Raw genomic sequence first — 121,896 nt, 5'->3', positions numbered from 1 at the left:
TCCTTAGTAACTAATGGTTGGATAAAGTCGAATTTGTATCAAATAACTCAGATTTCAGATTTCTGGATGCACCAGTTACTATGCTATTGAGGAGCAAAATCTAGATGATGAAATTAAAATATTAATGACCACTCCAGCTATATGAAACCAAATTATTTTAAGAAATTATTTCAATGTAGTTAAAAAAAAAAAACCCCAGTAATTTTCTTTAACATTCTTCATAAAATGTGACTGAGGCTTTTAAATATCATAAAGCTGGGATGGGTGCAGGTAATTTTACAAGAAAAACCATATTTTGGCAAATATCTTATGAATATTATAAATGAAAATATAGTTAAGAGTTTAAAAATGGCACTGGTGGGGGGAAGTGGCACTTAATCTGTTCTCTCTCACAGTCTGCCAAATAAATTAGATTCCTTGGAAAAAAATCAAATTTGATACAATGGAGGTAAAATTAACTCCTGTCAGACGAAAGGACCCATAACTGCATTAAGCAGAAAGAGGGACTGATTGTCAATGGAGCTTCTCTATTTGCAATTTATTCAGCAAAAGCAAACAAGTTTTATAAAGTGTCTAATACAAAATTTAGTTCAAAGATCAAAGGTCTAATCCATTTTAAGAGGCATTAGGTTTATTTTTTAATAAGTTGAACTGGACTTAGATGAAAGACATAGATCTGTTCACATATTTTATATATTACTTAGAGAAATGAAAAATCCTGCTGCCTTTGTTATCACTTGTCATTTTGGAATTTCTTAGATAAAATAAAAGAAAATGAAAAGATAATTTGACCTCTGACTCCCAGGAGAATGTTCAGGCCACATATGAAAATTACCAAAGAATGAGGAAAAAGTTTTTTCAAGTTGGAAGGTACCAGAGTAATTAGCTGGTCTAACCTACTCATTTTGTCAATGAGAAAACTGAAATACCAGTGTCTTGAGCTGTGGCAAATTACTCAACTCTTCTTTGTTATTGCAATGAAACTGAGACTAACACCAAGTCTCTTGCTGTTGTTGTCAATTCTTTCCTCTGAACCACACTTTGTACATCCTCCACCAAGATTAACAGTCATTACCTATGGGGTAAGAGGAGGGAATCAGAAAAAAAAAAAAAAAAAAAGATAATGGGTGGGGTGGAAAAACGTGGGATAATTTTAGAAATGTTGTACTCAACAATGAGCCATATGTATTAATACATAATTTCTTAAGAAAAATAATTTTAAAAAAATCAAACCTCAACATCAAGAGAACCACATTTCAAAGATCAAAAATACCAAAGTAAAACTAAATGTTAATATTGAAATTTAAGCTACATTTTCAAAAAAACAACAGACCAATGAAAACTAGATTTCAGTTTGTCTCCTAATTTTAGTGACTTGTTCTATATCTTTCTTTATACATAGAAAAAATGTTCTTAATATACACATGCAGTCTAAAGTAATTTTCAGTTCTGAAGTTTATGAAAAGATTGGGCTTAAAAAATACTACAAAAATATGCACTTATATTTATTTAAAAATTATGTATTTCTAACCTCTGCAGTGATACAAGGTGTGAATTTTCACTGCTGAACTGCCTTTTTGCATGGTCTTAGTTATTTCTATAAAGCAGAAATAATTTGCATAATTCTTTACAGTAAAACTCATTCAGAAACTCACTTCAATAGTAATACTTTTATCTAACATTAGAGCTGAAAAAAACAGATTTTAGTAAAAAAGTATAGGGGTGGGTCAAGGCAATTTTTTTTAGAAAAATATACTGTATATAATACATCTCGGTAACTACACAGACCATATGCTTTTATTTAATGTGAAGGCACAACTTTAACATTAAAAGCAAAGCATTTTAATTATTTATGATGTAACTGTTAGTACCAGCTCATAAAAATATATATTTGCAAGCATATCATTGAAGACTCTTTCAGATTGTCAATTCGAAAGTCAATTTAAAAAGTCAAAGTCTATTTGTAGAAAATCAGTGACCCATTATAGCAGTTCCACATATTATTACTACTGGACAATCTGTTCACCAGACATCACAGGGTTTTCTTCATTTGTTGCATAGTCCAGATGGTCCATCATCTAGGCATAAATAAAAGACGTTAGGAAATGCAAAATTTCAACTTGCCCCCAGTATTTACTACATTAGCAAAAGGATTCCAAGTTTTTCTAAAAAACACATATTGCTCTATGAAACTAAGCATTCCTTCTGGAGCACTGTTAGGAAGCCTAGTCATGTGACCGAGGGCCAATTTGTATTCTCTGGATCTTCTGTTATCTTCGTTTCCCAGTATGAATACTGCCCTTCATGAGAACTCTACCACAAAAGGAAGATATTCCTGACGCTTATTCCAGGATACTATTCCAGGCAGTGTCCAATCATACAAGTGGAAAAACTAAAAATGACCCCATGAGTCATTGTGAGAATACCTGCTGGCTCTTGGAAAGTGTAATATTATCGACACATTGAAATAACCGTAAGGTAATTATTATACTAATTTCTACAAAAAATGAATTTGATACCTGAAATGATATCTGAAAACAAAACCAAGAATACATTTGCTATAGACTGTTTTAAAGAAATTACCAGTTAAATGATTCTCAAATAGTCACTTCAGCTCTGCCTATACTCTCATAAAAAATTGTCTTATATTTGGAAATGAAGGAAGAAGAAACTACTTAAATGCTCAGTGTTTCAGTAATTCAGATAAAATTACTAAAAATAGAAAAAAAGAATTTAATGTCTTTGTGAAGACTGTCAAAGACTTTTAGGCTACTGATTAAATTTCAGTATTGCGATGCACTTTTTTCCTTTCCTTTATCAAGAATTAGAAGAAAGAAAGATTAGCAAGATAAATGCTCCTATTTTTGAAATGTGGTTCTGTAGGCTTTAGTGTTTTTTGAAAAGAAGAAAAAGAAAGTGGAATCATCTCCAAATAGGGTCTCTTGACTTGCCAGGCAAAAATAATACAACATGAGTTGAGGCTTTTGGCTGACAACCGCAGACAGACAACATTTATTCAGCAGTTCACTACATGAAACATAAGATGAAGATGTTGAACAGTTAATTTTAGTCAATGTAAGTGAAGGGGGAAAGGAAAAGTATGTAAGATATATTTAAGCCCCTTTTCTTCTAGGAATTTAAAAGTTCTGGGTGTAAGAGTTTAGGGCTGTGTGGAGAGAGAATTGAGCAGCCTCAGCAGAATGGATGGTGGAGAAACCCCTTTTCTTCCCCAGGATCTGCTTACCCTGGCAACTGTAATCTAATGAAAATGATAGCCCACATACCCTAAATTATAACATGCTCCCCAGGTGCCTCACTGGCCCAGTAGGTAGTGCGTCGTCTCACCTAACGTGCCTCTTCTTTCCTAATCCTCAGGTACCTCACTGGCACTATATAATCTAATCCCTGAACACAGAAATATATTAATTTAAAAAGCCACTTTCAAAGTCCACTCATTGAGAAGTAAGCATCCCTATTCCCTATTTACTTTTCTTTATTGATTTTTCAATAAAAACAATACAGAGGCCGGCTGCGGTGGCTCATGCCTACAATCCCAGCACTTTGGGAGGCTGAGGCAGGCGGATCATGAGGTCAAGAGATCAAGACCATCCTGGTCAACATGGTAAAACCCTCATCTCTACTAAAAATACAAAAATTAGTTGGGCATGGTGGTGTGTGCCTGTAGTCCCAGCTACTCGGGAGGCTGAGGCAGGAGAATTGCTTGAACTCAGGAGACAGAGGCTGCGGTGAGCTGAGGTGGCGCCATTGCACTCCAGCCTGGGTAACAAGAGCGAAACTCTGTCTCAAAACAAAAAACAAAAAACAAAAAACAAAAATACAGAAACATAAAGAACAAAGTTTTAAAAAATACAACAATGGGACCGGCCCGCAGAGCTGCAGCCGTCCTTCGCACCCTCCTAGCCCTCCCCACCGACATCATGCTCCAGTTCCTGCTTGGATTTACTTTGGGCAATGTGGTTGGAATGTATCTGGCTCAGAACTATGACATACCAAACCTTGCTAAAAAATGTGAAGAAATTAAAAAGGACCTGGATGCCAAGAAGAAACCCCCTAGTTCATGAGACTGCCTCCAGCACTGCCTTCGGATACACTGATTCTACTGCTCTTGAGGGCCTCCTTTACCATCTGAACCAAAAGCTTTTGTTTTCATCTTCAGCCTCAGCGCTCCACTTCTTTGCTAGATCCTGCGTTTTTTGCTTTAGAGCAAGCAAAATGGGACCCCAATTTGAGAACTACCCTACATTTCCAACATACTCACCTCTTCCTGTTTTCCCTTTCCAACTGCACGGGAGGTCCTAAGACTGGAATTATGGTGCTAGATTAGTAAACATGACTTTTTCTTTCTTTCTTTTCAGCTATTCAGAGACTAGTAAACATAACTTTTAATGAGTAGTGTCTTCTTTATTGTTTGCAATTTTTACTACCTTTTGTCAAAAGAAAAACTGATCAGTTTTGTATAGCTGGTCAGATACAAATAATAGTGACTTCACAGTTTAGCAATTATAATGGGTACTTGTTAAACATCTGATACTAAATTATGTTGCTGCAAAGTAATTAAATTTAATATCTTAGAGCTAGTTTCTGGTGAATTATTCATTTATTTTGTACTGTTAGGTAGCTCCATAGTTGCTAATTTAACCAATAAATCAATTTGCTATTCATTAACTAAGAAATAATTCTGAGAATACTGTCAGAAATTGGGGAATGAAAAAATATGCAAAATCATGGTCTTTGTCCCAGTAGAGTTGTCTATTTAGTGTGCATGTTTTTTCTTAATGATGCATTTGATCTGATTTCTTTCCTTCTCAAAAGGATCATATTTGGGATTACAGGTATATTTGATATTATATGATGGATAAGTGAAAAGTTATTAAAAGAGATTTTATATCTTTTCACATTAAAAAAGGTATTCATATTACTACTTTGTGGTGATTCTCTTAAGAAAAATGTAGCCCAAATGTATAGTAAAATCAGCAGCTCAAGAAAAAAAAAATTAAAATAAATAAATAATACAACAATGAATTAACATAAAGAATACAAAATTGGCAAACATTTTCATCGTATTTGGAAATAGGAAAACTTGATTTGGAAAGATGGCCTCTGAAATCAGGTCAGCTAACCTGGCATTTTCTGATAGCTCTGTTTGCTTATAACTGAACCAATCTCCAGAAATAGTCTAATGAAACACTCACTAAAGCAGGGTAACTGGAGACTTGCTGATACTAAAGCAGAGTTGTTCTTTGTTCTAAGTTATCTCTGTATTCTGATTTGTCAGTTACAGCTTGTGACTTCTAAAAATAATGAGAAGTACTAGTGACATTTAACAGAGACAATTCAACTGTTTACTGCGTATCAACAAACTGAAAACTTACTACCCACCCAGAGTAAAATAGCCCATTGGATGTTGCTACACACATACACATTTAACTTTGCTGATTTTATTACAGAAACAAAAAATATCCCCTAAAATGATGACTCCTCTTCATTGTGCTACATGCCAAAGTAATTATGATTCTGCTTGATTTTTCTCTGCTGAGAAAACATACCTTTATTTGCTTTATACAATTAGAACTAAGACTTCACATAAAATCAAATAAGTGAGACTGAATACTGTAGCTCTTGAAGCATTCCACAAAAAAAGTTCATAGGAAATATAGTATAACTAGCCTTGGGCTATAGAAAAGAATTTACAATTAGTATTTCCAAATTAGTATTATTTTAGTGAAACCTATAGAAACATTACTTCTTTTGATGAGAGAAATTCACAGAAAGGGCTAAAAGACTCGAAATTAGATCCTAAAGTACTTCAAGGTCTCCAAGTTACAACAAGTGAGGTACAATCTGCCCACTAAAAACAGCACGAAAAGACTGTCAGGGCTACTGGGACATTTAAAAAGTCTCCAGTGAGAAGTCCTGCTTTTTACTACCACCATTCTTGCATTCAACTCTATTATCAGCCATTCGAATGAACCAAATGACTAACAGGATGAACAAATTTGCCTTAGCCTTAGATTGTAACTTATATTACCTGTTTTATAATTGATTATTTGAAAAAAGCAGCAAAAACTTGCAATATTACAAAAAAGACTGCATATAAAGACTGTAGAGATAAATGTCTAGTTTAACGTTCTAAAAGTGCCTCACTTTTTCAGTGGCATATGACAATTACAATCATTTTATAAGGGCTGCTGAAATATAAAGAAGCTTATACACAGATGCAAAAATAACTAAAAGGCTAGGATAAAGGATTGAGCATTACAACTGCACTGCATGAAGACTTTCAGAAATATTAACTGAGAATTTACAGCATAAAAAATACTGTCATAAGTATTGTGGATTCCTAATACGAAGGAGCTAATACTTAGTGAGGGAGGCACTGCAGGGCAGATGTTAATAAGTATTTAAAGTACAAAGTCTAAAAAAATACAGTGAAAGGTAAACCTGAGTTTAATTGGAGTACCTACTTCCTTCTAATTTCTTAGAGATCTGCTTGGAGAAGGCACAATTTAAGTTAAGAATTAAATAGGGATATTCTGGAAATAGAAACTGACAAAGCTTAGGAGATGATGGAGGCTGGGAGAGAGAAGCAAATGATTATTACACTGTTAGCCTAAGAGATGAGTCAGAGCTGACTGTCAGGTCTATCTCACAGTGGGCCCATATCAAGTATCCCTCTGTCTCACCAGGCAGTAGAAATTCCCCACTCTGGGCCGGGCCCGGTGGCTCACGCCTGTAATCCTAGCACTTTGGGAGGCCGAGGTGGGTGGATCACCTGAGGTCAGGAGTTCAAGACCAGCCTGGCCATCATGGTGAAATCCCATCTTTAAAAAAAAAAAAAAAAAAGAAAGAAAAGATATTCCCCACTCTATTTCTGAAGTCTCTGCCCAGCCTTAACAGATTTCAATATCCAACTGCCTCACACCAGGCCTTAAGCTAATCCACCACCATGGGTTTCTTTTTTTTTTTTTTCTGAGATGTAGTCTTGCTCTTCACCCAGGCTGGAGTGCAGTGGCATGATCTCGGCTCACTGCAACCTCTGCCTCTCAGATTCAAGCAGTTCTCCTGCCTCAGCCTCCTGAGTTGCTGAGATTACAGGCGTCTGCCACCATACCCAGCTATATTTTTGTACTTTTCGTAGAGATGGGGTTTTACCACGTTGGCCAGGATGGTCACGATCTTCTGACCTTGTGATACACCTGCCTTGGCCTTGCAGTGTGCCAGGATTACAGGTATGAGACACTGTACCTGGCCTTTTGATCTTTTTTACTGTTTCTTTTTCTTTTTCTTTTTTTTTCCAATTTCTACCATGCTAGGCTACTTTTTTCTTATATTTTTAGTAGAGACGGGGTTTAGCCATGTTGACCAGGCTGGTCTCAAACTACTGACCTCAAGTGTTCCACCCACCTTGGCTTCCCAATTACAGCGTGAGCTTCCACTCTCGGCCTAAGAATGAAACTTGGATGGTCCAGCGCAAAGCATTTATTCAATGGGAATATAAATGTACCCCTTAGTTGAATTATTTCCTTAACTACAATCCTGTGTCAGTAACAATCATGGAAAGAAAAGGAGGAAAGGTGCTAGAATCAACCAGAGGAAAAAATGTGCTGTAGATATTTCCAAAGAAATGCAATGCTAATAACTTTATTTATACAACAACTCTAAATATTCAACTATTTTCCAGTATGAGTTAGCAAAAAAAGATATGGAAGCTACAAAGAAACTGTTTACAGTAGCTGCCGTGTAAGGGTAGAGGGGGAGGAAGAATGATTAGAAAAGGAACTTTCATGTTTACTTTAGACACTTTTGTATTGCTTATTTTAAAAATGCAAATATGCATTACTTTGTAATTAAAGAAAAATTACTGAAACAAAAACAGTGAAGGTCTATGTAAAATTTTTAGTACATTAGGCTGGGTGCGGTGGCTCATGCCTATAATCCTAGCACTTTGGGAGGCCCAGATGGGTGGATCACGAGGTCAAGAGATCGAGACCATCCTGGTCAACATGGTGAAACCCCGTCTCTACTAAAAATACAAAAACTAGCTGGGCATGGTGGCGCACGCCTGTAGTCCCAGCTACTCGGGAGGCTGAGGCAGGAGAATTGCCTGAGCCCAGGAGGCAGAGGTTGCGGTGAGCCGAGATCACGCCACTGCACTCCAGCCTGGGTAACAAGAGCGAAACTCCCTCTCAAAAAAAAAAAAAAAAAAAAAAAAAAAAAATTTAGTACATTAACTACCAATAATATTAACCTACAAGATATTAAAATAGAACAAAGAAGACTAGAATTACTATAATAAACATCTTTTCCCATCATTTTCCCCCAAATTTTTAACTAGTTTCTGGAAATACCTTAAAGAGAAATTATTGGATTGAAGAAAATAATAAAGTATGACATATGCATATGAGAGAATATTATACAGGCATTAAAAGAATATGAGGAATTTTAAATGAAATAATATAAAAATGCAGTAAAAAATAAACAGAACTATTTATAGTATCAGTCACCCAACTATCCATTTTTCTAGAGAAGGCACAGAAGGAAATTCACTTAAACCTTAATTATCTCTAGGTGGTAGGATTACGGGTGGACTTACTCTCTTTTTATATTTTTAAAAAATATTTTCCAAATTTCCTATAAGCTTGCTTATTTATTTATTTATTTTTGAGACAGAGTCTTGCTCTATCACCCAGGCTGGAGTGCAATGGCTCGATCTCAGCTCACTACAACCTCCATCTCCTGGGTTCAAGCGCTTCTTCCGCCTCAGCCTCCCAAGTAGCTGAGATTACAGGCATGTGCCACCATGCCCGACTAACTTTGGTATTTTTAGTAGAGATGGGGTTTTGCCGTGTTGGACAGGCTGGTCTCAAACTCCTGACCTCAGGTGATCCGCCTGCCTCGGCCTCCCAAAGTGCTAGAATTACAGGCATGAGCCACTGTACCCAGCCTAAAGCACGTATTTTTAATAATAAAAAAAAACACTTTAAAAGCTGTATTAGGCCAGGTGTGGTGGCTCACGCCTGTAATCCAAGCACTTTGGAGGCCAAGGCGGGTGGATCACCTGAGGTCAGGAGTTCAAGACCAGCCTGACCAACATGGTGAAACCCTGTCTTAAAAAAACAAAACAAAACAAAACAAAAACTGTATTAGTGCTCACTTTGGCAGCACATATACTAAAATTAGAACGATACAGAGAAGATTAGCACGGCCCCTGTGCAAGGATGACACGCAAATTCGTGAAGCAGTCCATTAAATAAATAAATAAATAAATAAATAAATAAATAAATAAAAGCTGTATTAAAGGGAAAGAAATTTTTTATAAGTAAAAATAAATGCTGACAATGAAACAAGAACATAAACAATTCTGTAAGACAGCACATGTGCTCTCACTAACAATACTAAATTTCAACTCTAAACTAAACAAAGATTTAATGTCAACTCGTAACAAAATTTCCTGATGTTGCGTGTCCCCTTTGTCATGATTTACATTTAATCTGGTTAAGTACCCCTAATAGTAGAAATCTCTTGCTCACAGGCCTGTCCTGAGTCTTTTCTTCTGCTTCTACATTCTCACTCTAATCGGTATGCTAATGACATTCCTGAGTATCTACTTATTTCTAGCCAGGTCCATCTCCTGTATATCAGACCCATTTATTCAACTACCTATAATTTCTCTCTGTGTGGTGATGCAATAGGTACTTTTGAAATGTTCAAGACTGAATTCATCATCACCTTCCTTAACCATTTTGCCTTTCCTTTACCTCAAAGAACAGTATCACCATCCCCCAACTCAGTTTCCCAATCCAGAAGCCCTGGACTCTACTTCTTCCTCTACCCATACTGAATCCATCATCAGACCCTATTAATTATGCCTCTAAATTTATCTTAAGTTTGTCCACATCTTTCCATCTCACTCCTTTGCTAATTTAGGCTTCTATCACTTCTTCTTTTTTTTCTTTTCCTTTTTTTTTTTTTGAGACAGGGTCTCCCTCACTTTGTTGCCCAGGCTGAGTGCAGTGGTCATATCATGGCCGACTGAAGCCCCTATCTCCTGGGCTCAGGCAATCTTCCCATCTCAGGCTCCTGAGTAGCTAGGACCAAAGGCATGTGCCACCACATCCAGCAAATTTTTTCTTTTTTGTAGAGATGGGGTCTCCCATGTTGCCCAGTTTGGTCTCAAACTCCTGGGGTCAAGTGATATTCCTGGCTTGCCTTACCAAAGTGCTGCAATTCTCAGTGCAAACAACCATGCCTGGCCTTCTATCACTTCTTACTGCAATAATTGTCTGCAGTTTTGCTCTCTTCATTTTCCAGATTTCTTAAAAGCTTAAGTGGTCTCCAATGCTTAGTATAGAGTCCAAACTCTTTAATGTGGCTTATAAGATGCTACACAGCCCTTACTCTTGCTTTCTTCTCCAGTTTTCATTTCCTGTAGCTCCCCTAACCTTTACTCAGCATGATAGCCATCCTAACCTTCACCACATTCCTACAATGTGCCATGTTCTTTTCCCTCTGAGCTTCTGAAGACATGGTTCCTTCAACATGGAACACATAGCCTAGTCTTAAAGTCTTGACATAAACTTAATATTCCTTTTTTTTCTTTTTCTTGAGATGGAGTCTCACTCTGTCACTCAGGCTGGAGTGCAATGGTGCGAACTCGGTTCACTGCAACCTCTGCCTCCCGGGTTCAAGCAATTCTCCTGCCTCAGCCTCCCGAGTAGCTGGGATTACAGGGTGTGTGCCACTGCACCCAGCTAATTTTTTTTTTTTTTTTTTTTTTTGAGACGGAGTTTTGCTCTTGTTACCCAGGCTGGAGTGCAATGGCATGATCTCGGCTCACCACAACCTCCGCCTCCTGGGTTCAGGCAATTCTCCTGCCTCAGCCTCCTGAGTAGCTGGGATTACAGGCACGCACCACCATGCCCAGCTAATTTTTTGTATTTTTAGTAGAGACGGGGTTTCACCATGTTGACCAGGATGGTCTCGATCTCTCGACCTCATGATCCACCCGCCTCAGCCTCCAAAGTGCTGGGATTACAGGCTTGAGCCACCGCGCCCGGCTAATTTTTGTATTTTTAGTAGAGATGGGGTTTCACCATCTTGGCCAGACTGGTCTCGAACTCCTGACCTTGTGATTCACCCGCCTTGGCCTCCCAAAGTGTTGGGATTATAGGCGCGAGCCACGTGCCCGGCATAAACTTAATATTCTTTTAGAAAATCTTCCCCAAATCACCTAGGACCCTGCCCTGAAACCACAAGCACTCGATGTCCCATCTACAGTTTTCATGGCACCTGCTGTAACTAATACGTTGATCACACTTTATTGTTAGTGACTCTCTGTTCCCCACTTGACTGTAACTTTCAAGAGTTCATGAAAATAGACCTCTTTCTAACTTGATCATCTTGTATCACCAATACCGAAAATAATATCCTCTAACAGAATCACTCATAAACATTTGCTAAATGAAGAAATATAAACCCATTAAAAAATAATGAAAAGTACTTTTTGAAATGTGATTTTCGCCGGGCGCGGTGGCTCAAGCCTGTAATCCCAGCACTTTGGGAGGCTGAGGCAGGTGGATCACGAGGTCAAGAGATCGAGACCATCCTGGTCAAAATGGTGAAACCCCGTCTCTACTAAAGATACAAAAAATTAGCTGGGCATGGTGGCACGTGCCTGTAATCCCAGCTACTCAGGAGGCTGAGGCAAGAGAATTGCCTGAACCCAGGAGGCGGAGGTTGCGGTGAGCCGAGATCGCGCCATTGCACTCCAGCCTGGGTAACAAGAGCGAAACTCCGTCTCAAAAAAAAAAAAAAAAAAAAGAAATGTGATTTTCAGAGGTTATTAGCATAGTATGTATCATAGGATACATTTTTATTTTAAAAAATCTATAAAGATAAAAAACCTATGTGAGTGTCATTGTCACGGAAAAGTTAAAAGTTACCTTACCAGTTTAGTCAAGGGCCTTAAGATCATAAACTAATTCTACATATAATAGTATTAAAATGAAGCTGGGCGTGGTGGCTCATGCCTGTAATTCAAGCACTTTGGAGGCCAAGGTGGGCGGATCACCTGAGGTCAGGAGTTCAAGACCAGCCTGACCAACATGGTGAAACCCTGTTTTTATGGGAAAAAAAAAAAAAAAAAAAAAAAAAAAAGGTTTAAGATGAGACAACAGCTTTGTGAGGTAGGCAAGACAGGTATTACTAGTTTAACCAAATCTCAAAGAAATTTTAAGATTTCCCCAAAACAATTCTAAACCAGTGTTTTTTCAAATCAAAGTAGTCTGTCACTTAATGTGTTAACCACCTCTCATTAAATAACATTATAAATGACAGGAAAGACCAAGCACAAGATGAACATGAACTTTGAACTGTATATTTACTATCAGAATTGCAGCCACCCACCCAAAGTGTCTTTTTGTTCACGTGACCACTGACACAGAAGCATGAGAGTGGATGGAGGAGGGTAGTAGTTATAACAGGGCAAAGCAAAGGTAACTGCCTCACAAAGTGCCTTCATGAAGGGGTCAGTGCCATGGCCCTGACCTCAGTAGGCTAGGGTTTCCCAACTCTTCTTAATTTCAATGCAAACAGACTTTACTGGAATACCAAGAACACTTAGAAAAAAAAAAAAAAAGAAAAAGGTTTAACTTCAATGATGAAACCACTCAAACAAAAGAGACTGTTTTAGAAGCTGAAGAGTACACTTTCCTGGGTTCAAGTGATTCTCTTCCCTTAGCCTCCCAAGTAGCTGGGATTACAGGCATGCGCCACCATGCCTAGCTAATTTTGTATTTTTAATAGAGACGGGGTTTCTCCATTTTGGTCAGGCTAGTCTCGAACTCCTGATTTCAGGTGATCCACCCGCCCTGGCCTCCCAAAATTCTGGGATTACAGGCATGAGCCACCATACCCGGCAGAAGAGTACAACTTTTATCTGTAAAACTTTAGGACTCTTACTATAAATAGCTAATGACAGTCTCAAAATTAAGTACTTATTTTATTTATTTATTTATTTTGAAACAGAGTCTCGCTCTGTTGCCAGGTGTCAGGCTGGAGTGCAGTGGCACGATCTCAGCTCACTGTCACCTCCAGGTCCTGGGTACAAGCAATTCTCCTGCCTTGGCATCCTGAGTAGCTGGAACTACAGGTGAGCGCCAGCTAATTTTTATATTTTTAGTAGAGATGGGGCACCATGTTGGCCAGGATGGTTTCAATCTATTGACCTCATGATTCGCCACCTCGGCCTCCCAAAGTGCTGGGATTACAGGCATGAACCACCATGCCTAGCTTGTGTAGGTTTTGAAAACACAAAAGCTATTTTATTTTCCCTGGTGCCCTCTGCTGTTTTTTTTTTTAGTTTTGTCTCAAATCACCAGCTTTTGGCATTAGATTGCAGGGGAGGTGACAAATGATGATGCAGCAGGTGGAGAGTGACTAAGGGGGTATTACAGTACTTTTTGGTACATAAAAGCTTTGCTATATATAGTCTGTTCCTACCCAAAATCAGTCAGTAAATTAAGTCATAAGATAACCTGGTAACCAAAGTATAAGCACATACCTGATAGTTGTTACCTTTCCAGAACTTTTTCATTTCCTTACGTCTCCAGGCAACAACTGAGGCAGTAATAAGTGTGCAAGGTACTAAATAGAGGAGAGCAGGTTGTCCCTTCTTCATCAGCACCAGAACAACAAATGTAAGTATCATGCCAATAGCATAGGCTGCAAGAAGAATATCAAGCTATCAGTCATTTCTACATGTTACCAAAGGTGGGTTTTTTCCTCCCTCATTTAAGTATTGGTTTTCAAATATTTCTGAGGACATTTTTGCTCTATGACTTGTTGTAATTTCATCATTTTCCTAGATAGGATTAGGAGAGACCTTCTATGGAGCTTTTGGACAAATTTGGAAACTGGTTAGCACTTCAATTATTATTAACCTAACCATGAATCATTGATAAAGATAATAATTCATGAGAATTATCTGTTGCTATTAAAGATGTTAAATGGTTTCATATTTTAGATAACCGAATCTGTACCAATAGGTACTGAAGGTTGCTTTAAAAAATCTTCCTAACACTGATTACATACTTTCTAAGCTTTGTTAATAAGCACATACTTTTGAACTTTTCTTAATGACCCAGGGTTTTATTAGGAACACAGGACCTCAGAATATTGCCTTTATAAATAATTTAGTACAGTTCCTAATTTTAAAGATGAGGCAATGAAGTATCAGGTAGTTTAAGTGATTGTACAAAGGTACACAGGAAAATTAATGAACTCTCTTATAGTCTGCCTTTGGATACTAATATGTTAAAGTCCTATAGAATACCAAACTGAGAGGCCTCAAACTGCTTTTTTTAAGACAGAGCCTCGTTCAGTTGCCCAGGCTGGAGGGCAACGGTGCAATCTTGTCTCACTGAAACCTCCGCTACCTGAGTTCAAGCAATTTTCCTACCTCAGCCTTCTGAGTGGCTGGGACTACAGGTGTGCATCACTATGCCCAGCTATTATTTGTATTTTTAGTAGAAATGAGATTTCACCATGTTGGCCAGGCTGGTCTCAAACTCCTTACCTCAAGTGATCCACCCATCTCGGCCTCTCAAAGTGCTGGGATTATAGGCATGAGCCACCGCGTCTGGGCAGCCACTGTGCCTGGCCGAGACTGCCTTTTTAATTTCTTTATACTTTTTTCTTTTCTTCATCTTTGCCCTCACTTTTTTCTGTTCTTTTTTCTCTCTCTCTTTCTTTTTTTTCTGAGACAGGGACTCAGTCTATAGTCTTCACCCAGGCTATAGTGAAATGGTACGATCATGGCTTACTGTAGCCTTGACCTCCTGAGCTTAAGCATTTCTCCATCTCAGCCTCCTGAGTAGCTGGGACCATAGGCACAACCACCATACCCAGCTATTTTTAATTTTTTTTTCTTTTGAGTCAGAGTCTCAATCAATCTGTCACCCAGGCTGGAGTGCAGTGGTGCAATCTTGGCTCAGTACAACCTCTGCCTCCCGGGTTCAAGCAATTCTCCTGCCTCATCCTCCCAAGTAGCTGGGACTACAGGCACATGGTACCACGCCCAGCTAATTGTTTTCTGTATTTTTAGTAGAGATGGGATTTCACCGTGTTGGCCAGGATGGTATCAATCTCTTGCCTTTGTGATCTGCCTATCTTGGCCTCCTAAAGTGCTGAGATTACAGACGTGAGTCATTGAGCCCCAGCTTAAAATATTTTTTATAGAGATGGGGTCTTACTATGTTGCCCAGGCTGGTCTCGAACTCCTGGGCTCAAGCAATCTGCTCGCCTTGGCCCCCAAAGTGCTAGAACTACAGGGGTGAACCACCATGCCCAAACTGTACTCCTTCATTTTTAGACCCCTGTCTTTTCCTCCAGATAATACAATTCAACATTTAATACAAAGAAAAAACAAAAATTTACCAACTGTAGAGGAAACATAGTATATATAAGAAGAACCAGTCTGAACATCAAATCTTCTACAGTACGCAATCAATAGGCCTTAAAAAAAAAACAACTCCACATTATTTTCTTAAAACAATAGCAATGCAAATTCAACTGTTAACTATGCTAACAGTAAATGCTGCATTGAATCTTCATTGTTGCATTATAAGGACATTCAAATACCTCAAATTCTGGATAAAGTTTTATATGCTGATTTTTAAAATGCCTAATAACATATTTTAAACATTTCCTCAAGCTATTAAATAATTTTTAACTGTCATTTTTATTAGCTGATCAATATTCCATGTCATGAAGAAAACTTAAAATTTATAATTTAAAAAGTATTGAACAGAAAAATAGGTTTACAGTAAACTAAAAAACTTCTGCACACCCAAGGAAGCAGTCAACAAAGTGAGCACCTATGAAATGGGAGAAAATATTTGCAAACTATCTATCTGATAAGAGGTTAATATCTAAAATATATTAATATAAGAAACTTAAACAACTCAATAATAAGTAAACAACCCAATTAGAAAATGGGCAAAGAATTTGAATAGCCAGTTCTCAATAGAAGACACACAAACAGTCAACAGGTATATGAAAAAATTGCTCAAAATCACTAATCATCAGAAAAATACAAATTAAAACCACAATGAGATATTACCTTACATATTTTAGAATGGTTATTATCAAAAAGATGAAAAGTAAGTCTTAGAAAGGATGTAACAAAAAGGGAATCCTTGCACATTGTTGATGGGAATGTAAATTAGTGTAGCCATTATGGAAACCAGTATGGTGGTTCTTCAGCAAATTAAAATTAGAACCACCATATGATCTAGTAATCCTACTACTGAGCATATATCCAAAGGAATTGAAATCAGTATGTCAAAGAGATATCTGCATTCCTATATTCACTGCAGCATTATTCACAATAGCTAAGATATGGAAGCAAACTACGTGTCCATCAACAGATGAATGAATAAAGAAAATGTGGTATATACACAGACTGGAAAACTATTAAGTCTTTTTTTTCTTTTTTTGAGACGAAGTCTCATTCTGTCACCCAGGCTGGAGTGCAGTGGTGTGATCTCGGTTCACTGCAACCTCCGTCTCCTGGGTTTCGGTGGTTCTCCTGCCTCAGCCTCCCGAGTAGCTGGGAATATAGGCGCGTGCCACCATGCCTGACTAATTTTTGTATTTTTACTTGAGATGGGGTTTCACCATGTTGGCCAGACTGGTCGTGAAGTCCTGACCTCAACTGATCTGCTTGCCTCAGCCTCCCAAAGGGCTGGGATTACAGGCATGAGCTACCACGCTAGGCTCACGCTTTCATTTGTAAACGTGCAACTATGTAGTAAAAACTCATTTAATACCTATTTCTTTTAAGAAATTTGTTCAACCATTTCTTCTTCCCAAAGAAGAAATCTCACCTTGTATTTATTTATCATTTTATAAAAACAGAAAGAATGACAGTTAACCACTTAAAAATTATAAAATAATTTTACTATATTTATTACTTATTTGAATTAATTAGTTTTGGTCTCTACAAAATTAATAAATTAAGTTCCTTGTTTCTTCTTTTTTCTTTTTCTACCATTATCTTGATCTTGAAGTTCTTTATTGTTCCTGCTGTTTAATCACATAGCCATATTTTTTAAAAATTATACTTTTTTCCTCCCTAAATTCAAATTTAGCTTTTAGGATTAAGTCACGTATTGTCAGCACCTCTGCTCTTTGGGGAAATATTTTTGTTTTAGACCTTTGACATTTACTTCAATAATGTAATATTTAAATACTATTTTTACCAGTTTTATGCCAAGCTCTACGTAGAAGATCTTTTATAGCACTTGGTGTGGAAATGGTAAAATCAGGTATAAGTTTAAGGATATTCAAAGAAGTGTAAGGTTACTCAATAGAATGTTTTCCTTATTTTACCAATTATCTGAATGGAGATTCACTGAGCTAAGAGAGCTGCTATACTGGACTTTGCCATGTCAACTTGCAAGGCAACACTGCTAGCTTCTCTCTCTCTACCTGGTTTTACTAGGTAAATACGAGGGCTTTTTCAGAAGTACCAGTACTCCTCACCCATCCACCACGGGCAGTTAATACATAGGAGACTGTAAGAAAAATGAAGAAGGAAAAACTCAGCTGATAGAGGAATATTATTAATTACTTCTAAACTAAATTATTACTGGGCTTGGATTAAGTTTATTCTACAGGCAGTGCCATGAGGAAAATAAGGCAGAACTACACTAACTGTCAGAGCAGACATGCTAAGAGAAGGTGATCAATTCCACTATAAACTGTGTCTTTTTGTATCATGAAGTCCTACAAGCTGGTGTTCTTCCATGTTTCTCCTCTTGATCGTGGCCTTGCCTAATACTCTTAAACTACTTTTTCTAAAACATAACTGTTATCTTAAAATATAAGTACTATAAACTATATATTTGGCATTATTATATTCAACTTATAAAAAGGGTCACAAATATACTTCTTGAAGAAGGTTAAACTGATCCTAGTTGCTTCCTCTAACTAACTTTTTGAGCCATACGAGCTATTACAGTACTTTGGTTCTTACCATTTGGGCTTTATCTTCTACCTGTCAATAAGCTTTTTTGTTATGACAATCCCAGCTCTAGTGACAGCAAGAAATAGTTAAATCAGAATAGGTAACTTTTAACAGATTCCATACATATGATGATTTAAAATCATCAGTATATTTTTTTTTACTAAAATTGTTACAATTGCTTACCTGGTACAATAATGTCTCCAAAACCCAATATTGAAACAGGCATGAGGCACACACTCATTACTGAGAAATAGGTCAGCTTTGGTACTCTGATGACTACTGGCAACTGTTCAAAAACAAAACAAAACAAAACAAAAAAGAGGCCACCAATGAACCTCTTGGCAATCTTTACCCATATCTTTTATTCATTTATTTTTTGGAGACAGAGTCTCACTCTGTCATCCAGGTGGAGTGCAGTGGTGAGATCTCAGCTCACTGCAAATGCAACCTCCACCTCCCGGATTCAAGCAATTCTCCTGCCTCAGCCTCCCAAGTAGCTGGGATTATAGGCATGAGCCACCATGCCCAGCTAATTTTTGCAGAGACAGGGTTTCACCATGTTGGCCAGGCTGGTCTTGAACTCCTGACCTCAGTCAATTCACCTGCTTTGGCCTCCCAAAGTGCTGGGATTACAGGCGTGAGCCACCATGCCTGGCCACCCATATCTTCTAGAAAGGGAATGATTAACATTAGAATAATTCTTTTGACAGTTTAAAGGAACTTGAAATACTCTGTTTCTATTTCCAAAAGAAATAGATTAGTTTCAAAAAAAATCAAACCCAACACACATGTAGGATTAACAGCATTACAGCATTAATCCACTATCCCCACATTTAACCTTTTTTTTTTTTTCTCTTTATCAAGAATAGAACTCAGGTCTTGAAACAGATTTTTTTTTGGGCAACCTGGATTTTTTTCCCCCAAAGAAGAGTCTTGTCTCAGAGGGTATGATTTAAAGTCCAATGAACATATCTGAAATACAATCCTTACTTTCTCATGGGGAGCTGAGGGTTGACCAGTGGCTTCCACCAAGTTTCCATCATTCTAGGATGAAACCCAAGTCAATAGGTATTTAATAATTTAGAATAACTAAGAAAAGAGCTATATTTTCTGAGAAATAAGTTTTACAATACCTTAACATGCACTACGTGACCAATGAATTACACAGGAAGGCAAACTATTAACTGGATACACATACATACACTGGAGAGCCATTTCTATTTCATTGCCATCCCTACCTTTTCATTATTTCCAAAAGGTCCAGCTGCAAGTTCAACCATGATACTCTCACCATTCTAAAATTGAGAAGGAAGAGAAAGGAAGTTGTCCAATCATTTAAAGAGAACTGCCACTATTCTGTACACTGACTGAAAATGGGCTACAGACTGCCTTTTCCCTAAAAGTTTCTGTAGATAGCAAAACTGAAGTCATCTAAAATAAAGTTCACCGAGCACCATTGTTCCACTTTATCAGAGTTCAACAAGTCTCAGAAACTGGCAAATGAATCATGTAAAAACAATTCAAGTGAACTTTCAGTTCTGATTTGTACTGACAGATTAAATATCTGATATTTGTAATGGGATATAAATTTTAGGTTTAGTAATTTTAGTTACATTATGTCATACACTATATGCTCTTAGTGGTTTTCAGCAATGTCAGTGAAGAAGGTCATGTTAAAATCTTTTATATTTAGCTTTGTAAAAAATATTGGTAACTTTATTTGAATAAGTATACATCTGACCTTCTGGCTACTCACCACAATAACAAAACAATAAAATCAAACTTGAAAAGACCCAACCCTATAGAACCTGAGAAGCTTCTCTAGCCTAACTTTTATCCAGTTTCAGCCCTGCCTGCTTTCTTATGATCCAATCAAAACATTAACCTTAGCTAAATTTCTCTCCCTTGTGTCTGGATAAAGACTTTTCATGTGGGCTGTGTGAGGGGTTCATTTAAAAAAATTTTCCTGATAGCCAAGTCTGTTGTGGAGAGGGAAAACACGATAAGGCAGCAAGCTAAGATTGCAGAAGCCACTCATTTTATGTTTCATCTTATGATAAACATATCAGCAAAACAGGTACAGGGAAGATAAATCCTGAATTTCAACAAAATTTGATTGACTATAATATTTTCCATGTGGGTGGGGTACACAGAATAAACCACTTGAGGGTTTTTAAAACGACCTCATTGATTGCTGAGCTGAGTAGAAAGGAGGACAAAAACCCCTAGCTGCAGAAATCTTTTGCTCGTGTTAAGCTTTGGGTTACAGAAGGGTTAATTAAGCAAAGGAGTTTAGAAAAACAAACATACTAAGTAGAATTCTTTAAAGCAGATTCCTAGGTTGTGATAACATTTCCAGGTAAAGAGTTAATTTTGGTTCACTTTCTAATTGTTACTTAAAACATTTAACTGAAGACCATCATTGACATTCTCCCATACATTTAAAGATACCTGAATAATTACTATTTATAAGACAAAATACTGAGCACAGTGGTGAATGGAAAAAAATAAGGCAGTCTCTTATTGCTGTACTCTTATGGCGACCTGCCTTGCCAACTCACTAGAAGGCAACAAATACATGGGTCAAGAACATGTTTACAATATGCAATATTTTATCGAATTTACAGTGAAAACCAGGAAAATCAGCAATATCTGATTTTGAGTTGCCTAATAAAGTAAGGTCTGCTGCCTTAATAAAAACAAACAAATCAAACTGAGAAGACACTAAAGTAAATCTACTGCAGTGAACTCCAAAGAGCACTTAGCTTTTTTCACCATTTCAGGTTGCTAGAAATCATGTTCCTAGTCAGTAGGAACTAAGATAGAAATAATTTCCTAAGATGAAAAATTTCTTAAGCACAAAAGAAAGAAGGCTATAAGACACCTTTATTATTATCCTATCTTTAGAATTCTGAAACATTCTATGTATAAGGGAATGCAAATGGTTTGCTGGCAGATATGTTTACCTGCAAAGTGAGAGTAGTGTCAGAATGGAAAAGTTATTTAAAAAAATAATTTAGTTACAGCTTACATCTATATCTACTGTGTAATATACGTGTCATATGTTATGGGCTATCTGTTCATTTACAGAAATGGCTTTGTAGATGGAACATCTCACTTTTGTTATAAGATCTTTGATGGGATATCCTACAATAACACATTTTTGAACCAAGTTAAAAATGGCCTAACAAATTAACAATTTTATTTTATTTTTTGAGACGGAGTCTCAATCTGTTGCCTGGCCTGGAGTGTAGTGGTCCAATCTCGGCTCACTGTAACCTCCATCCACCTCCAGGGTTCGAGTGATCCTCCTATCTCAGTCTCCCAAGTAGCTAAGTCTACAGGTATGTATCACCACACTTGGCTAATTATTATTTTTATTTTATTTTGTTTTATTTTTTGAGATGGAGTCTTGCTCTGTCACTCAGGCTGAAGTACAGCGACACAATCTTGGCTCACTGCAACCTCTGCCTCCTGAGTTCAAGTGATTCTCCTGCCTCAGCACCCCCCAAGTAGCTGGGATTACAGGTGCCTGCGACTGCACACGGCTAATATTTGTCTTTTTAGTGGAGACGGGGTTTCACCATCTTGGCTAGGCTGGTCTCAAACTCTTGACCTCAAGGGACCCATCCGCCCTGACCTCCCAAAGTGCTGGGATTACAGGCATGAGCCACCGTGCCCGGTCTCTAAATTATTGTATTTTTAGTACAGACAGAGTTTCACCATATTGGCCAGGTTGGTCTCAAATCCCTGACCTCAAGTATCTGCCGGCCTGCACTCCCAAAGTGCTGGGATTACAGGTGTGAGCCACCGCACCTGGCCAAATTAACAAGTTTAGTTATAACCCATAATACTAGTTCTATGAATTATTTTTTTAGGTTACTATTGTTCAGTGAAGTCAATGAATCAAATGGCTCATCATTAAGTGACAGAAAGGTGCTAGTAAAATGGTTTGGTTATGACAGGCATGGTGGTTCACACTTGTAAATTCTAGCACTTTGGGAGGCTGAGGCAGAAGGATCTCTTGAACTCAAGAGTTTGAGATCAGTCTGGGCAATATGGTAAACCCCATCTCAACAAAAAATACAAAAATTGGCTGGGTGTGGTGGTATGCCCCTGTAGTATCAGCTATTTGGGAGGCTGAGGTGGGAGGATCACCTGGGCCTGAGGAAGTTAAACCTACAGTAAGTCATAATTGAGCCACTGCACTCCAGCTTGGGTGGCAGATCAAGACCCTGATTCAAAGAAGGAAAAAAAGGTTTGGTTGGTTAGCTGTATTTTGGGGCAGTTGATTATATTCGTTACCTATTACAATTTTAGCTCCCCAAGAGGGTACAGTGTCTTTATGCCATTATAGCAAATATCAGAAGTGTAGATTTTTATAGTGATTTCATAGGTGGTAGGTTTAATGAATGGGTAAAGACGTGAGGCCAGGCGTCACGGCTTATGGCTGTAATCCCAATACTTTGGGAAGCCAAGGTGGGAGGACTGCTTGAGCCCAGGAGTTTGAGGCTGCAGTGAATCAAGATTGTGCCATTGTACTTCAGCCTCAAGACTTACCCTTAAAAAAAAAGAAGGAATGACGAGTAGAGAATATCAAATACTTAAACACGTGAGAGTGACAAAGGATAAAATAAAGTTACAAAGAAAGACTCAAAATGGGAGAAAGTGGGGAATTAAGCAATAGTTAATGATATTATATTCATGAGACAGGAAAACAATCAAGGTAGAAAAACTGGACAAATAATTAAGGACCACCATACTCACCCAACACTTCTCCTCATTTTACTGAAGAACTAAAGGCAGACCTGGGAATATATGATTAGGAGCTGCCAGTTGCTGATTCTAACTTCATGGAAAAAGCCAGTCTGAGAGAATGAACAACTGGACAGAAGCAAAAAAGGGAGAGTATGTGGCCCTGGGTCTAGTTTCTCTTGATGCCCGCCCATGCAGGCATACAAACACAGTCTAGATAAATGGGACTTTTTGGGTACAGAATGCTTGGGTTGGGTTCTGTTAGTTGGAACCAAAAGAATTCCGCTGAAGTGGGTGGGAGGATGAAAAGCTAGCAATACTCCCTCATACAATCGATTAGTAAATGGAAGCAGAAAGGGCTTAAGTAAACTTGCCTATGGCTGCAGGGTTGCAAAGCTACATTCTAGGCCTTCCAATTCCTAGTGTGCTGCCCTTTCTTAGTCACAAACTAAGGCTTCAGAAATGATATTTTACTTTTATGTACTGTCTATATTGCATACAGTAAACATTTAGCTCATAAGAAAAATTACTTTAAAAAGGGAAGAAAATTACAGACATTTTCATATTTGTACCAGTCAAAAGACATTTAAAAAAACTAACAAAATCATTAAAGTCTTGAAAATTAAAAGGCTAATTTCAATGACAATTCTCTTAAGAGAATTAGAACTCAGGAGTAAACATCTGAAAAATTAATAATCTAGGAGCAGACTTAAGATTCTTACTTTTTTAAAATCTTTCTTCATGAATTTCAAAAATATGGTCATACCTTTGTGATGAATGGTGTTATGAAAACAAAAAATACATCATAGAGAAGGAGAAGGCCTAGAAGTATCACACATGACTGTTGAAGAAAGAAACAAAATTAAAGGTCAATCTTCCGATATGTAAATTAAGACATTAAATTATTTTTCAGGTGCAAATAAACATATGAACGTACATTTGAATATTATTATTTATTTATTTATTTTGTTTGTTTGTTTGTTTTGAGACAGAGTCTCACTCTGTTGCCAGGTGCCAAGCTGGTCTTGGCTCACTGCAATCTCTGCCTCCCAGGTTCAAGCAGTTCTCCTGCCTCAGCCTCCCGAGTAGCTGGGCCTACAGGTGCACGCCACCATGCCCAGCTAATTTTTGTGTGTGTTTTTTTAGTAGAGACGGGGTTTCACCATGTTGGCCAGGATGGTCTCAATCTCTTGACCTCGTGATGCGCCCGCCTCGGTCTCCCAAAGTGCTGGTATTACAGGCTTGAGCCACCGTGCCAGGCCTTGAATATTATTTTTAAAAAGACATCTTATGGTTAATATTATGTGTAGTCTTATTCTATGTATTAAAACCCTTATCTTCTTTCTCTTGTTTTTATCTTTTTTTTTTTTTTTTTTTTGAGGCGGAGTTTCACTCTTGTTACCCAGGCTGGAGTGCAATGGCGCCATCTCGGCTCACGGCAACCTCTGCCTCCTGGGTTCAGGCAATTCTCCTGCCTCAGCCTCCTGAGTAGCTGGGATTACAGGCACGCTCCACCATGCCCAGCTAATGTTTTTGTATTTTTAGTAGAGACGGGGTTTCACCATGTTGACCAGGATGGTCTCGGTCTCTCGACCTTGTGATCCACCCGCCTCGGCCTCCCAAAGTGCTGGGATTACAGGTGTGAGCCACCGCGCCCGACCGTTTTTATCTTTTTAAATTGCATTTTAGGTTTTCGGGTCTTTAACTTGTTTTTTAAAAAATCACCGAACCAAAGAAATGTGCTAGGCTAGGTGCAGTGGCTCACACGTATAATCCCAGCACTTTGGGAGGCTGAGGCGGGCAGATCACAAGGTCAAGAGATTGAGACCACCCTGGCCAACGTGGTGAAACCCTGTCTCTACTAAAAATACAAAAAAATTAGCTGGGCGTGGTGGCATGCGCCTGTAGTCCCAGCTGCTTGGAAGGCTGAGGCAGGAGAATCGCTTGAACCCGGGGAGTGGAGGTTGCCAGTGAGCCAAGGTTGCACCACTGCACTCCGGCTTGCTGCCTGGTGACGGAATGAGACTCTGTCTCAGAAAAAAAAAAAAAAGAAATGTGCTTCCCTGATATTAAGTCGTGTTAAGGATTTTATGAATGTGGCATAGTGTATGAGTGATTAAACATATTTTAGGCAGGGTGCAGTGGCTCATGCCTGCAATCCCAGCACTTTGGGAGGCCAAGTCAGGAGGACACTTGCGGCTAGCAGTTTGAGAACAGCAGCATAGCAAGACCTCCATCTCTATAAAAACAAACAAAAACATTTAGCTAAAATAGTGTGTACACATGGACAAGAGTGGGGAATAATAGTCACTGGATACTCGGCATGGTTGTAGGGTTAGAAAGCGTAAGGAATGAGAAATTATTCAATGGGGACAACACACATTTGTCGAGTGATGGCTATACTATAATCCCACATTTCACCACTACCCAATATATCCATGTAACAAAACTACTCTTGAACCCCTTACATTTATACAAGTAAAAGAAAGGAAAAAAACCAGTAATCATTTAGCCAGCAAATCAGTGGTTGTCTGGGCCTGCGAGTTAGGACTGATTTCAAAGGCCATGGTAGAGCTTTTGGAAGAGATGAGAAATGTTCTACAACTTCACTAGCATAGTGGTTATAAAGGTACACGTTTGTAAAATTTCCATAAATGGTACACCAAAAATTGGTGCATTTAATTGTATGTAAATTATGGTTAATAAAGTTGTCTTTTAAAAATTTATTTTAACTAGCAAAGTAGTATCGTATACATTACCTTGAAGTTGGGCAACTTCAGTGTTTTAATTAAATTCAGACAGAAAGCAATCCCCAAGATATCCTGTAAAATCCAAGCCCACCTAAAAATCAAAAGATATTACTCTATTGCTTTACCAATTTTTAGATGAAGCTTTTCAAAAGACATAGATCACTGAGGTAATATTGCTTAATTGCTATGATTTCACTACTCCATATATATTTTTTGAGACAGCATCTTACTCTGCCACCCAGGCTGGAGTACAGTGGTGCGATCTCAGCTCACTGCAATGTCTGCCTTCTGGGTTTGAGCAATTTTTGTGCCTCAGCCTCTGGAGTAGCTGAGACTACAGGTATGTGCCATCATACCTGGCTGATTTTTGACTATTCAATTATTAAATAGCAAGCATAACAACAAACCCCTCATATATTCCTTATTTGGTAATTTTACTGTCCGAGTGGAATAATAATAATGTTTTTATTATTATTATTATTTTGAGACAGAGTCTCACTCCCTCACCAGGCACCAGGCTGGAGTGCAGTGGCATGACCTCGGCTTACTGCAACCTCCGCCTCCCAGGTTCAAGCAATTCTCCTGCCTCAGCCTTCCGAGTAGCTGGGACTACAGGTGCGCACCACCATACCCAGCTAATTTTTTTGTATTTTTAGTAGAGACGGGGTTTCACCACGTTGGCCAGGATGGTCTCGATCTTTTGACCTCATGATCCACCCACCTCATCCTCCCAAAGCGCTGGGATTACAGGCGTGAGCCACCACGCCTGGTCATGAATATTATCATACTGAGAAACAGTTGAAAAGGCTACCTCAGAAGAACATATATCAGACATAAGAATTTATCTTTAACCCTTTAACTTATTATTTATTTATTTATTTATTTTTAAAGACGAGGTTTCACCATGTTGGTCAGGCTGATCTTGAACTCCTGACCTCAGGTGATCCGCCCACCTTGGCTTCCAAAGTGCTTGGATTACAGGCGTGAGCCACCATGCCCAGCCTAAACTTTTAACTTATACAGATGTCTCATTCTAGAAAACAGCTGTTAACAAAAGATTATCAGTGTTAACACAGATCCAAATACCTTGAATATAAAGAATACAAGAGCTAGTGTCCAGGTGTGGTAGCTCATGTCTATAATCCCAGCACTTTGGAAGGCCAAGGTGGGTGGATCATGAGGTCAGGAGTTCAAGACCAGCCTGACCAACATGGTGAAACCCGTCTCAACTAGAAATACAAAAATTAGCCCAGCATGGTGGTAGGCACCTGTAATCCCAGCTACTCATGAGGCTGAGGCAGGAGAATGGCTTGAAACTGGGAGGAGGTTGCAATGAGCCAAGATTGAGCTACTGTACCAGCATAGGTGACAGAGAGAGACTGTCTCAAAAAAAAAGAAAACAAGAGCTATGCAACGACTTATTCCATCAGAAACTGACATGAGCATTATCCATTGATTATTCAACCTGAAGTTACATAAAGTTGTATGAGCTTTGTTTCTAAAATTTTCAGCCATTAAATCCTTTCAGTCTTAAATAGTTTTATTAATAAATCATTACATAAACCTAAGTATATATTTTTTTCTGGTTGTCTTCCTGCAAATGAACAGATATCTGTATATTTTCTTATAGTCCCTTCTTTCTTTCATAAAAGACAGCATACTCTCTATATATTTTTGCACTTTGCTTTTTTCACTTAAAAAAATACAAATATCAAATCAAAGGGGATTAAAGACTTAAATCTAAGACCTGAAACTATGAAACTACTAGACGAAAACATTGGGGAAATGTTCCAGGACATTGGTCTTGGCTAAGATTTCTTTTTTTTTTTTTTTTTTCTTTTTTTTTTTGAGACGGAGTTTCGCTCTTGTTATCCAGGCTAGAGTGCAATGGCACGGTCTCGGCTCACCGCAACCTCCACCTCCTGGGTTCAGGCAATTCTCCTGCCTCAGCCTCCTGAGTAGCTGGGATTACAGGCACGTGCCACCATGCCCAGCTAATTTTTTGTATTTTTAGTAGAGACGGGGTTTCACCATGTTGGCCAGGATGGTCTCGATCTCTTGACCTTGTGATCCACCCGCCTTGGCCTCCCAAAGTGTTGGGATTACAGGCGTGAGCCACCGTGCCCGGCTGGCTAAGATTTCTTGAGTAAGACTTCAAAAGCACAGACAACCAAAGCAAAAATGGACAAATGGAATTAAATCAAGCTAAAAAGCTTTTGCATAGCAAAGGAAGAGACAACCCACAAAATGAAAAAAGAATCTGCAAACTACCCATCTGACAAGGGATTAATATATAAGGAGCTCATATAACTCAATGGAAAAAAAACAAATAACCTGATTAAAAATTGGGCAAAATGGCCGGGCGTGGTGGCTCAAGCCTCTAATCCCAGCACTTTGGGAGGCCGAGGCAGGTGGATCACGAGGTCAAGAGATCGAGACCATCCTGGTCAATATGGTGAAACCCCGTCTCTACTAAAAATACAAAAAAAAAAAAAAGTAGCTGGGCATGGTGGCACATGCCTGTAATCCGAGCTACTCAGGAGGCTGAGGCAGGAGAATTGCCTGAACCCAGGAGGCGGAGGTTGCGGTGAGCCGAGATCGTGCCATTGCACTCCAGCCTGGGTAACAAGAGCGAAACTCTGTCTCAAAAAAAAAAAAAAAAAAAAAAAAAAAAACTGGGCAAAATATCTGAATAGGTATTTCTCCAAAGATATACAAATGACCAACAGATACATGAAAAAATGCTCAAGATTTCCAATCAGATGAAATCTGGTTGCAGTCAGAGAAATGTAAATCAAAACTACAATGAGGTATCTTATTCCAGAATGCTGGCAAGGATGTGGGAAACCTTGTACACTGTTGGTGGGAATTAGTAAAGCCACTATGAAGAACAGTATAGAAATTCCTCAAAATACGGAAATCAGAACTACCACATTATCTAGCAATCCCACCACTGGATATACATCCAAAATAAATGAAATCAGTATATCAAAAAGATATCTGGACTCTCATGTTTATTGTAGCACTATTCACAATAGTGAAGATATGGAATCAACCTAAGTGTTCATCAGTGAATAAATGGATAAAGGAAATTATACATACATATAAAATTATACACAAACACAATGGAATATTATTCAGCCACAAAAAAGTCTTGTCATTTGCAAAAACATGGCTGGAACTGGAAGATATCATGTTAAGTGCAATAAGCCTAGTACAGAAAGACAACTACTGCATGTTCTCACTCATAGTGGGAGCTAAAATTAAGAAAATAAAAATAAAAAATGGAACTTATGGAGATAGTAGAATGATAGCTACCAGAGGCTAAAAACAGGTAGAGGGTGGGGATAGTAAAGATGGTTAATAGGTACAAAAATAGAGTTAAATAAAATAAATAAGATCTAGTGTTTGGTAGTACACTAAGGTGATACAGTTAACTTATTGTATATTGTAAAATAACTAAAAGAGTGAAATTGGAATGTTCCCAACACAAAGAAATGATAAAGGCTTGAGGTGATAGATACCACAATTACCCTGATCTGATCATTACACATTGTATGCCTGTATCAAAACATCACATATATCCCATAAATATATACAGTTATGTTCCCATCATAATCAAAGATAAAAATATAGATTGTGCTCCTTTTTGCACTTTATATATCATAGAGTATATTCTCTTTTGTTTCTAATGACTTTGACTTAGCATTACGTCTCAGATTCATTCATGCTTGTGCATATGGTATATGTCTTACTTACTGGTGAATAGTATTCCATGGTGTAACTATAACATAATGTATTCATCCATTCAAAGTTTGATGGACATTTGGATTGTTTCTACACTGACTTTCTCTCTCTCTGTGTCTCTCTGTCTTCTGGAACTGGCTGCAAATCAGTTCTAGAGATCTTCACTGTTAAGAGCTGCATTGCACTCTACTGTGTGGCTACACCAAAATTAAGTATATTATTAAAGTCTATTTCAGTGTATGTGTTGAAATCATAATTCATATTTCCTTCTCTATATGCATTCAAATGCATTAGCATAAGATTTGCTTACTTTAAAAGTAGTTCATTACAAGACTGGTGTTCTGGAACAGAAGTAAAAAAAAATTCCATAATAATCATAATGAATAAGTATCAGGGCAAGATATGAAACAATTCATCCTTAATCTAAAAGCAAATATATTGAGAATTCATACCTGTCTTCATTTCGAAACACAGCCCAAACAACAGCTACTGCTATGCATAGTCCAGCAAGAAAAATAAGTCTCACTTCCACACTTTTACCACGACACAGAATCCTAAAAAAGCAAACTGAAATAGTTAACACTCCAGATGAAGTACAATGTTCACCTAATATAAGAAGTGGCAAATGTTGGCTGGGCACGGTGGCTCACGCCTATTATCCAAGCACTTTGGAGGCCAAGGCGGGTGGATCACCTTAGGTTGGGAGTTCAAGACCAGCCTGACCAACATGGTGAAACCCCATCTTTAAAAAATAAATAAATAAAAGAAGTGGCAAATGTTAACCACAGTCATAAGAAGTGACTGAAATACCAATTTAGAACTCTTGATTTTAAGTAAAACAAATGATATAATAAAATGTTTATCAGTCCAATATAATTTTCCATGATGATGAAAATGTCCTGTATCTGTGCTGTACAATATGGTAGCTACTGCCACATGTGGCTATTGAGCACCTGAAATGTGGCTAATGAGAATGAAAAACTCAATTTTTAATTTTATTTAATTTTACTTAAATTTAAATTTGAACACCTATAGGTCTAGTGTGTATCAGACTGCATACTTTTCAAATACTACTTCTTTTTCTTGTAATGTTTTAAATTATAAATACCAACATCATAAGATTTTCTGTAAGAGATACGTACGTGCATTGGCCATATGGTATCTTATGAATTAGTGCAGCCAGACAGTTGTACAGACTCATTGCTGATGCTATGCAGAAAATTGCTATCATAACATAAACTAGAAAAACAAAAAAAACACTAAATTACATGAGAACAGAAAGAAAGGTGATAAGAAAATATTTATATAAGCAATATTACTTCTTTAGCTTTCTTTATTGAATCATACTTCCAATGAAGTGACTATACTATGACCTGAATTACTTACTAAGCTGAAATTTAGATCTTGAGGTTTTTTTTTTTTTTTTTGAGAAAGAGTCTTGCCCAGTTGTCCAGTCGCCCAGGCCGCAGTGCAGTGGCGTGATCTCGGCTCACTGCAACCTTCGCCTCCTGAGTTCAAGCGATTCTCCTGCCTCAGCCTCTTGAGTAGCTGGGACTACATGCATGCGCCACCACATGTGGCCAACTTTTGTAGTTTTAGTAGAGATGGAGTTTTGTCACGTTATCCCCGCCGGTCTGAAACCCTGGACCTCAGTGATCTACCTGCCTTGGCCTCCCGAAGTGCTGGGATTACAGGTGTGAGCCAACCGTCTTCTTTTTAAATAATGATTAATTTAAGAAAATTTCTCATCAAAAATTAAAATATGCTTTTGGGTAGAGGGCTCTCTTTTCTCTATCAATGACTACTATCAACTGAGAGTTGGTAACACTAATTAATCTGAAGGAGTATTAATAAAATCATCTGTTTGATGCCAACATAATACAAATATCATCCTAGTACTTGCTCTATCAGCAACAGATTGAAATGAGTGATATTCACAAAATGAGGTTTTTTCTAAATTTATTTTTGAGATGGAGTCTCACTCTGTCACCTAGGCTGGAGTGCAATGGCGCAATCTTGGCTAGCCATAACCTCCGCCTTCCCAGCTCAAGCAATTCTCCTGCCTCAGCCTCCTGAGTAGCTGGGATTACAGGCACATGCCACCACATCCAGCTAATTTTTATATTTTTACTAGACACAGGGTTTTATCATGTTGGCAAGGCTAGTCTTGAACCCCTGCCCTCAAGCGATCCACGAACCTTGGCCTCCCAAAGTGCTGGGATTACAGGTGAGAGCCACTGCATCAAGCCAAAATGAGTTCTTTCAAATTAAAAAATACACACCATAGGCCAGGTACAGTGGCTCTTGCCTGCAATCCCAGCACTTTGGGAGGCCGAGGCAGGCTGATCACCTGAGGTCAGGACTTTGAGACCAGTCTGGTCAACATGGTGAAACCCCATCTCTACTAAAAATACAAAAATTAGCTGGGCATAGTGGCAGATGCTTGTAATCCCAGCTTCTTGGGAGGCTGAAGCAAGAGAATCATTTGAACCCTGGAGGCAAAGGTTGCGGTGAGCTGGGATTGCACCATTGCACTCCAGCATGGGTGACAAGAGCAGGACTCCAGCTCAATAAATAAATAAATAAATAAAATATAAATACAAATATTAGCTGGGCATAGTGGCATCCGTCTGTAGTCCCAGGTACTCAGGAGGCTGAGGCAGAAGAATGGCTTGAATGTGGGAGGCACAGGTTGCAGTGAGCCCAGATTGTACCACTGCATTTCTGCCTGGGTGACAGAGCAGAGCAAGACTCTGTCTCAAAAAACAAACCAACCAAAAAAAAGATGTCATAGGTCTAGTTTTTAAAATGCTGTCACAGGACAAGAGAAACAACAAAAACTGAATGAAACAAACCCTAGGGTCTAGTTTTCTAAACCAGAAATTTACGCTAATACTATACACATAAGCATGGTAGCCTTTAGTGCAGGCGTCCCCAAACTACGGCCCACTGGCCGCATGCGGCCCCCTGAGGCCATTTATCCAGCCCCTTGAGGCCATTTATCCCGCCCCCCGCTGCAGTTCAGGAAGGGGCACCTCTTTCATTGGTGGTCAGTGAGAGGAGCACAGTATGTGGCGGCCCTCCAACGGTCTGAGGGACAGTGAACTGGCCTCCTGTGTAAAAAGTTTGGGGATGCCTGCTTTAGTGGTTCTTAAGTGGGCTTTTGCTAGTTCTTATCAGGTACACTCCTTTTTCTCTGGTTTCCCTTCTCTTTGTGTTGTATACTGTCCGGGGATGGCAAATTTTCATTCTGTTAGACCATTAATCAGACTGTTCAAGGGATGAACAAGCCATTACAGTTCCGACTCTCACTTTCTTCAAGGAAATAAAGGACTAACTACTACTCTCTAGATCACAGGGAAGTACCTGTGTGTCTTAAGATATAATATGATCCTAACTGCCTATGTAAGTAAAATAAAATTCAAGCAATAAAACACCTTTATTTGCAAACAGCTATACTTTGGGAGTAAGTAGAGGCAATACATCATAATTTGAATAATATTCTATTTCACGTAACTAAACACAGCCACCAAGAACTCCTTAGTCCACTGCTTAGATACTGAGGTATATCATTCTTCATCTACAGAGAGAACAACTTAGGGACCATGGCAACTATTTCAAGTCATCCATGAAGAAGTGCTCTCATCTGAAAACAGACAGTATTTTTAATCAGAGTATTTTTTTTTTTTTTTTGAGACAGAGTTTCGCTGTTGTTACCCAGGCTGGAGTGCAATGGCACAATCTTGGCTCACCGCAACCTCTGCCTCCTGGATTCAAGCAATTCTCCTGCCTCAGCCTCCCGAGTAGCTGGGATTACAGGCGTGCACCACCATGCCCGGCTAATTTTTGTATTTTTAGTAGAGACGGGGTTTCACCTTGCTGACCAAGATGGTCTCGATCTCTTGACCTTGTGATCCACCGGCCTCGGCCTCCCAAAGTGCTGGGATTACAGGCGTGAGCCACCGTGCCCGGCTAATCTGAGTATTTTTATCTCAGAGTAACAGAGACCTAACACTCTGACAATTAAAAAAAGTATATTAATAAAATTATACACATAAGTTTTCCAGGTAGAATGGCTTAAAGGAAAAGATAAATGTAGTATTAGTCAGTGAGACAATGAAAAAATTAATATTAACCAAATTATTCATGTAAGTTTTCCAGGTAGAATGGCCAAAAGGAAAAGATAAATCTAGTATTAATCAATGAAAATAATGTATGTTAACAATAGCAAACATAAAATATGACTTCTTACCCAACCATTTGTAGAAGAAATAAAGTAAGACCATCATAACACAGCAGATGACCACAAATATTACAACTGTAAGAGGACCAAATGTTAGATATTCTTCCTTCTTTTTCCTTATTTCTCTATCTTCAGTTGTCACTCCTTTCAAGTTTTCCCTGTATAAACACACAAGAACTTTAGCAAATCTTAGCCAAGCATAACTATTTAAAAAAATCTCTAACACCAATTTAGTTTCTGATTAAGAAAGCAATATATTTTTATCAAAATATTTTTTATTATTTTTCTAGGATATCTTTTATTTATTTATTTATTTATTATTATTTTTTTGAGACGGAGTTTCGCTCTTGTTACCCAGGCTGGAGTGCAATGGCGCCATCTCGGCTCACCGTAACCTCCGCCTCCTGGGTTCAGGCAATTCTCCTGCCTCAGCCTCCTGAGTAGCTGGGATTATAGGCACGCGCCACCATGCCCAGCTAATTTTTTGTATTTTTAGTAGAGATGGGGTTTCACCATGTTGACCAGGTTGGTCTCGATCTCTCGACCTTGTGATCCACCCGCCTCAGCCTCCCAAAGTGCTGGGATTACAGGCTTGAGCCACCGTGCCCGGCCTATTTATTTTTTTGAGACAGAGTTTTGCTCTTGTTGCCCAGGCTACAGTACAGTGGTGTAATCTCGGCTCACCGCAACCTCCACCTCCCAGGTTCAAGCAATTCTCCTGTCAGCCTCCTGAGTAGCTGGGATTACAGGCATGTGCCACCTCGCCTGGCTAATTTTGTATTTTTAATATAGATGGGGTTTCTCCATGTTGGTCAGGCTGGTCTTGAACTCCCGACCTCAGGTGATCCACCCGCCTTGGCCTCCCGAAGTGCTGGGACTATAGGCATGAGCCACTGTGCCCAGCCTAAGATATCTTGTTATAGCAACTAATGTACTTTTTAAAAACTGCATCCCAAAAAGAAATCTTTAATCTAGAAGAAATATTTAATCTAGGCTGGAAGCAGTGGCTCACACCTGTAATCCCAGCACTTTGGGAGGCCGAGGCGGGTAGATCACCTGAGGTCAGGATTTCGAGACCAGCCTAACCAGTATGGTGAAACTCCATCTTTATTAAAATTATAAAAATTAGCCAGGCATGGTGGTGTGTGCCTGTTAGTAGTAGTCCCAAATACTTGGGAGGCTGAGACAGGAGAATTGCTTGAGCCCAGGAGGTGAAGGCTGCAGTGAGCCAAGATCGCATCACTGCATTCCAGCCTGGGTGACAGTGCAAGACTCTGTCTCAATTTAAAAAAAAAAAAAAATTTAATCTAGAAACTAAAAACCCTTTAAGTACTATCCTCCAGAGATGATCTGTTCCTAACTGCTAACTTTTAAAACATTTTTTTCTGCAGGTAAAATTGTCGAAAGATATATTCGTTATATAAACAAATTAATATTGGGGGATGTTTACATTATCTAATTTGAAAATTATATTGACATAATAAATTTCAAACTAAAGCCAATGCTTCTTACAAACTTACTATTATCAACTTACAGATAATGAAGTACTTCTAAAGGTAGCCTCTCTTTTTTTTTTTGAGAAGGAGTCCTGCTCTGTTGTCCAGGCTGGAGGGCAGTAATGAGATCTCAGCTAAATGCAAGCTCTGCCTCCTGAGTTTAAGGGATTCTCCTGCCTCAGCCTCCCAAGTAGGTGGTACCACAGGCACGTGCCACCATACCAGGTAATTGTTTTTTTTTTTTTTTTTTTTTTTGAGGTGGAGTTTCGCTCGTTACCCAGGCTGGAGTGCAATGGCGCGATCTCGGCTCACCGCAACCTCCGCCTCGCGGGTTCAGGCAATTCTCCTGCCTCAGCCTCCTGAGTAGCTGGGATTACAGGCACACGCCACCATGCCCAGCTAATTTTTTGTATTTTTAGTAGAGACGGTGTTTCACCTCGTTGACCAGGATGGTCTCGATCTCTTGAACTCGTGATCCACCCGCCTTGGCCTCCCAAAGTGCTGGGATTACAGGCTTGAGCCACTGTGCCCGGTCGATTGTTTTTTATTATTATTTTTTTTGAGACGATGTCTCGCTCTGTCGCCAGGCTGGAACGCAGCGACACGATCTCAGCTTACCTCAACCTCCGCCTCCCAGGTTCAAGTGATTCTCCTGCCTCAGCATCCTGAGCAGCTGAGACTACAGATGCGCACCACCACACCCAGCTAATTTTTACATATTTTTAGTAGAGACGGGGTTTCACCATGTTGGCCAGGATGGTCTCAAACCCCTGACCTCAAGTGATCTGCCTACCTCAGCCTCCTAAAATGCTGGAATTACAGGTGTGTCCCACCATGCCTGGCTAAAAATTATCTTCTCTTAAATGTAAACTCTAAATTATCTTCTCAATCAACTTAACATTTACTATATGCCTAGTCTATATTCATCAGTGTATTATGAAGGATTCAAAAGAAATTCAAGACATAACTGTGTCCTACCTTTATTTAAGATAGCAAAATACTGCCTCAACCCTTGCTAGGCCACAGAGCTAGTAAGAGAAACAGAAGTCGAAGAGGAAAAGAGCTGCAACTACCGTTTGTTGGGCAATCTCTGTTGTCAACCTTTCTGTCTTCTCTTAGTTATATGCAACCAATGACATATACATATTATTACTACTACTACTGAATACTTTTCAATAACCCTGTTCTAAACTCTGCTCCCTCCTGTGCAAATCCTGACCCTGCTCATTAGGTCTGAGCTCAATACAAACTTTAGGTTTAAAAAAGTTTATTTCTTTTAAGGTATTTTTTAAAATTAAATTTAAAAATTAAAAAAGGCGGGATTTTGCCATGTTACCTAGGCTGGTCACAACACTTGAGCTCAAGTGAGTCAACTGCCTTAGCCTCCCCAGGTGCTGGGATTATAGGCATGAGCCACCATGCCTAGCCTAAAACAGTTTATTCCTTTCTTCTTTTTTTTTTTGAAATAAAGTCTCATTCTCTCACCAGGCTGGAGTGCAATGGCACAATCTAGGCTCACTGCAACTTCCGCTCACTGCAACTTTTGCCTCCGGATATAAGTGATTCTTCCACCTCAGCCTCCCAAGTAGCTAGGACCACAGGTGCGCACCACCATGACTGGCTAATTTCTTTATATTTTTTTAGCAGAGACGGGGTTTCACCATGTTGGCCAGGATGGTCTCCATCTCTGGACGTCATGATCCGCCTGCCTCGGCCTCCCAAAGTGCTGGGATGACAGACGTGAGCCACCGCGCCCAGCCCAGCTTGTTCCTTTCGAACTGCATATTTGCCAACTATGTACCAACAAGCCACTTTCTTATTAGAAAAATGTTGGCTGAGATGGCCACTATATTAAGCATCTGTGATTCTAAGTAGGTTGCCTGGGAAAAGAGCAAGGAGAGAGTTGATGGAGACACACTAACACCTCCCCTGAAACTCCAGAGCTGAATGACAAAGTATTAAATTTCTATAAATGTGGTACCTGAATGTAAAAAGGTGCTAATTTTGCTATCTGTCACTGCAGAGATATAGTTAAAGACACTTTTTTTGTTACAATACACCTATAAGCCATAATAATTAAAGATTTATATACTCATAGTCATTAGACTAAAAAGCACAGGCAATTTCTTGAAGGAAAGCATGTAGAGTATTAGATTTACATCACATTAAAATATTATAATCTGCTGGGCATGGTGGCTCACACTTGTAACCCCAGGACTTTGGGAGGCTGAAGTGGGCGGATCAGGAGGATCTTGAGGTCAGGAGTTCAGACCAGTCTGGCCAACAAGGTGAAACTCCATCTCCACTAAAAATACGAAAATTAGCCAGGTGTGGTAGCGCAGGCCTGTAATCCCAGCTAGTCGGGAGACCGAGGCAGCAAAATCGCTTTAACCTGGGAGGCAGAGATTGAGGTGAGTAGAGATGGCATGCCACTGCACTCCAGCCTGGGTGAGAGTGAGACTCCATCTCAAAAAAAAAATAAATCGGGTTTAAAAAAAAAAATTACATTGCCGGGCGCGGTGGCTCAAGCCTGTAATCCCAGCACTTTGGGAGGCTGAGGCGGGTGGATCACGAGGTCAAGAGATCGAGACCATCTTGGTCAACACGGTGAAACCCCGTCTCTACTAAAAAATACAAAAAATAAGCTGGGCATGGTGGCGCGTGCCTGTAATCCCAGCTACTCAGGAGGCTGAGGCAAGAGAATTGCCTGAACCCAGGAGGCAGAGGTTGCGGTGAGCTGAGATCGCGCCATTGCACTCCAGCCTGGGTAACAAGAGTGAAACTCCGTCTCAAAAAAAAAAAAAAAAAAATTACATTTCATCTTTTTTGAAAAAAAAAAAAAAAAAATACTTTCATATCAGCTTGAGAGCCACATGCAATACGAACCTAAGCTTGACCTAGGACTACAGGTGCGCACCACCATGACTGGCTAATTTCTTTATATTTTTTTTTAGCAGAGATGGGGTTTCACCATGTTGGCCAGGATGGTCTCCATCTCTGGACGTCATGATCCGCCTGCCTCGGCCTCCCAAAGTGCTGGGATGACAGACGTGACCTTATTACAAAAAGACCTTATTATAAAAAGATTATGCCGGGTGTGGTGGCTCACACCTGTAATCCCAGCACTTTGGGAGGCTGAGGCAGGCAGATCACAAGGTCAGCAGATCGAGACCATCCTGGCCAACATGGTGAAACCCCACCTCTACTAAAATATAAAAAGTTAGCCGGGCATGGTCGCCTGTGCCTGTAGTCCCAGCTACGTGGGAGGCTGAGGCAGGGGAATCACTTGAATTCAGGAGGCGGGGGTTGCAGTGAGGTGAGATTGTGCCACTGTACTCCAGTCTGGCTGACAAAGCAAGACTCTGTCTCAAAACAACAACAACAACAACAAAAAAGATTTTAGGCTGGGCGTGGTGGCTCATGCCTGTAATCCCAGCACTTTGGGAGGCCGAGGCAGGCTCATCACCTGAGGTCAGGGGTTCAAGACCAGCCTGGCCAACATGGTGAAACCCTGTCTCTATTAATAATACAAAAATTAGCCGGGCATGGTGGTGCATGCCTGTAATCCCAGCTACTCAGGAGGCTGAGGTAGGAGAATTACTTGAACCCAGGAGGCAGAGGCTGCAGTGAGCCAAGATGGTGCCATTACACTCCAGCCTGGGCGACAAGAGTGAAACTCCATCTCAAAAAAAAAAAAGTTAACACTCTGCTGAAAAGTCTTTCCATAGAGCCCAGACATCTATCCCTTTTGCTTAAGGTACATCTTTCACTTGGTGGAGTAATTTTGGGTTGTGAGGCCCTGTTCTGGCAAATTTTCCCTTCCCCAAGCCTTATTTTTCTTTCCATCCAATTGTCTTTACTTGCTAAATGATGCACCTTATATTTGTAATAATTCTTTTTATGGAACTTTTTCCTTTATATCACTGATTCATATTCTCTTTCTCCATATGGTCACCACCCCCTTGTCCTCCCACATACACTTACTTCTCTCTGTCTTTATTTTGCTCTTAGAATCAGCCTCCTCAATTTTAAAACCCATGATCCTGCTGGTATGGGACATTTCCTTTCCCAGTCTGGTTACTGAAGGCAACAAATTACTTGTTTCTGCTCTATCATCACGCTTTTTTTTTTTTTTTTTTAGATGGAGTTTCGCTCTTGTTACCCAGGCTGGAGTGCAATGGAGCGATCTCGGCTCACCGCAACCTCCGCCTCCTGGGTTCAGGCAATTCTCCTGCCTCAGCCTCCTGAGTAGCTGGGATTACAGGCACCCACTACTATGCCCAGCTGATTTTTTGTATTTTTAGTAGAGACGGGGTTTCACCATGTTGACCAGGATGGTCTCGATCTCTTGACCTCGTGATCCACCTGCCTCGGCCTCACAAAGTGCTGGGATTACAGGCGTGAGCCATCGCGCCCGGCCTATCATCATGTTTTATGAATAAAAAAGCTGGTATATATTCTCCTTCAATTTCCAATTTTCTCAAAGAGGAACTTGTCCTAGCATGTATATAAAAAAGCTTGCCAGCCAGGCATGGTGGCTCATGCCTGTAATCCAGGCACTCTGGGAAGCTGAGGAGGGCAGATCACAAGGTCAAGAGATCGAGACCATCCTGGCCATGGTGGAACCCCGTCTCTACTAAAAATACAAATATTAGCCAGGCATGGTGGCATGCGCCTGTGGTCCCAGCTACTAGGGAGGCTGAGGCAGAAGAACCACTTGAACACAGGAGACGGAGGTTGCAGTGAGCCACTGCACTCCAGCCTGGCAACAGAGCAAGACTCCAACTCAAAAAAAAAAAAAAAGCTTGCCTTGCTAAACTCAAAACGTGGTTCATGGGCAAGCAAAATCACTTAGGAACTTGTTAAAAATGCAGAAATCAGGCCGGGCACAGTGGCTCATGCCTGTAATCCCAGCACTTTGGAAGGCCGAGGCAGGTGGATTACCTGAGGTCAGGAGTTCAAGACCAGCCTGGACAACATGGCAAAACCCCATCTCTACTAAAAAATCTCTACTAAAAAAAAAATACAGGCCGGGCGTGGTGGCTCAAGCCTGTAATCCCAGCACTTTGTGAGGCTGAGACAGGTGGATCACGAGGTCAAGAGATTGAGACAATCCTGGTCAATATGGTGAAACCCCGTCTCTACTAAAAATACAAAAAATTAGCTGGGCATGGTGGCGCGTGCCTGTAATCCCAGCTACTCAGGAGATTGAGGCAGGAGAATTGCCTGAACCCAGAAGGCGGAGGTTGCGGTGAGCCGAGATCGCGCCATTGCACTCCAGCCTGGGTAACAAGAGTGAAACTCCGTCTCAAAAAAAAAAAAAATACAAAAAATTAGCTGGGCTTGGTGACTCACACCTGTAATTCCAGCTACTGGGGAGGCTGAGGCAGGAGAATTGCTTCAACCTGGGAGGCAGAGGGTGCAGTGAGTTGAGATCCTGCCTTTGCACTGCAGCCTGGGCAACACAATGAGACTTCATCTCAAAAAAAAAAAAAAAAAAAAAAAAGAATAAAGATTAATAATGAAGGACAAAAACATGCTTACTCATATGAAAGATGTGACTGATATAATTTGAAACATGCTTTCCAAATACATAAAATGTTCACAGCTCAACACTCCAGGAACCTACACTTGTTAAACTCTAAAATTTCCCTCTTGATGTAAGTCAGTCAAATTTTAGTATTTAAGACATTACAAATAACCCTAGCTTCATCTGGTTACAAATAAGACCTTTAAGATGGAAGCTATACATCAATTCCCGAGGAAAATATATTCTGCCCTTCATACATGAAATAATATGCTCTGGGCACATTTTTTTCCTTTTGTTTTTCATTGTGAGTTATGAATATACATTGACTCTTCTATAGTATATTGCCTATTTTAATTTAGAGCCAAAGGTATAAAACTGTAGGGAGACCAAGTACAGGTTACTATTAAATAGGAAAATCCAAATTTTATGTACATATGAAATTTCTATATTTAAATTAAAATATGACATGCTTTAAAATTTTAATTAATCTGGCCGGGCGCGGTGGCTCACGCCTGTAATCCCAGCACTTTGGGAGGCCGAGGCGGGTGATCACGAGGTCAAGAGATCGAGACCATCCTGGTCAACATGGTGAAACCCTGTCTCTACTAAAAATACAAAAAATTAGCTGGGCATGGTGGCGCATGCCTGTAATCCCAGCTACTCAGGAGGCTGAGACAGGAGAATTGCCTGAACCCAGGAGGCGGAGGTTGTGGTGAGCCGAGATCGCGCCATTGCACTCCAGCCTGGGTAACAAAAGTGAAACTCCGTCTCAAGAAAAAAAAAAAAAAGTCTCTGATGTGACATTAATGTTCCTCTGCCATTGGAAGAGTTAGAGAAATCTATGAATCTTTTCTTCCCAGTGAAAATGTAAGTGATCTACATGAGGACAAACCTGCAGACTGGGCTTACTGGCATCATATTCTGAGGGCAGATAATATTTTTAAATGTTGTTATATAATTACAATGATTGCAAAAAAATTTAACCATTTATTACAAAAATGCTAAAGTTAATTAAACTTACAATTCAACTAGTCCACTCCAGTATCCACCTAATGCCACAGTGAACACAGCAATTACAAAAATAACCACCATAGTATAATCAAAGTTAGGCCACGATGGAGAATACATTTTCACAGTAACGTTATTTCCTAGAGTCTGAAAGGCAAAATAACAGTTAAACACAGGAATAACTTTCCTCTGTACTATAGTCGTAAAAGCAATAGTCCACATTTTACTCTGGAATGGATATGATACATCAGACAGTCAAGAAGACTAGAATTGTGGTCTGATGACGTAATATATTCTCTAGTCAAAAGTATGATATGCTCTGGTTTATAAAATCTTGAAAGTGCAGTGTTCCACACAATCATATTTTGTTCAAGAATTTAAAGTTAAAATAAATAACATGACAAGACATTTTTTTTTCCTTTTTTTCTAGAGTGCATTCTTGAGACAAGAGATTTTTAAAGAACTGAAGACAAACATCCTTTCTCAGGTATAGCAGGCTTTGAGACACTTTGTGCCAAATGAGAGGTGAGTACTTTCCAAAGAAAAACTTGATAGGCCTTATACCCTCTTGTTAGCAAATGCAGCAAATGTAACACTCAAAATTAAATAGCAGCGATTAAAAATAAAGAGATATACCATTTATAAACTTTGTCTAATATGTAATTACTAATTTACCTGCTTCATATCTTTAAAGTCTTTCTGGCTTATAAATGCAATCAGTATTTTCACATCAGGAAATTCGGATCTGTTACCTGAGGGAGGAAACTAAAAAAAAAAAAAAAAATTATGAAAACTTATTAACTACTATTTATAGAATAAAATACTATTCCATTAAATATAAATATTATATCTTTAAGTTATAAGACAAAATTTCAGGTATTCTTTCTTAATATTCTGTAAGTTCTCAAAATTGAATCCTTTTAACATGAACTTAAATTGATGAATGCTATACACATGGCATTTATAATATGATATATATCCTATTATTTAAGTATAATACACATATGTCTATATATATGCATATATATGTATTTGCTCCTAACAAAGTCTTACCTGTTCTAGGAATAGAAAACCTGAAAAACTTTCCAAGTGAATGCCTATGAGATCTTAATTATTTACAAAGAATCTTGCTATCAGATTACTCAAAATCCAGCCTCTAAACCATACATAAAGATGTTTATTCCATTTCTGTGAAATTTCATATTATGAGCTCAAAATAAGTTATGAATGTTTATATAACTTACTAGGACACTGTTGTTGACAACTAACATTGCTTCAGCACCTCCTTTCTGTGCAATTCTGGCTTTTTCAAGAAAATGGCAGCTTCCCCATGGCACCACAACTGCTTTGTTCTTTATGCCAACAGGAGGAATATCAGAAAGATTGCATAGTGGTGTGGAGGTCAGATTCATCAAACTAATGGAAGTCTGAAAATAAGAAATGTCTTTTTAACATGATAAAAATCATATTTCATCCTAAATGCATTCAGTTATAAATATTGCACTCAGTTATCAATATTGGTTTAAGACAATATCTTTTAAATTAGAAATATCTAGGCTTAGAATTATATATTTAATATTCTCTATTTTCCCAGAGAGAAAAACATGAGAAAAATCAATAAAATTTTATTTATTAACAACCGTATATTACAATGGTTTCATACAATAAAACACAATTATCACTCATTCTCACTTCTTCAATTTTTTTTTTTTTTTTTTTTTTTTGAGACGGAGTTTCGCTCTTGTTACCCAGGCTGGAGTGCAATGGCGCGACCTCGGCTCACCGCAACCTCCGCCTCCTGGGCTCAGGCAATTCTCCTGCCTCAGCCTCCTGAGTAGCTGGGATTACAGGCACGTGCCACCATGCCCAGCTAATTTTTTTGTATTTTTAGTAGAGACGGGGTTTCACCATGTTGACCAGGATGGTCTCAATCTCTCGACCTCGTGATCCACCCGCCTCGGCCTCCCAAAGTGCTGGGATTACAGGCTTGAGCCACCGCGCCCGGCCAATTTTTTTTTTTTTAAATAGAGACAGGGTGTCAGTACGTTGCCCAGTTGGTCTTGACCACTTGGTCTCAAACAATCCTCCCATGTTGACCTCCCAAAGTGCTCGGATTACAGGTATTAGTCACTGTACCCAGCCTTCTTCGCTATTTTTATGTTTATGAATAGTAACTGTGATTTACTTACTGTATTTTCTAGGGTACTTGGTAGAGCTGTCCAATAAGGGTTATAAAGCATGCAGTAGTCCTTGGATGTGCCATTTCCAGACGCATGCAAGATTGCTTCCTGAGCGGCTGTCTAGGAGACAAACAATAACTTTCAAACCAGCAATGATTTGGCTTTCCAACAACTAAGGATATTAATAAAGCTATTTATATACAGGATTGATCACATTTCCTTGAGAGGGATGGCCTTCCATGAATTTATTTAATCTTGTTTGAGGAAATAAAAAGGAGGCTTAGGAATATTAAAACTATACATAATTGCCCAGCATACCTTCTTCAAGGAAAATAGGTTGCTTTCTTAAGGGAATAACAATTATGACTTGTTATATAAGGGTTGTACCCCAGGGAGGAGTCTTGCTATGATGTAACTTCAGTCCTCCCTTGACAGCTAGAAACTCTCCTTTCCAGTCTTCTATGAATTACTGCTTCGTTGTTTTGTTTGTTTATTTATTTATTTGAGACTGTGTCTTGCTCTGTCACCCAGACTGGAGTGCAGTGGCATGATCTGGGCTCACTGCAACCTCCACTTCCCAGATTTAAGCAATTCTCCTGTCTCAGCCTCCTAACTACCTGATACTACAGGTACATGCCACCACACCTGGCGAAGTTTTGTATTTTTGGTAGAGACGGGGTTTCACCATGTAGGTCAGTCTAGTCTTGAACTCCAGACTTGCCAAAGTGCTGGGATTACTGGCATGAGCCACTGCACCCGGCCACTGTTTATATTCTATAAAACGAGATATATTCAAAATCCCTCAATCTGTCTTACCTTCCATATTCTACTAGGAACTAGAGTACAAAGAAAAAAAAGTACATTATTATTTCTAAGGGCTATCTTTGGAAGAGAACCAGCTGGAACTTGAAGTAAATTATTCTTGCTCATGTTTTCAACATTCTCCAACTGCCTATTCAAAAAGACCAATCCAGAATTTAAAGTACCGAAAAAAGAAAAGCTTTGTCTCATTTCCCACTACCTTACATAGAATTAGATAAGAAAATAAGATGAGAAAAAGAGAAATACAGTTTTCATTCAGCTATATATTTGGTGGCTATAACTGGATTCTGACAGCAGAGCTGAACTAATACGTTACATTCTCACGATATAACAAACTACATGCTAGGTTACTTTCATACATTTTTCTGATTCAGTGTCCCTATTTTAAAAACAAGGGCTCTGGGACTCAGACAAGTCACTAACATAACCTACCTAAGGAAGGTCATATAGTAGAATCATTTTCAATTCTAACTATAGAAAGTAATCCTGCAGATAAACAGGAGGGTTTATTTTTGGAAAGAATGTTTCATAAGTGAATTGGGTACTTCTTACTGCATCCAACAAAATAACACATTAACACCATGATTTCCTACACTAGTGTTGCTGATTTGACGATCTGCTTAAGGTGGTAACTGTAGGATTTCTCCTGTGTAAAGATATGTTTTTCCCTTTTATGTTTGAGAAGTAAGTAATCTATGACACCATGTGAACAGCCCAAGAGCTTCTTCTCACCAGGATATTAGCCTCCATGATGATCCCTGGCTAAAAGCAATTTCCCATATCATACTGAGGATTACAAGATGGTGAATTTTTTAAATATTGTCTTTCCTCCTACCCTTACTGGCTAGTCTCCATTTTTTTTTCTCTTGATACGGAGTTTCGCTATTGTTGCCCAGGCTGGTGTGCAATGGCATGATCTCGGTTCACTGCAACCTCTGCCTCCTGGGTTCAAGCGATTCTTCTGCTTTAGCCTCCAGAGTAGCTGGGACTACAGGCGACTGCCACCATGCCCAACTCGTTTTTTTGTATTTTTAGTAGATAGGGTGTTTCATCATGTTGGCCAGGCTGGTCTTGAACTCCTGACAAGTGATCCACCCGCCTCGGCCTCCCAAAGTGCTGGGATTACAGGCATGAGCCACAGCGCCGGCTGTATCCTTCTTTTTAAAAGAGCTCTACTCTTTCCCCTACCATCTTTTAGTATCAATAGAGATGAAATTATGTTTTAAAAAATTCAGGTATAATTACAGTGATTTGTTTGATATCCAAACCAAATTTGGTCATTTAGAGCCTCTTCTAGCTGATTCTTTGTATCCTTTATACAAGACTCACACCTGTAACACTTGCACTTTGGGAGGCTGAGATGGGTGGATAACCTGAGGTCAGGAGTTCCAGACCAGCCTGGCCAACATGGCGAAACCCCATCTCTACTAAAAATATAAAAATTAGGCCAGATGAAGCGGCTTATGCCTGTAATCCCAGCACTCTGAGAGGCCATGGCGGTGGATCACTTGAGGTCAGGAGTTTCAGAACAGCCTGACCAACATGGTGAAACCTTGTTTCTATTATAAACACAAAACTTAGCTGGGTGTGGTGGTGGATACCTGTAATCCTAGCTACTCGGGAGGCTGAGGCAGGAAAATCACTTGAACCCGGGAAGTGGAGGTTGCAGTGAGCCAAGATCATGCCAGTGCACTACAGCCTGGGTGACAGAGTTAGACACCACCTTAAACAAAACAAAACAAAACAAAACAAAACAAAACAAAAAACCCTTCTATAGGCACAGTCTTACTCTGAGCAGTAAAAAGCAAACAAACAAAAACACAAAACAAAAAACACACAAAAAAAACAAAGATTTCATTCATCTTTGAGGACTTCTTTTTTTTTTTTGGCACAAGGTATCCTAGGCTGACTTTGTCCTTTATCTGCTACATATCCAGATCCAGCCATTCTATTAAGTTCCTTGAGGAGAGGAAAGGTACCCAGATCAGGATCTGGGTCCTAACTGCGCATGCTGCTGTTCAAGCGGTACAACCTTTTTAATAAATAATTAGCAGCATCTATCAAAAATTTTAATACATGGAATCCTCCAATTCTTATCTATATATATAGTACGCAAAAGCACAAAAATAAAGGTATACGTATATTCACTGCAATATTATATGTAATAGCAAAAAAACCCAACCTCTACCAATAAGGTACCTGTTGCATTATGATATGCACAGTACACAGCTACTCAGAAGAAAGAGCTAGGTCTATGTCCAGAAACAGAAGATATCCATAAAATAACAAATGAACCAACAATAAAAAATAAATAAAAAAAATTAAAAAGAGAGAAAAAAGGCCGCGCGCGGTGGCTCAAGCCTGTAATCCCAGCACTTTGGGAGGCCGAGGCGGGTGGATCACGAGGTCAAGAGATCGAGACCATCCTGGTCAACATGGTGAAACCCTGTCTCTACTAAAAATACAAAAAATTAGCTGGGCGTGGTGGCGCGTGCCTGTAATCCCAGCTACTCAGGAGGCTGAGGTAGGAGAATTGCTGGAACCCAGGAGGCGGAGGTTGCGGTGAGCCGAGATCGCGCCATTGCACTCCAGCCTGGGTAACAAGAGCGAAACTCCGTCTCAAAAAAAAGAGAGAAAAAAAATAGAAGATGTCCATAGTGAGATAAGTTGTTTTAGATATTTATAGTATAATCCTCATTTTATATAATAACCCCTCAAGAAGCCCCTACAATGTATCTGTACATTTATATGAGCTTGAAGAAAAATGTGGAGAGATACACAAAGAAGCTATTAAAATAATATACAGCAAATTTTGTGAGGGAGCCAGCATGGAGCATGCCCCAACAAATTAAGCCTTTCCATTACATTTTAAATATCTTAGTAAAATTTCTCATAGATATTGCATAGCTTCAAAAATTCAGCTTACTAAAATAGACATTATGGTACAAAGGTTAAGAGCATGAGTTTTAAAATGATAATCCAAGGATACAATGCTAGTTTCACCATTTACTGGTTATAAGTGATTTAACCTATCTTAAGTTTCAATATCCTCAGCTTTGAGATAACAATAAACACTCAGACCTCACAGTTATGATAAGGATTAAATTAGATGATGCAATTGTTAACACATATTAAGCTCTTAATAAATATATCTAGCACCTTGCCAAACACTTGTGCAATGTAAAAGAACTACAAAAGATTAATGGTGATAAGATTAGTGGTTACTTGGGTCCTGGTGGGATGTGGAAATAACGGGTACAGGTAAAGCGTATGAGGTTCCCTCCCTCCCTCCTTCCTTTCTTTGTTCCTTTTTTTTTTGGAAAGAGTCTCATGCTGAAGCCCAGCCTGGAGTGCAATGGCGTGATCTCAGCTCACTGCAATCTCTATTTCCCATGTTCAAGGGATCGTCCTGCCTCAGCCTCCTGAGTAGCTGGGATTACAGGTGCACACCACCATGCCTGGTTAATTTCTGTATTTTTGGTAGAGATGGGGTTTTGCCATGTTGGCCAGGCTGGTCTTGAACTCCTGACCTCAGGTGATCCACTGGTCTTGGCATCCCAAAGTGCTGGGATTATAGGTGTGAGCCACAACGCCTGGACTTCTTTCTTTAAGACTTTATTTGAGAGCAGTTTTAGGCTCACAGCAAAATTAAGCAGAGAATACAGAGTTTCAATATATCCTCTTATCCTACACATGTGTAGCCTCTCCCACTATCAATATCCTAAAGCAAAGTAGTACATTTGTTACAACCGATGAACCTCCATTGACACATCATTATCATCCAAAGCCCACAGTTTCCTTTAAGGTTCATTTGGTGTTGTACATCTTATGGGTTTTGTTAAGTGTAAAATGACACATGTCCATCATTACAGCATCGTAATAAACAGTTTCACTCCCCTAAAATTCCTCAGTGTGTCATCTATTGAGTTTCTTTTGCTGATGATGAAAATGTTACAAAGTTGGCTGTGGTGATAGTTGATAGTTGCATGTATCTGTGAACATACTTATTGACCTGTATATTTTAAATGGATAGATTGTTCGGTATGCAAATTATATGTCAACAAAGCTGCTGAAAAAAGAACACAAAACAAGAAAGTGGCAGGTCAAGGTGGCTCACACCTGTAATCCCACCACTTTGGGAGGCCTAGGCGGATGAATCACGAGGTCAGGAGTTCGAGACCAGCCTGGCCAATATGGTGAAACCCCATTATAAAAAAAAAAAAATTAGCAAAACAAGAAAGAAAGTAAAGTCTTACTGGGGAGATTAAAAGTAAACCTGAAACAGATAATCATGAACAGGATGTAATTAAAGTCAAAGACTTCCTAGGGAAAACTTTAATAGTTCTTAAGGTATTAAAAATGCAAATCTGGATGGCCATGGTAGCTCACGCCTCTAATCCCAATCCTTTGGGAGGCTGATGCAGGAGGGCCACTTGAGGCCAGGAGTTCGAGACCAGTCTGGGCAATATGGAGAAACCCTGTTTCTTTAAAAAAAAAAAAAAAAAAATTGCTGGGTATAGTGGTGTGTACCTATAGTCCCAGCTACTCTAGAGGCTGAGGTGAAAGGATTGCTTGAGCCTTTGAGGTTGAGGCTGCAGGGAGCCATGACCATGCTACTGCACTCCAGCCTAGGTGACAGGAGACCCTATCTCATTAAAAAAAAAAAAAAAAAAAAAAAAAGCAATTCTCGGGCCCCATTCCAGACCTACTGAATCAGAGAAGTTCTGGCCAATTTATGTTTTAACAAGCCTTTCTGGAGATTCTGATATCAGTTAAAGTTTGAGAACCACTGCTATTGGAACAGTACTTATAGGAGAAAAGATCTCACCATGGTACCCAGGCTGGTCTCAAACTCCTGGCCTCAAGTGATCCTCCCACCTCAGCCTCTCAAAGTGCTGGGATTACAGGTATGAGCCATCATGCTTGGCCTGATATTCTGCATTTGTAATAAGCTTCTAGATGATGCTGATGCTGCTGGTCAATGGACCATACCTTGAGTAACAAAGCTATAAAAGAACAGAACAGTGGAAACCACAGTGCTGTGTCAATTAAGTTGGGAAGCATATAGAAAATGGTCTTGAAAGTTAGTGTCTGTTGAAAACATTACAAGTGCCAAATTCGGTGGTCCACTCATGCTACTATTATATCATTTGACAAAGGCCCTTTCTTTTCACCTTCCAAGTTAGAGACATGGTCCAGAATGCCTGAATTTTTCTTTCTTTCTTTAAAAAAAAAAAAAAAGAGATGGGGTTTCTCCATCTCTTTTTTTAAAGAGATGGGGTATGCCAGGCTGGTCTCGAACTCCTGACCTCAGGTGATCCGCCCACCTTGGCCTCCCAAAGTGCTGGGATTACAAGTATGAGCCACTGAGCCTGGTTTGAATTTTTCTTTGTAATCAACTGTGATCTGGTCCTCTATGACTTCATTAAAAATCTTAAAAAAAAATTATTTTAGTAAAAAGCTTAATATCAAAAGCTAAAAGAAGCTGGGCATGGTAGCTCATGCCTGGAATCCTAGCACATTGGGAAGCTGAGGTTGGAAGATTGCATGAGGCCAGGATTTGAAATTAGCCTGGGCAACATAGTTAGATATCATTCTCAATAGAAAAAAACTGTTTAAGGGGTAGAAGGGATTTAGAAATAACATAATCTAGTCTGTTCATCTTATAGATTAAACAGACCCAAAATGATCAAAAGGATGAGGTCAGTCGGTCTCAGGGCTAGAACTGAGCTCCCTAAAAGAGATCAGCAGTCTTTCAAATCTGCTCTCACATCTAGTCCCTTTACACAGCTAGATCCCCAGGCATCTCTTTCTCAGTGACCAACAATCACACTCCAGTTTTAATAATGATCACATATTTCTCTGCATTAGTTGCTAACTCCATCCCTTCTACAATATTGGCCTGGGGCTTCCTACCATTTCTCAAATTCCTCTAATAACCAATCAGCTCCTCCCACATCCTAAATTCTTGCCTTATATTCTTCTAAATGTTCCTAATTCTAGGACTCCAGGGCTCATGGAACTCCTTTCCTATTACAATTGGTCCTCACTGCTCATCCCAATTCTTCCTTTTACAGGCAAATTCCTTCAGACTGGTCTTCGAATCAAGAGTCCTCCAGGGCCATCATATCAATCTCATAACAGGATCAAATAATACGCTTTATATTCAGTGTATTATTTTATCCTTACACACAAGGGAAGCAAGTTTACTAGCCCATACTGTCAAGTTATACTTTCTTTTTCTCTAACTTTATGAGGTACCTGTTATGGTATTCTAGAATCTCATGAACAATTTTAATCTACTTTGTCCAGATAAACTGACTTCCATCATATTCCATATCATTTTCTTTTCAAATTAAAGAATTTTAATGTTTCCAGCCTGGTCAACATGGGGAAACCCCGTCTCTACTAAAAATACAAAAATTAGCCACGCATGGTGGCAAGTGCCTATAATCCCAGCTACTTGGGAGGCTGAGGTCTGAGAATTGCTTGGACCCAGGAGGTGGAGGTTGCAGTGAGTTGAGATTGCACCACTGCACTCCAGCCTGGGAGACAAAGTGAGACTCTGTCTCAATTAAAAAAAAAAAAAAAAGAAGAATTTTAATGTTTAAATCTATCTTAATGTTGCCTATTCCTCTGATCACTTTTCTACTAAATAGCTTTTAGTATGACAAGTATTAAAAGATTTCTGAAAATCTAAAGCAATGACAACTCTGGCCAGTCACGGTGGCTCACACCTGTAATCCCAGCACTTTGGGAGGGTGAGATGGGCCGATCACCTGAGGTCAGGACTTCGAGACCAGCCTGGCCAACATGGTGAAACCCCATCTCTACTAAAAATATAAAAATTAGCCAGGCATGGTGGAAGGAGGTTGAGGCAGGAGAATCACTTGAACCTCGAAGGTGGAGGATGCAGTGAGCCCAGACCATCCCATTGCACTCCAGCCTGGGAAACAAGAGTGAAACTCCATCCCTCCAACCCGCCCCCCTCAAAAAAACCAGGCATGGTGGTTCACTCCTGTAATCCCAGCATTTTGGAAGGCCACGGCAGGCAGATCATGAGGTCAGAAGTTCCATACCAGCCTGGCCAATATGGTGAAACCCTGTCTCTACTAAAAATACAAAAATTAGCCAGGCATGGTGGCATGTGCCTATAGTCCCAGGTACTCAGGAGGCTGAGGCAGAAGAACTGCTTGAACCCGGGAGGCGGAGGTTGCAGTGAGCCAAGATTTGTACCTATTCCTGGCATGATTATGCATTTCTAACAAGCTTTCAGGTGATGCTCTGATGTTGATCCAGAGTACATGGTTATAGACTTCATTATGAATAGTAGTCTTCTAGATAGTACAGGGGTCCTCTTAGGAGTTTTCTCAAGAGATTACAGTCACAATGCATCTGCAGTCTGATGGCACAGACATTTGTGTTTAGGCAAGCAGTTCTCCCATTCTTTTCCTGAGTTTATTCGGAACTCTTCTGTGGATGTGTCACTGGGTCCTACTTTCACCACTCACCTCCACAGTCTGTCAGTTAAACCTGGTTCGTGTTATTTGTATTGTTTTCCTTTAGATATACTTATGTCTATGTCTTCAATTTAAAAAGATAATATGTGAAAGTGACTATAACTCTCTCTCTTTCTCTCCAATTAACCCCTTTGTAATCTTTCTTTATAAAATGTACAAATAGGCTGGGCCTATGGTGGCTCATGCCTGTAATCCCAGCACTTTGGGAGGCCGGAGGTAGGTGGATCACCTGAGGTTGGGAGTTTGAGACCAGCCTGATCAACATGGAGAAACCCTGTCTCTACTAAAAATACAAAATTAGCCAGGCATGGTGGTGCATGCCTGCAATCCAAGCTACTAGGGAGGCTGAGGTAGGAGAATTGCTTGAGCCCAGGAGGTGAAGGTTGTAGTGGGCTGAGATCATGCCATTGCATTCCAGCCTGGGCAATAAGAGCAAAATTCCATCTCAAAAATAAAATAAAATGTACAAATTAAACTATGCATGTTTCTATTTTTAGATACCAAATATAAGGAAGGCTTGGGGACAAATGTTGTTAATAAACAACTTTTTTGTTAGAATGAGAACTAGCAATTTTAAAAAAATCTATATTCATAAACCAGAATATATAAAGTTACAGTGTAATCACTGTAAATCTGAAGGAGCAACAGTCACCTGCCCTTATACCATAGCAATGTAAGAGATATCCCTTTCTTTACAAATATCTTTCTCTTTTACACAGGCATCAGTTTTAAGCCAACAGCAACACAATGAAAGAGTTGAAAGGAGCTCCTACAGGAAAGGCAGAGTTGAGATTATTTGAACGACACATGTTCCAAAGTCAGGCCTAAAATCTTTCTGACCATTCACTTTTTCCTCCCTAATAACTTATATAATCAAGACAACATACATTGTTTCTATTCCTGCTTCCAGTATTCAAGGTTTGTAGAAATGATGCCCTGAAAGTGACTATAATTACATTTACAGATATTATGAATAATTACTTAAATAGTGATTAAGTTGGAGCTAGGACATCAAATAGGGATTTACAGGGAATCAAAGTTGTCTGTGGGCCACAGGAAAAGCATGAACAGAATCATTCCTTCCATCTGGACAATCTGGCAACATAGAATGCACAGGCTCAGGGGTAAAAGGATGTGAGAGAAGACAAGGCAGCTATTCATTCATTCTTTCATTCAATACTCTGCAGTCTGTAAGATATAGAGGAGACAGCAGAGAATAAGTTAGGTAGAGATCCTGCTTCACAGGGCTTGTATGCCACTTGTTACCTAGATCCAGCCTTCTTCCTGGTTTTCTCTAAACAATGTTCCTACTTAAAAATATATCTCAAGTTTACAGAATTTATGATTTACATTAGAATTTACACACTCAAATGCCTGCAAGGCCAGGCAAGTAACATAAATGCATAAGCCAGAACAGATTTAAAACAACAGAGCATGGTAAAGCTTGGCAAATTCTGGCCTAAAGGCAATCAACTTTAAAAAAAAATGTTGGCTGGGTGTGGTGGCTCATGCCTGTAATCCCAGCACTTTGGGAGGCCGAGGTGAGTCACCTGGATCACTTGGGAGAAACCCTGTCTCTACTAAAAATACAAAATTAGCCAGCATGCTGGTACATGCCTGTAACCCCAGGTACCTGGGAGGCTGAGGCAGGAGAATAGCTTGAACTGGGGAGGCAGAGGTTGCAATGAGCCAAGATCATGCCACTGCACTCCAATGTGGGCAACAAGAGCGAAATTGCATCTCAAAATAAATAAATAAATAATAAAAATAAAAATGAAAAATAAAAAATTTAATATCTGGAGCGAGGGCCTACACTTAGAGACTTTATGGTTTGGATTTTCATAAATAGGCAAAATTTCAGGTGATTTTTAACAATTGATTGAATATATAATAAGCATATCTATCTATCTATCTGTCTATTGACAGGATCTGTCACCCAGGCTGCAGAACAGTGGCAGGGTCATAGCTCACTGCTGCCTTCAACTCCTGTGTGATTTCACCTGACCCTCTTGAGTAGATGGGACTACAGGCATGAGCCACTGTACCCAGTTAATTTTTAAATTTTTTTTAAAGACAGGGTCTTACTGTATTGCCCAGCCTGGTCTCAAACATCTGGTCTCAAGAAATTCTCGTGCCTCAGCTTCCCAAAGTGCTGGGCTTACATGCATGAGCCACCATACCTGGCCAACGTTTCCTATTTTTAAGCCTCATAAAGTTAACAAATTTATCCTATCAGTCTTGTGGCCCATTATTGATCAGAAAAAAATTATTGGCTGTGTATGGTGACTCACACCTGTAATTCTAGCATTATGAGAGGCTGAGGGGAAAGGACTGTTTGATCCCTAGAGTTTAAGACCAGCCTGGGCAACATAGCAAGATTCTATCTCTATTAAAACATACATATTTATATTACATTAATAAGAAAAAAATTACTGCACAATTTAGTGGAACAATAACAAAAGACCTTAGTTCTAGTCATATTTTTCATGACTTTCTATATGATCTAGGATAAGTCATAATTTTCCTGAATCTTCTCAGGATTTTTTGAGTTTCCAAGGAGATTATAGGTGTTGCATTTTGGGAAAGAGATATATGGCCATCAGTAACTTAGAAAAGAGTCAACGGGATGTGGAAATTCACAGACAGCTCAGAGGCAAGGTAAAAGAAAAATTTTGAAGAACCTGAAAGTTAAAAGGAGGAATGTAATAAATCTAGAATGTCTTTGTCACCTCAGGCTCCATAACAAAGTACCACAAACTGGGTGGTTTAAACAACAGAAATTTATTTTCTCACAGTTCTGGACCAAGGTGCCAGGTGGGCCAGTTTCCAGTGAAGGCTCTCTTCCTGGCTTATAGTTACCTTTTCACTGTGTCTGCACATGGCAAAGAGAGAGAACGCTCTCTGGTATCTTTCTCTTCCTCTTGTTCTTCTTCTTTTTTTTTTTTTTTTCAAGACATGGTCTTGCTCTGTTGCCCAGGCTGGAGTGCAGAGGCACAATCTCAGTTCACTGCAATCTCTGCCTCCCAGGTTCAAGTGATTGTCCTGCCTCAGCCTCCCGAGTAGCTGGGATTAGAGGCACCCGCCACTATGCCTGGCTAATTTTTGTATTTGCAGTAGAGACGAGGTTTCATCATGTTGGCCAGGCTGGTCTCAAACTCCTGATCCCATGATCCACCTGCCGTGGCCTCCCAAAGTGCTGGGAATACAGGCATGAGCCACTGCACCCAGCCTGATGTCTTTTCTTAAAAGGGTACTAATCCTATCATGAGAGTCCCATCTTAATGACCTCACTTAAACCTAATGATCCCTTGAAGGACCCATCTCCAAATACCAATACTTTGGGGGCTATGGCTTCACCATATGAATTTGGGGTGGGGCTGTCAGGGGTGGGGGGACACAATTCATTCCAAAGCACAGCAGCTCAGCAGACTTCTGACTGCCTGGGTAGCAGAACACACCTACTTTCTGCTGGAGGTTGAGAGAAGAGAGCAGAAGAGAAAGAACTGAAGATTCTTTGAGTTGGTGTAGTATACAAAAGGAATGCAAATTTTCAGCAACAGATTTTTCTACTGGGGATCCTGATTATCATTTCATTGTATGAAGTTCAAGATGCAGCTATATTCTACTTCACATTCTTTGAAGGAAAAAAAATCAACAAAACTATTTGTGTGTGTGTGTTTTAAGACAAACACAGTCTTTTCTGTCACCCAGGATGGAGTACAGTGGCATGATCATAGCTCACTGCAGCCTCAAACTCCCGGGCTTAAGTGATCCTCCTACCTCAGCCTCCCAAGTAGTAGCTGGGAATAGAGACCTAAATCACCATGCTCAGCTGATTTTTTAATTTTTTGTAGAAGTCGGGTCTTGCTATGTTGACCAAGCTGGTCTCAAACTCCTGGCCTCAAGCAATCCTCTCACCTCAGCCTCTCAAACAGAACTTTCATAAAGACACTGTGAGGAGCCCGGCATGGTGGCTCACACCTGTAATCCCAGCACTTCGGGAGGCTGAGGCAGGCAGATCATGAGGTCAGGAGCTCAAGACTAGCCTGGCCAAAATGGTGAAACCCCGTTTCTATTAAAAATACAAAAATTAGCCAGGCATGGTGGCAGGCACCTGTAGTTCCAGCTACTTGGGAGGCTGAGGCAGTCAATCGCTTGAACCTGGGAGGCAGAGGTTGCAGTGAGCTCAGGTCATGCCACTGCACTCTGGCCTGGGTGACAGAGTAAGACTCCACTCAAAAAAAAAAAAAAAAAAAAGACACTGTGAGGAAGACTCAGGATTCTTCAGAGAACTTTGGAGCAATTTAGAAAGACAGAGCTGCCAGGCATGGTGGCTCATGCCTATAATCCCAGCACTCTGGGAGACCAAGGCAGTGGATCACCTGAGGTAGGGCGTTGAGACCAGCCTGACCAACACGGAAAAACCTCGTTTCTACTAAAAACACAAAATTAGCCGGGTGTGGTGGCGCATGCCTGTAATCCCAGCTACTCAGGAGGCTGAGGCAGGAGAACAGCTTGAACCCGGGAGGTGGAGGTTGAGGTGAGCAGAGATCTCACAATTGCACTCTAACCGGGGCGACAAGAGTGAAACTCAATTTCAAAATAAATTAATAAATAATAAAATAAAAATAAAGTAAAAAGACAGAGCCAGAATAAACATCACCCATTTTCTTTGAAGCAGAATCCCATGACTGGATCCACACTGTGAAATAAAGGTCTGACCACTGGGGCCCAGGACCAGGGTTGAACTGGGGAAGGAGAGGTGTAAAATGTAGTTATGATAGTCGGGCATGGTGGCTCACACCTGTTATCCCAGCACTAGGCAGACAGATCACCTGAGGTCAGGAATTCGAGACCAGCCTGGGCAACATGGTAAAATCCCATCTCTACTAAAAGTACAAAAATTAGCCAGATGTGGTAGTGGGCACCTGTAATCCTAGGTACTCGGGAGGCTGAGGTAGGAGGATCACTTGAACCCAGGAGGCGGAGGTTGCAGTGAGCCGAGATTGCCTCATTGCACTCCAGACTGGGCAACAGAGTGAGACTCTATCTCAGAAATAAATAAATAAATAAATAAATAAAAATAAAATGTAATTATGGCAAGGTCAAGACACAGTTAACTACCTGCTAGGCATTCATTTTATTTCTAGACCCAATGGATTCAAAAAATATTAAAACAGCCAGACGTGCTGTAGCTTGAGTTTAAAATACACAGTGAGGTCACACTGATGTGAAGATGATCATAATGAGGAGGGTAGGCTAAATGATCTTTAAGAGCCTTTCCAATACTAATTCCCCTGCCTCTTCCACATGGATGTGCCAGTGGTTTCTGAAAACTATGTGCAACTTCTATTACAGAAGAGGATGTTGGCCCTGTTATTACACTGGACTAAGGAGAAGTAGTGCCAGTTTCAAGAGCCCAGAGAGGAGAAATGAAATGACTGAGCTGGCATCACTAATCAGATGAACTCAGAAAGGCTACCTGGAGCTACAAAATTAGGGAAGAGGAATAAACAAAGGGCTTTAAGGAGAAAATGGTAAAAGACTTCAGAGTTGCAGGAAAGGAACTAGGTATCCAGAAAGGAGAAAAGAGAGCTCAAGCTGAGGAAAAGGAAACCAGATCTGCTCAAGTTCTCAAAACATGAAAGGAATGAGAAAGACCACCTTAAGAAATTAAAGGAAGGAGGAAACAGGAAGAAAAAAAATCCATAAAGAAATCGACAAGAAATAGAAAAATCTAGCTACTAGCTGGTATCAAAAAAAGATCCTTACAATTTAAACAGATCTTGTCAGTTTACTCAGTCATCAGGACAGTATCTACCATATAATAAGATGTATACCAAATATCTGCAGAGTAGAAGAACGTTACTTAATCCTCACGACAACCCCAGGACCGAGAAGTATACAAGCCGAGATTACCATGGTGAGGTACAACAAAGTACAAAGGTGCAATATAAAAAGCCTAAAATCCAGAATGTGGGACACAGCCTAGATACAATTTAGGACAGGGATGATCTTTAGATTTGTGAAGGCTGTGAAATAATACAACAAGTCTACTTAAGTAGAGTTTTCTATTGAGAGGGCTCAGGGATTTTAAGAAGAATTTCAATGTGAGTTTATGAGGAACTGATGTACCACTAAGCTATTAATTTATGTTGAGAAAGGATTAGTATGAATGTGATATATTATTCATTCTTTTTTAATATTCATTCTTAAAATCAGCTCAAGAGATTCAAATGAAAATGAGCACAAAAACACTTTGGGAAGTTTTATATCTAGGTTATAGTTTTGCATACATCTACATAGCATCTGAATATCTTTTGGACATAAGTATTATATGTCTGTATTACACAGTAAACACCTTTAAAAACTCAGACTAACACTGCTATTTTGTTGCTCTTTTTATATCGTACTCCCCTCCCCCAGCAATTTTTAGACACATTCTCTCAGGTTCCTCATGTTGCCTATCAAAGTTATGAATACACCAAAAGGCACTTACTTTTTGGCTTAGATTTTGGTTTTTCAATAAATATTAAAGACACTTTTGTATTGCATATATTCATTAATACTAACCCTTTTAACTGGAGAGTCCGCAAAACATTGTCTTTCAAAGAAATCACACATTCTAATAGAACAAAACAGGTTTACACTATACCAATTCTGTATAAGTAACGTTCGTAAGTTTCCAACCTGAAACTCCCTAAGTGAAAGTTACCAGAAACAAAAACTGAAACACCAGGTTCCTGACAACCTCCCTCCCACACTGAAGCTCAAATTACTTGAGGCCGAATTTTAAAACACTGTTACTTCTCTGTAATTATGAAAACAAACCTATGAACACGTTATTTGTTACTTACATTTAACCGACCCTCCCCACCCAACCCTTTATATTAGGCAGAAAACTGAAAACAACTAAAGGCATTACATTTTGGTGTCTTCTTTTAAAACTTATTTTAAATTACTGCTATTACAAAACAACCCTCCCCGGCCGCCCCCACAAAAAAACCCTCATAACAGAATCAAATGAGCCCTAAGGCGAAGCAGGAACTACAGTGTGGGAAGGAAAATTTAAAAAGACATCTGTGTCTTTAATTTATTGCAATTAAAGTGCAGTCCTGGAACCGCTAAACACCCTGGCTTCTTGTATGATTTTTTTCTTCTTCCCAGGAGTATGAAGCGGTAAGGAAGGCTCAGACAATAAAATCCAGAGGTCAATTTAAAACACGCTGGGACAGTGAGCAACTATTGAGAAGCACCAAGGTCAATGTAATCTAAGGGGCGCCTCTGATCTTTTTGGGGTAGGTATTTCGCCGGACTTCAACCGTTGGGAACCGAGTTGGGGGCAAAAAAGTTGGGGGAAAGGGGAGGCTGGAAAGAAAGAGGTGAGTAATGGGAAGGGGAGGAGAGGAAAGGGGAGCGCGAGAGCTAGCCAAGCAGGCGCCGGCAGAGGGGAGGCCGGGCGGGGGGCCGGGGTGGGGAGAAGGGGAAGGGAGCCCCGGGCTTGGCCCCGGCCCCGCCCAGCCCCTGGGAGGCCTGCGCGCCCTCCGCCCCCTTACCAGCGGGAGCAGGAAGCCCAACAGCAGCGCGGCCGCGGCACGGGGCAGCCGCCGCTGCGGCCCCATCGGGCTGGTGGGAGCCGGGTGGGGCGGCGCGGCGCGGCTCACTCGGCAGGGTACGCTCGGGGTCCCGACGCTAAGCTGCTTCCGCGGACCGGACCGGACAGGGGCTGGCCGGGCTAGGATGGGACCGCCGCTGCTGCAGGGGCCGCCACGGCAGCGCCGACTTCCTCTTCCGGCCCCGCCCGTAAGATGCGGAAACCCCCGCGCCGGGCTTGAAGAGTCCCCGCGCTCTCCCGGCGTCCGGGCGTCCCGGCGCTGCGAGGCCACAGGCTGCGGGCCTGGGCCTGTCGTTTTCCGGCTGCCTGATTTTAACTCACGCTGAAGCCTGGCGGGAGAAGGGATTTCTCGAGGCCTGCTTCTCAAGGCTTGGAAGCGTCTGAGCGTCTGCTGGGTTCCCCAGTAACTACCCTAGTGTTCCATGGAGCCAGAAATCAGGGTCACCGTAATTCATCTGCCTGTCATTTGATCCTGGCCAATCTAACTCACCGCATAACCCAAATCCATCCACTTTCTCCAGAACTGTCACCACTCTATCCAGGCCACCAACGTCTCTCTCCTCCAAATGGACCTCAGTTTCTCGACAGCCCAGTGGCCACGTAGCAGTCCCAGAGTGATCTTTCAAAACATATAAATCAGATCGTGTCACTCTCCAGTCGTGTCACACTTGGAATAAAATCAAAACTCTACTCTGGCCTGCAAAGTTAAATGTGGCACCTGCCTTCCTGTCTTTCCATCCTCACTACTTTCCCACACACTAAGGCGCACGGACCCTTGGCCCTTCCGGCCTTTGCTCTGGTAGTCTTCCTTACTGGAGTGCTCTGCTCTCCAAAACTCAGAATACCTGCCTTCATGTATCAGCTTCAATGTTGCTTCCCCAGACAGGACTTCCTGACATACCCAATCTAAAGCACCTAAGCAGTCACTTTCCTTCTCCCTTCCTCCCTCCCTCCCTTCCTTCCTTTTCTTCCTTTCCTTCTTCCTTCCTTTCTTTTTTCTTTCCCTCCCTCCCTCCCTCCTTCCCTCCTTCTTCCCTCCTTCCTTCCTTCTTTTGTGAGATGGAGTTTCCCTCTTGTTGCCCAGGCTGGAGTGCAATGGCACGATCTCACCTCACTGCAACTTCCGCCTCCTGGGTTCAAGTGATTCTCCTGCCTGAGCCTCCGAAGTAGCCTGGATTACGGGCATGCACCACCATGCCTGGCTAATTTTGTATTTTTAGTAGAGACAGGGTTTCTCCATGTTGGTCAAGCTGGTCTTGAACTCCCGTCCTCAGGTGATGCATCCACCTTGGCCTCCCAAAGTACTGGGATTATAGGTGTAAGCCACTGTGCCCAGTCTGTTCAGTCACTTTCGTATCATGGTTTATTTTAATTTTCTGCATAGCACTTTTCATTCTATGTATAGGCTCATTTATTTATATCACCTCCTCTTGATAGCAAAGAGTGTCTTTGCTTTGTTCACTGCTATACCCTTTATATCTACAGCATTTGGCATATAGTAGGTCCTCAGATATTTGTTGGGTGAATATTTAATATCAAATGCTGAATAGGACAGTGTCCCTACCACCCCATAGCTCATAGTTTGGCAAGGGAAACAGACATGTGAGCAAACACAGTTCAGGGTGAGTAGTGCCTCTTGTTTGCACAAGACACCATGGAAATATCAAAAGGAGGTATAAAAGGGGTGCCAGGAAAAACACCAGCCTGAGCTGAGTCTAGGTCAGTTAATTTTAGCAAGGCACAGGGTAGAAGAAGGGGGACACTTCCAGGAAGAGTGAGCCATTAGTGTCAAAGCCAAAGGTGGCATTGAAGGAACTGCAAAACTTGGGCTTGGCTGAAGTTATGAGTGGTGAAAGATGACATGCGAGAAGAGGTCAGAGGCCAAATCACAAATACATTGGGACTGTTTGTGACTTTGGGCTTTGTCATGCCAGGGGTAAAGAACAAATGAATAATAAACGGGGCAATGACATACACTTTCTGTTTTAGAAAGCTCTCTGTGGTGGCTGGTAGGGCGGCAGACGTGTTGAAACAGGGCAAGAGGTGGAAGCCAGGAGACCTGTTAGACCATCTACAGCAGGCGTCCCCAAACTTTTTACACAGGGGGCCAGTTCACTGTCCCTCAGACCGTTGGAGGGCTGCCACATACAGTTCTCCTCTCACTGACCACCAATGAAAGAGGTGCCCCTTCCTGAAGTGCGGCAGGGGACCGGATAAATGGCCTCAGGGGAACGCATGCGGCCTGCAGGCCATGGTTTGGGGAAGGGATGCCTCATCTACAGTAACAACTCAGGGACAGTGAGGACTTGAACTGTGGCAGAAGAAATGGGGAGGAGGACATGGATCTAAAAGATTGGTAGAAGAATTTGGTGATTGAGAAGACATGGAGATAAAGGGAGAGGTACGTCCTAGTGTCTTGCCCTGGGCTATTTGTTAAGTTGGGTGTCACAGGTGAAGGAGGTAAAGTTGATAGGATAAATGACGGAGGAGAAATACTTTTGGATGTGAGTCCGAAATGCTTGTAGGATATCCACATGCAAGTATCTGTTGATTGATGGCTATGTGGGTTGGTCTGAAGCTTAGGGGCATAGTGAGGCCAGAACTGCCTCATTTGCTGCCTGTGAATTCTGAACTCTTTTCATACCTTCAAGTTGCCCACAGCAAGCCAGATCACCCCACCACCCTGCCTTTGTTTTTTTTTTTTTTTTTTTTTTTGAGACAGAGTTTCGCTCTTCTTACCCAGGCTGGAGTGCAGTGGCGCGATCTCGGCTCACCGCAACCTCCGCCTCCTGGGTTCAGGCAATTCTTCTGCCTCAGCCTCCTGAGTAGCTGGGATTACAGGCACACGCCAGCATGCCCAGCTAATTTTTTTTATTTTTTAGTAGAGACGGGGTTTCACCAAGTTGACCAGGATGGTCTTGATCTCTTGACCTCGTGATCCGCCCGCCTCGGCCTCCCAAAGTGCTGGGATTACAGGCTTGAGCCACCATGCCCGGCTCCTGCCTTTGTTTTTTGAGATGAAGTTTTGCTCCTGTTGTCCAGGCTGGAGTGCAGTGTGCCACTGTACCTGACCCAGGTTCCCCTTTTATAGAACAGCTGTGATGGACTAGATTATTTCATCTCTAAATATTACCTTCTGCTTCTCGTATCCCTTTGCCTAGTGAATCGCCAAATTGGCTCCTGGGCTATCGGAAAAGCTCTAGTTTTTGTTTGTTTTTATTTTTTGAGACAGGGTCTCACTGTGGCCCAGACTGAAGTGCTGTGGCATGATCTCGGCTCACTGCAGCCTCAACATCCCAGCTCAGGTAATTCTCTTACCTTAGCCTCCTGGGTAGCTGAGAACACAGGCATTCGCCAACACGACTGGCTAATTCTGGTATTTTTTTTTGTAGAGATGAGGTTTTACTGTGTTACCCAGGCTGGTCTCGAACTCCTGAGATCAGGTGATCTGCCTACCTCCCAAAGTTCTGGAGCTTGTGAAAGGAAAATAAGTCAGGTCCCCAAAATCACTAAGCCAAAAGGAAAAGTCAAGTGAGGGAACTGCTTTGTGCAGATCTGCCTCCCATTCTATTCCTTAATAAAAGATAGCTACTAAGATAAAGAGCTATATACCTCCTTCATAAGGAGTTTCCTTGTGGACAAAGGACAGGCAGAACTCAAAGTTATCCCTTTGCTCACTGAGGTAAATGCATATCTAATTGTTTCCTTTGGAAAGGCTAATCAGAAACTCAAAAGAATGCAACCATTTTTCTCTTGCCTACATATGACCTGGAAGCCTTCTCCCTGCTTCGAGTTGTCCACCTTTGCCTTTCCAGACGGAACCAAAGTACATCTTATACCTTGACTGATGTCTCATGTCTCCCTAAAATGTATAAAAACCAAGCTGTGCCCCGACTACCTTGGGCACATGTCGTCAGGACCTCCTGAGGCTGTGTCATGGGCACATGTCCTTATCTTTGGCAAAATTCACTCCCTAAATTGACTGAGACCTAGCTCAGATATTTGGGGTTCACAGACTACAGGCATGAGCCACTTTTCTGGGCCTGAAGCTCTCTAGTTTTCTTGCCTCCATTTGTGCTGATTTTTCCATTCCCTTGGTTGGAAAAAAACGATGTTGGCAGCCAAAGAACATGTGTTATATGGCTGGTTCCTTGTGCAATCTGCCTTTATCTGCTTTAGTTTTCTCAAATGAAAAATGTGGACAGTAGTACCTCTTCAGCCTATGTTGCATGATTGTTGTAAAAATTAACTGATTTGTAATGCTAGTAAAATTACTCTGAAAATTAAAAAAAAAAAGAAAGAAAGAAAGAAAGAAGGAGGGGCTGGGAATGAGAATCAGCAAAATAGAATGCTGTAATCTGAAGTGTCAGCACCATTTGTCATAATTCTTCTGCCAGAATGGTTTCTCTTTGGTCAAAGTCCCTGTGCAGGATGAAATGAAGGAAAATGAAAGGATTAATGGAAAATTAAAAGATTCCTGTTTAATGACTTTACTGCTGAAAAGGCTGTTACACATGAATTTCCCTGCAAGTATTAGGTAGGATAAAGAATATCTGGGTATTTTTTAGTCAGCATTTTTCTTCTATAAAGAAATTATGTATAAAAACACAATTATGAAAAGTAAGTATAAATAGATTAAAGGCTATTTTGATTTGTAAATATATTTAGTTGATAGAATTTTTTCCTTTTTTATTTAGGTGGAGCCTTTCGCTGTCTCCCAGGCTGGAGTGCAGTGGCGTGATCTCTGCTCACTGCAACCTCTGCCTCCTGGGTTCAAGCGCTTATCCTGCCTCAGCCTCCCAAGTAGCTGGGATTACAGGTGCCCGGCACCATGCCCAGCTAATTTTTTGTATTTGTAGTAGAGACGGGGTTTCACTATGTTGGCCAGGCTGGTCTTGAACTCCTGACCTCATGATCTGCTCTCCTTGGCCTCCCAAAGTGCTGGGATTACAGGCACGAGCCACCACACCCAACCAGAATTTCTTTCTTTCTTTCTTTTTCTTTCCTTCCTTCCTTCCTTCCTTCCTTCCCTCCTCCCTCCCTCCCTCCCTTCTTTCTTTCTTTCTCCTTCCTTCCTTCCTTCCTTCTTTCCTTTTTCTTTTGACAGAGTTTCACTCTGTTGCCCAGGTTGGAGTGCAATAGTGCAATCTCAGCTCACTACAACCTCTGCCTCCCAGGTTCAAGCAATTCACCTGCTGCAGCCTTCCAAGTAGCTGGGATTACAAGCACCCACCACTATGCCCAGCTAATTTTTTTGTATTTAGTAGAGACTGGTCTCGAACTCCTGACTTCAAGTGATTCACCCACCTTGGCCTCCCAAAGTACTGGATTACAGATGTGAGCCACTGCAGCCAGTCAATTTATCCTTTTTCTGTATAATAAAAGATAGCGTGTCAGAACCTTTCTCTTATTTTTAGTTTTTATTTTTGAGACAGTGTCTCGCTCTGTCATCCAGGCTGGAGTGCAGTGGTGCAATCTCAGCTCACTGCAACCTCCGCCTCCAGGGTTCAAGTGATTCTCCTGCCTCAGCCTCCTGAGTAGCTGGGATTACAGGGCCGTGCCGCCACACCCAGCTAATTTTTTTTTTTTTTTTTTTTTTTAGTAGAGACAGGGTTTCACCATGCTGACCAGGATGATCTGCCTGCCTCGGCCCCCCAAAGTGCTGGGATTACAGGCGTGAGCCACTACGCCTGGCCAGAACTTTTCTATATTTCAGGAAGCAGGCAGAAAATATTGGCTTCATTTTACAAAAGGAGAAACTGCCAGATTGACAGCAGAGGAAGAGGAGCTGAAACTCATTGTCCTGTCCCTGCATACTAGATCATTTATAGGACGTGTTGTTTGCCAGCACTGCACAGTGTTGTTACCCAGAGGATAATGAGCTGCAAGGACTTTTTTGGGCAACTGGGTAATTACTTTAGTACGTGGTTCCTGATAATGGTTTGACTTACATTTTTTTTGTCTTTATGATGGTGTGAAAACAATATGCATTCATTAAAAACCATACTTAGAATATCCATGCAAACATTGTTTTTCACTTTCAGTACAATATTCAATAAGTTATATGAGATATTCAACACTTTATTACAAAATAGGCTTTGGATTAGGTGATTTTGCCCAACTATGGACCAGTTTAAGTGTTCTGAGCATGTTTAAGCTAGGCTAGGCTGTGCGCAGTGGCTCATACCTATAATCCCAGCTCTTTGGGAGGCCGAGGCGGGCAGATCACGAGGTCAGGAGATCCAGACCATCCTGGCCATGGTGAAACCCTGTTCTCTACTAAAATACAAAATATTAGCCAGGCGTGGTAGCATGTGCCTGTAGTTTTAGCTACTCAGGAGGCTGAGGCAGGGGAATTGCTTGAATCTGGGAGAAAGAGGTTGCAGTGAGCTGAGATCATGCCACTGCATTCTAGCCTGGTGGCAGACTAAGACTGTCTTAAAAAAAAAAAAAAAAAGATAAGCTAGGCTAAGCTATGGTGTTCAGTAAAGTAGGTGTATTGAATGCATTTTCAATTTATGGGTTTATCAGGATGTAATCCCACTGTAAGTCAAGGAACATCTGTATAGACTAGTGATCCTCAATCTTGGCTACTTATAGAATCACACAGGGGAACTTTAAAGAATATCGATGTTTCAGTCCCAATACTTCTCCTCTCCCCACACAGATCCTAAGTTTAATTTTCTGGATGTGGCCTGGTGAATCAGGATTGTTAAAGCTCCCTAGATCATTCTAATATTCAGCTAAGGTTGAGAAATGTTGTCTTAGACTGATTCTTTTTTTTTTTTTGAGACGGAGTTTCACTCTTGTTACCCAGGCTGGAGTGCAATGGTGCGATCTCGGCTCACCACAACCTCCGCCTCCTGAGTTCAGGCAATTCTCCTGCCTCAGCCTCCCAAGTAGCTGGGATTACAGGCACGTGCCACCATGCCCAGCTAATTTTTTGTATTTTTAGTAGAGACGGGGTTTCACCATGTTGACCAGGATTGTCTCGATCTCTTGACCTCGTGATCCACCCGCCTCAGCCTCCCAAAGTGCTGGGATTACAGGCTTGAGCCACCGTGCCCAGCAGACTGATTCTTAAAGTGCGGCTCCTGGACAAGCATATCAGAAACACCTGGCAACTATAAGAAATTCAAATTCTTGGGCCTCACCCCAGAAACTCTGGAAGTAGGGTCCATCAATCTAATCTATTAATAACAAAACTCCTAAAAAAATAAAAAAAAACCCTATGTGATTCTGAAGCATGCTGAAGTTTGAGAACCATTGGTTTGAAGCAATGTCCTTCAACTCTGGCTGCATATTAGAGTCATCTGAGAAATTAAAATGAAATGAAATACTCCAATAAAAATTAAACAGAAAGGAAAAATAGATGAATTAATAATTATAGTTAAATATTTCAAGTGAAATCTTTCAATAATTGAAAGAATAAGTAGGCAGAAAATCAGCAGGGATACAGAAGACTTGATCAACACCATCTACCAACTTGATCTAATTGGCATTTATAGAACACTCCACCCACCAACTACATAATTTCAAGGGTGCACAGGACGTTTACCAAATGAAGTATTTGGCCATAAAACACATCTTGATAAGTTTAAGAGGTTTAAATCATACAAAGTATGTTCTCTGACCACAACAGAAATGGAAATCAGTAACAGAAAGATGTCTGGAAAATCCCTAGATAATTAGAAATTAGATATATGGGCTGAGTGCAGTGGCTCATGCCTGTAATCCTTGCACCTTGGGAGGCTGAGTCAGATGGTGAAATTGGGACCCACTGACACATCTACTGAAGAGTTTTAAATAAACTCAAGAGAGGAACAGGAGAACTGCTTGCCCAAACACGAATGTCTGTGCCATCAGACTACAGATGCATTGTGACTGTATTCTCTTCAGAAAACTCCTAAGGAACCCCTGTACTGTTTAGAAGACCAGTGGTTTCACTACTATTCATAATGAAGTCTATAACCATATACTTTGGACCAACATCGGAGTATTACCTGGATGCTTGTTAGAAATGCATAATTATGCCAGGAATACGTGTGATTAAGACCTGCTGGATCAGCTGGGCATGGTGGCTCACACTTGTAATCCCAGCACTTTGGGAAATCGAGGTGGGTGGATCACCTGAGGTCAGGAGTTTGAGATCAGCCTACCCAACATGGTGTACATCCCATCCCTACTTAAAAAAAAAAAATTAGCCAGCATGATAGCAAGCACCTGTAATCCCAGCTACACCAAAAGCTGAGGCAGGAAACTTGCTTGAAGCTGGGAGGCAGAGGTTGCAATGAGCTGATATTGCACTATTGTGCTCCAGCCTGAGTGACAACAACAACAACAAAAAACCTGCTGGATCAGAATCTGCTTTTTTTTTTGAGACAGTGTCTCACTTTGTCACCCAGGCTGGAGTGTAGTGGCATGATCTCAGCTCACTGCAACCTCCCCCTTCTGGTTTCAAGCAATTCTCCTGCCTCAGCCTCCTAAGTAGCTGGAATTATAGGGACACACCACTATGCCTGCCTCATTTTGTATTTTTAGTAGAGATGGGGTTTTACCATGTTGCCCAGGCTGGTCTTGAACTCCTGATGTCGAGTGATCCGCCTGCCTTGAACACCTGGGCTCAAGTCCTCCCATCTGGGCCTCCCAAAGTGCTGGGATTATAGGCGTGAGCCACCGTGCCTGGCCACAGATTGAATTTTTAAGATCATGGGCCAGGCGTGGTGGCTCATGCCTGTAATCCCAACACTTTGAGAGGCTGAGGCAGGCAGATTCATGAGGTCAGGAGTTCGAGACCAGCCTGACCAACATGGTGAAACCCCATCTCTACTAAAAATACAAAAATTAGCTGGGCACGGTGGTGCACACCTGTAATCCCAGCTACTCAGGAGGCTGAGGCAAGAGCATTACTTGAACCTGGGAGGCAGAGTTTGCAGTGAGCCGAGATTGCACCACAAAACTCCATCTCAGGAAAAAAAAAGTTTGAAACATTGAAAACTGCAAAATATTGCTGTGAGTTTTAAAGAGGACCTAAGTAAATGGGGAGATATACTAAGCTCATACATTGGGAAATTCAACATTGTTAAAATGTCAGTTCTTTCTGAATTAATCTTTAGAATAATGTAACTCCAATTAAAATAACAGCTAATTGTTTTTAGTAGAAACTGGCATGCCAGGCTGGGCATGGCGGCTCATACCTATAATCCCAGTACTTTGAGAGGTAGGCAGATCACCTGAGGTCAGGAATTCGAGACCAGCCTGGCCAAAATGGTGAAACTCTGTCTTTTTTTTTTTTTTTTTGAGACAGAGTTTTGCTCTTGTTACCCAGGCTGGAGTGCAATGGCGCGATCTCGGCTCACCGCAACCTCCGCCTCCTGGGTTCAGGCAATTCTCCTGCCTCAGCCTCCTGAGTAGCTGGGATTACAGGCACGTGCCACCATGCCCAGCTAATGTTTTGTATTTTTAGTAGAGACGGGGTTTCACCATGTTGACCAGGATGGTCTCGATCTCTTGACCTCGTGATCCACCCGCCTCGGCCTCCCAAAGTGCTGGGATTACAGGCTTGAGCCACCACGCCTGGCCTGAAACTCTGTCTTTACCAAAAATACAAAACAACTTAGCCGGTGTAGTGGCGCATGCCTGTAGTCCCAGCTACTTGGGTGGCTAAGGCTAGAGAATCTCTTGAACCCAGGAGGCAGAGGTTGCAGTGAGCTGAGATCCTGCCATTGCACTCCAGCCTGGCCCATAAGAGTGAAACTCTGTCTCAAAAAAAAAAAAAAAAAAAAAAAAAAAAACAACTGGTTTGGCTTGCCAGTTCCAAAATTTACATGAAAATACGAAGAAGCTAGAGTAGCTTAAACAATTTGGAAAAAAAAAAAAAAAAAAAAGAGCTAAGTTCAAGGACTTAAACATCTGATTTCAAGACTTACTTAAAGCTACAGTAATTGAAACAGTGTGGTGTTGGTATAAATGTAGATCAATGGAACAGAATGGAGAGTCCATAATTAGACCTATGCATAGACTTTATATAGAGCCAATTGATTTTCAAGGAAGGCACCAAAGCAATTTAATGGGAAAAGGAAAATCTTTTTAAAAACAACTGGTATGGGAACAACTGGATATCTATGCCCCCCAAAATGAAACTCAATTCTTACCTCAACCCATATTCTAAACATAACTCAAAATAGATCATAGAACTAAGTGAAAGCGCTAAAACTGAAAATTTTCTACACAAAAACATGGGAGAAAATGTTAGTAACATGTCGTTACGTGAAGATTTCTCAATAGGACATAAAAAGCAAAACTTACAAAAGAAGGCCGGGCACAGTGGCTCACACCTGTAATCCCAGCACTTTGGGAGGCCGAGGCGGGTGGATCACAAGGTCGAGAGATCGAGACCATCCTGGTCAACATGGTGAAACCCTGTCTATATTAAAAATACAAAAAAAAAAAATTAGCTGGGCCTGGTGGCACATGCCTGTAATCCCAGCTACTCAGGAGACTGAGGAAGGAGAATTGCCTGAACCCAGGAGGCGGAGGTTGTGGTGAGCCGAGATTTCGCCATTGCACTCCAGCCTGGGTAACAAGAGCGAAACTCCGTCTCAAAAAAAAAAAAAAAAAAAAAAAAAACTTACAAAAGAAGAAAAATCAATAAATTGGGCTTCATCAAAATAAAACCTGCTCTCTGGAAGATACTGTTAAGAGAATGAAAGCCTAGCCTAGACTGGGAGAAAATATTTGCAAAACCTGCGTTCAAAAACAAACAAACAAAAAAGAATCCAAAATATATAAAGAGCTCTTATAACTAAGTAAGAAGACAAAAATTTTAAAAATGAAGAAAATAGTTGAATAGATAATTCACCAGATAAGATGCACATATGACGTGTAAGCATATGAAAAGACGCTCAACATCATTGGTCATTAGAGAGACGCAAATTTAAAACATCCTATGTCTAACAGAACTACTAGTATAGAGAAATCAACTTGTTTTTTTTGGGGGGTGGGGAATGGAGTTTCACTTTGTTGCCCAGGCTGGAGTGTAGTGGCACGATCTTGGCTTGCTGCAACCTCCACCTCCCACGTTCAAGCAGAGAAATAAATTCTTTATCACTAGTAAACTCAAATAATTTCTAGAAGTTTCCAGCCAACAAGGCTATGAACCAAATCTTATTGCTTCATTCTTTTCTTTTCTAAAAGTGGGAAAAGTTATCTTATTTTTTTTAAAAAAAGCTTTATTTTATTTTTAACTGACAAATAATAATTTTATATATATATATGAGGTAAAAGTGATGTTTCAATACATGTATACATTGTGGAATAATCAAATCAGGCTAATTAACGTATCCATCATCTCAAATACTTTTCATTTCTTTGTAGTGAGAATATTTAAAATCCACTCTGTTAGCTATTTTAAAACTGTATACAAGACATTGTTATTAACTATAGTCACCATGCTGTGCAATTGATCCCCAGAAGCTATTCCTCCTGTCTAACCGAAACGTCGCACCTTTGACCAATGTCTCCTTTTTCCATGTTCACCCACTACCCGTAGGCCTCTGGTAGCCACCATTCTACTCTCTACTTCCATGAATTCAACTTTTTTAGATCCCATATTTAAGTGACTGTGGGAAGTAGAAAAGTTCTTTTTTAAAGTTTCCTTTCTTGTTAAAGACTAAGTGTGCTAATAACTTTGTTAAGCCCTATCCTATTTAGCTGTTAGTCATGCCATGCTTACAGGCACATAGCACATTCTATGTCTTTGTTCTTTAACCAAAATATCTGTGCTGAATGTGCTCACAGGCATGTCTCAGCTCTCCATTGCTTTCACCTGTTTAGAAAAGTTTTAAGTTATTAGCCAATCAGCTTTTAGTTTAAATTGTGAGGGCTGGCTCCAGTCAATGGAGATCAGACACAGCAGTAAGGACAATGACCCCAAATGCCTAAGGGATAAATTTATGTGTTTTCCTTTGTTCATTGTACCCTTGTGGCAAGATGGCTAGCAAGAATCCCCTTCCTGCAGTCCAGGAAGTAAAAATTGTGTTGCTAAAAGATCCTTTGTCTCAGTGCTAGTTTTTCTTTGCAGCACTGAGCATCTATTTCTAACAGTGATAGCATGAAGTATTTGTCTTTTTGTGCCTGGCTTCTTTCACTTAGCATATATATACCACATTTTAAAATCCATGGATCCATTGATGGGCACTGCGGTTGTTTCCATATCTTAGCTGTTATGAATAAGACTGTAATAAACACGGCCAGGCAGATATCTCTAGCATACTGATTTCATTTCCTTTGGATATATATACACAGAAGTGGGATTGCTGGATCCCACCATTTTCATTTAGTGGCTGTGTTGTTGAGTTTGGGTTTTTCTGTTAACACCTATCTCAGAACACAACTTCTAGGAGACAATATACTTATTACTCTTTTAATGGGAATAATCAATGTTACCACCTCAGTCTCGGTAATTATCTTGTTCACAGATTAAAATGCTGCTCAGAGTTTCCTGGTGGTGTTTTTCTGAATACCTTACTGGCTAAATGCTTGCCTCCTTGATACCTGTTTATGAGACATTTCTCCTTGAGCAAAGCATGTGACTTGAATGCTTCCTGGTTCACAGGAGGTGACTAGGAGCAGAGAGGCAGTGTTGCTGCAAAGAACAGTAGTTGACTTTAGATATTGCTGGGAAAGGCAAAACCCAATCCATTTCCAATGTTTTCAGGCATAGTGGATTGATTCACATATTACTCAAATCCTCTGACTCCAGATGAATTAATTTATATGATTTTCTTGATTGGACTCTATAGTATTGAAATAATGAGACTATGGGCTCATAAAATCAGAGTTGTTTATTATTATTGTTGTTATTATTATTGTTATTTGAAACAGAGTCTTGCTCTGTCACCCAGGCTGGAGGGCAGCGGCACTATCTTAGCTCACTGCAACCTCTACTTCCCTGGCTCAAGCAATCCTCCTGCCTCAGCCGCCCCAGTAGCTGGGACTACAGGCGCACAGCACCACGCCCAGCTAATTTTTGTATTGTTTTTGTAGAGAGAGGGTTTCACCATGTTCAAGGCTGGTCTTGATCTCCAGGTTTCAAGTGCCTGCTTTGGCTTCTCAAAGTGTTGGGATTACAGGTGTGAGCCACTGTGCCAGCCTAAAGTTGTTTATTTATGGGAGCCTCCAGATGAATAAACTATCACCCAAAGCAAGTAAAGGCAGTAAGATATTTTTTGATGCACAAGGATAATTTTAGACTTCTAAGGTGCCATTTATTTTATAGCAGTATACTTTCCACATGACTTTTCTGGCTCTATTTTACTATAATTCTATGAACTGTTGCCTGCTTAGCAGAAAACAGATTCAGGATTTTGGCTAATAGTGCAATTCCATTAATAACCACTGCTATTATGTGTGTAGGAATAAGAAATATTATGTGCAGGAGGAATACGGAATAAACCATTGCTGCTTCCCTATCAATGATGACATCAGGCAGGCGTGGTGGCTCATGTCTGTAATCCAAGCACTTTGGGAGGCCAACACAGGCAGATCACCTGAGGTCTGGTCTCTACTAAAAATACAAAATTAGTTGGGCATGGTGGTGCATGCCTGTGATCCCAGCTACTCGGGAGACTGAAGCAGGAGAATCACTTGAACCCAAGAGTCGGAGGTTGCAGTGAGCCAAGATTGTGCCATGGCACTCCAGCCTGGGCAACAAGAGCGAAAACTGTCTAAAAAAAAAAGTTATGACAAGAATTCATAAAAGCAAATTAGTATCTTAGGCCAGGCATCGTGGTTCACGCCTGTAATCCCAGCACTTTGGGAGGCTGAGACAGGTGAATCATGAGGTCAGGAGTTTGAGACCAGCCTGGCCAACATGGTGAAACCCGTCTCTACTAAAAATTCAAAAATTAGCTGGATGCAGTGGCATACACCTGTAGACCCAGCCACTTGGGAGGCTAGGGCAGGAGAATCACTTGTACCCAGGAGGCGGAGGTTGCAGTGAGCTGAGATCCATCACTTCACTCCAGCCTGAGGAATAGAGCAAGATCCTATCTCTAAACAAATAAATAAATAAGTGCATTTTAAATCAGTATGTGTCCTTCCTTCCTTCCTTCCTTCCTTCCTTCCTTCCTTCCTTTCTTTCTTTCTTTCTTTCTTTCTTTCTGTCTTTCTGTCTTTCTTTCTTTTTCTTTTTTTATGAAGTCTTGCTCTTGTCTCCCAGGCTGGAGTGCAGTGGTGTGATCTCGGCTCACTGCAATCTCCACCTCCCAGGTTCAGGCAATTCTCCTGCCTCAGCCTCCTAAGTAGCTGGGATTACGGGTGCCTGCCACCACATCCATCTAATTTTTGTATTTTAATAGAGATGGGGTTTCGCCATGTTAGCCAGGTTGGTTTAGAACTCCTGACGTCAGGTGATCCACCTGCCTCTGCCTCCCAGAGTGCTGGGATTATAGGCATGAGCCTAGGCTGGCCTTTAAGTCAGTATTTAAATATTAATAACAAGGATCAAATTTGGCAGGAATGTTACATTCATAACAATGTGTAGCCTGACCCCCATGAGTTCTTTGCTGAAAATACAAACTATATAATTATATTTTCTCTTTAAGAAGTCTTGACATTATTAGCCCCCTCCCCCAGTTTTTCTTGTTTTTCATTAACTTATACTTGGCATTCTGTGTCAGGTGTACATGCCAGAGATCACGATGATAGGGCCATGTGATATTGCTGGCCTAGTCTAGGCATTCGTGTGCGACCCCATCAGCAAGTATAGCCGGTCATTTCCAGCCACTTGGATCAGCTGAGATGGGAACATCAGTTTAAATGAAGGTGTATATAGAGAGGCAACCCACTGCCTCAAGTTAAAGACTTAAGGCCATGAGTTTAAAATTCAGTAATGGCTGGGCGTGGTGGCTCACCCCTGTAATCCAAGCACTTTGGAGGCCAAGGTGGGTGGATCACTTGAGGTCAGGAGTTCAAGACCCGTCTTTATTTAAAAAATAAAATAAAATAAAATTCAGTAACAACAGGGTGGAGCTCTGGAAATTGAGAGGAGTGAGAAGAGTATTTTACAACTTACGAACATAAAAGGGCACTATATATTCTTTTTAAAATAATTAATTAATTTTCTTGAGACATGGTCTGACTCTGTTGCCCAAACTGGAGTGCAGTAGCACAGTCTCAGCTCATTGCAATGTCCATCTCTCAGGCTCAAGTGGTCCTCCCACCTCAGTCTCCCAAGTAGCTGGGGCTACAGGTGCACACCACTACAACCAGCTATATTTATATTTTTTTGTAGAGATGGGGTTTTGCCATATTGCCCAGGCTGATCTCCATGCTGCCCAGTCTGATCTCAACCTCAAGTGATTTGTCCATCTCAGCATCCCAAAGTGCTGGGATTACCTGAGTGACCACCGTGCCTGGTCAAAAGAGCACTCAGTATACATATATATATGTATATAATATATTTTTATTTATTTATTTATTTTTTTGAGACGGAGTCTTGCTCTGTTGCCCAGCCTGGAGTGCAGTGGTGCAATCTTGGCTCACTGCAATCTACCACCTCCCAGGTTCAAGCAATTCTCCTGTCTCAGCCTCCCGAGTAGCTAGGATTACAGGTGTGGGCCACCATGCCCAGCTATTTTTTGTATTTTTAGTAAAGGTAAGGTTTCACCATGTTGGCCAGGCTGGTCTTGGACTCCTGATCACAAGTCATCCACCCACCTCAGCCTCCCAAAGTGCTGGGATTACAGGCATGAGCCACTGCACCTGGCCCTATATATTATTTAAATTTACTTTTTTCGTGAAGTATAATATAAAGACTGGAAAGTGTGCATATTGTAAGTGTAGACTTTGATGAGCATTCCCAAATTCAACACATCTGTGTGACCAGCATTCTTTTAAGAAACTGAGCATTTCTAGCTACTCCGAAGTCCCTCTAGTGTTCTCTTCTAGCTGGCATTTGCTCCTAAGAATAACTACTTTCTGACTTCAGTCACCACATATTAGTTTTGTCTTTTCTTAAATTTCAGATTACATTCAGCTCTATGTTAGTAGCTTGAAACTGGCCATAGTGGAAGTATTTACACCACAAAAATTGGCAAATTAGGGTGTTGCCCCCATCCCTGAGCTAGATGTTAAACATCTGTGAGTATACCACTGAGTACTGAAGTAAACAAAACTAACAAAAATCCTTGTCCTCAGAGAGTTCACATTCTACATGGGGAGATAGACAAAATAAGTGACTGAATTATGTGAGCAGCATGTTAGAAAAGGCTGGACATGGTGGCTCACACCTGTAATCCCAACACTTTGGGAAGTCGAGGTAGGAGAATTGCTTGAGCCCAGGAGTTTGCAACCAACCTGGGCAACATAGGAAGACTCTATCTCTACATAAAAAAAAAACAAAAAAAAAAAAACCCAAAACAAAAAACTAGCTGAGCATGATGGCAAGTGTCTGTAGTCTCAGCTGCTAGCAAGGATGAGGTGGGAGGATCACTTGAGCCTGGGAGGTTGAGGCTGCCATGGGCCTTGGTTGTGCCTCTGCACTCCAATCTGTCTCAACAACAAGAAAAGAAAGAAAAAGCATATTAGGAGAGGATAAACACTAAAGGGAAAAGTGAAGTTAAGGAAACAAATAAGGAGTCTGGGTGGTGGTGGGCATTACAATTCTAAATAGAGTGGTCAGGAAAGGCTTCACTGAGAACATAATATTTGAACATGAATTGAAAGGAAGAGAAAGAACAAGCTGAGCGTATAGGTAAGAAGAGAGTGGTTTAGGCAGAGAAAACAGCAAATGCAGAGACTCTCAGGCAGGAATACTGCAAGGGGGCCACTAGAATCCCAGGCTGCATGAGTAAGGATAGATAGAGCAGGAGCTGAAATCCTAGAGGTAATGGGTAAAGGTAGTGAGGGGTGGAAGGCCAGATTATGAAAGGCCTAGAAAGCCATTGTGAAGGCTTGAGATAATTTAATAGGCGAAAGTAGAGTTTTTTATACAGCTAAAATACTGATTTATCAAATGTTATCTTCTCAGATTCCTTGCTGAATTCAAAGATGACTTTTTGATTGCTTTCTTTCTTTCTTTCTTTTTTTTTTTTTTTGAGATGGAGTTTCATTCTTGTTGCCCAGGCTAGAGTGCAATGGCACCATCTTGGCTCACTGCAACCTCTGCCTCCCAGGTTCAAGCACTTCTCCTGCTTCAGCCTCCCAAGTAGCTAAGATTACAGGAATGTGCCACCACACCCAGCTAATGCTGTATTTTTTTAGTAGAGACCATGTTGGTCAGGCTGGTCTTGAACTCCTAACCTCAGGTAATCTGCCTTCCTTGTCCTCCCCAAGTGTTGGGATTACAGGCGTGAGCCACTGCACCTGGCCTGGATTGCTTTCTTTAGGTTGGATTAACCTCTAGACTTGCGTTGTTCAATAAAGAAGCCATTAGTCACATGTGGATACTTGAATTTAAATTTATCAAAATAAAATCAGAATTCAGTTCCTCTATTGTACTTGTCACATTTCAAGTATTCAGCAGCCACCCTTGGCTAATAACTACCATGTCAGGCAGCAGATATTGAACGTGTCCATCACTGCAGAATGTTCTATTGGATGTGGGCTACTCTAGACAGCAAACCTTGCTAAGGTCGACTATAGGCTGGTTTTTAGCCTTTTTATGGGTGATGCATTTGCCCTAGCAGATATTTTGGCAAGAACAACTTGGTTCAGAAATCCTGGAGCCATTTGATTTCTGCTCAGATTGTAAGTTTCTATTTCAGGACCTTATTCCTAAAAGTAGCTTTCTACATAACCTGTTATCTTCTCCAGAGACATCCTTTAGTATTCATTTATATATTCATAAAAAGTGAGTGATCACTGGCTATTACCTTGCTTGCATAACCTGTTGTGAAAAGCAAGGATGGCATTGATGCAAATTACTGGTCAAAGATGGCCCAAATTACAGCCTAGAGACTTTAATTTATTCATTTATTTATTTTGTGGCTGTTTTAATGCATGGATTGAGGTTAAATGGTGATCAAATCAGAGATATAAATTGCTTTCAGAGATAAATTGCTCAGAGGCAAGAAGTACAAAAAAGAATTTCTTAATCTTTTCTGTGAGAAAGGATGCTTTTTAGCATTAATTCAGGGTTCTTCACTCCATTCATCCTCAGTTCTCCCACTTTGGGTGTGGTATGGAACTGTTAGAGCTCTGACCAGGGGCTTTCTTTAGGTGATGAAATGAAGGAAAAGCAGTCACTCAGCTTCATAAAAAAAGAAGTTATCCTGCGAGCTTCTAAACTGGCTTATTTGGAGCAGAATGATCCGTGAGCAGCTGGGAGCTCATTCTCTATATTCTGATATGAAATGGAATCTTTGGGGGAGCATGTGTGTTTCATGAGCATAGGTAAGCACAGATCCTTTGGGCTAAGGAGGCCTGGCTGACACCTGTGGTTGCATGTGGATACTTCTCTGGGTTGGGGTGGGTCTATCTTTTTCCTCCTCCCTCAGCCAAAAATAGTTCAGAGATCTACAGATTGGCTAAAGAGTCATTCCCAACTTGCCCTCTGAGAAGGCTCTGAAAAGTTTGTTCATGTTAAAATATAAATGATTGGCTAGGAAGAAGGGTAGCTCACACCTGTAATCCCAGCAGTTTAGGAGGAAGGACTGTTTAAACTCAGGAGTTCAAAACCAACCTGGATAACATAGTGAGACCTCATCTCTTAAAAAAAAAAAAAAAAAAAAAAAAAGAAGGAATTAGCCTGCTGTGGTGGCTCATGCCTGTAGTCTCAGCTACTAGGCAGGCTGAAAGGTACAGTGAGTTGTGATCGTGCCTATGCACTCCAGCCAGGGTGGCAGAGCAAGACTGTCTCAAATACACACACACACACACATATAGATAGATTGATAGATTTAGTGGTTACTTCTTCCAGGAAACTGAGCGAACTGCCTTGTTGACTTAAGTCAAAGGAATAAAGCAGTGGCTCACACCTGTAATCCCAGCACTCTGGGAGGCCAAGATGGGTGGATCACCTGAGGTCAGGAGTTTGAGACCAGCATAGCCAACATGGTGAAATGCTGTCTCTACTAAAAAATACAAAAATTAGCTAGGCATGACGGCAGGTGCCTGTAATCCCAGCTACTTGGGAGGCTGAGGCAAAAGAATTGCTTCAACCTGGGAGGCAGAAGTTGCAGTGGGGTGAAATCACGCAACTGCACTCCAAGAGCAAAATTCCATCTCAAAAAAAAAAAAAAAAAAAGGAGAAAACTTGTGGAATTTCAGACATCAGCTAAGCATCTTTAGTGTTTCTGAACTAATACCATGTTTATAGTTTGGGGAACTATACATTCATTTTGCCTGGGACAGTCATGGCTTGTACCTATTGCCCTTGCTTATTTATTTATTCATTTATTTGAGACAGAGTCTTACTCTGTCGCCTAGGCTGGAGTACAGTGGCGCACTCTTGGCTCACTGGCAACCTCTACCTCCTGGGTTCAAGCGATTCTCCTGCCTCAGCTTCCCTAAGTGCTGGGATTACAGGCATGAGCCACAGTGCCCGGCCTTGCCCTTACATATTTATTAACAATGCTCCCTTTTACTCTCAAAATATCTGAATAATAAATTAAATAGTTGTCATATTTTATAGCCCTTTCTCTGCCCAAAGCCTAAATAACAGATACAAGACAAAATAGTTTCAAAATTATTGCCGGGAGTCAGCTTCCTCTAATCATCTCTATGCCTTTTTCTTCTTTTTCAATTTTCAATCTTGTTTGTTTGAGCAATTGTTTAAATAATGTAATACATCTTGGTTCTTGAATAAAATCCTAAAGAAGCAAATATTTCCTAGGTTACTCCTTATCAATTTAGTAATTCTTTTTTCAAACACTTATTCCTATTTGTCTAGGAAAACTTGCTTCCTTGGAGAACCCCTTTTATTGAATTATTTCTTCATACTGACAATTTGATTGGATTGATTTCATTTTTTATTTCTACAACTACTGTGACTTGGTCCACAGTTTTTAGTCTGGTAGGCATACAATTAGAATTTGTTACAATTTTGCCTTTAGGTCCTATATCTTATGGGAGATTAGGGCCTGTAGTGTCTAGCATCTGCAAAATGCATTCCCGGCTAGTTTCGCCTGCAGGCAAACTGGAACGCCAGGAACTAGCAGTGAGCTACACCTGTACGCATATAAATGGCATTTTAAAAGGAAGAAAGCATAAAGCCACAAAGTCATAATGTGCCTTTAAAGCTGCACTGCAAGTATAAAAAGCACAAAATGTAGACACATTTTTAGCTGTTCTAAGTTTTCTATTGGTTATTATAAAAGTTTATGTATATTCATTTGGATTTTTTAAATCAGGCAGATATTTTAACAGTTTGCTTTACTTGTGAAGCTGTTTTCCTTAAATATATTAGTTATGTATCTCACAAACTTGCCTTTATAAAAAGCCAGGCTAAAAAGGATTTGTCTTGACCTTTTACTTGGCACCTAGATTACAGAATTTCCAAATTGAAGCATTACCTAAGAATTTTCATAATTTTGTCCCTGTTGCCCTTTGATTCCAAGTGGCTAGAAATTAACCTATTTAATGTCCTTAGGAGCAAAGGGTTAAATCCTAGCATCAAGGTTAGTTTAAAAACAACAGTTGGCCTCCTGTACAAACATTCTCTTCCATTTATGGACGCACTCCTTTTTTTCTTTTTCCATTCTAAATGCCAGTTTACAATTCAGTGAGTTTTCTATTTATAGGGTCTTCACCTTAAATGTTATCCCTCAAATATCAGGAGTTAATTCTAAAACACAAAAAAAGGATGCCTACTTTCACACCAAAAAAACATTGACCAAGAAAATTATTTACCGTAATAATAGCAAGAACGTGAAAATTGTTCGTGTGAGTAAGTTTATATAATGTTAATAACAGCCTAACTCTTCCTATCAGAAGAACTTAGTTAGACAAAGAAACAGTAACTAAGTAGAAATAAAAATGAAAATACAGGCCAGGTGCAGTGGCTCATGCCTGTAATCCTAGCACTTTTGGAGGCCGAGGTGGGTGGATCACCTGAGGTCAGGAGTTTGAGACCATCCTGGCTAACATGGCGAAACCCATCTCTACTAAAAATACAAAAAGTAGCCTCTCAAAAAAAAAAAGAAAAGAAAATGTATAGCTTCCTGTTTGAAGGAAATGAGGGATATATTCTAACTAGACAGAAAGATGGAATCCAATTTTAATAACTGAAATCTTCCAAAATTATGGTTGTAGTTAGAAAGAGACATGATGTTCGTGGACTAGGGTTACTTAGGGGGGCAGGGCTTTGATGGGTCTCCAGGTGCAGGCTCTGATTCACCTTTCCAAGTCCTGAGACTGAATTTTATCAGGACATCTATAAGAAATCACAATAAGAGTGGATGGGCAAGGTGGCTCACATCTATAATCCCAGCACTTTGGGAGGCCAAGGCATGTGGATCACTTGAGGTCAGGAGTTAAAGATTAGCCTGGCCTACATGGTGAAATCCCATTTCCACTAAAAATACAAAAATTAGCCAGGCATGGTGGCACGTGCCTGTAGTTCCAGAGCTACTTGGGAGTCTGAAGCAGGAGAATTGCTTGAACCAAGGAGGTGAGGTTGCTGTGAGCTGAAATCACCCCACTGCATTCCAGCCTGGATGACAGAGCAAGACTCCTTCTCAAAAAATAAATAAATAGGCCAGGTGCGGTGGCTCAGGCCTGTAATCCCAGCACTTTGGGAGGCTGAGGTGGGTAGATCACGAGGTTAAGAGATCGAGACCATCCTGGTCAACATGGTGAAACCCCATCTCTACTAAAAATACAAAAAATTAGCTGGGCATGGTGGCGCGTGCCTGTAATCCCAGCTACTCAGGAGGCTGAGGCAGGAGAATCGCCTGAACCCAGGAGGCAGAGGTTGCGGTGAGCCGAGATGGCGCCATTGCACTCCAGCCTGGGTAACAAGAGCGAAACTCTGTCTAAAATAAATAAATAAATAAATAAATAAATAAATAAATAAAATAAAATAAAAAAGAGAAAAAAGAAATCACATGGAAACTAATAAACAAGAATCTTCATGTATTCATTTTAACTTTAAACAATTTATATTTATATATGTAACTGTACATAAATGTCTGTATATATGAAGAGAGAAATGATTTGCAATTGCTGTACAATAAAGCCAATTTACTATGTTGTGTTCAATATCAAACCTGACTCCTAGCTCTGCTTAAAACTAACTAACTCCCTGTAAAACCTTCCTTATCTGTTCTCCCCACATTCTCAGCAAAGTTCCCAGGCATCTCAAGACTCCTGTTTTTCTTGCAAATCAGCTGAAGGTCACAGGGCAAGATAACATCCAAAGAAGGTACAATGTGTTTCTCAAAATGCTATTTTTCAAATGCAACCTACATCACAAGACATGTTACAGGTTAAATAACTGTTCTTTGTTCTTGGTTCTGTAAAATAACTTCCTGCTTCGTCATCCTTTATCACAAAGATGCTTAAAAGGCCCTCAATTTCTTTATACTTTGCTCTGTCTTCGGAAGCAATTCCACTGGGCTTGTGATCACGTTAAATAAATTCCTCCTGCTACGTCAGCAGTCTCCCCAAGTGTCAGATTTCCTGCTTCATATATGCACTTCTATATGTGTTAATTTATGTATTTTTTATGTATTTAGATCTTAGGTACAGAAGGTTGAATTAAAGGCATTCTTCAGTAACTGAAATGTTATCATTTGTTCCCATGAAGACCCCCCCCCATTCTATTTATGTACCTATTCATTCATCCATTCATTCCATTTTTTTTTTTTTTTTTTTTTTTTGAGACGGAGTTTTTGCTCTTGTTACCCAGGCTGGAGTGCAATGGCGCGATCTCGGCTCACCGCAACCTCCGCCTCCTGGGCTCAGGCAATTCTCCTGCCTCAGCCTCCTAAGTAGCTGGGATTACAGGCATGCACCACCATGCCCAGCTAACTTTTTGTATTTTTAGTAGAGACGGGGTTTCACCTTGTTGACCAGGATGGTCTTGATCTCTCGACCTCGTGATCCACCCCCCTCGGCCTCCCAAAGTGCTGGGATTACAGGCTTGAGCCACCGCGCCCGGCCCCATTCATTCCATTTTATCACCAAACTCTACTTCCATTTCCCTACTCCCGTGGGCAACTTAATATATTTAACAGGTATCTTTTTATTTCAATATATTATGCAAAATATGTATGATTTTATGTGCTTGTTGTTATAGGATACACCTGATCCATTACATCCAACCTATTCTTTTTTTTTTTTTTTTTTGAGATGGAGTCTCACTGTGGCTCACCCAGGCTAGATAATGTGATCTTGCCTCACCGCAACCTCCTCCTCCTGGGTTCAAGCAATTCTCCTGCCTCAGCCTCCAGAGCAGCTGAGATTACAGGTGTTGTGCCACCATACCTGGCTAATTTTTGTAGTTTTAGTAGAGACCAGTTTTCACCATGTTGGCCAGGCTGGTCTTGAACTTCTGACCTCAGGTGATCCACTCACTGGTCTCCAAAAGTGCTGGGATTACAGGCATGAGCTACCACACCCAGTTTCACCATGTTGGCCAGGCTGGTCTTGAACTTCTGACCTCAGGTGATCCACTCACTGGCCTCCAGTGCTGGGATTACAGGCATGAGCTACCACACCCCGCCCAACCTAGTCTCTCTCTCAGTGATGGCACCCAAGTTGCTTCATACTCCCGAACACCCTATACATTTCTTCAGTAACCTCTTTTTACATGCTCCCTGAGAAACAAACTACTCCATGTAAACTGATTTCTCAATGTGCTTTTAAAATGTTGTTTAAAAATTTATTTTTTACAAAAACAGAACCTAAAAGAAAAAAAATTGTTTTTTGCCTCTAAGTTACAAATATACTGGTCTATATTTTTAATTTGTGAACTTTACAGCTTTACCCTTCATATTTAGGTCTTGAAATGGTCTAGGTTCCATATGTGATGTTAGATGTGGATTATGTTTTATTTTCTTCCATATGGTGAACCAGTTTTCCAACATCTCCTACACAATCTGTTTCTTTCATAATGACTTGTGGTTCCACTTTTATTGCATAACAAGTTTCAATCTGGACATGTTGTCTTGGAGCTCTTCTCTTAATCCATGTATTTATTTCAAATGGGAATTATGCACCCTCAGAGAAACAAAAACTTGTGTAGAGTTATCAGAGCACTCCACACACCCATCCTTTTCTGGTATCCAATTACCTGGCAAGTCAAATGAAGAATCAGTAATTTTCTTGGTGAGCATGGAGTTAAAATAGAAGATATCTTCTTAAGGAATATTTTTATGGGTACATCTAATCCAGAAAAATAATCCCTTCCTTAAAATGGAATAGCTCTCTGCTGAGCAGAGTATTTGTGATTAGACAATGCTTATCTGGCTCTTCATCTCTAGGCACTGAACAATTCTTTCCCTTTTTTATAGCATACTCATTCTTCAGGCTGGCATGGTACAGGTCATCAGAGTTAAACATGTATAGAACAATCATATTCTAGGCTTGCCTTCTGAGATTTTTCCAGGTCACCTCAGTGACAGGCTAGTCAACAGATGGGAGGTGATACAGATTTGAACACAGGTTCATTTGAATCCTGACTATACCACTTCTTAGCTATGGCAGACACTGTTTAGTGCCTACTTATCGGCCTTTTTTACTCTTTACATCTTCTACTTCTATTTCCATCAACTTCCAGGTCTTTCTTACTAGATTTTTTTTCCATTTGGCTAGGTGTGCAGTCTCATGGAATAAATCATATTTACAGCTTGGAGCTATAAATATGATGTTTGGAGCAGAGGTGGCCATCTTATGACCATGAGAAAATAGCCTAACATTAAAAAGTCAGTTTACTGGCCAGACGAGGTGGTTCACACCTGTAATCCCAGCACTTTGGGAGGCCGAGGCAGGTAGATCACCTGAGGTTGGGTCTAAAGGTCTCTATTTTTAGTAGAGGTTTCTACTAAAAATACAAAAAATTAGCTTGGAATGGAGGGGCATGCCTGTAATCCTAGCTACTTGGGAGGTTGAGGCAGGAGAATCACTTGAACCTGGGAGATGGAGGTTGCGGTAAGCCAAGAGATCGTGCCATTGCACTCCAGCCTGGACAACAAGAGTAAAACTCTGTCAAAAAAAAAAAAAAAAAAGAAGAAGTCAGTTTACTTATGATGGTATGTCAGAAAGATAGAGGGCTGGGTGCAGTGGCTCCCACCTGTAGTCCCAGCTCTTTGGGAGGCCGTGGCGGATGGATCACCTAAGTCAGGAGTTCGAGACCAGCCTGGCTAATATGGTGAAATCCTGTCTCTATTACAAATACAAAAATTAGCCGGGCATGGTAGCGGACACCTGTAATCCCAGCTACTGGAGAGCCTACTATTAATTCAGCAACTGTAGAGTTGCTGAATTAATCTGGAACCACCTACCTCCAAATCACTCCATTAGGTGAGTAGTAAGTGTTCTTGTGGCGTAAGAACTTGATATTCAAAATGTGGTCTGCAGACCAGTAATGGCATCACTTGATTGCAGAACCACACACCACCCCCACCACTGAATTATAATCTGCATTTAACAAGATGATTTTCTTTTTTTTTAAGACAAGGTCTCAGTCCATCACCCAGGCTGGAGTGCAATCGTGTGATCACGGCTTACTGCAAGCTTGACCTCCTGGGGCTCATGCAATTCTTCCCACTCCAGCCTCCCAAGTAGCTGAGACTACAGGCATCTGACACCACACCCAGCTAATTTTTGTATGTTTTGTGGAGATAGGTCACCGACATTGGTGGTCTAAACTAATGGGCTCAAGCGATCCGCCTGCCTTGGTCTCCCAAAGCAATGGGATTACAAGTGTGAGCCACCATGCCCAGTCCCAAGTGATTCTTATCCATATTAAATTTTGAGAAACACTGGTATAAGCTATTCCTCATAAGTTTTTATTTCTTGTAGTTGAATCCATCCTAATTGACACTGTGACATTTTCCATGTTACCTAAGACATGTAAGCTTCAGTTTCCTTATCTGTAAAATACGGATGATAATGTAACCATCCAAGGGGTTCACCTTGCTCCCTGCCTAGACAGAACCCATTTATCAAGTCAGGGGAAGTGCAATAGAGAAAGAATAGTTCATGCAGGGCCAGCTGTGAGGGAGAAGGAGTTTTACTATTACTCAAAATCAGTTCTTAAGAACTTGGTTGGTTGGGGGAAGCCAGTGAGCCAGGAGTGCTGCTGACTGGTTAGGGATGAAATCACAGGGAGTCCAAGCTGTCTTCTAGTGCTGAGTCAGTTCTTAGGTGGGGGCCACAAGATCAGAGGAGGCAGTTTATTAATCTAGGTGGTGCAAACTGATTCATCAAGTTTAGGCTTAGCAAAATATCTCAAGTACTAATCTTAAGAGCAGTTTAGAGAGGGCCAGAATCTTGTAGCCTCCAGCGGCATGACTTATTAAACCATAATTGCTTTTCTTTCTTTCTCTTTACTTTTTTCTTTCTTTCTTTCTTCTTTTTTTTTTTTTTTTCCTTTCTCTCTCTCTCTCTTTCTTTCTTGAGATGGAGTCTCGTTCTGTCACCCAGGCTGGAGTGCAGTGGCACAATCTCAGCTCACTGCAACCTCTGCCCCCGGGGTTCAAGCAATTCTCCTGCTTCAGCCTCCCAAGTAGCTGGGACTACAGGCACATGCTACCACATCCAGCTAATTTTTATGTATTTTTAGTAGAGACGGGGTTTCACCGTGTTAGCCAAGATGGTCTCAATCTCCTGACCTCGTGATCCACCCACCTCAGCCTCCCAAAGTGCTGGGATTACAGACGTAAGCCACAGTGCCCAGCTAAACCTTAATTTCTAATCTTGTGGCTAATGCTAGTCCTACAAAGGCAATCTAGTCCCCAGGCAAGAAGGAGGTCTGCTTTGGGAAAGGGCTGTTTTTGTCTTTGTTTTAAACTATAAACTAAGTTTCTCCCAAAGTTAGTTCAGCAGCCTACGCCCAGTAACAAACAAGGACAGCTTGGAGGTTAGAAGCAAGATGGAGTTGGTTAAGTTGGATCTTTCACTGTCTCAGTCATAATTTTGCAAAAGCCGTTTCAATCATAGTAGTATCTGCCTTCTAAAAATGCTGCAGTGATTAAATAAATACATAAAAAGTGCAGCATAATGCTTGGCGCATAATAAACACACAGTTTTGGCTGGGAGCGTAGCTCATGCCTGTAATCCTGAAGCAGGTGGATCACTTGAGGTTAGGAGTTCGAGACTAGCCTGGCCAACATGGTGAAACCCTGTCTCTACTAAAAATACAAAAATTAGCCAGGCATGGTGGCGGGCGCCTGTAATCTCAGCTACTCCAGAGGCTGAAGCAGGACAATCGCTTGAGCCTGAGAGGCAGATGCTGCAGTGAGCTGAGATCACGCCACTGCATTCCAGCCTGGGCGACAGAGTGAGATTCTCTCTCAAACAAAACAGCAAAAAAAAAAAAAAAAACCCAAAACCAAAAACAAAACAAAAAAAAAACCACTCAGTATTAGCTATCTTTACTGGACTCTGCAGCACCCTTAGTGTAGGTGGTGATGCTCGTGTGAAAATAGATTTGCCCTTCCAGCATGGAAACTGGGTGTTTCCAGAACATCTGTGGGGTGAGGCTTTTATTGTCATTGTTGCTGCCAGGAGTGTAGGACAGCCTACTTAAAGCAGCTGCTTTCCTGTGAATTGACAATTGACAATTTGTACTTAGAAGTAGCAGGTTTGATTTTATTTTCTTACTTTTATAAGCTCCATAATAGAAGTCATTGTTGAGAAACAACTAGGCCTATTTAGCTAGATAGTAAAGTTATAAGCCAGCTAATGAAAACAAGACGTATTTGGAAGAACTGTAGGACAAAAGTAAGATTAAGGAAGGAAAATACTTCAAAGCTTGCTTACATAATGAATTTACAACAGGGCAACTGGCTGGAATCTTTGTAAACCTGTATGTTGAGTCATCAAAACTTTAAGCTGAGGTGCGGGTAGGCTGGATTTAACACAATAAAAGAATGTGTGCATGCCAAACATGCACCAAATGCAGCATATCCATATCTCATAAAGATATAAGGCCCTAAAACGATTAACTCACTTACGATACTCTACAAGTAACACACATTTATCACAATAAAAAGATTTATTAAAGTACAAAATGCCAATGTGAAAACAAAACGCCTCTATAACCTCTGAAATGTACTATCTCAGAACTCCTCTGTGAGGCACCACACAGGTCACTCTAGGCTGGAGAGGAAGGTCAAGAGGATATCGGGCTCCAGACCCACCCATACCAGGTAGTAAAATGTAGGTGTGGGCCCAGCTGGAAGTAAATGCTCTGGCAATTCAGTAGGGCAAATGGGCCTCAATAGACGTCAAGGGAAATGGACATAGTTGAAACAAATGATCGGTCTGCCAACTAGGGCACCAGAGCACAGTAAGATTCCCCAGCATGAGTGGGGGGCAGGGTATGAAGAGGACAGACAAAACTCACGACTCCAATTAGGATCTTAACCATGGTTCATTAGTATTGAATATGCCTCTGCAACAGGACTCAGCAGAAGCAAAGCAAGGTCTTACTCTTAGGAACTCCTGGTATATGAAGCTAAAATCCCCAAAATCAAGACTAAGTTGTCCAAGCAAAAGTGGAACTCAGGCTCAGGAAGCAGTGCCCATTACCAGAACACGCTACCTCATTAGCATTAAAAGCTACAAGTCCTGGCTGGGAACAGTGGCTCGTGTCTGTAATCCCGGCACTTTGGGAGGCTGAGGCAAGTGGATCACTTGAGGTCAGGAGTTTGAGACCAGCCTGGCCAACATGGTAAAACCCCTTGTCTACCAAAAAAACAAAAATTAGCTGGGCGTGGTGGTGCATGTCTGCAATCCCAGCTACTCAGGAGGCTGAGTCAGGAGAATCACTTGAGCCTGGGAGACAGAGAGTTGTAGTGAGCCAAGATAGCACCACTGCACTCCAGCCTGGGCAACAGAGCAAGACTCTGTCCAAAAAAAAAAAAGCTGCAACTCAGCTCTTCCATGAATAGCACAGACCAAATCTCAGGTTAGATGCAGCAGGGAGGAAGTGGTAGACAACACAGGATCCCAGTGGTCAGCGCTAAAGAAAGGACCTGCTCTTTCCTTCCAAAGCCTTATAAATTGTGGATGATGACTGGCATATACCAGGCTGTTTAAGTGCTTTTTATTCCAGACCTGGATGGGTCAAGGAACTGGGGTGAATATAATGCTCTGAATGTAGTTTTTTTTTTTTTTGAGACGGAGTCTTGCTCTTTTACCCAAGCTGAAATAAAGTGGCATGATCTCAGCTCCCTGCAACCTCCACCTCCCAGGTTCAAGTGATTCTCCTGCCTTAGCCTCCAGTAGTTGGGATTATAGGCATGTGCCACCACACCCAGCTAATTTTGGTATTTTTAGTAGAGATGGGGTTTCACCATGCTGGTCAGGCTGGTCTTGAACTCCTGACCTCAGGTGATCTGCCCACCTCGGCCTCCTAAAGTGCTGGGATTACAGGTATGAGCCACTGCACCTGGCCCATTTTATTTTATTTTTGAGACAGAGCCTCGCTCTGTCACCCAGGCTGGAGTACAGAGGCATGATATTGGCTCACTGCAACCTCTGCCTTCTGGGTTTAAGCGATTCTCCTGCCTCAGCCTCCTGAGTAGCTGGGATCACAGGCATGCACCACACCTGGCTAATTTTTATATTTTTGGTAGAGATGAGGTTTCACCATGTTGGCCAAGCTGGTCTCAAACTCCTGACCTCAAGTGATCTGCCTGCCTCAGCCTCCCAAAGTGCTGGGGTTACAGGTGTTAGCCACTGTGCCCAGCCTACTTTAAATTTTTAAAATAATTTTTTTTCTTTTTCTTTTCTTTTCTTTTTTTAATATGGGGTCTCCCTTTGTTGCCCAGGCTGGTCTCAAACTGGGCTCCAGTGATCCTCCCACTTCAGCCTCCCAAAGTGCTGGGATTACCCATCCCAGCCTCCCAAAGTGCTGGGATGAGCCACCGCGCCTGGCCAAAAAGTTAATTTACTTATGGGGAAAAGTCATTCATTGATTTATAGTCATTTATTGATTTATTCATTACTTTATTCAGTCAATAAAAAGTTCATTGACGACCGAGTGTACTGGGCCCATAAAGATGAATTTATGTAACAAATTATAATATTGTGATTTACAATAAAATGTATACATTTGGTTCTCTGTATCTGTTCTGCATACATAGTGTCAATGCAGAAGAGGCAAAAGACCAGACTGTAAGGCAGTAAGACAAGGCCTTTACTGGGATCTTAGGAATTGGAATTTGGGAGACATAAATTTGGATAGAAGCTAAATTGTGTTCCAGTAAAAGGGAGGAGAGAGGAGATTTATAACGAAGTTAAGGGTGATTACACAAGTTGTTTTGAAAGAATTGTCATTGGTAAAGGCAGCTGGCTTAGCATGTGAGTCTGTAGTTCATTGGTTGATGCTATTCAGGAGTTGCAGTGCTGGTGAAATTCAGTTGTTTTCCAAGATGTTGTGGTGATTGCAATTTGGTCCAATGCAAAGGTAAAGGCAAGTTCCTGGGTTTTCAAAAATCAAGGTTACAGGTCCTTTGTAAAATGGCCTTCTGACTCCATCTTAGAGCTCTGAACCAGAGGTGCCATATTGTATGCCATATTTCATAGTGGAATGAACTAACTACAAATTGAAAATATTTGGGAAAAAAAGATGGTTACATCTGTACTGTATACACTTTTTTCTTTTTCATTATTCCCTAAACAATACAATATAACAAACATTTACAAAGCATTTAATTGTATTAGGTATTGTAAGTAATCTGGAGATGATTTAAAGTATACAAGAAGATGTCCCTAGGTTATATGCAAATGCTATGTCATTTTATAAAAGGGACTTGAGCATCTGGGAATTTTGGTATCTAAGGGAGGTCCTGGAAAAAATCCCCCAAAGATACCAACAAAGGACTGGATATATTTGGAATTCTTCCCTGTTTCTTGGCATACAGCCCTTAAAAGTCTTGAATCTCCTGAATGGTAAGAGTGTCTTTTGTATGCTAATGACATGACTGGTGGCTGGGGGCCTCTAGATAGCTTCAGGATTTGTGCTAATCACTGGAAAGACTGAGCCATGATTGGCATTCCCCAAACTGCCATAGGGAGGAAAGGGTTGAGTTGATCATCAAGGGCCAATGATGTAATCAATCATGCCTACATAATGAAGCCTCCCATAAAAACCCAAAAGGACTGGGTTCAGAGAACTTCCAGATAGCTGAACATGTGAAGGTTCTTGGAGGGTGCTGCTCCCTGAGAGGGCATGGAAGCTCTGCACCCATCCCATGTACTATGACCTATTCATTTCTTCCATCTGGCTGTTAATCTGTATCCTTTGTAATAAATTTAACTCACGTGTTTCTCTGAGTTCTGTGAGATGTTCTAGTGAATTAATCAAAGCCAGTGAGAGTTTCATGGGAATCCATGATTTATAGCTGGTTAGTCAGAAGTAGAGGTGACAACTTACTATTTGTCACTGGCATCTGAAGTAGGGGGCATCCTTGTGGGACTTAGCCTTGAGTTGGTGCGATCTGACACTATCTCTAGGTCAGGATTTAATTGAATTAGAGGACACCCAGCCAGTGTCTGCTGCAGAAATACTTGTGAGTTTTTTTTCCCCACACAAACATGGTGTCAGAAGTATAGTGTTAAATGGTTTGTGAGTGTGTGAAAAACATTTTTGTATTTTTACCTGGTTTTTTTTTTTTTTTTTTTTTTTTGCTCTTTTGTAGAGACAGAGCCTCCCTATGTTGCCCAAGCTGGTCTCAAACTCCTGGCCTCGAGCAATCCTTCTGCCTTGGCCTCCCAAAGTGCTGGGATTCAAGCATGAGCCACAATACCTGGCTTTTTTTTCCTTTTTTCTATTTTTATTTTTATTTTTTTTGAGACAGAGTCTCGCTCTATTGCCAGGTGCCAGGCTGGAGTGCAGTGGCACAATCTCGACTCACTGCAACCTCTGCCTCCCGGGTTCAAGCAATTCTCCTGCCTCAGCCTCCCGAGTAGCTGGGACTACTGGTGCACGCCACCACACCCAGCTAATTTTTGTATTTTTAGTAGAGACAGGGTTTCGCCATGTTAGCCAGGACAGTCTCAATCTCTTGACCTAGTGATCCGCCCGCCTCAGCCTCCCAAAGTGCTGGGATTACAGGCTTGAACCACCGCGCCCAGCCCCCTTTTGTCTATCTTTAAAACAAATATTTGTGGAGCACTTACTATTGCCAAACAGTATTGTAGGTGCTAAGACTGGAACTGAGAATAAAAGCTCAGACAATGCCACTGACTTCTAGTTATATTCATAGATTAATGGAGGGTATAGTTATGGATACAAATAAATATAATGTAAGATGATCAGTGTTATATAGAGGCATTATGGAAACGCAGGGGAAAATGCATCTGAATTTAGCTTGGGTTATGGTGGCCTGGGAATAATAACACAATTAGTAATTATTGAGTTTTTTCTATGGGCCAAGCACTGTGCTAAGCAATTTACATATGCTATGTTACTTAATCTCACAATCACCCAATGAAGCTATTTTTCTTATTTTATAGAAGAGGAAACTAAAGCAGAGAAAGGTTAAATAACTTTCCCAAAGTCACTTAGCTTGTAAGAGATGAAACCCAGATTTGAACCTAAGCCCCACCAATCTCAAAACATATACTTTTTCCTCTATCTACCATGCTGCCTTTCATTAGACAGAAGAAGATATTAAGGTTGGATATTGAAGTATAAATAGGAAGTGAAAGGATGGATAAGGTGTGAAGACCTACCTTTTAGGTTGGTTGTGAACACCATGTGCAAATGAGGACTAAAAGAGCATGTTGCATTTGTGAACTGTTGTGATATATAGGACAGATTAAATAAAGTTATAGTCACAAACAGCTGCCAAATCTCAGTCCCTAACACACAAAAATACATTTCTCACTGAGATGATTTGGCTCTGTGTCCCCACCCAAATCTCATTTCGAATTGTAATCCCCATGCATTGGAGGAGGGACCTGGTGGGAGGTGATTGGATCATGAGGGCAGTTTCCCTGTTGCTGTTCCTAGGAAAGTGAATGAGTTCTCATGAGATCTAGCAGTTTGAAAAGTGTGTGGCTCTTCCTGCTTTGCTCTCTTTCTCTCCTGCTCTGATACAGTAAGATATGCCTGCTTCCCCTTCACCTTCTGCTGTGATGGTAAGTTTCCTGCGGCCTCTCAGCTATGCTTTCTGTACAACCTGCAGAACTCGGAGTCAATTAAACTTCTTTTCTTCATAAATTACCCAGTCTCAGGCAGTTCTTTATAGCAGTGTGAAAATGGACAAATACATTTACTTAACCATGCTGCTCAGGACAGATGGGCAGTGTATTTTACTCCACACCATCACTCAGGGACCCAGGAGGCCACTTGAGTTAGAGTGGCAAAAGAAAGTCTAGAGAATCCGGCATTTTTCTTCCTCAGCTTGGAAGTGACATATATAATTTCCTTTCACAGCCCATTAACCAGAACTAGTCACATGGCCCCAACTAATGGCAATAGGCTGGACAGTGTATGAGAAATGAGAACAGTATTCTGTGAGTATTACTGGCTACTGCACCCTGTATTTACTTTAAAAAAATGTGTGTTTTTTTTTTCTTTTCCTTTTTTATTTTTTATAATGAAGGCAGATGGTGGATCAAAGTGAAAAATTCTGATTCCTAACCCAGACCTTGGTGACTGGTCTGATTTTAACTTGTCTCAGGTAAATTCTCATTAGAGGATTTTGGGAAGGAACAGATCGATTCTGGACCAAACCAAGATTTTGAATTTCTCTGAACCTGGTGAGAAGACCAAACTTTCAGATTAAACCTCTCTTAGGTCCAGAGCTGAACAACTGAAAGACATTGAACACAAGAGTAACCTGAACTGGGCCAAACCCCTTGGCATTTGGACAAGGTAAAGGTTAAGTCTTGTATGATTCCAGAGTGTTTTATGTCACTTTTTTTTTTTCCCTTAAGAGGAAGTCTCACTCTGTTGCCCAGGCTGGAGTGCACTGGCATGATCTTGACTCACCACAACCTCCACTTCCTGGGTTCAAGCAATTCTCCTGTCTCAGCCTCCCAAGTAGCTGGGATTATAGGTGGCTGCCACCATGCCCAGCTAATTTTTGTATTTTTAGTAGAGATGGGGTTTTGCCATGTTGGCCAGGCTGGTCTTGAACTCCTGACCTCAAGTGATCTGCCTGCCTCCCAAAGTACTGGGATTACAAGTGTGAGCCAGCTCACCTGGCTGTTTTATGTAATTTCATTGAAATATTTTCTTATAATATTATTGTGTGATAAATAAGTTTTAAAATAAAAAGAAAAGCCATTTTTCAATTTTCATGTTTTTAAAACTCTTAACGGGCTTTTTCATGTAACCAGTTGGAAAAAATACAAGCAGTAACAAGATTATAATTCCTAAATAATATGGTAAAGTTATACACACACACACACACACACACACACACACACACACACACATATGCATATCTATGTGTATATTTTTGAGACGGAGTCTCACTCCCATCGCACAGGTTGGAGTGCAGTGGCACAATCTCGGCTCACTGCAACCTCCACCTCCTGCAGTCAAGCAATTCTCTTTCCTCAGCCTCCCGAGTAGCTGGGATTACAGGCGTGTGCCACCACACCCAGCTAATTTTTGTATTTTTAGTAGAGACGGGGTTTCACCATGTTGGCCAGGCTGGTCTCGAACTCTTGACCTTAGGTGATCCACCCGCCTCAGCCTCCCAAAATGCCAGGATTACAGTTGTGAGCCACTGTGCCCAGCCAAAGCAGTATATTTTGATGAAGTATTCCATATTTCAAAAGTATGTGTATAACTTTTAGTATCGGAGGGTGAAGAGATTAGAGGATAGAATGATTAATAAATGGATTATTTGCCACTAAAATCTTCTTTTATCAGTCTTGTGATTAATTCTTCAGGAGTTTTTAGCGTGGTCTGCTTTCTTTATTACAAACTTATATCAAAGTTTGGTTTTAAATTTTATTTTAACACTTGCAAGACAACAAAACAGTTCTTTGCTGCTTACCATTGATCAATCACTATGTTTAGAGGTCTATATTCTCATTTAATCTGTAAAAAAATCCTTTAGGCTGGGCAGGGTGGCTCATGCCTATAATCCAAGCACTTTGGAGGCCAAGGTGGGCAGATCACCTGAGGTCGGGAGTTCAAGACCAGCCTGACCAACATGGTGAAACCCTGTCTCAAAAAAAAAAAGAAAAAAAATCCTTTAGGTGCTATTATATTCCTGTTTACAGGTAAGGAAAAATGAGTCTTTGAAAGTTAAGCCAGGCGTGGTGGCTCATGCCTATAATCCCACCACTGTGGGAGGCCGAGGCAGATGGATCACGAGGTCAGGAGTTCAAGACCAGCCTGGCCAACATAGTGAAACCCTGTCTCTACTAAAATTACAAAAATTACCTGGGCATGGTGGCATGAGCCTGTAGTTCCAGCTACTTGGGAGGCTGAGGCTGAGGCAGGAGAATCACTTGAACCCAGGTGGCAGAGGTTGCAGTGAGCTTAGATTGCGCCATTGCATTCCAGCCTGGGCGACAGAGTGGGCCTTCCTCTTAAAAAAAAAAAAAAAAAAAAGAAATTAAATATTCTGGACAAGATATTGAATTGGGATTTGAACCCAGGCTGATGGATTTCAGAGATCATAGCTTTTTCCAGGTTTACTTATAGACAAGATGAGAATAACAATAAGATGATTGATAAGAACATTGAATGAAAATAATTTTTTGGTCAGGCATAGTGACTCATGTCTGTAATCCCAGCACTTTGGGAGGCTGAGTTGGCACACTCCTGAATCACCTGAGGTCAGGAGTTCGAGACCAGTGACCAGCCCGGCCAACATGGAAAAACCCCCATCTTTACTAAAAAATAAAAAAAAAAAATTTTTTTTTTTGAGATGGCGTTTCACTCTTGTTGCCCAGGCTGAAGTGCAATGGCATGATCCTAGCTCACTTCAACCTCTGCCTCCTGGGTTCAAGTGATTCTCCTGTCTCAACCTCCAGAGATTACAGGCATGCACCACCACACCCAGCTAATTTTGTATTTTTAGTAGAGATGGGGTTTCTCCATATTGGTCAGGCTGCTCTTGAACCCCCGCCCTCAGGTTATCTGCCTGCCTCTGCCTCCCAAAAAGCTGGGATTACAGGGGTGAACCACCAGGCCTGGCCAAAAAAAGAATTTTTATCCTTTGGTATATATATTTCAATCTAAGCCATCAAGCACAATTTTCAAAGACACCCTATTTATTTTTCCAATCCTGTCATGCAAGAAATATTCTTGTTGTATACCCCTGAGGATGCCTTTTTTAATTCCCTGAACTACTGCAAGGGCAGTTGGGCTGGGCCTATTAACAAGTCATAACATCAGCTGTGACAGGCCTTTCTGCTGCCTGTCTTCAACTTTCCAAGTGTCCAAGAGGTGGCTTAACCTGTACTTCCAGTTTATATTGCCACCAAGTAGAGAAAATATATGGAGAATACACTGTGCCAATTGCTTAAAGATGAAACAATTTTAATTTATTTTTAATAAGATAATTATCCCATTAGAGTAAATGTTTATGATGTAAAGTTAAACTCAGTAGTGGTAAATAGGATTTTTTTACTTGAAAGATCTAGTTGTATAATTCCAAATGACCAAACCAATCAAACGTAAGCTTTGGTTAGAGACACAAATTTCCTTCAGCCTGAGTCTAAAGCCTGGAAAAAGAAAAAAGCAAAAATAAATAAATAAATAAATAAATAAACACATATTTCCATTATGATATTTGGAGAGTTTGAGAATATTTTAATTGTTTTGTTCTTTTGCAATGGAAATACATTTATTGTGTGTGTGTGTGTGTGTGTGTGTGTGTGTGTGTGTGTATGTTTACTCTGGTTATTTCTCATTGAAACCTAAAAATCCACAGAGGCAGGAAAGGATAGATTGACAGGGTACCCAGAAAACAAGGACTGTTCGCAGTCTGACTCAAACCCAGAGGCATTGATACCAGTGTAGAGAAGGTTCAAATGCCAGACCTTGATGCCCAACATTGGTTACGGGAACAAGAAGAAGACAAAGCACATGCTGCTCAGTGGCTTCTGGGTTTCTGGTCTACAATGTCAAGGAGCTTTAAGTGCTGCTGATGTGCAATAAATCTTACTGTGTTGGGACTGCTCACAATGTCTAAGAACTGAAAACTCATAGAGGAAAGAGAAGCCTGACTGGCCATGAATCACCAATCCCAAGGCCAGGTTGCCCAGCAAAGAAAATGAATAGATAGCTGTTAAAAGACAGCAGACCTGAAATGGAGTCATTCATGCTGACGTTCACCAAACTGAAACCTAAGCTGTACACCTGTAAAATATGACCCTCTGAGAAATCAGGAGACAGATTATAGCCAAATCCCATTAAGCCAACAAGATTTTGCCTATGTCCCTATAAGGAAGGTAATTTTGAAATGACCATCTGTTATTTGTTTCTTGTTTCTGCTTTTCTCCACTTTTTTCTGCCTGTTAAACTCTCCCATTCTGTTTAGCTCATCAGAATTCCTTTCTATTTTGTAGACTGTTTTCAACTTTCCAAGTGTCCGAGAGGTGGCTGCCTGGTTTATAAATTGCCAACAAAAGCCAATCAGATCTTTGAAACTCGGCTGGGCATGATGGCTCAAGCCTGTAATCCCAGCACTTTGGGAGGCCAAGGTGGGCTGATCACCTGAGATTAGGAGTTTGAGACAAGCTTGGACAATGTGGTGAAACCCCATCTCTACTAAAAATACAAAAACCAGTTTGGCATGGTGGCAGGCACCTGTGATCCCAGCTACTCGAGAGGCTGAGGAAGGAGAATGGCTTGAACCTGGGGGGGTGGAGGTTGCAATGAGCCAAGATTGCCACTGCACTCCAGGCTGGGAAACAGAGTGAGACTCTGTCTCAAAAAACAAACAAACAAAAAGAAAAGAAAACATAAAAGATCTTGAAACTCAATTTGTTGAAATTTTGTTCTCTCACACAGCTCTTGTGTAAGTTTTAGTTGTGTTAAATAAAACCATAAAAACTCTAGGAAGAAAAAAAAAAGATTCAGATTCCCTAAGCTCAGAGTTCCCTGTACAGGTGTTAACTGGCCCTATTCACATTACCTTGTGGGGAATGGGACTTGGAGAACTGGCTCAAAAAATGCAAACACTGTAGCTACTGCTATTGCTGTGGGTAATCAAATATTTTTATCTTTGATCCGGGAGTCTCATGTCTTCTATCAGCATCCATGAAACTATGACAGGCTAATGCATTAACTTGCAAGTAGGGTAAAATCTCAGATCCCTTACAGTTTTAAAAAAATTTATTTATTTTACTTTAGGTGCATACTATATCTGGCATTTCTCCCATGTTGACAGAAGCTGTCTTCAGAGGGAGAGACTACTTATTATTTCACTGAATAATATTACATGCCAGGCAGGATACTGAGTACTGAGAATACAGAACCAGAGGCACAGTTCTTGCCTGTAAAGAGCCTCCAGTGTATTGATAAGGAGCTTACTGAGTTTGGTACTACTAGTAGAATTCCACAGTAGCAAAATTACTAAGCTAGTTGAACTCAGAAGGTGGTCAAACTCAGACTAATAAAATCCTAGCTGCAATTGTGATCACAGCCCAACAACAGGATGGAGATCATATGGTTTTTAGTCCTCAGAGAATGGATGCATTCTCTGCAGATGGCAGGGAGCTGAGAAGCACAAAGAGGTGCACAGGGACTTAAAGAGGTCTCTAAAACAGTACTCCTCCACCTTTAGAAGGTCAAGAAAGAAGATGCCTTTCAGATGGTCACTCTTTCTATATATCCTTTGAATAAACTGCCCTAAAGAGTGACAGTAGGAGTGTTACTTTCTGGCCCAGAGATCAAAGGACATGTCTGCTGTGCAGACACCTGGTGATGAGCACTTCAGAATGGGATTTCTAACTTTAGGGTTGCATCTAGGATGGGAGAGAAGGCACGTACTACCTTAAATGTGGGGACAACCAGTGAACAGGCCTGCACCCGAAGGATAAGAATACAAGCTGGAAAATACTCTTCGGGATATTATCCAGGAAAACTTCCCCAACCTAGCAAGGCAGGCCAATATTCAAATCCAGGAAATACAGAGAACACCACAAAGATACTCCTTAAGAAGAGCAACCCCAAGGCACATAATCGTCAGATTCACCAGGGTTGAAATGAAGGAGAAAGTGCTAAGAACAGCCAGAGAGAAAGGTCAGGTTATCTACAAAGGGAAGCCCATCAGACTCACACCAGATCTCTCAGTAGAAACCCTACAAGCCTGAAGAGCGTGGGGGCCAATATTCAACATCCTTAAAGAAAAGAACTTTCGACCCAGAATTTCATATCCAGCCAAACTAATCTTCATAAGTGAAGGAAAAATAAAATCCTTTATGAACAAGCGAGTACTCAGAGATTTCATCATCACCAGGCTTGCTTTACGAGAGCTCCTGAAAGAGGCACTAAACATAGAAAGGAACAAACAGTACCAGCCACTCCAAAAACATACCAAATGGTAAAGAGCATCAAAACAATGAAGATACTGCATCAACTAATGGGCAAAACAGCCAGTTAGCATCAAAATGGCGGGATGAAAATCACACATTAACAATATTAACCCTAAATGTAAATGGGCTAAACGCTTCAATCAAAAGACACAGACTGGCAAATTGGATAAAAAGCCAAAACTCATCAGTGTGCTGTATCCAGGAAACCCATCTCACATGCAAGGATACACAAAGGCTCAAAATAAAGGGATGGAGGAAGATTTACCAAGCAAATGGAGAGCAAAAAAAAACCAGGAGTTGCGGCCGGGCGCGGTGGCTCAAGCCTGTAATCCCAGCACTTTGGGAGGCCGAGGTGGGTGGATCACGAGGTCAAGAGATCGAGACCATCCTGGTCAACATGGTGAAACCCCGTCTCTACTAAAAATACAAAAAATTAGCTGGGCATGGTGGTGCGTGCCTGTAATCCCAGCTACTCAGGAGGCTGAGGCAGGAGAATTGCCTGAACCCAGGAGGTGGAGGTTGTGGTGAGTCGAGATTGTGCCATTGCACTCCAGCCTGGGTAACAAGAGTGAAACTCCGTCTCAAAAAGAAAAAAAAAAAAAAAAAAGCAGGAGTTGCAATTCTAGTCTCTGATAAAATAGACTTTAAACCAACAAAGATCAAAAGAGACAAAGAAGGACATTACATAATGGTAAAAGGATCAATGCAACAAGAAGAGCTAATGATTCTAAATATATATGCACCCAATACAGGAGCACCCAGATACATAAAGCAAGTTCTTAATAACTTACGAAGAGACTTAGACATCCACACAATAATAGTGGGAGACTTTAACACCCCATTGTCAATATTAGACAGATCAACAGGACAGAAAATTAACAAGGATATCCAGGACTTGAACTCAGACCTGGACCAAGCAACCATAATAGACATTTACAGAACTCTCCACCCCAAATCCACAGAATATACGTTCTTCTCAGCACCACATCACACCTACTCTAAAACTGACCACATAATTGGAAGTAAATCACTCCTCACTAAATGCAAAAGAACAGACATCATAACAGTCTCTCAGACCATAGTGTAATCAAGTTAGAACTCAGAATTCAAAAACTAACTCAGAACCACACACCTTCATGGAAACTGAACAACTAGCTCTTGAATGCTGACTAGGTAAACAATGAAATGAAGGCAGAAATAAAGATGTTCTTTGAAATCAACGAGAATGATGACACAACATACCAGAATCTCTGGGACACATTTAAAGCAGTCTCTGGAGGAAACACATAGCAATCTAAAATCGACACTCTACCATCAAAATTGAAAGAGCTAGAGGAGCAAGATCAAAAAAACTCAAAACCTAGCAGAAGACAAGAAATAAATAAGATCAGAGCAGAACTGAAGGAGATAGAGACACAAAAAAAACCCTTCAAAAAAATCGATAAATCCAGGAGCTGGTTTTTCAAAAAGATTAACAAAATAGACAGACCACTAGCCAGATTAATAAAAAAGAAAAGAGAATAATCAAATAGATACAATAAAAAACGATAAAGGGGATATCACCACAGATTCCACAGAAATACAAACCATCAACAGAAATTATTACAAACAACTCTATGCACATAAACTAGCAAACCTGGAAGAAATGGATAAATTTCTGGACACTTGCATCCTCCAAGGCCTAAACCACGAAGAAGTCGAAACCCTGAATTGACCAATAACAAGGGCAGAAGTTAGGCAGCAATTAAGAGCCTACCAACCAAAAAAAGCTCAGGTCAAGATGGGTTCACAGTCGAATTCTACCAGACATACAAAGGGGGGCTGGTACCATTCCTTCTGAAACTATTCCAAACAATCCAAAAAGAGGGAATCCTTCCCAAGTCATTTTATAAGACCAACATCATCTGGATACCAAAACCCATCAGAGACTCAGCAAGAAAAGAAAATTTCAGGCCAATATCCATGATGAACATAGATGCAAAAATTTTCAATAAAATACTGGCAAACTGACTGCAACAGCACATCAAAAAGCTTATCCACCATGATCAAGTAGGCTTCATCCAGGGGATGCAAGGCTGGTTCAATATGCAAGTCTATAAACATAATTTGTCACATAAACAGAACCAAAGACAAAACCCATCAATCGACTATCTCAATTGATGCAGAGAAGGCCTTTGACAAAATTCAGCAGCCCTTTATGCTAAAAACCCTCAATAAACTAGGTATTGATGGAACGTATCTCAAAATAATAAAAGCTGTTTATGACAAACCAACAGCCAATATCATACTGAATAGGGAAAAACTGGAAGCATTTCCTTTGAAATCTGGCATTAGACAAAGATGCCCTCTCTCACCACTCCTATTCAATATAGTACTGGAAGTTCTAGCCAGAGCAATCAGGCAAGAAAAAGAAATAAAGGGTATTAAATAGGAAAGGAGGAAGTCAAATTGTCTCTATTTCCAGATGACATGATTATATATCTAGAAGACCCCATCACCTCAGCCCAACATCTTCTGAAACTGATAAGCAACTTCAGCAAAGTCTCAGGATACAAAATCAATGTGCAAAAATCACAAGCATTCCTATACACTAATAACAGACTTAAAGAGAGTCAAATCAAGAACGAACTGCCATTCACAATGGCTACAAAGAGAATAAAATACCTAGGAATACAACTAACAAAGGATATAAAGGATCTCTTCAGGAGAACTACAAACCACTGCTCAATGAAATAAGAGAGGACATAAACAGATGGAGAAACATTTCATGTTCATGGTTAGGAAGAATTAATATCATGAAAAGGGCCATACTGCCCAAAGTAATTTACAGATTCAACGCTATCTCCATCAAGCTACCAATGACCTTCTTTACAGAACTGGAAACAATCACCTTAAACTTCATATGGAACCAAAAGAGAGCCCACATAGCCAAGTCAATTCTAAGCAAAAGAACAAAGCTGGAGGCATCACACTACCAGACTTCAAACTATACTACAAGGCTACATTAATCAAAACAGCATGGTACTGGTACCAAAACAGAGATATAGACCAATGGAACAGAACAGAGGCCTCGGAGGCAACACGACATATTTACAACCATCCAATCTTTGAAAAACGTGACAAAAACAAGCAATGGGGAAAGGATTCCCTGTTTAATAAATGGTGTTGGGAAAACTGGCTAGCCATGTGCAGAAAGCAGAAACTGGACCCCTTCCTGACACTTTACACTAAAATTAACTCCAGATGGATTAAAGACTTAAACAGAAGACCTACCACTATAAAAACCCTACAAGAAAACGTAGGCAAACCATTCAGGACATAGGTGTGGGCAAGGACTTCATGACCAAAACACCAAAAGCATTGGCAACAAAAGCCAATCAAAACTACATTAAGATACCATCCCACACCAGTTAGAATGGCGATCATTAAAAAATCTGGAGACAACAGATGCTGGAGAGGATGTGGAGAAATAGGAACACTTTTATGGTGTTTGTGGGAGTGTAAATTAGTTCAACCATTGTGGAAGACAGTGTGGCGATTCCTCAAGGATCTAGAACTAGAAATACCATTTGATCCAACAATCCCATTACTGGGTATATATCCAAGTGATTATAAGTCATTTTATTATAAAAACACATGTAGGCTGGGGGCGGTGGCTCAAGCCTGTAATCCCAGCACTTTGGGAGGCCGAGGCGGGTGGATCACGAGGTCGAGAGATCGAGACCATCCTGGTCAACATGGTGAAACCCCGTCTCTACTAAAAATACAAAAAACTAGCTGGGCGTGGTGGCACGTGCCTGTAATCCCAGCTACTCAGGAGGCTGAGGCAGGAGAATTGCCTGAGCCCAAGAGGTGGAGGTTGTGGTGAGCCAAGATCACGCCATTGCACTCCAGCCTGGGTAACAAGAGTGGAACTCCGTCTCAAAAAAAAAAAAAAAAAAACCACACATGTACATGAATGTTCACTGCAGCACTGTTTACAATAGCAGACTTAGAGCCAACCCAAATGCCCATTGATGATAGACTGGACAGGGAAAATGTGGCACATATACACATGGAATATTACGCAGCCATCAAAAACGATGAGTTCATCCATGTAGGGACATGGATGAACCTGGAAACCATCATTCTCAGCAAACTGACCCCCCCAATAACAGAAAATCAAACACCACATGTTCTCAGTCATAGGTGGGTGTTGAACAATGAGAACAGATGGACACAGAGAGGGGAGCATCACACACTGGGGTCTGTCATGGGGAAACGGGAGGGACAGCGGGGGGTGGGGAGTTGGGGAGAGATAGCATGGGGAGAAATGCCAGATATAGGTAATGGGGAGGAAGGCAGCAAATCACACTGCCATGTGTGTACCTATGCAACAATCTTGCATGTTCTTCACATGTACCCCAAAACCCAAAATGCAATAAAAATAAATAAATAAGTAAAACATATTTGGAAGTTATAAATCAAGCTCACAACTTGTTAAATAGATTCTGTCATTCTGTCTTGGTAAATAAATTTTCATAACAAGCTGGACGTCCTGGTTCAAATTTAGAATTTGAAGACATTCTGGGCTTCTGTACCTGATTGTGCTGGTGTAAGAAAAGCTGGCCGTAGGCCCTAGCTGTGGCCTGTGATGATACTGCGATTCAAAATAAGAAACATATACTGAGTCTTCTTCCTTTTCCTGCATAGAGCTTCTAAGCCCCTTGCAATTTCCTGGGTGTTAGCGGTGTTTTTTTCTAATGAGGCAGCTCTTGGTGGTCCCTAGATAGCTTAAGGATGGGGGTTCGATGATGAGGTACCATCCATGTGATTAGAGGGTTGGAATGTTCAGCCCCAACCCCTGACCTCTGGGCAGGAGGTTGAGTTGATACCAATGGCCAGTGATTTATTCAATCATGCCTATATAATGAGGGCTCTATAAAGAGTCAGAAGGACAGTATTCAGAGAGCTTCCAGGCTGGGGAATGTGTGGACATGCTGGGAGGGCAGCATAACCAGAGAGGGCATGGAAGCTGCATGCCCCTTACCACATACTTTGCCTGATGCATCTCTTTTATTTGGCTGTTCAGAAATTGTATGCTTTATGATAAATGGGTAATGTAAGTAAAGTGTTTCAATGAGTTCTGTGAGCCATTCTAGCAAATGATTGAGCGGGTGATCCACCCGCCTTGGCCTCCAAAGTGCTTGGATTACAGGCATGAGCCACCGCACCCAGACTTTTTTTTTTTTTTTTGAGATGAAGTTTTGCTCTTGTCGCCCAGGCTGGAGCACAATGATGTGATCTCGGCTCACTGCAACCTCCGCCTCCTGGGTTCAAACGATTCTCTTGCCTCAGCCTCCTGAGTAGCTGGAATTATAGGCCCCCGCCACCATGCATGGCTAATTTGTGTGCGTGTGTATGTGTGTGTGTGTGTGTGTGTGTGTTTAGTAGAGACAGTTTCACCATGTTGGCCAGGCTGGTCTTGAACTCCTAACGTCAGGTGATCCACCCGCCTTGGCCTCCCAAAGTATGGGGATTAAAAGTGTGAGCCACCATGCCTGGGCTATTCATTTATTTATAACAGTTTTGTTAAGGAAATTAAACTGAGGCTCGGGAAGATTAAACAACTCACTTAAGGCCATAAAAGAAGGGGAAGAACTAGAAATAATTTTCAGAGCTGTCTCATTTCAAGGCTTGTGCTCTTTTCACCATCCACCAGCATCTACAACATCTAAGAGTTTTAAAGAAATTTTAAAAATCAAATTTATGAAACTGCTGGCCAAAGTGTGTTATTCTATGTAACTATTCCATTCATTAGAATAGATCCTGAGTTTCGTTTTTAAGAATCCAAAGTATTACAAGGGATATAGCAAGAAGGGAACTGGAGCCAATTAGGGGATGCATTTCTATAATGTGATCATGCAGCATTTTATCAAAATGTGGACTGTATGCTGGACAGCACTAGGGGATTAGTGAACTCATTTGACATTATTTAGTTCCAAAAAGTCACTAAGATGCTCATCAGAAAAGCATTGACAAAAATGGAAATAGATAAATGTCACCTGTAAATCAATTAGAATTGATTGTGAAATATTTGGTCAGTTCTTATTGTTTGTTGTCCTATTTGTTTCTTTTTTTCTTTTCTTTCTTCTACGTTTTTTTCTTTGAGACAGGGTCTTGCTCTGTCTCCCAGGCTGGAGTGCAGTGGCACAATCTGGGCTTGAGAGGGGAGACCCCCTCCCCATCTCCCTCCTCACAGGCCTCTTTGGCAAACTAAGAGCTACTATCACGTTTATTGATAAGGGCTCCTTAAAAAAAAAAAAGAAAAAGAAAAAAAAGGCTCCCTGCAGCTTGAACTGCCTCAGGCAGGAATTATCATGGCTCTCAGTCGGGAGGGAGGAGTGGAGACTCTTCCTGACTGAGCCCAGACAAGAATTAACCCCTGCACTGGCCAAGAAATGGCCGCCAATCGGGGCAGAAGACAACCCCCCAGGGTTGACAGTAAACCAAGCCCTGGTGGTTATCTGGGTGGTGCTTTGTCTGACTGGGCACTATGAGTCAGACAAAGACAGTACCCAGTCCCAAGGGAAGCTCTTAACGGCATCCAGGCCCATCTCAGACGCCTGAAAGCTTATGGTATTATAGTTCCTTGCCAGTCTTCTTGGAATGCGGCTCTCCTGCTTGTCCCCAAGCCAGGGATTAAGGACTACAGACCAGTGCAGAATCTACACTTGGTCAACCAGGCAACTATGACCTTGCACCCCATGGTGCCCAATCCCTATACGTTGCTAGGATTGTTGCCAGCTGAGACAAGCTGGTTCACTTGCTTAAACTTAAAGGATGCTTTCTTCAGTATCCAGTTAGCCCCTGAGAGCCAGAAACTGTTTGCCTTTCAGTGGGAAGATTCAGAGTCAGGTGTAACCACACAGTATACCTGGACTCAGCTTCCACAGGGGTTCAAGAACTCCCCCACCATCTTCAGAGACGCATTGGCTCAGGACCTCCAGAGGTTCCCTGCCAAGGAGCTAGGTTACATGCTGCTTCAGTACGTGGATGACCTTTTGCTGGGGCACCTGGCAGCAGCTGGATATGCCCAGGGAACTGACTTGTTGCTCAGAGACCTGGAGACCTGTGAATACAAGGTCTCTAAAAAGAAGGCCCAGATTTGACAACAGGCGCACTATCTGGGATTTACTATCCAGCGGGGGCAGCAAAGCCTAGGAATAGAAAGGAAACAGGTTATTAGTAACCTGCCAGTGCCAAAGACTCAAAGGCAGGTACCAGAATTCTTGGGGGCAGTAGGATTCTACAAGCTGTGGATTCCTAACTTTGCAGTTCTGGCTAAACTCCTGTATGAAGCCACAAATGGCGGAGATGGAAAGCCGTCTGAGTGACGCTCAGAGCAGCAGCGGGCCTTCTCTCAGTTAAAAGAAAAACTGATGTCCGCCCGGCTCTGGGGTTGCTGGACCTGACAAAACCCTTTACACTGTATGTGTCTGAGAGAGAAAAAATAACAGTTGGGGTCCTGACTCAGATTGTGGGACCATGGCCTTGACGTGTGGTGTATTTGTCCAAATAACTGGATGGAGCTTCCATGCCCAGATGCATTATCGGCCACTACCCTACTGGCACAAGAGGCTAACAAGCTAATTGTGGGACAGAATTTAAAGATAAAAGCCCCCCATGCCGTGTTCACCTTAATAAACACAAAGGGCCATCACTGGCTCACCAGTGCCCACTTGACTAAGTACCAGGGCTTACTGTGTGAGAATCCATGGATAACCATAAAAGTTTGCAACACCTTAAACCCAGCCACCTTACTCTCAATGTCAGAGAACCCGGTAATGCATAATTGCCTAAAAGTACTGAACTCAGTTTATTCTAGTTGGCTGGATCCGCAGGACCAGCTATGGTCTCAGGCTGATTGGGAACTATATGTGGACGGAAGCAGCTTTTTCAACCCTCTAGGGGAAAGGTGTGCTGGACATGCGGTGGTTACTCTGGACTCAACTCTAGAGGCCAAGCCATTACCTCAAGGCACCTCAGCATAGAAAATGGAGTTAATAGCCTGAACTTGTGCCTTGGAATTAAGTGAAGGGAAACTATTAACATCTTTACTGACTCACGGTATGCATTCCTCACTATTCAAGTACATGGGGCACTGTACAAGGAGAAGGGCCTACTTTGGGGGCAAAGAAATAAAGTACCAACAGGAAATTTTGCAGCTACTGGAAGCAGTATGGAAGCCCCGAAAAGTGGCAGTCATGCACTGCTGAGAACATCAGCAAACTTCCACCACAGTAGCCCAGGGAAATGTCCATTAAAGTGTGAAGGCCCAGAGGGCCGCATCCATCCCATATCAGGCATCATTTGCAGCCCCCCTACTGCCCCAGGTCCTGGATTTGGTGCCAGTTTACTCAGAGGAGGAGAAAGACTTCCTCCAAACTGAAGGTGGAAAGAAAACAGAGGAAAAATAAATATGCCTGCCAGATGGACAGGTAGCAGTACCACAAGTGCTAGAATCTGCAGTGCTCTTGGCTGTCCATGAAACCTCCCACTTTGGTCAAGAAACCCTTGAAAAATTGTTAGGCCTGTATTTTTACATTTCACCTTTATCTGCACAAGCAGAAACTGTAACACAACAGTGTGTTAGATGCAAACAGCATAATGCCAGACAAGGACCTACGGTCCCACCAGGAATCCAGGCTCATGGAAGCACTCCTTTTAAAGACTAGCAAGTGAACTTCACCGAAATGCCTAAATGGGTGGGTAATACGTACCTGCTAGTTCTGGTATGTACTTACTCCGGCTGGGTAGAAGCCTATCCAACACGGACTAAGAAGGTCTGTGAAGTGACTCATGTTCTCTTAAAAAACATCATCCCTAGATTTGAACTGCCTTTGCAAGTAGGCTCAAACAATGGGACTGCATTTGTAGCCAACCTGGTGCAGAGTACAGCAAGAATACTAGGATCAACTGGAAACTACATGCTGCCTACCAGCCTCAGAGTTCAGGCAGAGTGGAGCAAATGCACTGAACTATTAAGAATAGCTTAGGAAAAGTGTGCCATGAGACAAGTTAAAATGGGTAAAGTCCTTCCTATGGTTTAGTTTAAAATTAAATGTATACCTTCTTAAAAAACTGGATATTCCCCATATGAGATCCTGTATCATAGGCCTCCCTGCATCCTCTGGGAACTCCCAGGAACTCCCTGGGAATTAGGGGAAACTGAATTATATCAGCAGTTACAGGCTTTGGGAAAGGTGGCTGAGAAGGTGTCTAAATGGGTTAATGAAAGGTGTTCTGTTAGCTTATTCTCCCCATTTCACCCTTCTTCACCAGGTAACCAAGTTTGGATCAAGGACTGGAATGCGGCTCCCCTACAACCAAGATGGAAAGGACTCCAAACTATCATTTTAACCACTCCAACTGCCGTGAAGGTTGAGGGAGTCCCTGCGCGGGTCCATTATAGCTGTGTAAAACCTACAGCACCAGACACCTGGGAAGTGAAGCCAGATCTCCATAACCATGCAAGATCACCTTAAGGAGAACTGAGACAACAAGCCCTGCTCCAGTCACACCCCAGAATCTGACTGGTCTAAGCACTGCCAAAACATGAGGACCGCCTCCAGGGCTTGTATCTTTGCTACCCCAGTAAATGTAAACTTCCCATCTGAGGACTGTTCCCAGTATATACACAACATCACTAAGATAGGGCAAAAGCCTACCACAGTTCTCTTGTTTTACAGTTACTATGAATGTACTGGAATCCTAAAAGGATGCAGCCCAGGAAATGACCAACCTAATATATGTTATAACCCATCTAAGTCTACCATGTACACCATATTCAAGATAAGGTTAAGGACTAAACCCCTGGGCTGTCATTCTAATTCAGGGTAATATCCAGAACGATCACCCCACTGGTGTTTCAAACTTTTTATTTTTTATTTTTTTAATTTTCTTTTTTTTAAGATGCAGTTTCACCATGATGGCCGGGCTGGTCTTGAACTCCTGACCTCAGGTGATCCACCCACCTCAGCCTCCCAAAGTGCTAGGATTACAGGCTTGAGCCACCGAGCCCGGCCCAAACTTTTTATAATATATTAAATAAACCAGTTCCAGAATTCCCTCAGAAAGAACGAAACTTGATCTTTCAGTTAGTTGAGAATGTGGCAAAGACTTTAAAAGTGCATTCCTGTTATGTATGTGGAGGAACTACTATGGGGGACTGGTGGCCATCAAAAGCACACAAGCATGTGCCTACTGACCCTGTCCCTAATATGACTTATGTGCAAAAAGGCCTAAATAATAGCTTTTGAATTTTAAAAACCTCCATCCTTAGACAATATTGTTTGACCAAAATAGAAAAGGGTATGACAGTACTGATGGGAAAGCTGGACTGTAAGAAACATGACAAAACTAGCATGTGCCTGTGCAGGTCTGGCATGGGTTCAACCCTGAACCAACATTTGGAAATTGGTTTCCTACTATAGGAGGACTCAAGGCCATTGTCATAAGTGTGCTACTAAGAGTAGGAGCATGCATATTACTCCCTTGCTTAATGCCCTTGCTCCTTCAGGTGGTAAAAGAATTTATTACTACCACGGTTCAAGAAATGACTTCAGCACAGGCCTATTACATGAACCACTACCAATCTGTCCCACCGGAAAATCTTGACAGTAAGACTGAAGGGAAAAGTGAGAACTCTCTCTTTAAAAAAATGGTAAGTAAAGTTCTCAAAGCGGGGAATGAGAGGGGAGACCCCCTCCCCATCTCCCTCGTTGCAGGCCTCCATCTCCTCCCTCTGGATGAGAAGAAGGGTAAAGAGAGATAAAATACCAAAGAACTGGAATCCGTGGTCAAGCGACTTGCTGACGCCGCTGACCAGGCCATAATGAGGCCCAAGGACTGGGACAATAACTCCCTTTTCGGTTCCCAGCATCTCTGCTATCTATAAGCCTTGCAAAAGTTGCAAAGAATGTATCACTACTGGCTGGAGCCTGGTGCTGGGTCACATCCTCCATGTTTGCACAACCCAGGCCCCTCCTGGAAATACCTCTGCCAACTAATAATTTACTGTCTTCGTCTTGTTTCTGTAAGCCTCCTCCCCTGCCTGTTCCCGTGCTGCATATGAACTAGCAAATCAATAAAGCCAAAGGTTGTGAGGTCAAATATCCAGCCAGTGGACAATGACACAGTTTCACATCTGCTCCCCCTTTAAAGTTGTAAGCCCTTAAAAAGGGAAAGAGGCTGCTTCTTGGGGAGCTTGGTGGTCAAGGCATTAGCTTCCTGCAGCTTGATGCCGAATGAAAAGCCACTTCCTTTCTCAGTTCAGTGTTCGAGAGGTTTGTTCCCTGCTGATCCTGCTATAGACTCACTGCAGCCTCCACCTCCTGGGTTCAAGCAATTCTCCTGCCTCAGGCTCCCAAGTAGCTGGTATTACAGGCGCTTGCCACCATGCATGGCTAATTTTTGTATTTTTAGTAGAGACAGGGTTTCACCATGTTGCCCAGGCTGGTCTCAAACTCCTGACCTCAAGCGATCCGCCCACCTCGGCCTCCTAAAGTGCTCTTTCTTTATTCCTATCATCCTGCTCAGGGCAGAATGCGTCCTTCTAAAGGGTAGGGCAGAAAGACTCCTGAGGTCTGGTTTTGTTGATGGTTTATATTGCTCGTTATGAGTTTCAAAGATACACGTCCTGTGTGAATAACAAAGACTTATTAAATTGCAAAATTTAAAATCATGGAACACAAAGCTTTTTTTCACTACTTTTATGCTACAACCAGACACTATTAAGTAGAGATCTGAATTGCCTCACCAACTACTTTGAGAATGAGAAGTAAGATAGGGAAGGGGTAAAGAAGCCAAGCAAAGGTACAATTTCAGATCATGTCTGGCCTCAGGCTGATCCTAAGGAGAGCTCTGGAGCATAAATTATGCCTTCAGGATTATCTAGCTTTGAGGCAAATAAGTTGTGCTTTCACTCTCAGACACTAGTCAGACAATCGCTATGGTTCCCTTGGGACAATTCTAGGTTTCGGGGAATAAGAGCCAAGTGGATTGATTGAAAGGAAACCAGACAGAAAGTGGGAGATGGGCCCCAGAGCTAATAAAAAAGGATCAGAGAAGCTGTGAGTGATGCACTGACAGTATTAGCTATGCCAGAGACCACCTATTCTATAGTTTAATGCTTTCACCGTAAGTCTGACTATTTCAATTAACAGGCAAAAGCTTCATTAGCAACCAGTAGTTGTGAAGGAAGAGACTCTCAGGGCTTGGAACTGTTAAGAGTAGCCTGAGGAATTCAAACATTTTCCTGCCCAAGAGTCTAGGGGAATCAGACTAGATGTAGTTTCACCACGTTGACCAGGCTGGTCTCAAACTCCTGATCTCAAGCGATTATATCTCCTAATGCAAACTTCTGATCTCATATCTCCTAACACAGTGTCAAAAACCTTTTAGGCAATTGATCACTAAGTACAGACTATCCCCTACTTATGATGGTTTAACTTAGGATTTTCAACTTTATGATGGTACAAAACCATCATTACTTTTGAAGTAATTTTGAAGTAATGCATAGTATTCAATAAATTACATGAGCTATTCAATACTTTAGGATAAAATAGCCTTTATGTTAGATGATTTTACCTAACTATAGGCTAATATAAATGTTCTGAGCATGTTTAAAGTATGCTAGGCTAAGCTGTGGTGTTCAGTAGTTTAGGTGTATTAAACAGTTTCAACTCGAGATATTTCAAATTGGATGGCTTTATCAGGTGGTAACCCCAAGGTAAAGTCAAGTAGCATCTGCATATGTCATGCTGCCAGCACTTTAGGATAGGCAAAACATTTATCAGACTCAGACAGTCCTTATAAGCTTACACTATAGCCAGGCAGATGAGATTCACATGCATAAAACAAGTATGAGCAGCACTGGACACAATATAATTAAAGACTGTTGAATTCCAAGAAAAGAGAAATACACTCCCATTGGGTACACTCAGAGGCTTACAGTGTAAGAGGTGAATAAGGTCAGATCAAGTCTAAGCACGCAGTTATTCAACAAATGTAAGCAATATCTTTATGCCAGATGGTAAGCGTTTTAGGGCTGAGGGCTGGGGGACAGATCACAGGTTAGTGTGATAAGTACAATGATAGAGGATGCATTATGGGGAATTATTTGTGTGCTGTTATTATTTTTTAGTAGAAAGCTCAATTACTGCATTTCATTGAACTTAAGTCCCATGAATTGTAAGATATGCCATTATTTTATTTAGCATAATAAAATAAAAATAACCTGCCAGTTAAGCAATGAATATGTATTATCAATTTTAAGATGTATCTGAATCACAGAGGCATTAGAATGTAAAAAAATATTCATTTTAGAACCAATGAGACAGGGTTGGAGGAGACTTTGTTTTTTTAAAAATTTTTTTGTCTTTTGCTTTTGTTGTTCTTATTTCATTTTTTCTTTTGAGATGGAGTCTTGCTCTGTTGCTCAGGCTAGAGTGCAGTGGCACCACCTCGGTTCATTGCAGCTGCTACCTCCCAGTTTCAAGCATTTCTCCTTACCTCAGCCTCCCTATTAGCTGGGATTACAGGTGCCCACAACCATGCCTGGCTAATATTTGTAGTTTTTTAGTAGGGACGGGGTTTTGCCATGTTGACCAGGTTGGTCTCAAACTCTTGACCTCAGGTGATCCACCAGCCTCAGCTTCCCAAAGTGCTGGGATTATAGGTGTGAGCCACCACGACTGGCCTCTCTTACTTCTAACTAGAGCTAATTCAATTTTGTAACAAAGGCCAATAACAATTTATGAATAGTAGCTAATATTTATCCGATGAGTAGTTGGACATGACCTTGGGCTAATTGCTTTTTACCAATTACTTAATTTAATTCTTTCTTTCTTTTTTTTTTTTTTGAGACGGAGTTTCGCTCTTGTTACCCAGGCTGGAGTGCAATGGCGTGATCTCGGCTCACCACAACCTCCGCCTCCTGGGTTCAGGCAATTCTCCTGCCTCAGCCTCCTGAGTAGCTGGGATTACAGGCATGTGCCACCATGCCCAGCTGATTTTTTTGTATTTTTAGTAGAGACAGGGTTTCACCATGTTGACCAGGATGGTCTCGATCTCTTGACCTCATGATCCACCCACCTCGGCCTCCCAAAGTGCTGGGATTACAGGCTTGAGCCACCGCGCCCGGCCTATTTCTTAATCCATTGAGTAAAAGTGTTAGTATCTCCATTTTATTGATGGGTAAACCGATTTAAAGAGGGTAAGCAATTTCCCTGAGGTCACACAGTGGCTGAGTATCCCATCTAAGACTAAAATGCAGGTCTGTCTATTTCTCAAAGTGGTTTATGTTTTTAACCACTGTACCAGTAGGTGATCTAATAAAGACCTGAGTTCCTGCAAAGGAAAAAAAATAAAGACATTTCATTTCAGTCAGCATTTACCAGCATCATTTTTTTCTGAGAGAGCTTTCAGATAGCAAGACATTGTTACGCCAACTAATAAGAAGACTATCTTAAGAGACTAGAGTGTATGATAGAATATGGTAAGAAGAATTAAGAAAGAAAAGAGACTAATGAATGACCTATCTTAAACTATGACTATATTTCTGATGTTACTATTGCATAACTAGACTTTATACAGCCTTTTCGAATTATACTGCTGGATAATGGATTTTAAATTGCATGTTTAAGTAGAGTAAGAACTCTATAGTTAGTGGGTTATATTTAAGTGACCACAAAATAGATAAGGTACCCAATTAAAGAGTACATTTCTTCCAAACCTCTAATTTGTGTTAGGATATTTAATTACCATCCTCTATGTACAGGCATGAATTTTGATCCAGTAGCAATGAAGTCTGGCCCAGAAGTTTGCAGACTCAGAATTATTTATCAGCAAGTATCACTTAACTCACATTTGACACAACTGTTTACATTCACAGACAATTTTGGGTTGTCTGAATTTAGAAGAGGTTGGCTAATCCTTGATTAACCTGAGGTAATGGATGGAATTCTAAGATAAAAATGTCAGTTTGCTAGCATCTTAATAGGTTTAGTCTGATCACCCTATAAACTGAACCAGGAGGTTTTAAACTTTTTGGTTTCAGGACCCCTATACACATGGATGAACTTAAAGAGCTTTTCCTCATGTGGGCTGTAACTATTTTATTTGTTTATTTATTGGCAGAGTCTTGCTCTGTCGACAGGCTGGAGTGCGATGGCGTGATCTTGGCTCACTACAATCTCCGCCTCCTGGGTTCAAGCGATTCTCCTGCCTCAGCCTCCTGAGTAGCTGGGAGTACAGGCGTGGGCCACCATGCCCAGCTACTTTTTGTATTTTTAGTAGAGACAGGGTTTCTGTTGGCCAGGATGGTCTCAGTCTCTTGACCTCATGATCTGCCCATCTCATCCTCCCAAAGTGCTGGGATTACAGGTATAAGCCACCCTGCCCAGCCGTAACTATCATTATTTACCATACCAGAAATTTAAATGGATATAGCTGTAAAAAGAAAGAGATCACGTCTTTTGCAGGAACATGGATAGAGCTGGAGGCTAACATCCTTAGCAAACTAACACAGGAACAGACAACCAACTACCACATATTCTCACTGATAAGTAGAGCTAAATGATAAGAATTTATGAATACAAAGAAGGAAGCAACACAGTGGGGTCTACTTGATGAGGGTGGGAGGAGGGAGAGGAGCAGAAAAGATAACTATTGGGTACTGGGCTTAATACCTGGGTGAGGAAATAATATGTATAACAGACCCCATGACACGTGTTTACCTATGTAACAAAACTGCACATGTACTACCAAACCCCAAATGAAAGTTTTTAAAAAAAGTATAATAGTGTTAGTGGTGGAAGTTATTCCAGTCACACAGCATGAAAATATGTTACCGTTGGGAATCCCTATGAGTCTGTAGCAACTTTAATTCTTGCCTCCTCAGAAAAGGAATTCGACTGAAGGGCATAAGGCAGAAGAGAATTTGGGAAGTCTTAGAGCAGGAGCGAAAAAGTTTGTTAAAAAGCTTTTGAGGCTAGGCGCGGTAGCTCACGCCTGTAATCCCAGCACTTTGGGAGGCCTATGCAGGCGGATCACCTGAGGTCGGGAGTTTGAGACCAGCCGGACCAACATGGAGAAATCTGTGTCTACTAAAAACACGAAATTAGCTGGGCCTGGTGGCACATACCTGTAATCCCAGCTAGCTACTCAGGAGGCTGAGGCAGGAGAGAGGTTGCCATGAGCTGAGATGGCGCCATTGCACTCCAGCCTGAGCAACAAGACAGAAACTCCGTTTCAAAAAAAAAAAAAAAAAAGCTTTAGAGCATAGAGCAGTGGGCCGGCATGGTGGATCACACCTGTAATCCCATCACTTTCCGAGGCCAAAGCGGGCAGATCACCTGAGGTCAGGAGTTTGAGACTAACCTGGCTAACATGGTGAAAGCTCATCTCTACTAAAAATACAAAATCAGTTATGCGTGGTAGCTGGTGCCTGTAATCCCAGATACTTGGGAAGCGAAGGCAGGAGAATCACTTGAACCCGAGTCCAAGGTTGCAGAGAGCTGAGATCACGCCATTGCTCCCCAGCCTGGGCAAAAACAGTGTGTGTGGGGCGGGGGGGAAGGGGGGAGGTGGGAGGGGGGATGGTGAAACTTTAGAGCAGGAACGAAAAGAAAGTAAAGTACACTTGGAAGAGGGCCAATCTGGCAACTTGAAAGACCAAGTAGGCGGGTCGTGTTGGCTTATGCCTGTAACCCCAACATTTTGGGAGGCTAAGGGTGGGTGGGTCACTTGAGGTCGGGAGTTCAAGACCAGCCTGGCCAACATGGTGAAACCCCTTCTCTACTAAAAATACAAAAATTAGCCAGACATGATGGCATGTGTCTGTAATCCCAGCTACTCGGGAGGCTGAGGAGGGAGAATTGTTTGAACCTGGGAGGCAGAGATTGCAGTGAGCCCAGATCGTTCCATTGCACTCCAGCCTGGGCAACAAGAGCGAAACTCTGCCTTAAAACAAAACAAAACAAAAAAACAAAAACCAAGTGTACTTTTGATTTGGGGCTTTACTTTATATGTCGGTACGTTGGCATACTTCTGGAGTCTTGCGTCCTTTTCCCTTTATTCTTCCCTTGGTGTTGGCTGTCTGCATACGCGTGTTTACTGGAGTTGTACCCACTCTCACTTGAGATGTTCTTCCCTTACCGGCTGCATGTCCCTAGGAGGTCAAACACCAGTTAAACTCTGCCATTTTGCTTCTTACTGCGCATGTCGGAGCCCACTCGACCAACTCTTGAGAAGCTACTGATCACGTTTCAGGTTTTTCCTATCTATAGGGAGACTGCCTTTCCCTGGTGCTGGCTGCGACCAGATTTTAGAGAGACAGCTAACCACCTGACATTACCCGATGGTCGCCTGACATCCCAGGTTGAAGCCTGGTGGGGAGAGCCCTCGCTTGCCCTGTTATGTCTACCCACCTACCTACGAAAACAACAGTAGGAACAGTAATATCGACATTGTTCATTTCTTTTCTTTTGAAATCTTTTAACTCGGTCATGTTGAAAGAGCCTCAAGTCAGCCTTGTGTTGATGAGATACTTTCGTTATGGAACTCTTAACGCGAACCATCAAATTTTAAGTCGATATTCTTTTTATACACATCTAACCAATGCTTGGCCACATAAACCACATTTTCCCTGCTGTATCAAAGAATCCAGAAAACTGTATAAGACGGTGCTTTAAATATGTTACCCAGCCCGCTCTTTGGAACTTCTAAATCCCATTAAAAAAGAAATAAAAAAAAAATTACATAGAGAAAAATTTAAAATATGTATTAATTCATTTAAAAAAATAATCCCTCATTACATGTTAATGTAAGTAACATTTTGTGAAAAATAACTACATTTTCCCAAATAAAAATATTTCATGAGAAGAGTGGCATTGTTTCACATTTTTGCAAATCTCTTTCATATGTGGCTTTATAAACGACAGCTGAACTCTCTTAGCTGCATTTGCATTCTGTCTTTTGTGATATCACATGTCATGTGACCTCAGTAAAACCCTAATATTCATTTGACAGAATGAAGGTTAAAAAAAAAGGGCAGCTGGGCACGGTGGCTCAAGCCTGTAATCCCAGCACTCTGGGAGGCCGAAGCAGGCGGATCACAAGGTCAAGAGATCGAGACCATCCTGGTCGACATGGTGAAACCCCGTCTCTACTAAAAATACAAAAAATTAGCTGGGCATGGTGGTGCATGCCTGTAATCCCAGCTACTCAGAAGGCTGAGGCAGGAGAATTGCTTGAACCCAGGAGGCGGAGGTTGCGGTGAGCCGAGATTGCGCCATTGCACTCCAGCCTGGGTAAGGAGAGTGAAACTGTCTCAAAATCAAAACAAAACAAAACAAAACAAAAAAACAACGGGCAAATAACATAGTATTATAGTATAATGAAATTAGTTTTCGTTTAAAGGTTTCGAAAAAAGGTATTGAAGCCTTCTGAAAATTGAGCGGGGTGGCGGGGGGAGTCCCTGGACCACCCATTGAGAACCACTGAAGACCAAGAAATGGATTAATGGATTATTTATAGTTCAAAGATACAAATAATATTAGATAAAATACTTTCTAGAGGCTGGGTGTGGTGGCTCCTGTAATCCAAGCACTTTGGAGGCCAAGGTGGGCGGATCACCTAAGGTCAGGAGTTCAAGAACAGCCTGACCAACATGGTGAAACCCCACCTTTATAAAAAAAAAATACTTTCTAGAGACCAATATTCTTTAAAGGTTTATTTCTTTTTTAAAAAATTTGTGAAAAAAAAATTTGTGGTAATATATATATAGCATAAAAGTTTACAATTTTAACCATTCTAAGTGTACAGTTTAGTGGTATTAAGTACATTCACACTGTTGTGTAACAATTATGACCATCCATCTCCAGAAAATTTTCATCTTCCTAAACTGAAACTTCATACTCATTTAATAATTCCCCATTCTTCCTACCCTACAGCCTCTGGCAAATACCATTTCTGCTTTTTTATTTTTTTTACTTTTAGAGACAAGGTCTCTCTCTCTTGCTCAGGCTGGGGCTGGAGTGCAGTGGTGGAAATCATAGCTCACTGTAGCCTCAAACTCATGGGCTCAAGGAATCCTCCTGCCTCAGCCTCCTGAGTAGCTGGGACTATAGATGTGCTCCATCAAACCTGGCTCTTTATTTTATTTTATTTTTTTAGTGACAGGATCTTGCTATGTTGTTCAGGCTGGTCTCATATTTCTGGGCTCCAGAGATCCTCCCACCTCCACTTCCCAAAGTATTGGGATTACAGGTGAAGCCACAGTGCCCAGCTGTACTTTTTGTCTATGAATTTGACTACTTTAGGTACCTGACATGAGTGGAATCATATATTTGTCCTTTTGTGTCTGGCTTATTTTACTTAACATAATGTCTTCAAGGTTCATCCATATTGTTGCATATGTCAGAATTTCATTTCTTTTTAAAGCTTAATAATATTCCATTGTATGTATATATCACATGTTATTTATCCATTCACTTGTTGATGGCCACTTGGTTTGCTTTCACTTTTTGGCTATTGTGAATAATGCTGCTATAAACATTGATGTGCAAATATCTGTTTGTGTCCCTGCTTTTAATTATTTTTCTTGTTTAATTTTTTAGTCTATGACCATTTTGCCAAACTTGCCAACAGTTCTTTTGGGTAAATACTCAGAAGTGGAATTACTACGTTATATGGTAATTATATGTTTAATTCTTTTAGAAACCACCTGTGTCCACATTTTCAACACTTTCTATTTCTTGTTGAAACTTTAAAAATACATTATTTGGAGTACTAAATTATTTTTATTTTTTGGATTTTGTTCAATAATTAGCAAATGTCCAATAAGTAGCTCATGGATTTTGTAAATAATGTAAAAGATTATGAGTTCTCTGGAAGATAGCTTTCTCATAGCCCTGGCCTTTAAGGAGCACTCAAACTAAATAGAACATGAAAGTAAATTCCTCTAATAAAGGAATAAAGATAAGAGGGTAGTTCTGAAATGGTGCTCCTCAGACCATGAGTAATCAAATTCACCTTCAGGTGATCTGGGAGCTGTCAGAAAAATCAACAGTTCATGGCCAGGCACAGTGGCTCATGCCTGTAATCCCAGCACTTTGGGAGGCTGAAGCAGGCGGATCACTTGAAATCAGGAGTTTGAGACCAGCCTGGCCAATATGGTGAAATATAGTCTCTACTAAAAATAGAAAATTTAGCTGGGCGTGGTGGTGGGTGCCTGTAAACCCAGCTACTTGGAAGGCTGAGACAGGAGAATTGCTTTACTCGGGAGGCTGAGACAGGACAATTGCTTGAACCCAGGAGGCAGAGGTTGCAGTGAGCCAGGATCACACCACTGCACTCCAGCCAGGGCGACACAGCGAGATTCTGTCTTGAAAAGGAAAAATCAAGAGTTCACCATTATGCCAATATCTATCCTTCGTCGATGGTACAACCTTGACAGACAGTCCCAGTAGCATGAATCCCTGCCCACGTTCAAATTTAGAGAGAAGGACCCATAAAATGCTGCATTCCTATGCTTGCCAACACCCATAACTCTAAGAGCCAGAGAAGTTTCCAGAAGTTCTTTCTAGAAAGAACAGAGGAACAGGAAAGGACAAGGAAGAGAAAGTTTTCAGAAGAAAGGAGTGGGCTGTAGTTTTAGGTGTGTTTGTGTTCCCTTTACCCTGAGGCTGTAAGGTTGGTGGTGGTTAGGTAACCTGGGTTGTAACTCTACCCTCCAAGGCATGGGGGCTGGGGATAGGGCGGGCTCACTTGGCTGCCTGCCTATCCTTCAAGGAGCTCCACAGCTAGGTAGTAAAGAGGTTCACAGCAGAATTGGTATCTTTATCTGGTAACACTGGTGGGAGAAGTTGTTTAAAATATTTATGTATTTCTTCTTCTTTTCTTCTCCAACTCCCATTTTCTTTTCTTACCAGCTTTCTTTTTATCTTCAAATTTTCACTTGCTAATATGCAACTGCATATTTGAATGTGTTGACTTTTTGGTGCAAATAGTCTGCTGTCAAGACATCCAGTTTAAAACCGCTTTGCCACAGAAGAACTTTAAGGTAAAAACAATTAATAAAATTAATTTACAGGCCGGGCACGGTGGCTCATGCCTGTAATCCCAGCACTTTGGGAGGCCGAGGTGGGTGGATCACGAGGTCAAGAGATGGAGACCATCCTGGTCAACATGGTGAAACCCCATCTCTACTAAAAATACAAAAAATTAGCTGGGCATGGTGGCACGTGCCTGTAATCCCAGCTACTCAGGAGGCTGAGGCAGGAGAATCGCCTGAACCCAGGAGGCGGAGGTTGTGGTGAGCTGAGACCGTGCCATTGCACTCCAGCCTGGGTAATAAGAGCAAAAACTCTGCCTCAAAAAAAAAAAAAAAAAAAAAAAAAAAAAAAAAAAAATTTACATCTGTTTCTTTCAAGTGCAATGCTGACAGGATCTGTATGAATTCCAATAATTATTTAGATTTTATTCATAAAAGAACAATCAAATATGAAAATGATGATTCTGGTTTTGGCATCTTCTGAACTGTTGAGGAAGCAGATCCCAGCACTCAATAGATTCTGTGCTAGGAAAAGTTTGTAGCATGAAACAATAAAGCGTTCCCTTAACTGTAACAGTCTATATACCCCAGTGAAGTTTAGTTTTGAACCTGAACGCAAGAAATGATGTCAAAAATTCCCAAGGCTTAAAAATACACACACACACACACACACACACACACACACTCTCTCTCTCTCTCTCTCTCTCTCTCTCTCTCTCTCTTCTTTTAAAACCCTTGCCTGCTTATTGATTCTTCAGGAAGATACACACATGATACACAGAATAAGAAAGAGATGTCATTTAGAAAGTAATAAATGGTGCAAATCACACTGCAGGAAAAAAGAGAATAGTTTTATATTAGAATAATAGCAAAAAACACAGAACAATTTTTGAAATACATTTCAAGGTAACAATAAAATTAATCACTGACAATGTAGAATGTGATATTTGCTGAGCACTTCATAGGTTATTTTCAGAGACCACACACTTTACTTTTGTCTATATCTCCATTAATAACAGAGGATCATTCAAGTTTCTGATATCTGATATGGCCAACTTTGGCTGTTCAGGGCCAGGTCATAACTATGGCTATTCTGCTAGCTATTGTATCCACCAGCATGACAGGAGAGGCCACTGTCAAAGAAAACAGTGAAAAAGAAGTTCAAACAATTTAATGTTAGAATCAAGTGTGCTTTAACAAAGGCTGTGCAAGTTGAGTCACTGGTAGCAGTGACCTTCCTTCCTTCTTTCCTTTCTTGTCTTTAGATCTTTTTTTTTTTTTTTGCCAACTCACTGAGCACAGATCTGTTTTTTTTTGTGTGTTTTGTTTTTATTTTTTGCTGTTCCAAATTTGTTTATTAATGCTGTAAAAGCAGTGTTTTGGTCCTTTGGCCAGTTATTAAATATCCTGTCTCAGTGCCACATCCACCCTTTCCTAATCTTGTTTTATGA

General features: G+C 41.0%; 2 protein-coding genes and 1 non-coding gene across 4 annotated transcripts; 2 read left to right on the top strand and 1 right to left on the bottom strand.

Annotated features, from left to right (window-relative positions):
• Nucleotides 1-523: 523 nt before the first annotated feature.
• Nucleotides 524-60,122, bottom strand: SPPL2A (signal peptide peptidase like 2A). Of its 2 annotated transcripts, XM_074393606.1 has the most exons (16): nt 59,657-60,122; nt 43,768-43,878; nt 42,823-43,005; nt 42,254-42,343; nt 41,592-41,725; nt 33,554-33,702; nt 30,444-30,540; nt 29,754-29,855; nt 25,564-25,645; nt 23,571-23,645; nt 19,288-19,344; nt 19,040-19,093; nt 18,233-18,335; nt 15,457-15,534; nt 13,583-13,743; nt 524-2,078 (listed from the first exon to the last, which is right to left on the bottom strand). In XM_074393606.1, exons 1-16 carry the CDS (start codon nt 59,720-59,722, stop codon nt 2,007-2,009), a joined length of 1,614 nt encoding a protein of 537 aa, XP_074249707.1. In that variant the 5' UTR covers nt 59,723-60,122; the 3' UTR covers nt 524-2,006. The 2 variants fall into 2 exon arrangements, with proteins under 2 accessions (XP_074249707.1, XP_039325265.1); XM_039469331.2 differs by lacking the exon at nt 19,040-19,093 and having other exon boundaries at nt 59,657-59,884.
• Nucleotides 3,939-4,249, top strand: LOC101052241 (short transmembrane mitochondrial protein 1-like). Its single transcript, XM_003928856.4, has one exon. The coding sequence runs from the start codon at nt 3,939-3,941 to the stop codon at nt 4,080-4,082; it is 144 nt and encodes a 47-aa protein (XP_003928905.3). The 3' UTR covers nt 4,083-4,249.
• On the top strand, nt 9,168-9,274 carry LOC120364089 (U6 spliceosomal RNA). Its single transcript, XR_005579442.1, has one exon. It is a non-coding gene; the product is annotated as a U6 spliceosomal RNA (small nuclear RNA).
• Nucleotides 60,123-121,896: the final 61,774 nt, after the last annotated feature.

The sequence above is a fragment of the Saimiri boliviensis genome, chromosome 2 (assembly GCF_048565385.1).
Source record: "Saimiri boliviensis isolate mSaiBol1 chromosome 2, mSaiBol1.pri, whole genome shotgun sequence".
In the NCBI taxonomy this organism is placed as follows: domain Eukaryota; kingdom Metazoa; phylum Chordata; class Mammalia; order Primates; family Cebidae; genus Saimiri; species Saimiri boliviensis.
The sequence above is the reverse complement of the archived record's forward strand: the minus strand, read 5'-3'. Positions and strand labels throughout refer to the sequence as shown.

What these genes read in the sequence shown, in the direction of transcription:
- LOC101052241 (XM_003928856.4), top strand. Translation starts at nt 3,939, where the DNA reads ATGCTCCAGTTCCTGCTTGGATTTACTTTGGGCAATGTGGTTGGAATG.
- SPPL2A (XM_074393606.1), bottom strand. Translation starts at nt 59,722, where the DNA reads ATGGGGCCGCAGCGGCGGCTGCCCCGTGCCGCGGCCGCGCTGCTGTTG. An exon ending in CAAGTACCCTAGAAAATACA is followed by an intron (nt 43,006 to 43,767) that starts GTAAGTAAATCA and finishes TCTTATTTTCAG; the next exon opens with ACTTCCATTAGTTTGATGAA. An exon ending in TAACACCATTCATCACAAAG is followed by an intron (nt 19,345 to 23,570) that starts GTATGACCATAT and finishes TCTCAATTTTAG; the next exon opens with AATGGTGAGAGTATCATGGT.